The sequence below is a fragment of the Tubulanus polymorphus genome, chromosome 2 (genome assembly GCF_964204645.1).
Source record: "Tubulanus polymorphus chromosome 2, tnTubPoly1.2, whole genome shotgun sequence".
NCBI classification, from domain to species: domain Eukaryota; kingdom Metazoa; phylum Nemertea; class Palaeonemertea; order Tubulaniformes; family Tubulanidae; genus Tubulanus; species Tubulanus polymorphus.
Genome location: NC_134026.1, coordinates 10,449,217 through 10,593,395, shown reverse-complemented (window position 1 = coordinate 10,593,395; position 144,179 = coordinate 10,449,217). Strand labels below are relative to the sequence as shown.

General features: G+C 38.1%; 3 protein-coding genes across 5 annotated transcripts in view; 2 read left to right on the top strand and 1 right to left on the bottom strand.

Moving 5' to 3' along the window:
* Window positions 1-21,705, top strand: part of LOC141899212 (transmembrane protein 65-like) — a 21,753-nt gene extending 48 nt beyond the window's left edge. The window contains exons 1-8 of one of the 3 annotated variants that reach the window (XM_074785381.1): window positions 1-389; window positions 5,813-5,833; window positions 15,710-15,754; window positions 18,600-18,667; window positions 19,222-19,276; window positions 19,495-19,537; window positions 19,804-19,909; window positions 20,932-21,705. The exon at window positions 1-389 is cut by the window's left edge and continues 48 nt beyond it. In XM_074785381.1, coding sequence (XP_074641482.1) covers window positions 47-389; window positions 5,813-5,833; window positions 15,710-15,754; window positions 18,600-18,667; window positions 19,222-19,276; window positions 19,495-19,537; window positions 19,804-19,909; window positions 20,932-21,051 — 801 coding nt within the window. In that variant the 5' untranslated portion in view covers window positions 1-46 and the 3' untranslated portion in view covers window positions 21,052-21,705. Of the gene's footprint in view, window positions 390-5,812; window positions 5,834-15,709; window positions 15,755-18,599; window positions 18,668-19,221; window positions 19,277-19,494; window positions 19,538-19,803; window positions 19,914-20,931 lie in introns of all 3 variants that reach the window. The other 2 variants (XM_074785383.1, XM_074785382.1) reach the window with 2 other exon arrangements.
* Window positions 21,706-23,019: 1,314 nt separating this feature from the next.
* LOC141898899 (uncharacterized) lies at window positions 23,020-128,658 on the top strand. Its single transcript, XM_074785043.1, has 6 exons — window positions 23,020-23,076; window positions 30,304-30,370; window positions 115,305-115,581; window positions 126,354-126,406; window positions 126,727-126,840; window positions 128,383-128,658. Exons 2-6 carry the CDS (start codon window positions 30,341-30,343, stop codon window positions 128,656-128,658), a joined length of 750 nt encoding a protein of 249 aa, XP_074641144.1. The 5' UTR covers window positions 23,020-23,076; window positions 30,304-30,340.
* A 2,240-nt stretch (window positions 128,659-130,898) lies between these two features.
* Window positions 130,899-142,097, bottom strand: LOC141899659 (transcription factor LBX2-like). Its single transcript, XM_074786089.1, has 2 exons — window positions 141,444-142,097; window positions 130,899-131,724 (listed from the first exon to the last, which is right to left on the bottom strand). The coding sequence occupies exons 1-2, from the start codon at window positions 141,739-141,741 to the stop codon at window positions 131,240-131,242; spliced, it is 783 nt and encodes a 260-aa protein (XP_074642190.1). The 5' UTR covers window positions 141,742-142,097; the 3' UTR covers window positions 130,899-131,239.
* Between the last annotated feature and the right edge of the window lie 2,082 nt (window positions 142,098-144,179).

Sequence of the window (144,179 nt, the reverse complement as noted above, 5' to 3'; positions counted from 1 at the left end):
TATACTGAGATATCGATTAGGCCTACATTCGGAACCAGTTATCGACATGAGGAGTACTTACCAATTCGCAAAAATTTGTGATGTTAATCTCAGGACAGCAAACCGCACAATGACAGTACTTCCTAGGCAATTGACAACTACTGTTTTCACATCTTCAAATTTTGGAAATCGTAAGGCAACCACCTCAACAAGCGTTATTGGCGATGTGTCTAATTGTCATCTGAGATGGATGGGTACATTCTCTTCCCCGCCTAAAGGTCCAGCCGTGACTGCTAAGGATGATGAGACATGGGCTAAAGAACTGATATTCAATTTAACTCCGAGACAACGAAAGTCGCTTTACGACGAAATATTGATGATAAAAACAGTTGAAGATGATAAGAAAGCAGGTAAGATCCGCCAGTTATTCCAGTTATATCCCTTTTAAATCTTAATTTATTGAAATTGGATAATATGTAATAGATGAAATCTAAGTGACGGACGCTCCGTCACCGCAGCTTGATTTAATTTTCACGACTAAGATTAAGAAATCATAACGATTCGAAAACAACCTCGTTCACGTATGGAGTGTAACAAAAACACTCAAAATATTGTCAGTGACTAAAGGAACACCGAGAAAATTAATTGTTGTCAATGAAACTGGAAAGAAACTCTTACTAACCAGTCTTAAAGTCTATCAATTTTATTTCGATGTTGAAATTGTTCTGTAGATTTGGGCCCCGAGCATTAAATTATTGAAGAAATTAAATCAATTCTTATTGTTAAGCTTGGAAAAATGAAAACTGATGCCATGTAGTTAAGTGGTGGGGGAAAGAAGATGAAACTTCAACCTAAAGGTTCGATTAATTTCTGGTTATTAAAAATTTTGGCTTATATTTTGATTAGGAAAATTATGACGAACCTGTTCATTTCATCTGTAGATCAAATGAAATTCAATTTTCTATGAAAATAACTTGACCCATTTCTTACCTAAATATAAACTGGTGTTTGGCTACCCGGGACAGGTCGGTTTACCACTGCTAAAAAGATTACTATTTCGATTTGTATCAGGAATTTTTCAATGGTTTATAAACCATAAACCCGAAATGTAAAAACCGACATTATGGTGAAACTGAGACGGTTTGCAAGATTGAAGAATTTGACCTGGTGTTAATTTAGAAATGAGCTCCATTTGAAAAGTAAAGGAAGACGAGAAAAAATGAAAGACACGTTGAAACGCTTCGATCGCATAATTTTTTTCTGCCAGAAAAAAAAATCGAATAAATTATCAGCAGTAAAATTTAAATGTCAATACAAAAATTGATTTCTCTCGCAAAAAATATTTATTTGTTTCTAATTCTCGGGGGAATGTCGAGTACCAGGAATCTACGGCTCAAAATTAATAGTGCACGTGGCCAGCGGTACCGAATTCCTTATTTGGTGAAAGAAGGGGCGGAGACTAATGTTTTTGCCGGCCGCGATGTCGCTGCTCCGCGGAGCGAGACCGTGGCCGCCTTGAAATTTTAAGCAAATCGTACGACAACGCGACTCATCGCAGTTTAAGGGTCATTAAACTTGATAAATGATCACATATTTCAGCGCTGCGGCTGGGGTTGACTGTCGCACGCGCGCGCGAGAGCGTAATTCTCCGGGATTCGAACCTACGATGGCTGGACCGGGCCCCGGCGCGTGGTTTGTTTATTATGAATTCGCTCCCCGTTGCTAAGGGAATTTCAGCTATTTTCGAACTCGTTCGATCAACGCGATTCATTGTTAAACTATTCATCGACCCAATCTTGTTCGAAATTTCATGAAATAAATAAATTCTGAAATAACCCGATCCATAAATTGCCTTATTTTAGTTATTTCGCTGCCGGATTTTAGCGTGACGTAATTCTACTTCCGATTTCCCCATGAACTTCAAACCGGACGTCAAGTGACGTCATTTTTTTCTGACTTCTGTCAGCTAGTCAGAATCGGTTAAGAAGACACTTCGTAGTATCCACATATACGCGTTTACGAAAGGGACGTCCTCCGGGCGCCTTCGGCGTCCGGCGTCCGTCTATTAACAATGCCGAAGTGGCATTATTCTAGTAATACCCTCCACCATGGGCCTGACGCAAAAACTTTTTGACCCTAATCCTGGGCACTATATTATACAAAAAAAAACAAGGGAGCCAAATCCTCGTTAGATCGGTCGATAGGTATATCACTTCACCAGTTCGGAACCTTTGTCATTGGTAATCCAAACGCTTCAAGCAAAATTATCTTGAAGATAACAAATTTCTGCACTAGACTGAGAAGTTTGAGAAAGATTTTAGTGCCTTTGAGATTGTTGAATCGTGTGATTAATCCGAAAAAAATCGGCAAAAGCTGTGTGTACCGCATCAAGCTGGAAGTAAAAACGACCATGATTTTTCAAAACAAACAGTGCTTTTGACCAGGGAAACTATGGTCCTCCAGTCTATTTTTAGCCCACTTGGGACTTTAGTCCCAGCGGGCTATTGCGTTCACTTTTCGTCCGTCGTCCGTAGACGGAATCCAGTTATTTTAGGAAGTTTTGAAGACGCTTCAAGGTAATGTCTTAATATTTGTGTTACGCATGTATCTACCCTAGACACATCTTCAGCCCAAAAACTGGCCCTGTCAGAATCAAGATGGCCGACTGGCAGCCATTGTTGTTCGCCAAAATCAGCACTTTCTACACATTTTTGAACTTTTTGAGGGAAATTTTGAAGATGCTTTGATCAATTACCTTGATCTTTCGGATATATGTGAATCCCCCCAGGGCCCATCAACATAACAAAAATTGGGTCGGTCGGACTCAAGATGGCCGTCCTATGACCTTTTTAGTGCCCAAAAATGTTAATTTTGGCCCGAATTCTGAGTCCTGTAGCTTCCTACTGGTTTGCCATTTCTCATTACAATTTGTGATGGGTATTCTTTGGAAAGGGATGTTTTATACCTGAGACATGTATTTTTCATCAGCCAATTATGACGCAATTGGCGGCCATCTTGGTGTCACCAGTACTCATTCGTAAGTGGGAAAAAGTTTTTCCACATTATATTGATACCTAAGCATATTTTGCTACCACAATCAAATAGAAAGTTGTAGCTCATAACGTGTTCTATGATTGTGGTGAGTTTCAAGGTAATTGGATTTTGTATATGGCCACCAGGGGGCGTTGAATAATACAATATCTTAGCATTTCTTTATTATATTCGTACCTATGCATATTTTGTAACCACAATCAATTGGAAAGTTGTGTAGCTCATGACATCATCTATGATTGTTGCGAGTTTTAAGGACATAAGTTTTTCTATATGGTCACCAGGAGGCGTTGAATAGTAGAATAACTTAGTATTTCCTTATTATATTGGTACCTAGGCATATTTTGTTACCATGATCAATTGCAAAGTGTAGTTCATGACATGTTCTATGATTGCGGTGAGTTTCGGGTCATTGGGTTTTGAATATGGTCTCCAGGGGGCGTTGAATAGGAGAATGACTTAGTATTTCCATATTAAATTGGTAACGAGGCATATTTTGTTATCACAATCAATTACAAAATCGTAGCTGCTGACATGTTCTATGATTGTGGTGAGTTTCAAGGTCATTGGTTTTTGTAAATGGTCACCAGGGGGCGTTGAATGTTGAAATTGTTAGATTGTTGAGCATTTGAAACCACTTCCCAAGTGGGCATGATGTCCCTGGGCCCCTAGTTTTTATCACATTATATTTTGTGTAAGTTATTTTCAGCCAGTTGTTATTTGTACATGAGAAATATCTGTAACTTAAGATGATGTATTATGTTAACCATTTTCTATTATTGATTGAAGGCATTGAGTTCAAAGATGTGTTCATGTGATGGCATCTAAATTTTGTTTATTTTAATATATAGTGCATTCATTCAAGTATAACAGCAAACATATCATGTAAAACTTAGATATAATGTCCTGAAACCCCTGATAAGCTTAACATTTTTTCATTGGACTATTCAAATTAGAATTTTATCGTTCATGTATTATCAATTCTACTATAGCAAAAGCACCCAGGTTGAAAATAGTTTCAGAATAAATGAATTAGAAAGAATTAGATGTACTATTCGACTTAGTGATCATTTTTTCCTATTGTTGCAAAGCTAAGTATTGTGCAAACTATTTTAATTTCATTGTCAATAGTCCAATGAGCCTATATGGAAGCCTATCTAAGAGTGTCTCTTAATTTTGCATTAGATCAATTGCATTTCTTAACAGTGTATCAAATGTAATTAATTTTTGTGCATGTACTTTCATGTATTTTGCCATCAGAGTTATATCATTTAAGCTAACATTGTAGATTGGATGCATATCGCATAAAATGCAGTGCTACCTATTTGAAAAAAACTAAGTAGCTCAATCAAAGAGCCTTTTCTTTTGTACTCTCCAATCTGTGCTTGGACAACTCTCCAACAGTGTCTGATAAGAATAGAATTAGGAGAGTCAAAATGGCAGCTTTTAGTCAGTGGGGGTTGTAAGTAGATAATCTAACTTGAATAACAAATCGAAATAGAGATTTCAACGGTGGCCATTTTGATGATGTCACTCTTCCAGCTTAACCACCTCAACAGCAGGTAGAGTTCCACTCTCCTCATAACTGGTCACGTGATCCAAAGAGTAGTGGAAAGAGAGATTTTAGAGATTGGTGAGCATTGAAAGAATAGGCCCTGATAGAACTAAATAAGCTTGCCAACCTGCAATGTACATTGCAATGCTTTCCATAAACATTAATGCAGCTGTTTATCTGCTGTCTCAACCCACCCCCTCAGATGATCAATGCCGACCTTCTCAATGCCTTGACAATCACTTGGGACTATTGCGTTCACTTTTTGTCCCTCAGTCTGTCTGTCCATTTATACCGTCCGTCCATTCATCCATTGACAGATTTTTTTGGGAAGTTTTTAAGACGATTCAATGGATTGTCTTGATGCTTGGTTCATACCCTTGAAAGCTCTTAAACATAGCAGACAGATTCTTTGACACACTAATGGCGGTGGCTAACATTAAAATCCTCTGAATAGAAGTATTGTAGCTAGTGACATGTTCTATGAGCGTGGTGAGTTTTAAGTCTGTTGAGCATTTCAAACCACTTCCCAAGTGGGCGTGGTGTCCCTGGACCCCTAGTTTTCATCATATTGGTACCTAGGACTATGCATATTTTGTTATCACAATCGATAGCAAAGTTGTAGATCATGATGCTTTCTATGACTGTAAGTGATTTTCAAGGCTATTGGCTTCTGCGTCTACCAGGGAGAATTATATGGGGAGAATTGAATGGTGAAATTTACTTAGTAGTTCTATTTAGGCCCTATGTGGGGATCTATGCATATTATTAGACCCGTGCTGAGCTATTTTGAGGGGCAGTGCTATTTCAAGAAAGTACTTTTTCACCGTAACAAGTGGTACTTTCTTATTGAAAAAGGGCAGATCTTCACTATGAGGTGCCTGGATACCTGAATAAATCATTTGAGAATGGATTACTTTTCATTTTCCCAAAAAACCTTGACCCAAACCTTTTTGCACTGGCTTTTTGAAGGGCACAATGAAAATTTTAGGGGCTTTGTTTGCTACCCCTGAATCCCCATCGGCACGGGCCTGATTTTATTAGCACATTGCAAAATTGTAGTTTAGGACATGTTCTATGATTGTAGCAGTTTCAAAGTCAATTGGTTTCTGGTATATATTTATATTTATTCTGGTATATATAGCAACGGTTTTTGAATGATGAAAAGATCATATTCGATTATCATATCCTTAATTTCAACTAAATGTTTTAAAACTATCTGTATTTCAGCAAAGCAGGTGCAAATATGGGGTATGTTACCAAGCATGGCAACTACCATTTTCAAAGTTCTTGGTTTGATTTGGCTCCTAAAAGTTTTTTAATTGCTCAGCAGTCAAATCCTTACTGGCAACTGTGAGACTGGATCAAAATTAGCATTGCTTAAATTTCCTTCTACTTAGCCTAACTAACTACCTTTTGCAGCTAACAAATGTTGGACCGATTTTATTTACTGCGAGGTCTAATATAGGCCTATACTGGTAATCACTTGCTGTAAATAGAGCTCTTGTTTTTTTTCGGTGCCAGAATTTCTTGTGGTAATTCCTGTACATTCAAATCGATTGTTTGAAAATGAATCGAGGAATATCAGCAGAATCAACCCCTCCTAGACTTCTGGGTTTTTTTTCTGCATTATTTTTTAGAAGTTGCAGATCTTGGAATCTGTGCATAGCAATATTGATTTACTTACAATTATCTTGAATATGTATCAAGTTGTAACATGAAATCGTTGTTGAAGACAATCTATCCGAAACCGACAATGTTTTTACAGAATTAGACTACCGAATTACTGAAGAAGAAATATCCAATGCTCTGTCTAAACTTACAAACAGTAAATCCCCAGGTCTTGACAGAATAACTAACGAGTTACTTAAATATGGCAAAGACTACATTATCAAACCACTTGCCAAATAATTCAATTTCGTTTTCTGAACAGTATATTCCCGACATCTTGGTCTGAAGGCCTTATTGTACCTATACTAAAAAGAGGCGACAGAACGCTGCCGGATAATTATAGAGGAATCACACTGGGTAGCTGTTTGGGCAAAGTTTTTTGCCAAGTTCTCAATAACAGACTTACTAATTACCTTAATATGTATTAGATGAAATCTAAGTGACGGATGCTTCGTCACTGCAGCTTGATTTAATTTTTACGACTAAGATTAAGAAATCATAACGATTCGAAAACAACCTCGTTCACGGAGTGTAACAAAACCACTTAAAATAATGTCAGTGACTAAAGGAACACCGAGAAAATTAATTGTTGTCAATGAAACTGCCAAGAAACTCTTACTATAACTCTTAAAGTCTATCAATTTTATTTTGATGTTGAAATTGTTCTGTAGATTTGGGCCCCAAGCATTAAATTATTGAAGAAATTAAATCAATTCTTATTGTTAAGCTTGGAAAAATGAAAACTAATGCCATATAGTTAAGTGGTGGGGGAAAGAAAGATGAAACTTCAACTTTAAGGTTCGATTAATTTCTGGTTATTAAAAATTTTGGCTAATATTTTGATTAGGAAAATTATGACGGACCTGTTCATTTCATCTGTAGATCTAATGAAATTCAATTTTCTATGAAAATAACTTGACCCATTTCTTAACTAAATATAAACTGGTCTTTGGCTACCCGGGGAAGGTCGGTTTACCACTGCTAAAAAGATTACTATTTCGATTTGTATCAGGAATTTTTCAATGGTTTATAAACCACTTTGTAAAACCCGAAATGTAAAAACCGACATTATGGTGAAACTGAGACGGTTTGCGAGATAGAAGAATTTGACCTGGTGTTAATTTAGAGATTAGCTCCATTTGAAAAGTAAAGGAAGGCACGAAAAAATGAAAGACACGTTGAAACGCATCGATTGCATAATTTTTTTCTGCCAGAAAAAAAATTGAATAAATCATCAGCAGTAAAATTCAAATGTCAATACAAAAATTGATTTCTCTCGCGAAAATATTTATTTGTCTCTAATTCTCGGGGGAATGTCGAGTACCGGGAATCTACGGCTCAAAATTAATAATGCACGTGGCCAGCGGTAGCGAATTCCTTATTTGGTGAAAGAAGGGGCAGAGACTAATGTTTTTGCCGACCTTGATGTCGCTGCTCCTCGCAGCGAGACCGTGCTGATCCATCCTCGGGCCGCCGCGCTGCCGTGAAATTTTAAGCAAATCGTACGGCAACGCGACTCATCGCAGTTTTAGGGTCATTAAATTTGATAAATGATTACATATTTCAGCGCTGCGGCTGGGGTTGACTGTCGCACGCGCGCACGAGAGCGTAATTCTCCGGGATTCGAGCCTGCGATGGCAGTGAACCGGGCGCCGGCGCGCGGTTTGTTTCATGAATTCGCTCCCGTTGCTAAGGGGATTTCAGCTATTTTCGAACTCGTTCGATCAACGCGGTTCATTGTTAAACTATTCATCGACCCAATCTTGTTCGAAATTTCACGAAATAAATACATTCTGAAATAACCCGATTCATAAATTGCCGGATTTTAGTTAGTGGGCTGCCGGATTTTAGCGTGACGTAATTCTACTTCCGATTTCCCCATGAACTTCAAACCGGACGTCAAGTGACGTCATTTTTTTCTGACTTTGTCAGCTAGTCAGAATCGGTTAAGACACTTTCTAGAATCCACATATACGCGTTTATCAAAGGGACGTCCTCAGGGTTCATTGTTAAACTATTCATCGACCCAATCCGCCTTCGGCGCCCGTTGCCCGTCGTCCGTCTATAAATGCAAACCTAATAGCCCCCAACCAGATTGGTTTTATGCCAAAAAATAGAACTACAGATCACATGTTAACTTTAAAAAATATTCCAAGTTGTCCACCTTGGGTAAATTGTATTGTTGCTTCATAGATCTCAAGAAGTTGTTGACTCCGTATGGCATCAAGGTCTCATACATAAACTAAAAAAATCAGAAATTGGGAGTCACTTTAATGAGATAATTAAAAGTATGTATGAAAACATGACATGCCGTCTAAAACTAGGACCGTCTTCTGCATCTGATGCATTTGAGTCTCACATTTGAGTACAACAGGGGAACGTGTTGAGTCCCATGCTTTTTTCTTTATGAGAATGATATGGTATCGATTTTTGATGAAGAATGTGTCAAGTGGGCGAGTAGGGCTATGTTTGTCATTCTTCAAATGACATTGAATCGATGACGATGTAACTCATCATGGCAAACTGCGGTGCACCCACCATGACGATTTATCTCATCAGTGGCAGTGAACTTAAAAATTCTTATAAATCATCTAGAGAGGCTGTGCAATTAACTTAAGCAGCTTTTCTTGATGATGAAGAAAAGTGATCTTAGAACTTCAAACCAATTTAAATTGTATTTCTATCTGAGTGAATACTGGACGTATCGGCCCCACTCCGCACGGTGGCGCCACCGCGCAGGATTTACGCGAAGCAGCAGAACACAAACACGGCCACTCTCTCAATTTTCAATGATAGAAATCGTGTGTGCATTTCAATTATTTCGGCTGTTAGGGTTTTAAGGCACAATATAAGTTGATGATGTGATATGGCGATGTTAATTAATGATAATTCCGCAGTGAAGCTAGTCACGAACGGTGCCGATTGAGTGTACAGCTGCCAAAAACACTGAAATGTGCGTAGTTGCGTAACTATTTGCAGTGAATTGCAGACGAAACATGAAGCTTTAACGACCGTTTAAAAAAAATTATACCAATCGCAATTGTAAAATAAAAATGAGATTGAACCTTTAAGTTAAAATTCTGGCCATTTCTAAAATGTTATTAATTATTAGGGTTTTCTGTTATTTCACAGAAAACCCTATTGATATCCGCGTGATTATTATTATTATTATTTTCTTCCACACTATTTTTACTAAAAGGACAAAGGCTTTGTTACCTTGACGCTGTTGTCGATAAAATCCGTCTGATATCATTCAGCTCACTTCGATCTACAAATACCCCGTGCGTATTTCGAAGAATCATCGTTACAAAAGCACTGTCGGGCCGTAAACATAGAAAATTGAGCCCCATTCAAAGAGCCGACATGTTTTTCTAAGTCCTCTTTCCGAAATCTACCGCACGTTTCTTGTCACATCAATTATCAATTCAAGCATAAATTAACAAATTTATTACCCAAAGATTGCACATTCTGTCGCGGTTTAAAAACTAATTTTAACAATAGCCCATTTTCCTCATCAAATCGTATTACCGATATACAGGAAATTTACTACTTTAGATTTTAAAAGCACTGTCGAGCCGTAAACATTGACGAATCGACGTGTGTCACTACATCGTCGTTCCGGGGATCAGCTGCGAGTTTCACCTCATCATGGGAATCAAATCGAGTACAAATTAATTTATTACTACCAGTGATTTGGCTGCGGGCGTCATGCAGTTAGTTTAGCAATACCTACTTTTCGTTATCAAATTAACCGTGTATTTACTAAGATAAATCATAAGTGTACCAGGGAGTCGTAGGCCTAAACGAAACACGCCGAAGAGATATAGCGGAGAAAAGCTGTTATGTCGACGAGGTATCAAAATAAAAGAATATATTACTTTATTCGGCCGCGGGCTTCAACCTCTATATCAATACCATCAATACTCTATATTTCCTACAGTACATACCGATCATTGTCAAATGCACAAGGTATTTACTAAATACAAGTATATAACACAATCCTTTCCGTATGCTGGACTCACACTTGACATTCGGAGTAAGCGTTCGCTGTGGGGGAAAGGGATCGTTCGCTGTGTCGCTTGAAGTGTTTATCGAGTTTGACGCGGCTTTAGGCCTACCGGTACTGAGCTTTACCGTCTCAAACAAACACAGAATAATTGTTGCGTTTATTAACGGACTCATTGGATTGATCTTCAAAACAAAATTTACGATATTTAGGTGGGTTGTTATTCAATAGGCTTACGACCAATCTGTCCGGATGTAAGGCCTACGCATATACATAGGCCTACATAGGCTAGTAGCCTCTACTAGGTTAAGCGTTCGCTGTGGGGGAAAGGAGATCGTTCGCTGTGTCGCTTGAAGTGTTTATCGAGTTTTACGCGACCTTAAGGCTTTAGTATGGTGGCTGATAAGGGCCATGCTTAAAAAAAACACGTATATGCAAATGAGGGCGACATTATGACAAAACTAAAATAACGCGACAAAACAATAATTTTGGTTTTGTCGCCTGCGACAATTCATTATTTTGGTTTTATCGCCCGCGACAATTCATTATTTTGGTTTTATCGCCCGCGACAATTCATTAGTTTGGTTTTATCACCCGCGACAATTCATTAATTTGGTTTTGTCACCCGCGACAAATCAATATTTTGGTTTTGTCGCGACAATTCAATATTTTGGTTTTGCCGCCGGCGACAATTCAAGATTTTGGTTTTATCGCCCGCGACAATCCATTTTTGGTTTACCTTTGTCAGCGATATGATGTTGGCATTGAGCCAATTCATGTAAAATCGCGGTACGTTTTTTTATGTGAGCATTTGTTTCATTGGTTCTCGGCTTAAAAGACGTATAATCGATGCGATGGCGAACCTCCGTCGATGACATGGTCAACTGAGTTAAAATTCTACGAAAAACTGTTTTTGGCGGGAAAATTCTTAGCTCTCGCGTATAAAATTGCAATGACCTCGATTGGGGGGGCGTTGTCTCTACGAACAAATGGGATTGTTTTTTGGATATACGGGGAATTCCGGCGCTACTAAAATTATGGGAAAGCCATAGAATGGTGTACGTTTCATTGGACTAGGTGCCGTATACGTGCCGATTTCAAATGCTCATTGCTGGTGAGGATGTAATTATTTCACTCATCTGCCATAGGTATTGTTTCATTTTAATACCCGGTGATTGTTTTGATTGACATTGAGGTGTAAGCGAATATTCACTTACACGAGGCCTCCACATGCACGCGGAGTGCTACACCACACACACACACACACACACAAGCTCGTACAGTACACTACGGTGATGCTGTAACGCGTGAACTTTTGATATGAAAATAGGCTGAATAATCATAGCAGAAGATGAGCGCTGTGTTTTCTGTTCGATAGAATTTGTAATAAATTGTAATTTCTTGTGACCTGAAAATACTAAGCAGCAAACTAAAAGGTCTGTCGAGGTCTGAATATTGTAGTGGTAAATTCCAGGACTTAAAACGATCTAATAGCCGATTTCTTCTGTACCACCGATATTTTAGCTTCCGTGGCCAACATTGGAAGAGGTTTCCAAGACCCAATATTCAGCCACCCTCTGATATGTGATGAATTTTAGGCCATCCCAAAATAATGGTCTGTTTGCCGTAACCCGACCAACCTGACTTCAGAGGTACCGAGTGAAAACTTTTTTCTAGGATTCATTGAAATAAATTTTATTTTTGATAAAAACAGCCGACCGACTATGAGCTACGTATGTTTGAATTCTAGTGTGCATGGTGTGAAAACATGCCTTGACATGTGGCCTAGTTTAAGTTTCCAGGAAACTGGCAATGTTCCAATAAGCTGCCATTCATTCTAATAGTGACTAAAGTGACTGAATAGCTGGTAACGTGAAAGCGCGCACATATTCAATGTACCGTTTCATTTTTAAGACAGAGATGACGCTCTGGACGAAGTTATAATTTTAGAATAATTCTTGAAATCTACGCTATTAGACAAATTTCCTGTGCGCAACGTAGATGATTTTTTGCGATATTGTTTCCATGTAAAAAAGCCCAAAGGTGAAAAATGTGTTTTTTTTTTGCCCAAAAATTTTGCAAAAAAAAAATTCTACCTACCTACCGACTCATCCTGAAAAGTTGAGTCGGTGTTGCAGCAAACAGACAATTATTTTGGGATGGCCTTATTTGAATATTTTTTCATATTATATTGAACATATTTTTTGGAAAATATAAAATAGTTTCCCTGCCGTGCCTACCTGTACCCTACAAACTTTTAGACGTGGACCGCAAACAAATGTATATCTTTGGTCTTATTTGACTACAAAATAATTCTTTAGGAAAGATAAAATACAATATAAACTGTGGATCTTTGAAGTCACGAATTAAAAAGATTTTTCAAGCAATGCCCTTACTCCAAACAACCTCTAGCTTTCAAGGTAAACCACACTTTGCCCATGGGCAATTTATTTGTTTTGTCACCCGCGACAAATCAATATTTTGGTTTTGTCGCCCGCGACAATTCAAGATTTTGGTTTTATCGCCGCAAAAATTCATTTTTTTGGTTTTATCGCCAGCGACAATTGATTATTATGGTTTTATCGCCCGCGACAAATGATTATTTTGGTTTTATCGCCCGCGACAATTAATTTTCTTGGTTTTGTCGCCCACTTTATTGGCTTTTGAATAATAAGGCCAATTAAAAACGTAATAAAGACTTATGCTTTCGCCTATTTTGAAGTCGATTAATCTGATATAGTACGGAAGCGATAAAGGGCCTCGAGTTGTCGCGTTCAAACTCAACAAGTCGCCATATTTATGTCGATATATCGCGTCAAGTCCACATGAATATGTCTACATATCGTGACATTTTCACAACAAATTTCGCTTTTTTGCTCATTTTCCACGAGACAAGCCGTCATTTGAAGACATGTCTAAATGTAAGATGAGGACGCCAGTAATATGACGACTGAGTTTCAAGTCGTCATGAATATGTCGACTAGTCGCACACAATCGTATTGCAACCGACTTGCACCGAAACTTGCGATGCAACGCGAGGATCGCATCGTGTCACAAGACCAACCTACGTCCGGCTTTAAGTTACTGCGGAGCACAAGAAATATCTTTTTTTTTCGTTCAAAAGACCTTCGCTTGAAAATTCTTTTGTCGGAACAAAATTTATTTCGTTCGAACCAATAATATTCTATACGATTGAACCAATTTGAAAAAAATCGTTAGAACAAAGTTGAATAAACTTTTTTTTGTCCAAACGAAAGGTTTTTCGTTCGAACAATCGTTCAATTGAAGAGAATCGTTTTAATTTGAACAGAATTTCCTTGTCAGAACATTAAGTTTTTCGTTCGAACAAGTATATTGAAAAAAGTTTTTTCTCCGAACCGAAAGTATTAAGTATTTCGTTCAATCGAACAGAATTGTTTTCATTCAAACATTCGTTCGAAAAAACTTGTTTTCGCTCAACCAAATTTTTTTGCCGGGACTAAAAATTTTTCATTTCAACAATAACATAGCTTTTTATTCGAACACATTTTTTGTCAGAATGAAGAAAAGTTTTGGGTCAAGCAAAAAGCGTATTGTTCTATCAAACAGAATTATTTTCATTCGAACAAGATTTTCTTGTTGGAACGTTAAGTTTTTTGGTCGAACAGCGTGTTAAGGTCAATTTGGAAATTTACTCGGTCTGGTATATGTTGGATTACTGTGTATGTCATTTGTCAGGACATTAAACAGAAGACAACTTAGGATACTACCTTGCGTGACTCCACTAGTTTGACCGAATTATTCCAAGATGAGGTGTTCCGTTGATTTCGGCTACAAGTTTTCGTTCAGAGATAACTGCTGAGCCATATGGGCGACCTCTCATTGATACTGTTTCCTAAAAGCCTGTTTAGTAATGGCTGATGTTGTGCCTTATCAAATGCTTTGTCGAAATCCATTGAACAGGATTCTAAGACTGTGCAGAAAACCCATTGTCGCTGCTTTGCAGCTATATTTATTACTAATTTTTAGTCAGTGCGCAACGTTTAGTTTTCCAACAATAATGAGGGGTGGTAGGTAGTCATGCAATTCAAGTCATCATTTATTACACGTTACTTCCGTGTTGTTGAAAATCTCGTGAGTCCTGGACTAAACCCCAATGAACAATGTGATCTGTGTGCTGGCCACAAAAGCACACAGATCACACTACACTACCCATTACACACTCCAGTACCCACAGCTTTCATATATCCATCGAAATATTTAGTGGCTTTCTTCCTGGACGTATCGGCCCCACTCCGCGCGGTTGCGCCACCGCGCGGGATTTACGCGAAGCAGCAAACACAAACATGGCCACTCTCTCAATTTTCAATGATAGAAATCGTGTGTGCATTTCAATTATTTCGGCTGTTAGGGTTTTAAGGCACAATATAAGTTGATGATATGATATGGCGATGTTAATTAATGATAAATGAAATGTGCACTGAAATGTGCGTAGTTGCGTAACTATTTGCAGTGAATTGCAGACGAAACATGAAGCCTTAACGGCCGTTTAAAAAAAATTATACCAATCGCAATTGTAAAAAAGAAATGAGATAGAACCTAAGTTAAAATTCTGGCCATTTCTAAAATGTTATTACTAATTCTTAGTCAGTGCGGAACGTTTAGTTTTCCAACAATAATGAGGGGTGGTAGGTAGTCATGCAATTCAAGTCATCATTTATTACACGTTACTTCCCTGTTGTTGAAAATCTTGCAACTCCTGGACCAAACCCCATTGAACAATGTGATCTGTGTGCTGGCCACAAATGCACACAGATCACACTACACTACCCATTACACACTCCAGTACCCACAGCTTTCATATATCCATCCAAATATTTAGAGTGTCTTTCTTCCTGGATGTTTGACTGTTTACATACCCTCCACATATAAATGTGCGTTTATTCAGCGTGCTCTAGTTCGGTTAGGCCTAATGAAATTAATTAATTTAATTCTTATTTCAGTACCGTAGTTGCTGAAATTCTTATGGGAATCTTTTTTCGCCTATAATTTTCTCTCTTTAAAAGTAAAAAGATTTGTATTCTAAAGTGGATGAATAATATTCAAATGTTTGAGTTCCTTCAATGGAAACATCGCTTGTTAGTTGCATGTAATACATACTTATCTTTTTTTTTAAATAAGTGCTTATTTTGAATAGCCTTATAACTATGAACCCTATGTACGTAACCTCAAGTTTCTTCTACTCTAGAAATCACCTTCTGATTACAGGTTACTGCAACTGGCAATTGACAGTGCTTGATGTTTGGTACAACACAATAGACTCTTCGAAGAGTCCATGGTGCGGTTTTTTATAGGCCTACATACTGTTTGGATTTCCCCGACTTCTTTGAATAATTCAAACACTGGTAGGCCTTCAGTTGGAAATTTTCAATATAATGAACGGCTTAGTGTTTTGTTTCATTTCATTTCAGCTAAAGATCCTGCCAAGCCTCTTACAACAGCGCAAATCAAACAATGTGAGTAGGACTTTACACAATAAGATTTATATGTTAGTGTACAAGCAAAATACCTGGTTGAGAGGTACACTGATAAGATGTAACAACATGATAAGGAATGGATACACAGTCATGTCTGGATATGCCGGCCAACTCGGGGATTAGAATTATAGCATAGTAATAGTGTGGTGTTAGCGATTCAAGCTATTGAATGTATCACTCCTCAATATCCCATTTTGAAAATTTTTGATTATTTCACAGATAAAAATCCTAAAAAACTACGCAGGAAAAACCCACTAAAGAAATAAATTTTTTGATATTGAATATCTTTCACCGGCCTGCATTTTCAAAGTGGTAATAGTCCTAAATTTCCATGTAAACTGCTACCTGATATGTACTATATGTACCAACATCAACTACTAATATGTACAATTGAACTCAATATGTCGTCATGGCAGCTGTGCACATGGGTTGTTGAACTATTTTCCTAAAAATATGACTCCATGTTTCCATTGAAGTATCAATTCCGCACTTGTGTGCAGGGTGAGGTAGGCCTAAAGAGGTTTACGACAAACAGCCCAAAACCCCGAAAGAGGTCGGCTTTTGAGAAATGAATTTTCAATAAATTTAATAAATCCCTAGGCTTGTCCCAATATGTACTGCCGGTCCTATAGTTACTTAGGACTGCGATTGACCTATATGAAGTCAATCGCAGGATTATGAGTGTCACAACACTACATCGCCTTTTAACAGCCGTTAAAAAAGCTTCATCAAAAAGGTCTGCAATTTAACCATAATGAACTATCCTGTAATCAGTCACGCTCTTTCTATGTATCAGCAGGGAAGTGTGATGACATCACACTTCCCTGGTATCAGCTATTCCACCTGCCAACACTCATTCATATGCCTAGTGTGCTAGCCGTAGATTGATAGGGTTCATCTGCTACCTGTTTTATATCGATACTGCACCTTCAATCTTGATTAAACCTTTTCTCATCAAGCAATCAATCACTTCCTAATTGCAATTTATTGTAGCTAGGTGGTTTATTCAATTTGTGTGTCAGCATATTGCAATATCTCAATTACCGATACAATCACTTCCTTCAAGCCTTTGAAGATGTAAATTCACAAGATAGGTGAGATCCGACAGTAAGAGGCGTCTTCCAATCTTTCCAAGTCAATTTTTATTTCACTGAAACTGCTGTCCCTAAGCTAACCTTTTACCCTTTAACCTTACTTTGGGCCATAAACCCTGGTTCAAGGATTTGGGGGTACATTTTAAGGCCATCATCAATTAGTATGAGCCACAGGGAAATGCTTTGGTGCCTTAACTGTATGTTTAGAGCCTGTTGGCCTATAGTATCACCATCTGTGGAGAGAAAATAGAACTACAGAAAGTGGTACTAGTTGTGTAATATATTTTAGTTGTTCGTACAAATTTCTACAGTTGAAGGGTTTCAAACCCAACCCTTTAACCCTAAACTAAAACCTATCATCCTCCAAACCTTCTAACCTAATTTGATCCTCCTCCTAAACCTAACTCTAATCTACCATAAATGATGTTAAGACCTCTATTAAATGAAGTTCATTCCAGAATTCCTATAAAATCAGCTCTCAACAACCAATTTGAATTTGAATATTTGTCTGGAAAATTGCGTAAATATCCGGACAAGTGTATTCATACTGAGCTTGCTGAAATGCCTTAAAATGTTATCTGAACAGTTACAAAATGTATATTTTTGACAAAAACTTATATACCGACCCCAGTAAGGGTGCTGTTAGTTGTCCTTTTTGATAGACTTTAGACGTTTAAAAGTTTCCACTGGAATCACGGAATCGCGGAATTTTCCAAAAACAGGGAATTTCTTCATTTTCCACTAGACATAGTAACCGAGTTTTCCCGCACGGGATACCCCTTGTTGGACAAGGCACCGGACGCATGTTTTCATTCCCGGTACCTGGTTGGCCTATGTGATAATCTATAACTATCGTCACTCAACACATTAACGATTTATGTTACCATTTAACTAATTCAATTAATGCTGCATTGTAAAATGGATATAAAAACCATGGCTTATTTATTTAGACTGCACTCTTTCACTGGTCGTATTAAGACCAAACTGAGGTATGTTTTTATACGGTCAAGAGAAATATCCCAAAATGAACGATGTCAGACAAAACAGATACACATTATGCATAATCTGGCTTTGGGTTTTTAATGCATCTCGTGCACTGAAATTGTGATTAACGTGAGTGTAGTGTATCTAGAAGAGTAAATAAAAGTTGAATGATATTAAAGATTATATATAAAATGGTATCTTTTATTAACTCCGTTATTTGTGAAGAGAAAGCTGTTACTTATCTGCTTCTCTGTGTTGATTCCTTGGGTCTAAAAAACGTACTATCGGTACTAGACGGTGGTTTCTATCAAAATAATTTTTAAGGAACTGCGGTACATGTTTGGTAGCACATTTCACGTTTGTAGCCATCTGAAACTACGGCCCAAACTAGAGCGACCGTGCTCAAATCTACTTAAATCCAAAAAGTTGATTAACATCGATAACCGATGATTGCCCTGGTGACTATCTCTTTGTCAGACTACATTCTGACTGCTGCTGCAGCTGGTAACTGAATGGTATTTGTCAGATAAAATTGCGTGCTAATAGTATGATTCAAAGCTAACTCCAACACCAAGTATCCCTGCGGGAAAACCCGGTTACTATTTATAGTGAAAGTGAAGAAATTCCGTGTTTTTAAAAATTCTGCGATTGCGTCATTCCGCGATTTGACAACACCGCAGTTTTCATTAGCATTTGGTGAAGATTAGGCCTATAGCTAATATGAGGAGCTTTTCTATCAATTTCAGTGGCACTATTCTCAGGGATACCTTTCATTGGTTTTGGTACGCTGGACAATATAATCATGATTACGGCAGTAAGTAACCATACACAAAATTTTGGCCAGTTATTCTAATCGACTGTCTTATGTTTCCCTGGCAATAGTGCTGTTCACACCAGGATTTTCGGCAGAGAGTCGAATGATCTATAAAACAACAGCAGAATAAAATAGAAAAATTCATCCTTGAAAAATAGGAATTTCAGAAGGATCAATTTCACTGATATCCTGGTCAAAAACTGGTCAAAAACCCCTCTTAACCCAAATTGCAAATATAACCATCAAACCATCAATTAAGAAGTGACAGTGAAATTACGTATACTCACCGGATCTAAAGACTAAAGACTAAGTGGACATACTTAGTGCCCACTCATCATGTGAACACGCCAGGCTCTGTAAGCGCAGTATTTTGGTGAATTCAGCACTACATGAATATGGCACTAAGCCGAGAAATGTGTGAATGTCACAAATGAGAGTGGCTGGAGATTAAACTTCTGTTGTGATCCATTAAGTGTTTACCGCTATTCCACACTAATCCCTCTATTTCGATTAAGCAGATGCTTTAGTCTTATAGCCTTTTCATTCTTGTTCAGGGAGAATATATAGATACAACATTTGGTGCCGTGCTTGGAATCTCTACAATGGCAGGTAAGTCATAGAAAAAAAAGTAAAATCCCAATTCATGGAGTGCCACTCCGTATCATTAGTAGGTTTGAGGTCTATTTTCCTTCTCTCTTCATGTGAGAAAGAACAAAGAAGATCTTCAACAAAAAACTCTGCCGCCACCAGGATCTTTTTGATAATCTTTTGTCTAGCATACATCACGTTTTTATCTTCGATTATTTTCAAACGTTTTCCTATTTCAGCTGCTGCAATTGGTAATATGGTGTCTGACGTAGCTGGAATAAGGTTAGTTCCTCTTTTGTACAATAGATTCCAGTCGTATCAGATCTCGTGCGATCGATGAAATCTCTCCGAGGTTGTGAATTCCGGGTAAGTCGGAGCAGTGATGGGTCATTATCACGGTGAATTTGAGGAAAAGTTTGTATTGTATTGTCCTCCAATAATCAAACATAATAATCCAATAAGCTGACTTCGGGTTAAACAGTCTACTGTAGATGGTGAAGCTATCCTCCCATAACTGGCATACACATGCATCTTTCTTACTGTTTCAGTACTGCTGGTTATGTAGAAACATTAGCATCCAAGAGTGGTATCAAACCTCCAAGATTAACTCCACAACAAATAGACAATAAATCTACAAGAATTGTATCTTCATTAGTGAGTAAATAATAAGTTTGATTATTAGCTCACTTCTTTCATTGCATCAATGACATTCCAGTTTTGATGAAGGGTAGCCCTAAAATTTAAATTTCTAAACGAAATCGAGTATGTCACTGTTTGACTCGAAAAGAGCCTCAAGGGATAATAGTCGGGTCCATGAGCCTCAGGAAGGCTCTAAAATTGACTTTTCGCTTGAGTGGAAAGACATATTCGTGAATTTTTTTTTGAAGGTAGCCCTTGATCTCAAGTACCAGGATCCAATTATCATTGGTCAAAATTTTGCAGACGTGACCTTGAAAATTGTTGCTATAGCAACTACTATTCGTTCATTTTAATGTCATTTCCATGATTAACACTATCATTTGGGCATGGATATCAAAACGGATGGTTAAATGACTTACTGGTCTGACAAGTTCAGCCAAGGTGTCAACTCGGTATTATATTAACTCTTCAAAAATTCATTGACATCACTGGGAAAGTCCTTTATTGAAGGGCTTTCCCAGTGACATCATTATAGAACATATGCAGAACATACCCGGTAGCATTAAACATAGTATTGAATGTTCTGCTTTGTGCAAGGGTGTACTCTTTTATCAGATCGGAGAATCCAATCGTACTCTCTTATTGGTCACGTGACCTTTTGGAGAGTCTAAAATCTCCTTTCTGTCAAGGTGATGTGATTCGGATTTTGTGTGGAGCCAATCGGAGATTCCGGATCGAGACTTCGGAGGTCATAAAAGAGTTCGCCCCTAGTGAGTCATGGCGAAAACCCATTACCATTGCATGTATATCATCCAAGCTGAATGAAAATGCTTACCACAACAGTGCACCAAGATTTCATTGATATTGCAAATCCCAGTAATCATATCCAATCTCAATCTATATTGTGCCTAATTTTTTTTCGGCCTTTTATATTTCGAGCCTCAGGACCTTTGATCCTCTAGTTTGTGTAAGATGGTACCAAATTCAAAGTTGTCTTATGGATGATTTGAAATAATGTTATTACTCTTGATTTTCAGGGAAGAATAATAGGTGTGACCATAGGTTGTATAATAGGTATGACTCCGCTGCTATTCTTTAATCGTGATGAAGATAACAAAGATGGTAAAGACCATGAGAAAACTATGGATGACAAATAGTTACTTAAGGGATCAGAATCTTTTGCTCAGCCCTGCAAGGTTGCAGTGACATTTTTACTAATAGGAAGTTCACGTTTTGAATTTAAGTTGTTAGAAGTTTGGGACTGCTAAAATGATTAGTACGGAAATGTTTCCCTGATTTTCAATGTACTAGGAAAAGTGGCCAATTTTCGTACTACATGTATTTAGAGGTTCCCTTGTAGTAGTGTGATGTAGCCCGTAGGCCTATCAATTCGGCGACCAATTGATATTTCATGCCAGTCGAACAAGCTTTTGCCATGACTGCCGGTATGCGTTGGCATAGACTCCAAAATCTTTTTTGAATTAAAGACTTTCTAGTAGGTACTGTAAACTCTGCTTTACTCAGATGCACTGGTTGGGACTGTGAATGTTATTCTTGTTGAGTGAATATGGAGTTAAGAATCAGGGGAAATAGAAAGTTTTTCCAAATGAATTTAAGTTTCACAGCCGAGCGGTTTACTGAGTTGACTGGTTGATTGAGTAAGGAAGAGTCTCCTATATTGATTTGATATAGGATATTAACAGTCCTCCAGGTGTAAGTTAATTTATAAGGCCTTTACAGTCCAACCCTTTGATAATCTAGTCATTTATTGTGCTCGGGTGTTCGGTATACACAACATTCATATAGCATGTTTGAAGCATTATATATATATATATATATATATATATATATATATATATATATATATATATATATATATATATATATATATATATATATATATATATATATATATATATATATATATATATATATATATATATATATATATATATATATATATATATATATATATATATATGTATATGTATAGAAATTAATCATTTATTTGATGAAAAAATTATTCATCTATTGCTTAGCTGATATGTGATGCAAATGATTTTGGTAAGTGTTGCTCATTTTATCAATATTTTATCACACCGATGTATATCCTGTTGTTTATAGAATTGTAAAATTTGTATATGTTTAACAAAAACATGTCTGACCACTTTTGTATTTTTTATATGATGGACCGGGATAAAGCACACAACTTGTTGTGTAGTTTCTTTGATATTGTATGTACTGTTTATAGTCTACGAAAGCTGGGATATGGCTATTGTATATTTGGATGTCCCTCAGTTTTAAATCATGTTTCATCGATTGCCTTTTGCATGGAAAGCCAGTGCAGTCAGAAGAGAGTGCTTATATTAACTACCTATATGTATTACTTATTATGCAATGAATAAATGTTCTATCAGTATTCACATTTCACTATAGTATAATTGCTCCAGATTTAACTGTAGATTTTCTCCTAAGTTTGAAAATAGAAGGAATATGGATGAATTTCTCTTGCCATCAGTGTTAATGATTAGTGAGCACGCACCTTCATTATACATGTAGTATATTTTCAAGCTGAAGGTTTATTAGATTTAGAATTGAAATTTTTGCTACATTTAACAGAGGATTGTAGTTGGTGATTTAATAGTAAAAATGTGATGAACATTGTAAGTCCTTTTATGTACAATACCATCCCAAAAGCTTTTTGCTAGTTGTACATGTGATTGTAATAAATGCTGTGTCAATAGAATGAAATAAAGTAAAATTATCGAAAATTCGTATGTGTTATTGTTTTGGTGTGGACCCTCGCCACAGGAGCCTGAGATGGAGAAGACTGTGACTTCATAACTTGTTTATTTTGTACGGGGTAAAAAGTTGGTACAAAAATCCTTGGTACTCTCGATGGAAAAATAACAGCTAGAACAATCTGCACTGAAACGTTATAGAATTAGTAAAATACTCATGTATTTTCCGATCTGGAAAAAAATTGCACTTCTTAAATTTAATTTCCAACCTTTATTGGGATTCGAACTTCATTCATTGAGAAATTGAAAGGGAACAGTAACCGCTAGGCGGTGTCTCGGTCGATGCGGGAGGTTTGATTCTCATTTCTCATATTCAATTTTGGCCGTATTTTTGCGATAATGTGACATATTTTACGGAAACTTGAAAATCTTTAAGCAAAGGTATTTATCTGATTCAATGACTCTTAATTCTTAATATGTAATAGATGAAATCTAAGTGACGGACGCCTCGTCACAGCTTGATTCAATTTTTCATACATAAGTAAGAAATGATTGAAGCGATTGGGGAAAACCTAAAGTACGGGGTAACGAAGTCGAAAACACTCAAAATATTGTCAGTGACAAGGAACACACTTAAATGTTGCTAATGAAACTGGAAAGAGAATCAACTTCAATATTTCATATTGAAATTGTACTGTAGTTTAACCCAAAAAAGCAATGAATTAATGAAGAAATTAAATCAATTCTTAGTCAAAACTTGGAAAATTTAAAATTAGTGCTCGAGTTAAGGGGTGGGAAGAAAGAAGATGAAACTGTAACTCTGTAACTGTAAGTTTTGATTCATTTCTGAAATTTGGGCTTGATATATTATAAGCCCAAATTTCAGAAATGAATCAAACCTCATAATTCTTTAATCTTATATTATAAGATCAAATGAAATTTAATATTTTAATTTTTGCGAGAAAAAAACTTGAAAAATTTCTTATAAATTAGGTCTCGGTACCACTGTCTGCTAAAAAGATTATTCTTTCGATTTAGATAAAGTGTCATTTTTTAATGGTTAAAAATTCTTTGTGAAACCATAATGAAACCATAATGTAACCAATGACATTTCTATGGTGGAAACTGAGAGGGGTTTTTGCAATATTGAAGAATTTTGACCTGGTAGTTAATTTAGAAATTAACTCCATTTGGAAATAAAAGTAAGATGAGAAGATTACAACGCATTTCTTAATTGCCTTCAAAAAGAAAAAAATCGAATACGCGTTGAAACGCACAAATCGGAAAATTATTTTCTGCTAGAAAAAACTCGAATTAGCAGGAAATGCGAATGTCAGTACAAAAATTGATTTCTCTTGCGAAAAATATACATTTCTTTCTAATCCTCCGGGAATACAGTTCAAAATAAGCAGTGCATGCGGCCAGCGGTTCCGAATTCCTTATTTGGTGAAGAAGTGGCGGAGACTAATGTTTTTGCTGACCGCGATGTTGTTGCTGCTGCTCGAGAGCGAGACTATGCTGTGCCGATCCGCCGCCGCGTTGGCCGAGATATTTTACGACTCTAACGCGACTCACCGCAGTTTTTAGGGTCATTACTTTTGATTAAAAAAGTGTATTTCAGTGCTGCGGCTGGGAATGACAGCTGCACGCGCGAGAGCGTAATTCTCCGGGATTCGAACCTGCGCGCCGAACCGCGTGGCACCGGGCCGCGGCCGCGTTTTGTTATTATGAATTCGCTCCTGTTGCTAAGGGAATTTCAGCTATTTTCAACTCGATCGATCAACGCGGTTCATTGTTAAACTATTCATCGACCCAATCTTGTTCGAAATTTCATGAAATAGATACACTCTCAAATAACCCGATCCATAAGTTACCGTATTTTAGTTAGTGGAATGCCGGATTTTAGTGTGACGTAATTCTACTTCCGATTTCCCCATGAACTTCAAACCGGACGTCAAGTGACGTCATTTTTTTCTGACTTGGTCAGCTAGTCAGAATCGGTTAAGAAGACACTTCGTAGTATCCACATATACGTGTTTACCAAAGGGACGTCCTCCGGGTGCCTTCGGCGCCCGGCGTCCGTCTATTAACCGAAGTAGTTTAAAAGTGCTTTTTTGATCGGGAGCTGGGAGGGGGCTCGTGTCGTTATCTTCCTCCTGTTCCTTTTTCACTTTTCGGTAAGATTCAAGAATAGGGGACTAGGTTGTTAACACAACTTATATCAACCCGCCATCTAAATAATAACCTCCACTGTAATTTGCATAATTACTACATCAGCCAACGATTTTTGGTCAAAGTAATAGACTACTTAGAAACCACAACAACCCAAACTTATCTGTCAATATAATCACAAATAAACGAACACGGCCCGCCATGATGTCACATTAATTACCACCAAAAACCGTCCGACTACTATCATGTGAAGCGGGGTGTCCAGCGGGCGCAACGGAAAAGCCGCCAATGATACAATTTCAACCAGTAATTTAACATCCGTTCTTTCGATAAATGGAAAACAACATTACGGTGACAAAAACAGACACCACACAAAAATGAAGAGACAACAAATAAGGGGGCACCTCCATATTCACAATTCACATCCCAAAGAACAAGGACTTGGTGTAGATATCCCCCCCCCCCCATTTTCATGAAACAACCACAAACAACTCATCAATTACCAATTCATAACTGCTAATTTTATTTACGTACGGTACATAAAACACAATTAATACAATCCTCAAATTTAATGCATCAGGTTAAATAAGCAATCAAACCTACGATCTTAACACACACTCCAGTACCGTACACACTCACTCTCACTCACAGTCCACACTTACACTCACAGTACACACTTACACTCACACTCACACTAAATTATTAGACACTCGCACTCAAACTACATACTCACTCTCACAGTATAGCTTACGCTTACAGTCACTGACACTCACAGAACACTCAAGCACTCAAACACTTTCACTCACTGTCACTCACAGTACACACTCACTCTCACTCACCGTACACGCTCACAGTCACTCACTCACAGTCTCACTCAAACACTGTCACTCACTGACACTCACAGTACACACTCTCACAGTACACACTCTCACTCACCGTACACGCTCACTGTCACTCACTCACAGTCTCACTCAAACACTGTCACTCACTGACACTCACAGTACATACTCTCACTCACAGTACACGCTCACAGTCACTCACTCACAGTATACTCTCACTCAAACACTGTCACTCACTGACACTCACAGTACACACCCACTCTCACTCACCGTACACACTCTCACACTCAGAGTACAAAGTACACGATACACTGTACAGAGTACACTCACTCATCTTTTATCTTAATCTGTTCAGCATTTTTTGAGGTGTAGTCGTAGAGCTGTAGAGTTGTCTGTACATGTACCACGTTCTCTATATATACATATATTTTTCAGTTGTTGAGGTGTCGAGGTGTAGAGCTGTAGAGTTGTCTGTACCAAAGCCACATTCTCTCTATATCTTTATTCTTTGTCAGTTGTTGAGGTGTCGAGGTGTAGAGCTGTAGAGTTGTCTGTACCAAAACCACATTCTCTCTATATCTTTGTCAATTGTTGAGGTGTCGAGGTGTAGAGCTGTAGAGTTGTACGAAAACCATGTTCTCTCTATATCTTTGTCAGTTGTTGAGGTGTAGAACTGTAGAGTTGTCAGTCCTAAAAGCCACGTTCTCTCTTTATCATCATGTAGGCTATGTCGCACCGCCATCTATCCACCAGTCCCTTTTGGATTGCTAAGTATCGCCTGGTGCCATCTATAGACAATTACGGGAGCTACCACCCGCTATAGTCCCCTATTCTTAAATCGCACCGTTTGTTATCATTAGTAATGAGAGTCTTAACATGTCACAGACAGGGGCTTGTAAACTGGCTTTTGGATTGGTGGTAATCTTGCGAGTGGCGCTCAATTTAAACTGCCAATTCATTCCAAACATCACAGAAACACCTTTTGTTTGTATTATTTATTTAGCCTATCAGCTAACATTTGAAGTTAAAATGAACAATTGGCTGTTGAATCAGCATCAGGCGGTTGCGACTTCATACTATAGGGATAACACATCTTCATATTTGCCTGTGACTGTAGAGATCAAATACAAAGCCGTTTCAATCATCCCTATGTTATTTTTGTAATAAGACATCTCGACCGCCTGATCTTTAACAGCCAATTGTTTTACAGAACTAGTGGATAAATAAAGAATATCAACACAAGGTATTTCTGTGATTTTTAAAAATTTATGGTATAAGTGCAGATCCGCACCTCTCGTGATTGACGCAATCTGCTGAATGACAGAATCCAGGCTAAAATCTTTCTACTACATAGTGAAGATATCTTAAAATTAACCGCTCAGGACAGGTGAATATCTAAGGCCTAAAATATTTCGCAAATCGAAATTGATAGGCTTGCTAAGCTTGACAAAATGTTATTATACAAATAAATATAAGAACATCCAATTATTTAGGCTAATGCATGTAAGCCTACCAATCTCTACAACAGGAAAGCGCTTCAAGCAAACTGCTGATGATTGCTGCTTTAAAAATTAACAAACTTCGATTAGTTGATTAACCCCAAATGCTGGGAAAATGCTTTGAGCACCTCCAGATATAAGATTTTCTCCAGACCCCACTCCTGATCCATTTTCTGAGGACCGCCCCTATAATTCTTTTACTACGCGGAGAACACTGGTATAATATACATGTATGGACACTGGATTAACTTTTCGTCCGTTCGACGTTCGTTCGTCCGTCCGTAGACGGAATCCAGTTATTTTTTTAGCCCACTAGCGGGCTATTGCGTTCACTTTTTGTCCGGTCGACGTTCGTTCCTCCGTCCGTAGACGGAATCCAGTTATTTTGGGAAGTTTTTAAGACGCCTCGATGTAACATCTTTATATTTGGGTTGCACATGTATCTAGCCTAGACACATCTTCAGCCTGAAGACTGGCCCTGTCAGAATTGAGATGGCCGACTGGCAACCATTGTTGTTCACCAAAGTCAGCACTTTTTACACATATTTGAAGTTTTTGAGGGAAATTTTGAAGACGCTTTGATCAATTACCTTTATCTTTGGGATATATTTGAATCCCCCAAGGGCCTATCAGCATAAGAAAAATTGGGTCGATCGGACTCAAGATAGTCCTGTGACCTTTTTAGAGTCCAAAAATGTCAATTTTGGCCGGAATTCTAGGTCCTGTAGCTTCCTACTGGTTTGCCATTTCTCATTGCAATTTGGATGGGTGTTCTTTGGAAAGGGATGTTTTATAGCTGAGATAGTTATTTTTGATCAGCCGATTATGACGCAATTGGTGGCTATCTTGGTGTCATCAGTAACTCATTCGTAGGTGGGAAACAGTTTTTTCCACATTATATTGATACCTAAGCATATTGTGTTACTACAATCAATTGGAAAGTTGTAGCCCACAACGTGTTCTATGATTTTGATGAGTTTCACTGTCATTGGTTTTTGTATATGGCCACCAGGGGGCGTTGAATAATGCAATAGCTTAGTATTTCTATGTTGTATTTGTACATTTGCATATTTTGTTACCACATTCAATTGCAAAGTTGTAGCTCATGACATCATCTATGATTGTGGTGAGTAAGTCCAAGTTAAGGATGGGAAAATATGTTAGTAATGAAAAATAGTTTCTTTTTTGTTTAGTTAGTCAAAATTTTGAGTTGACCATTTCCGAGTTAGGCAAGCTTAACTAGATTGAGTATTGGTAGTAATATCTCCCAAAAGCATATTAAATACTTCTCCATTTCCACTTCCAAATCTATGGAAGCCCCTAGGTGACATATGAGATAATTTTTTCATAATTTCAACTAATTAAGTGGAGTTCCGAGATATTCGGTCGAATTTCGACTTATTTCGAAATAATAAGTTGAATTCCGATTTAGTTATGTTTAATTTATGTTCGAGTTCTCTTTTCATGTCAAATTAATAATGTCGAATTTCATGTTATTTTCATGTAGACTTATTATCTCGACATTCGACATAAAAATAACTCGAAATTCGACATGAAAATAATGGATTCCAGCGGTCCTTCCAAGTCCTTCTTTGTCCTTCTTTCGGAAAAAGTTTGGACAAACATCATCTTTGTCCTTCTTTTTGACTCTAAGTCCTTCCTTTTCATAAAAAAAGTCCTTCTAAATTTGATTTCTATGTATTTTTGCGCGCAATTTCGTCGCCAATTCGACCGTTGAAGTATTTCATTACTCAGTAACTGGTAATTACTGGTAATTCAATTATCAGTAAGATTGAATCTACAGGAAAGGCAGTGTTATGGAATTACCCTAAAATATATGACTGGTCTACATGACTAGTATTCGGGCAAATGCATTGCAAAAATGCTCCTTTATGGGCCCTCATTTTACTGGAAAGTACATATTTCCGAGTCAAATTGTCCTTCCTTTTGGATCTAAAATTGCCAAAAAAAGTCCTTCCTAGTACTTCTTTTTACCCTGGCCTTACTACTGGACCCTTATTTAGTCGAATTTCGACTTATGTCTGATGACTTCCCGAATTTCGATGTACATTTCGATGTACATGTACATCAGACTTGGGCCTTTTCGAGCTCATTAAAGCTGCAGATTTCATAGTCATTACCGTATTTTCCGGCCAATAAGCCGATTTTCTAGCCTCAGATTTTTACCCAAAATATCGTGATCGGCTTATTGGGCGGATACGATCTGACATAAAAAATCACTTTCCGATCTATGCCACTCTAACGCTCTCAATGATCGTCAAAATCAAGAAAAGTGGTCGATATTTATTTGAGGTCATTATTTACTACCAATTATAATCTATTTTGAACTATTTTATTTTTACTTTGATTGTTCCATCACCGCACAGCGGCAATGGTATACATTTATATAACGCGCGAGTTCATCGTACTACCACGTGTCAGTTCATACATTAGTATATATGCAAATCAGCAGTGAGCCGCATACTGCGTGTATGGCTGTGTGTATAGTAATCAGCTGAGTGAGTCTATATATAATATATAGCACAGTCACTCGGCGATGATAGTATACACAGCACTCTCACACATCGGCGGGCGCTACTGTCAGCCTCTTAAATCGTCAATTAAGACGATCTAATTGACAAATCAGTGAATTAAAATCTCTGATGAAGGGCCTCGGCTTATTGGGCGAAGCTTTATGAAATCCATGTATTTTAGGCTAAAAAACTGCCCTCGGCTTATTGGCCGAGTCGGCTTATTGGCCGGTAAATACGTTAGTCACTATTAATAGTAGTAACCCAGTTCTCGCCACCCGGGGAGTTGAATAATGAAAATTATTAAATCATCTTTCAATTCATATAAGTTAAGTTGTAAATTATGATGTTTGCTATGATTGTGGTGATTTTCAAGGTCATTGGCCTGTGCATACATTCACCGAGGCTGTGATAGACTAAAAAACTTGAGCTTTGTCCCAATAGGCTTGCCTACCAAAGTGAACATATGCAATATCAGTAATTAATCGGAATGAACTATTAGGAAAATAGTGATAACTAAAATAATGCTGTGTGCTCATTGACAAAAATATCCCCTTTCAATTCTAAAACTCAACATATTGATTTTTCTTTGCTTTTTCACTTTGTCACGGGTTGGCTACATTTCAGAGGTGTATAACATAGAAGTGAACAAAAGTAACAGAAGATGCAAGCAGATATGAAGATACTGGATTATGTAAGTCTATATAGGCCTAGATGGTGGCACCTCTGATTCTGGTAATTCAATGTTAGTTGGTCCGGTTTTACACAAAATCGTTTTTTCATTGCCTAAATGCTAATGCCATTGTCCCTTAAAAGATTTTTTTGGGGGACAGACAGATAAATGTCTAGTATGCTGTGTATGTAGCTTTTACAACTATGTTGCTTGTAATTTTTCTTTTCACAATTCATGGTATATCAGGTTAAACATCAACTCCATTTAGGTCGGTGTTGTCATGTCGGGAATCACAGAATCGCGGAATTTTCCAAAAACAGAATTTTCACGATAGACCTGAATATAGTAACCAGGTTTTCCCACATATACCCGCTGCCAAACAAGGCACTAGACCAATCGATGAGTTAGCTTCGAATCCCCCTATTTGCACGCTATTTTATCTGAAATTGTTCTATGATACCATTGACTGTCTGCCAGTTCAGATGCCACCTGCAGCAGCAGTCGGAATCTAATCGGAAAAAGAGACCGGCACCAAGGCAAACGCTTATCGTAGTTAACACGTTGACTGCCACTCAAAAAATTTTTTTTTCTCAACATTGCCAGTTTCACCAATCAACGAAAAGTAGGCGGAAACCACATATATTGATTTTTATTGCATTTAATGCATGTATTACACCTATTATATGGTGAAAACAGAGTTGAATCGAGTCTCGTAGTTGGCAGTGGGAGTAAACGTTTTATACCAGTTGCCAGCTACGAGACTCGTAGTTGGCAACCGGTATAAAAAGTTTACCCCCACTGCCAACTACGAGTCTCGTAGCTGGCAGTGGAAATAAATATCTCTCCCCCATTGCCAGCTACGATACATATTCCAAACCGTTTTTCATCTCTATACCAGCTACTACTGTCCCCTTTGGACCGGAAACGCTGCACGTGGCTAAGCACATGGTGAAAATGGCGCGTTTGTCTGTCGCCGATGTCGCTGGTCTTGTAATGTCCGATAATGTAGACAATGTATCTGATGAAATGGATATAAGCCAGTCAGGTAATTCAGAAATAGACGATAGCATGATAGTGACTATAATGTAAATAATCAAAGTTCTGAATTGGATTCTGCCTCTGAAGGGGATCCCAATTTGTGGTCAGAAGATCCCTCATCATCGTCCGAGAATGATGAACTCTCATCACCACGTGGTAGGCCTGTATTTCGAGGCCGTGGAGCTAGAGCTAGGGGCAGTACTAGAGGTCAGGGTATTCAACCCTCAGTGCATCCACCAACAGCAATCGCCGTAGGTACCGTAGTCCGTGGAGCTCAGACTAGGGGCGGTAATAGGCCTAGAGGCTGCGGTGTTTGGACCAGAGGTGGGGGTCGAGGTCAACCTCCAACAGCACCCCGTAGACAAAATGCACAGCCAGTCGTTCAAAATGTGCAGCAACCTGCTGCTGCAGCACAGCCAGTCGTTCAAAATGTGCAGCAACCTGCTGCTGCAGCACAGCCAGTCGTTCAAAATGTGCAGCAACCTGCTGCTGCACCACCTGCTGCTGTTCATGTTTGGTCTGCTGTTCCTGCAAATCCGCCGGACTTTCCTTGAAATGAAGTCGTTGATTTGCGTACTGCTGTCCGCAATCCTGAAAAGCCAGGAAGTTATTTTGATCTATTGGTGACTCCAGAACTAATAGATCTCATGGTTGAAGAAACCAATGGATATGCGCGGGAGGAAATCAACAGAAATCACCCACTACGTAGAGAGTCACATCTCCATGCATGGGGAGATACAGATGCTGCTGAAATGAAACGGTTTCTTGCACTCCTCATTCATATGGGCCCTAACGGAATGCCGACAATTGAACATTACTGGAATCAGTCTGTACTGTATAAAACTGTTTGGTCGTGTCACGAGCAGAAATAGATTCCAATTATTGTTACGTTTCTGGCACTTTGCAAACAACAACCAAGTTCAACCTGACGATCGACTTTACAAGATCCGACCTTTATTGGAAAACTTCAATAATAGGATGGATCGGGTTTATTATCCAGGGCAATCGTTATCACTTGATGAGTCAATGGTTCTCTGGCGGGGCCGCCTTGTGTTCAGGCAATATATAAAAAACAAAAAACATAAATATGGTGTAAAATTCTATGAGCTATGCGAGTCTCGTGGCATGGTTCTAAGAATTCACATATATTCTGGAAAAGCAGTTCCTGATACACAAAACCTAGGCCAGTCAGGAGCCATTGTTCTCCATTTCATGGAAGGGTTCCTTGATAAAGGGCATATTGTCTATACAGACAACTTTTACAATTCTGTGTCATTGGTCAAATATATGACTGGAAAACGGACATATAGTTGTGGGACACTGCGTACCGATCGTAAGGACAACCCCTTAGAGGTAACAACTAAAAAGCTCAAAAAAGGTGAGCACACATGGAAAAGGTCGGACTCGGTTGTTGTTTGTAAATGGAAGGATAAACGAGATGTTTTGACAATCAGTAATATGCACCGGGTAGAAATGTTGGACGTTCCAAACCGAAATGGAAAGATTACCAAGAAACCATAATATCATTAGGGATTATAATCTTGGCATGTCCGGTATTGACCGAGCCGATCAAATGATGTCATATCACTCTGCATTGCGCAAAACACTGCGTTCAGGGGCGGATGTAGGATTTTCTTAGGGGTAGAGCACCATGAAATACAGAACATTATCTCAGGTCACCAAGGGGGGGTTGGGGGGTCCTCCCCCCAGAAAATTTTGAAAATTAGGGCCCACAGGATGCATTCTAGGGCACTTCTCAGGTCAAAGATGATTGGTTATATGGTCATATATATGAAGGGAAAGCCCTGAAACATTGGGGGAAATTGGGGCCCTCGTGTCCATTTTAGGGCAGTCTGGAGGTTAAAGAAGTGAAGGTAAAACTCTGAAACATATTGAGAAAAATATACTCCTTAGATATAAATGCCTAAATCATACTTATCAGATGTAGAAAGAAACTAACACTGGTATCATGGAATTTGACTAAGTCTATTCAAATCAATCAGATAAGTAAAACTGGTAAAACTGTTCACATTTAAAACAAAATATTTACACTTGCACATGTTAATAATGTACTTGTATCAATTATAAAATTTGAGTTACACTATTAAAATAATAGAATATCAATCAGATAAAGAACTATCCAAATTTAAAAACAAAAACATATTTACATTTGCACAGGTTAATAGATGACCATAATAATACTTTCTAATCTAGGCAACACAAAGAAGGATACATTGCACTTCTTTTTATCAGCAGTTACCTTCAATATTTCCATTTAATACAGATTAGTCATAGATTATCTATCAGATTTTGAAACAAAACATATTTATATTTGCACTGATTAATTAAATTTACTTGTACATTGCATAACTTTGAGTAGTTAGTCAAAATCAATCAGATTAAAGTAAAACTATCCAAATTTTAAAACAAAAACATTTTTACATTTGCACAAGTTAATTAACGACCTTAATACTGTATAGACTAAGGCAACACAAAGAAGAATGTATTGCACTTCTTTAAGTCCTTATCAGCAGGTTACATTACAGATGAATAGATTTATAAACATATTTAAAATTGCACAAATACATAAAACCGCACAAAAACAACTTACATCAGTGTTCCTTTATCAAAAGCAATTTATGCTAATCACCGGTAAAATATTCAATGGATACAATAAACTACTATATTTGAAACTTATCATCAATGGTTTGAAATAAATCAAGTCAATCATCAATTATATTATTTAAAACCATTCTCCTGGCATTTTGTCTGCTGAATGTTGCTATTACCCGGTCGATAAAGCCTTCTTTAGAGGTAAGTCCATAATGGACATGCATCAATGCTAAACCATTCATTCTGGACTGGGTCATGGTGCTTCTCAAATATGTTTTGAGTAGTCCAAGTTCAGAGTTTGCCCGCTCACACTCACAGCTTGTCACACCTAATGTGCAAACTAGTTTCAGCATCATAAAGATATTTGGAAAGTCGTCCTCATTACATAATTTCAATGCCTGAGCTGCAGTATTGGGTTTCTTGTCATCTTTCCCTAGATTAGCAATGACTTGAGAACAATGAGTTTTCCAGAGGAGGAGTTCGGAACTTATACCGCATGGGGATGGCAAATCTTGTTTGTACTGATTGATGAACGATTTCAGATCATTAAGTGTGGTATTCTGCACATTTGTTGGAATTAACTTCAGTGGCTCTGAAGCAATGACACTCAATGTAGAGAATCTGGTTTCTAGTCCACTGATAAGACCATCTATGTATGGAATAACAAGAGTTCTCCTATAATATTCTTCAGGTGTATCAGCAGGATAATTTCCACGCTGAGTTTGACGGTTGCAGGTACGTGGTTTTGATGGTGCTATGCCATTCTGTGCTGCCAAATTTGTAATCTCCTCAAACCAGCTACTAAATACTGCATTTATATCTGAACGAACCGATTTGATAGTTGCCTTAACAATTTCAATGCTGTTGTATGCTGACAAGATATCTTCAGATCTGCCTTGAAGCTTTTTTGAAAGCCCTTTTGTATAGCCCATACAGTTTTTGACAGTAATCAGGGTCACAATGAACTGGAATTGTGTTATAGCTGCCAAAAGCGTCGTGGCATCACTGGTGGTTTCACGGTTGAAATTCTGTGAGGTTGACATATCGCTGAAACATCTTTCAATCGCTGGATAGAGCTCAACAAAAACCTCGAATGCATCGTGTCGCTCAACAAAACGGGTCCTACACATTTGTTTCAGTCTCTGTTTCGTTGAAGGGCATACCTCTTTGATCACATTTTCCAAATAATCTGTTCTTTTGGGGCTATTGTCGAAGAATTTATAGACTTTTTCTGCACAGTCCACCATATTTCTAACTAATGTGCTTTTAGCACAGTCGTTGAGAATCAAGTTCAAGCAATGACTGTAGCAGTGAGTGTACACTGCAAGTGGAAAATCAGCAGTTATTCGAGCAGCACATCCGCTTTGAGCACCAGCCATTCCACCAGCGCCATCATATGTTTGACCCCTACAGTTTTCGAGGGACAAACCCCAAGCTTCAAGGGTTTTCTTAATTATTGAAGACAATCCCAATCCAGTTGTATCACTTGATACTTCGACAAAGCCAAGAAAAACCTCTCTGATATCTTTGTTGCAATCAACAAATCGCACAACCACACTTAGTTGTTCACTGTGTGAAGTGTCCGCTTTTTCGTCAGCTGATATAGAGTAAAATTGTGAGCTTTTGATTTCATTAATCAAATCTCCGACAATGTTATCGCCAATGGCCAGGATTATACTGTTCTGGATTGTTTTTGAACGGTATGTGGCATTTTTTGGTCCGGTGGCAAGGTAATCCGAGAGAACAGAATCCCCAGCATCCATACGGAAATCAATTAATGCCTGGAAATTTCCGGAATTTATATCAGGATCATCTCGATGGCCCCGCAGTGCTATATTCTGTCTACCACAAAGTAAGACAGTTTTTATCACGGATGATAAGACAGTACGGTTTCTTTCTATCTTTTCTAAAGCATTCTTATTACTCAGCTCCACGACAGTTTTTTGCTTGTTTTCATGTACATTTAGAAACTGCAATGCCTTTTCACGTGCCTCAAGGTGAGTTTTTTTTGGTTCCTTTTTATCAGTTCCGTAATGAGCCCCTAATCGAGCATGGGCGTGTTTCATATGCGTCAATGGAGATGTAGATAGTATTCCGAGATCACTTGACCCAAACAGACAACAATATATACAATACCCGCCTTCTTTGGCCTTTGAATATACCAGGCCTGCATATTGCTTTTTAGTTAGCCAATCTACACTAAACCTCCTGTTCTTATTTTGGTATAGAGTCGTCGGGAAATTGTCATTTTCACCAGGAACGAAGTGTTTCCGTAATAATTTATACTTTTCATCGGCATTAAGGCTAGCTATGTCTTCAATTAATCCAATATCACAATTATCAGATGGAATCGGAATGTCATTTTTTGTTCTTTTGGGTGCGGGTGGAGGGGTGAATGTTTCATCAGTTCCCTGTTTTCTTACACTAGCATCTAGACCGGTACTTGTGGATCCAAAGAACGAAGAAATACTCGTCTGCTTTTTCATCTGCAAAATAAAAAAACACACAAATAAGAATAATTCAACAAATTCGCATATGATAATCATGATCAACTCATCACTGGTTCGTCAAGTTGAAAAATTGGCAGAAAGCTTGCAAGCCAATGTCTATTTCACACTTCAAAAGTGAAATCAGAACTGGCCTTATCTATGATAAACATTCAATTATAAATACATCATAGCTCCTTGATAATGGTACATGTAATTAGTAATAGTCCGCGACTACTTCAACTTGAGGCCGAGGGGATTTTTCACAGACTATTTAATATATAGAAATGTCAATATTTCTCTTGTGGGCTCACATAATTTAATGCAATCTATATACACAGAAGAATAAATAATAGAACTTTACAAAAATATAATTATACATACCTTAGAAGCGTTATATAAGTTAGATGATCATTTTATTGCGGCAGAGAAATTATTTTTTACATGCATTTACTTCCTAGTGGCTGGTTTACATCCAGTTGAGCAGAAGGCATAAGGGTTCGAATCCCAAATATCCCCCCCAAAATTTTTTTTTACTCATTTGGCTTGAAAAGGTAGGTCCAATTTTTTTTGCTGTGACTTTTAGGGGGGGAGCACGTGCCCCGCGTGCTCCCCCTAAATCCGCCACTGGCGTTGGTATAAAAAGATTGGTTTGCACATACTAGAAATGAGCATTGTCAATGCACATATGATTTACAATGATGCAAATGACTCAATTCAGATATTAGCTTTCCGTGAAGCCATCGTCAAACATTTGCTTGGCGATATCCCCGCCTTGGCACCAGTTGCATTAGTTCCCCCTCCCCTAAACCCAGATGTTCCAGCAGCATTTCACTATCTTGCATGTGTTCCCCCATCAGATAGAAAGCAATACCCCACAAAGCCATGTCGCATTTGCAGAAGAGATGGTAACCGCAAAGAAACACGTTACGTTTGTGATGTCTGTCCTGGAAAACCAGCATTATGTGTAACCCCTTGTTTCAGGAGATACCATGTACAAAACTAAAGATGACAACAATGCTATAATTTCTATCGTTCTATGTTTATTATCGATTCACAGTGAGGTGAATCATTTCTTTCCAATTAGGAAAGGTATTTGATAAGCGTTTGATGCCTTATAAACTTTGATGTGAAAATAATCACGTAATATAATTTGATTTTTTAGATGTTCATAAATAAATAAAGAATTGATAAAAAAGTTAGTTATTGATTTTTTAAAAATTACTTGTTTATCTGAGTTACCAGACTTCGATTTATGTTGTTATCCACATTGCCAAACAGAAAAAAAATGAATTCATTCACTCCGGGCTTACTACAAGATATCTCGTAGTGGCAAGGAGCGGTACACCTGCTACTACGAGATATCTCGTAGATGGCAGTCAACGTGTTAATCGACTTCTTGCGAACATAGTGGAAGCGAATAGGCCTATTATTAGTTCGGGGATTGAGCACTGTTGCTGTACGTCGGGCCTTAGTTTCAGATGGCCGCAAATGTGAAATCTGCTTAGACCAAACATGTACCGGTTCCTTTAAAATTATTTTGATAGAAACCGCTGTCTAGTACCGATAATAAGTTTTTTTACCCAAGGAATCAACACAGAAAAGCAACAATTATGTTTCAGCTTACTCTTTACAAAGAACCGAGTCAAAAAGAGAACCATTTTATAATCTTGATACAATCAACTTTTACTAATTTTTAGCCCACTAGGGACTTTAGTTCCAGCGGGCTATTGCGTTCACTTTTCGTCCGTCGACCGTCCGTCCATTCGTCCGTCCTTAGATGGAATCCAGTTATTTTGGGAAGTTTCGAGGACGCTTTTTGGTTATGTCTTGATATTTGGTTTATATATGTATCTACCCTAGACACATCTTCAGCCCTAAAATTGGTCCGGTCAGATTCAAGATGGCCGACTGGCAGCCATTGTTGTTCGCCAAAATCAGCACTTTTTACACATTTTTGGCGAACCGTAGGTTTGCCTATGCAAACAGTCTGGTGAAGCAGTTTTCATTGAAAATGAATAGAGTACCGGTGTGTCAACAAGACACAAACATTGGCTGTTGAACCAATAGTGTTGATTTTTTATATAATGGTTTGGCTTAATGAGTTCTCGAGCCCACAAAAGTTTCATAGTGATCGAGTTATTTTTAGGGGACTTTTTCTTGAAAAACATGTAAAAACCCTGCATTTTAGCACTAAGTAATGGCACGTTTCTACATATGACAATTTGCATACTTGGAATTGAAATATATAAAAGTTCAATCCTTCCTGGAAGTGTTGCCGTTTTTTGTGCGACTCATCTCGATGTACTTTTCAACCTACAGGCCCTCACTTAATAAACCCCCTAAATTTTCTCGCTTCTATTTATCTGAGTTGACCTTGTTACCTGAGCTACAATGAATGTGATTGGCTGTTAGTGGGATATACGAGAAATTCCTGGAATTAAGGCGCTTCTGATGTAATTGGGAAAGCCCATTGGGAAAGCCCCATGTGGACCCAAAATAAAATGGCGAGCATTTCATTCGACTAGGTATCGTATGTTTGCTTATAATTTGTTTGGTGTTACGAGTAGGCTATTCAATTCAGTATCCGAACTAGCAAGTATGACCATACCAATGGAGTTTTGGCTTAGATTTTTCTTGTCAATGCCTTAAAGACCTGCTAACCCGTATGGTTTGAACCACGGCCGTCAGCTTTTTTGTGAACCGTGTTACTGCTCTATTCTTTTTCAATTTTAGTACGTTTCTTAGGTAGAATTGTGAGCGGTGATGAATTAGTAGACTAAATAGTCTGTAGACAATAGCGGACAGTGGAATGCTCTCAGCTATTCATCTAATCAACAGTCAGTTTTTTTGATGCCTTATAACGTTACCATTATGAAACCTAAAAAATGGTAACCATTCAGCGTCATTTTACAAATGACAATCGTAAATCGATGTGCAAATCGTCACAGGTCTATGTGTACACATACGAGCTATTTGGCAAAATATTATTGACAAAGATGTAGAATGTCTTCCTGTGAATATATAATGAACTTTATTTGAACGTGGAAATGTTATATTGCATTGAATATCATTAGAAGACGTATTGTTATAGTAAAGGATGTATGATTATATCAGAAGCGGCTGGCATAAATAGAAATGATAAGTTAATCGGATTATTTGGTCAAAATGGCGGATGTATACACGATTTGGAAGTCTGATATAAAAGTAACACCCTGACATGGGGATAATGGTGGAATGGCGAAGCTATCTACGATCTGTGTAGGGCTGGCGTGAATTTCATCGGCAGCTACAAACGGTTAATATAAAAATGTGTTTACGTATAAATTCAATATTAAAATGTTATAGAAAATATGTTCGATATTAGGGGTATGCAGGTTTCATGAGATAAGCAATTTATAATAGCATAGCTGTCATATACAGCTCCGCGTCCCTGTGTATTAGGTGACAATTCAATTCTTTATTGATCCTTATAACATATAAAATTCCAAATTCAATAAAGTTACAATTCTTAAAATAAGAAAATACAACATACAAGACACATGCGTAATTCATACAGATTAACATAAACAAGTTATTTTAAATGACAATGTCTACTTCAACCTAGACTCAAGAGGATATCGAGTGACAGTCAAACCCGGGGACCCGGCCGGCTGGCTAGGCCACACGATATGCTCCAAAGTCATGATGAAGCAGACATCAGAAGGGGGCTCTTTCCTCAACCATGGAGGCAAGTTGCAGACCAGCTTAGAGGCAAAAGTGAATGAAGTCGGTCACATGTGATCAATTATTGACAATTTTCAATAAAAAAATCAGTCGGCAAGACCTGTATCATCTACAATCGCCAAATCTCATAATTTCCCAAATTTCTTAAAACTTCAATTTCAAATTTGCAATTCTACATTAGCTTATCCCAAAAATTCTTCATTTTGCAGGCGTCAAAAAATTTATTAGAATCAATTTTCTTGTTCAACACTGATTTAGAGGTTGGAGCTAGTTTATACACATAGACCCTTATATGTCGCTATTGTACTACGGAAATCCGTGGGAACGTACAGCATAGTTATCACACGTGTGCTGTAAAAAAACAAACACAGATGAGATTGGGAGACGTGCGCTGCGTGCGTATTTTGATTCAAGGATGATAAAATCTGGAAATTGCGAATATAGTAATATTATGTATTAATCATGTAATAAGGGGTTAATCATTCATTCATATAAAAACGCTTTAGACTTTATAACAACGCTTTGGACTTAGAAGGGGAATCTAGTCAGACGGTAGTCGCACAGCCTGGGACCCTGGTTTTGTCCTCCTTTTACCTGCAACGTCCTGTAATGTCCGAGAAGACCAAAAACACGATGATATATAATAGTCGTTCTTTATTATTGAGAGTTCAAAACCAGAATGCTTATTGTAGTCTTATTATGTTGATTACAAATATTAATTATAAGATAAAGGCCTACATGATATAGGTTTCAATACAAAAACAAATCTGCCTAAAAGATTTACATTGCACTACTAGTTTAGTACAAATATTGCTTAACTCAAGTTTACGGTTTGCTTACCTGTAATGTCCACGAAGACCAAAAATACGATGATATAAAATAGTCGTTCTTTATTATTGAGAGTCCGAAACCAGAATGATCCAAAACGGTCTATGCTGGACCTTCTTGGTTTTGGCTCCGCCTTCTTGGACCAGGCAACCGATTGGTCGGTAGAAACCAAGCTACAGTGGTGTTTACACAGGTGAAAGTTTGCCTAATAGTTTGGTCCACTAATGGACAGACTTTTGGTTGAAGTAGTTTCCTTTAACTTTAATAAAAACACACTCGAGTCAGATGTCACTTTATACACAGGGGCTTGTAAACTGGCTTGGATTTTACTTCCGGGTTGTTGATAATCTCGCGAGAATGGCGCTTAATTTAAACTGCACATAAATTCAAAATATCACAGAAATACTTTATTTTGATGTTGTTTATTTATCCACTATAGAGTTCCGATAAACAATTGGCTGTTAAGGATCAGTATCAGCGGGCGCGACGTCTTACTATATTAAAATAACAAGGGATGAAACGGCTTCGCTTTTGCCTGTGACCGTATTGATGCGGCGGAAACCACTGCGCATACGCGGCAACTTCCGAGCGCTTGTGAGCTGTCAATCAAACTACACATTATAGTTTTTCTATATCAATTCAAAAATTGATACTTTCCTTAGAAGTGTGATTGCCTTGGCTTGACAGAGGTTTTTGAGAAAAATCAATTGAACTTGCACTGATCTTAACCTTTCGGAAAGTTTCCACGCATGCGCAGTGGTTTCCGCCGCATCAATACGGTCACACGCAAAATAATAATAATTTTCCCTAAATACTATTCATTATACCTCTTGTTTCTATTTTCGAATTAGATATTAGCCAATACGCATGAAACGTATATATCCTTTATGGATAAGTCAACTAACAACTTCGTTAAAATACCCAAAAATTTGAAGATACTGTCTACAACAACATTCTCAAGAAATCGTTGGACTGGGTGGAAGTTTACTAAATAACGAACACTTTCAGAAACCTTTCCTACCTAGCATACATGTGACATGGTAAACAGATTAATCAGTAGTTGTAAACAAAGAGTCACTTTTACCACAAACAACACAAAAGTGAGATACCTAACCAAGCCTATCGGAAAAGAATTGAAAGTTAACCAAAATATTTCGATACCTCTCCCCCATATTAATAATTACTGTATATTGCTTCTACAATGAAAACTAAACCATATAAACAAGGTCTGCAGAACGAAAAGAAAATTTTGTGGTTGACGTCAGGCCACTAGCACATATTAACCCTGCAGAATCTTTTCTCAATATCTAAAGAGAAAATAATCCATTTCGATTTCTTTAAGATATACTATAAATCAGACTGTAGAAGATCTCTATGTTTTCAAAATACTGAAGGAGGGATTAAGTCCAAATGTATCAATATATTGGAATCGTGAATAAGCTGCCTGATATCTGAAATCGTGAAAATCAACTACTTAGGCGGGTTTATTACCAGATACGGCTTCAGCTGGTCACGTATGCCATTCAAAGCAAGATGCACGATTTCGGTGGTACCGCAAGTTGATGTCGTGGCCGCTCTTTCCACACGATCTAGATAATCCTTCGTCGATTCGGTTCTACCCTGATTGATGCCAGATAATAGGACATCTGTTACCGGTTGGAACCTACGACGCAACGCATCTTTTAATTTCACAATATCATCTTGTTCAATTTCACTCAGCCCATTTATCACCGAATGTTCGGTACAGCATGTTATGTTCGAAATAAAATAATACGGCTGTAGCGAGTTCGGTACAGCATGATGACGGGCCCAGAGCTCGAACTGGCGTATCCACGCATCAACATTTTGTAAACCATCGAATTTGGTCAAATTTTGTTTCATTGATATCTTATCGAATGCGACTACTTCTGGATCTATCGGCGATTCAGTAGCACATACGCTACTATCAAAAGCCATATTATTGTCCACCGAAGAATAGCTTTCTTGATCGCTTGCTTCCACCGAACCGGGTTGTACGATAATCGGAGCAGGAGTTGACGTACCACTTCTCAATAGGTACTGATTATTTTTACCAGGCTGTGGCATCAGGAACGAGCGTTCTCCACCATTATAATAACGCTTTAGACTTTATAACAATGCTTTGGACTTAGACGGGGAATCTAGTCAGACGTTGGTCGCACAGCCTGGGACCCTGGTTTTGTCCACCTTTTACCTGCAACGTCCTGTAATGTCCAAGAAGACCAAAAACACGATGATATATAATAGTCGTTCTTTATTATCGAGAGTCCAAAACCAGAATGATCCAAAACGGTCTATGCTGGACCTTCTTGGTTTTGGCTCCGCCTTCTTGGACCAGGCAACCGATTGGTGGGTAGAAACCAAGCTACAGTGGTGTTTACACAGGTGAAAGTTTGCCTAATAGTTTGGTCCACTAATGGACGGACTTTTGATTGAAGTAGTTTCCTTTAACTCTAATAAAAACACACTCGAGTCAGATGTCACTTTATATTGGAGTTGTATTGTAAACAAAGACGTGTCAGCTCTGCTTGAGTATGACTGTTTTAATTTACTAAATAATTGATATTCAAAAAGTCAGATAATATGAAATTGAATATGATGTATGAAATGGTTATTTCATACTGATATAAATGATGCCAATATGTGATATAAATCTTCAATAAAAAAGGAGAAATCGTAAATAATAATTTAGTGTTGTTACATTCATATTTTATTGCTCACAAAAGATAATTTGCATAGAGCAAAAAGTACAGATTTACAAAAATTGTTTTTAACAAGATGGCAAATATAACAATAGTTCAAAAGTATTTCAAGCCTTTTCTAACATAAAGTAATAAGTTGAGACGACTTCTTCCTGTAGAATTTATAGGTTGGCAGAGTTTTAAATGACTTGGTCTAAATCTGTAGTAGGATTTTATGTGCGCTGCGCGTTTGTCATTGAAAAAGGGACAAATTAACAAATGATATTCGTCTCCAAGAAGGGCTGCGTTGCATTTAGCACATATTCTCTCTTCTCACGGGGTGTAATACATGGTTTGAACAGCGAATCGGCAAAATGAAATCCGTAAGTCTGTTGGCAAGTCAGTGAGATACCTTTCCAGACCCCAAGTTGTCTTGAATGATTTATAGGTGTCGGCAACTCGAGTTTGATTACATACATAAAGCTTGCCATGTTTGTATATATTGATCCTTTAATCGGCGGGAGAGGGTATGTGCTAAATAGTCTGGGCTTGGAGAGTTCTCAGTTAGCCAGAACTCTCCAAGACCAGTTCTTTCCAAAGTGTCCCATATAAATGATAACCACGAATTTTCATTGCCATTATCATAATATTTATATAATGCTTTATACATATACGATGATAGTTTACTTCCAAGCTTCAATTTGACTAAAAATTTAACCATTCTGCATTTGACTAGAATTTCGATAGGGTAGCGGTCCAGTTCTCCTTACACAAATACCGTTGGGGTAGTTATCCTTAGTTTCAAAAGGTACTTGAAAGATGATAATTGTACTCTTTCTAACATAGATAGATCACCCCAAATTTCACAGCCAAAAGATAAAACAGGTATAACCATACTGTCATATAGCTGCAGTGCTAAGTCGACATCAAGGGAGTGCTGCTGAACCTTTTTAATACAAAATACATCTCTTTTAGTGCATTTGCAGCCACCGTTTTACGACGAAGAGTAAATTTTCCATTGTAACTAAAAATGGTACCAAGATACCTGAAACTATCAACTGATTCAATTAAGTTACCATCAGCATATATTGATAACTGTTGGCGGCTTTTTCTTTTCTGGAAAACAATGACTTTGGTTTTGTCGTAATTAATAAATAGATTCCACCAGGCGCAGTATTCTGTAAATTTAGTTACCACTGTTTGTAATTCATTTGGACTTTCGGCCAGTAATACCATGTCGTCAGCGTATAGGCCTAAAAGGATAAGTAGTTTAAACCATGGCGTATTGTCGTCTGCTAAAAAGTCGATTAAGTGAGCTTCCATGTCATTTACGAAGTTAGAAAAAAGTACAAGTGAGAGATTCTCGCCTTGTCTTAAACCTGTGAAGCTCGTTAAAAACCAAATGACTCTCCATTTACACTAACACAGGATTTTGCATTTTTATATAAATTAAATAACAACTGAAGAATTTTCCCAGTGATTCCCATTTGGATGAGTTTATGCCAAATAGCTTTGTGCCATATGGTATCGAAACACTTTTTTAAAATCTATGAAAATACAATATAATTTTTTCCCGGTGACGAAAAACATATCTACTAAACTTTTAAGCGTAACAATGTGATCTAAGATCCCATGGTCTTTTCGGAATCCTGCCTGGTTTTCAGAAAGTAGGTTATTACATTCCAGAAATTCTTGGAGGCGATCATTAAACATGCTGGTGAACAGCTTACCCAAACAGCTTACCAAGGTAATTCCTCGATAATTATCTGGGTCACCAGTGCTACCTTCCCTTTATAAACAGGGATTATGGTTCCAATGGACCAACAATCTGGGATAATACCTGTAACGAGAACGCTGTTAAACAATAATACCAATGTCGGTGAAATAAACTCCTGAGCTGTTTAAAGGCTCGCCTTCGTTGTCTGTATATCCTGGATCTTTGTTCAGTCTAGTATTAGTATTGGTTCAGTCTAAGAACTATAGAAGTGATTAGATTTAGAATAAAAGATTGTTGTTTGAAGAGAGAGAGAGAGCACCGCTGTAGTTATTGTTCGTGGTAAATAACAGTTCTGGACTGATGTTAGTCCGAATCCATGTCTGAATCCGTGATTTACGGTTGAGTTTGAAGCTCAAGGTCGTCCGGTAATTTGTAGGCTTTTCGGGATGTACATTTATCCTTGGGAGTAATCATTTGACTGGAGAGAGCTCGCCTATTCATTTCGCGCAGCGTATCATAGTTGCAGTCAATCATCGCGCACCTGCTACACAGTGGGCAGGGATTCCACTTCGGCAATTTCCGTCAGCACTCAGCTTAACTCGGCGCTTAGCAACTAGTCAATAACACTCGACAAAATGGCGAATGATGACATAGCGTACAGGTTTAGTCAATCTGATTTTGAGAATAATTCCGAATCGGAAGACAGTGATTTTTCTAATTTATTTGAAATTTACTGTACATGTAAGTCTCAAGAATTAGACGATATCATTGCGTGCGAATCACACGCTTCCAGCACAGTTTGGTATCATATGTCATGTGTGCCGAATTTGAAAAAACGATTGGAAGAGAACGCCGGAGTTTTTCTGTGTTCGAATTGCAAAAAAGGTTGGTCATTTCTGAATTGTCTGTCTCTCCATCTGGATCTAATCATCTTCATATAAATAATCGTTTGTAAGTACAGATATTTTGTTTTTTCTTGTGGGGCAAGCTGCTGAACACACTTTTCTGAAAGACTCCTCAAATTCGATGAAGGATGACAAGGTCAAAGACAAAGAGCTACAAGTAAAACCTCAGAAGAAATCAAATGTTCCTACAGTAAAGAAAACGAAAAAAAGAACTCAGAACTTCCAGAGTAAGTATTCCCGCATGGTGATTTAAAATATTTATTTTTTGCTTTAATAATAATTTAATATTAATAATTAATTGCCCTATATAATATATAATAATAATATTTTAACATCATATTATTTCATTTTCAGACAAGGCAAAATATTCATTGAGTGAGCTCCAACAGGAAAGAATTCAGCTATTTTGTGATGCTGTAAAGGATATTCTCAACTCGGTTATAAATAATTCGGAACTTTTGGAAAATGCTACCACAGTTTTAAAATTAATTGAAACCCAAATTATAAAGACGCTTTAAATCAATTATTAACGGAACTTTTGGAAAAAATTTGGATTGCTGTGACAGCGGGTGACAATGAAACACAGTTTCCAAAAAAAACAAATCGCAGTCTTTTCGAAATTTCATGGAGAGCTACTTCGGCACCAGCCATGAATTTTATACAAAGGTTCAAAACAGTATCAGAAACTCCTCCCATGGGTAGTGACCATTTTCTCATACAGATAATTCTTGAAAATCTTCTTAAAGAAATTCTGAAAAAAAGGCACAAAAATCCTGATAAACAATCACTGGAAATAAATGCAGGTAATTTGACCTTGACAGAGACTGAAAAGCAAGTCGTGTACTATTTGGGTGGTTATGTATTTGCTAAGCTGATTAATCACTACAGAAAATGTAAAAATCAACGTGCACATATATTTACGAACTTATTAAAGTTATGGAAAGTGTCTCCAGGAGTGTCAAGTACACAAAATTTCATGGTATATACCAAGAAATGGACAGAAATTGTGAACAGGGGGGGTTTATTCGAGATGTCAGCGACTGCATACAGGTTCTTTGAAATGTTAGAAACTATTATCAATCCAATATTAAAGACAAATAATGTTATGAGACTTCGTCAAGATTTGCGTTCAACTGTTGAAGAGACAGTTATGAATGATGATTCAATACAAACAAGCTGGTCATTACTGGTGGCAAATGCAGAATGTCATTCAATTAAAGATTCGTTGTTCGCTAAAGTGGTTGACTGCTGGGTTACAGTGCGACTTCATACTTTCAGTCGCGCATACATGTACCTGTCACAGAAAGCTGGTAAAACTGCCAAAAAACGAGAAAAATGTTTAAGAGAAAAATTAAAAACTCAGAATGAGTGTCACTGAATTTTTACCATTTAATGAGTTGATTTTCGTCTAGGTATAGGTGCTGAATTTATGACTGAGTCGCCATTTTCTTGAACGATTGTGCAGTTTCCTCTCGAAGAACCTTTTTTTTGTCTTGGAACATGCAACAAGCAGTTTTCTTGCATTTTGTTGAAACTCTTTCACAGACGGGTTATCATTTGAGCCTCCACATCTACGTTGCTTGCTATAGTATATTTCTAACGGGTCCTGATTAAATTTTGCTGTCAATACGTACTGTACACCATCTTCGTTCAAAAGCTCTTTAATCAAATTGACAGCGGATTTGACTGTAACAAAGCATTTCATATAGATTTTAATTTCAAACCATACGATGTATTATGTATATGTACATACAGTGTAATTGTTTATGTAATAAATAATATGATATCCATCAATGAAACTTACCAGTTATTCGCAATCCTTGAAGTGTTTCTCGACTTAAACACATTCTTCTTCGTAATCTGATTGGCAAATCGACTTTTTGGAGACACTGAATTTCCCAATTTTCAAAGAATGGTATGAATTACTCATCAATATACTTATAGAGATCTATCTAAAAAAAAAATTTTTGATATCAGAAATTCCCTTTTGAGAAAGGACTGGAACCAAATTAATAATCTAAGTAGCGAAGAGGGATACAATCATATCATTGAAAACATTAAAACTGTATTAGATGACATTTCCCCCTGTATATCAAATACCTATAAAAAAACTGTTATCATTGAGCCATGGATGCCAACAGGCTTATGTAAAGCTACCAGAAAGAAAGATAGAATCTATAGAAAAGTCATTAGCTTAAATAAAACCGATCCTCGTTATATCGCGTACTTAAATTATCGTAATAATCTGAACTACATCAAACGTCGAGCTAAAAAGGCATATTACGCCAAAAGAATTCTAACATATAAAGATAATGCCAAACAACTTTGGAGCTTCTCAAAAAAAATCATTGGGAAACAAAATGATAAAACCAGTATTACTTCCGATTCATTTACTGTGAGTGGGAGGGTTATCAATGAACCACTTGAAATAAGTAATTCATTCAATGATTATTTTAGTACGGCGGGTAAATCGTACGCTTCAAATATTCCCATACCAAATAAATCTTTTGACAAATATCTTCGAAACCGTAATGAATCTTCTATTTTTCTCTTCCCCACAGATTCTAACGAGGTATTAAAAGTTATATTAATCTCCCAAGTAAATCGAGCTGTGGACACGATGATTTGAACAATATTTTGATCAGGTCCATTGGCCATGAAATAGCTGAACCACTCACTGTAGTATTCAATAAGTCAATGGCTGAAGGTCACTTCCCTACCAGCATGAAAATTGCCAAAGTTATTCCTATATACAAAAATAAAAGTAAGGACGATATGAATAATTACAAACCTATTTCTCTTTTGCCAGTTTTATCAAAAGTTCTTGAAAGAATAGTACACAAACGGCTATATACTTTCATTAAAAGATTTAGTTTACTTTATCCAAGTCAATACGGATTTAGAGAAAATCACTCGACCTGCGATGCCCTATCAGAATTCTTGAGTCATGCCATAGACAGCATTGATTCTAAACAATTTATGTTAAGTATATATTTAGATCTTTCGAAAGCATTCGATTCACTAGACATTGACATTCTTTTATCTAAACTATCATATCTTTGAATTCGGGAAACAGCCCTAAAATGGTTCACAAGTTACCTGAAAAATCGAAAAATGTTTGTTGAATTTAGAAATGCTAAGTCCCGTATTAAAAATGTCGACTTTGGAATACCACAGGGCTCAATTTTAGGGCCACTGCTTTTTATTATTTATACAAATGATTTGTCGGGGTCCCTAAAGTATTGTAAATCTATTCTCTTTGCAGATGACAGTACACTAGTAGCAAGTGGAAAAAATTTGAGATTACTTGTGCAAAATGTCAAATCTGACTTAATTTCTATTATTGACTGGTTTAAAGCAAATAAATTAACCCTGAATATCAGCAAAACAGCATATATGCCATTTAAACCATGGTCGTTTAAAGTAAATTTCGACGATATAGAACTAAAATTTGGAAATGACACAATAAAGAGGGTGACTAGCTTTACTTTACTAGGACTTAATATTGACGAGAACTTAACTTTTGAAGAGCATGTCCGAAGTATAATTTCAAAAATCAACAAAAACCTGTATTTAATTAGACGTATAAAAAATTATGAAAATCTTGAAGCTTGACGACTTGATCAAACTGGAATTGGTTAAAACTGGCTATAGATATACTAAAACTAGCCTTCCTAACTAGCCCATTCTTGCTATCTTTCAAAAAAACTCATTCAACCACAACTATAATACTAGACAAAGAGACTATCCGAGAGTTGCTGCCTATTCATCAAGTTTATATAATAGATTTTTTCTTGGAAAAATACCAATTATCTGGCAAACTCAAAATTCCTCAATCAAAAATGCTCCAACAGTCCACACTCTAATAAACAGATTTAAGGAAATCACTTTTAATGGCTATTGAACCCAAATCCAATTCTGGTCTTAAGTCATTTAAAGCACAATTCTTTGAAGTTAATGAATCAAACTGATGTATCTAAAACTTCTACAGCGGACAGATTACTCCCATTTTGCATTTCCATTTCACCCTCATTCTACCTTATTTCATTAAATTTTGATCTTTTTTTCTGGGTGCTTGGATCCCTATGGGACGCAGCCTCCATTGGCTTTCCAAGCATCCAGCCTCGTATGTATGTAAATTGTTTTGCATATGTACATTGCGAAATAAATATTATTATAATTTATTCTCCAACCACTGAAAGAAATGAGAAATCAACAAGAAAATTAACTTTAATAAATTATTTGACGCCTGCGAAAAAATGTAGAATTTCTGGTATAAGCTAATGTGGAATTGCAAATTTGAAATCGAAGTTTTAAGAAATTTCGGGAATTATGAGATTTGGCGATTGGGTAGATGATACAGTCTTCGACTGGTCTAATAAAAGAAAAATTGTCAACTTGTGACTTCGATTCACTTTTGCCTCTAAGCTGGTCTGCAACTTCATTGCCTCCATGGTTGAAGAAAGAGCTCTTCTGATGTCTGCTTCATCATGACTTTGAGCATATCGTGTAGCCAGCCAGCCCGGTCCTGGGGCCCGGTCTGGCTGTCACTTGATATCATAGACTTGAGTCTGGGTTGAAGTAGACATTGTCATATAATTAACTTCTTCATGTTATTCTGTATGAATTACCTGTGTGTCTTGTATTTTCTTATTTTAAAATTTGTAAATGTATTGATTTTTGGAATTTTATCCCGGAATTTCAATGTAATAAGGATCAATAAAGTATTGAATTTAATTGTCACCTTATACACATGCCATCAGCGGACGCGGAGCCGTATATGACAGCTATGCTACTATAAATTGCTAATCTCATGAAACCTGCATACGTCTAATATCGAACATATTTTCTAAACCATTTGAATATTGAAATTATATGTTTACACGTTTTTATATAGACCGCTTGTAGCCGCCGATGAAATTCACGCCGGCCCAACTCAGATCGTAGATAGCTTCGTCATTCCACTAGCATCCCCATGTCAGGGTCTGACTTTTATATCAGACTTCCAAATCGTGTATACATCCGCCATTTAACCGAATAATCCGATTTACTTATCATTTCTATTTATCCCTGCCGCCCCTGATATAATCATACATCCTTTACTATTACAATACGTCTTCTCATGATATTCAATACGATATAACATTTCGACGTTCAAATAGAGGTCATTATATAATCCCAGGGAGCCATTCTACATCTTTTTCAATAATATTTTGCCAAATAGCTTGTATGTGTACACATAAACCTGTGACGTTTTGCACATCGATTTACGGTTGTCGTTTGTAAAATGACGCTGAATGGTTAACATTGTTTAGGTTTCATAATGGTAACGTTTTATAAGGCGTCAAAAAATTTGCAATCTTTAGCAACCAAGTTTATTAACTGAATGCTCGACTGACTCCAAGATTATGCTTACATCTAATCTGTCCAGGTTTTCTCTTGTGAATGGTGCAATATATTTATTGCGTTGACGAATACTATCAACAGTATTTGACACATTCAAGCAATCAAAAAATCGATTCATGTATTTTATTAATTTTCGTGTCGATTCGAGACGAGGATCACCCTTCAGTTTTAGGGCTGAAGCAACAGAGCCACTGAGCACCTAAAACATAATTTATCGTGGAGAGTTTTACTAGTAGTATATCATAAAATAAAGAAATATAAGATAAGTTTCATTAAGAATTTGTACCTGCGCTGCTAGCTTTACATTCATACGAGATCCTGGCGTTAAACGTAAGTGGTCATTGGTCAGCCGTGGAAGTAGCCTCAACTGGCCAACATTGTTTCTGTTTTCCTGAAAATCACCATTTTGATCTCTAAATACTTGAATGCCCAAGTCTTCTTCCACCAATCTGATCAATTGAGTCCACTGAATAGGCAGACCATTCAACTGTACCAAAATATAATTGAAAAAAAATGAATATATGAATGTGAAGATCGATAAGCCAACATATTTTACATTCATTTTTACCTCTAAATTCCTTGTCTTATTATGCCAATTCGAGTTCTCTATATTATTTCGAATTGTTTTCATTAAATGAGGTACATCACAGAAAAAGTATATTTTCGATCCCGGACGATATCGGTTTGACGAGAAGAATATTTCATTTTCAGGCGATTCTTCCGAACCATGCATTCGATAGAATTTTCTATTAGCTGATGCTCCATCGGATACAATGCCTCTTACATGGAAGCCATTAATCTCCAGAATTTTTATGGCTTCCCACACTGAAACGTATTGTTGGTGACTGGTGAACCCAACACACGGGAAATATCCAAATACAGTATTAAAATGTTTGAAAATACTGCGAACCATGAATGATATACAATGCGTTGCATGGGCAGGTGAAGTGTTCTCGGAATCTAACTCCTCGATTTCATTTAAATAGTCTCCAAAATTCACAAATCCGACTAATTCTCCAGTCTCGGAAGAATATGCTAGGCCTTCTTTGATTTTTATTTCATCAAAAGCAATGATCACATTCTTCTCAAAGGGTAGTAAGCGATCAAAAGAAATGTCCGATTTTATGAATTCCAAGATTTGCTGTGAAAATCCGATTTTCGTATCAATGTGATGTGTATAGTCTCTCAAGGTTGTTTTGTGTGGCAAATGGAGAATTTTTGAGTCTCAGAGAAGATCATACGCTTTGCTCGATGTGGCTTGCAGAGCAATGCACCATTTGATGAGTAACGGTGCCAGCGCATCTGCCTTTTTTCGCTTTTGCTGTTGTATGTCACTTGCTGTTGCCAGAGTAATTCAGCGATTGAATCAGGTGTAGGAGGGTTATCTTGGATGACTTGGCTCAATGACTTACCTAATTTAGATTTCAAATTCACTCCTTTGTTTTCAATTTTCTGCTCAATTTTTTCTGATAATGACTTTGCTCTTTTTTTCCAAAATTGTCTATTTTGTTGCACATTTTTCATTTTCATCAATAAATCTGCTCTGGACATTAAGTCATTTCGATGATGAGATGATGCAGTCGGTTTGGATTCAACTTTCTTCTCAGCTTTAGATTTAAGACTTCTCAGAGTCGACTTCTATCCTTCACAGGCATCACACAATAAGTTCAAGGAAAAATAATCACAGTTGACATGGCGAATACACTGCACTGGATTAACTTCTTCTCTGGCAACTGTCTCACCACTTCGATCTGTAGAAACAGCTGTTGGAGTCGGAGCACGCAATCGACATAGATCAGAAAATCCAGCAATTCCAGCGCGTACATTCCAGCTTGATACAAGTTTCACAAATAACATTAAATCTTCATCAGCCGACACACATTTTGGAATTCGAAACTTCTCGAGGTTAATCTCGTGACCATAGACCCAAACTGCAGTCTGAAAATGGCGGTTTATCTAAACATATTTACACAAATCGTTCAGGCTCACATTTTGCGATGCCGCTAATTTTTCCTGGGACACGTTGACAAAAAATTGGTTCGGGTTAATTAGTTCACTAAATCTCTGCACAAAACTGTCCGGAAATTCCTGGGAAAGACTGTCGACATTTTGGATGCAGCTACGACACGTAACATTATTATCGGCCCAGTCGTTAATTTCAACGGTGACGTTATTGAGCATATTTTTGAATTTTTTCGTTTCCGCCATCGCCTTATTTTTGAGTCGCAAGACTTACATAAATACGGAGGATAACTGGACGGATCGTTTTTCACATCAATTTTCCATATCAGGTTAATATCTCGTTGATGAGTTTCCTTGTTTATTTGTTTTTTTCTGTCGGCGATCAGTGCACGTGTTTGGCCACATATCCGACAAAACAAAGCTATGCATGAATGTTCCTCTACAAAAATATAAAAGCACATATTAAAAAAATCTATTTTCTAATTGTATGATGTAAAGCCTATGTTTGCAATAATTGAAGATAGACTAGCATGCAAACAAAACAAGCAATCAGAACAAAAGTCTAACTGAAAAAAAGGTTAAAGTAAGTGAATAATAATAAATAATATGTTGTTGAGTGGGAGTACAAATAGACTAGGAATATAATTAACTTGATAAAACGGTTTTGAATATGATTCTGGCAAAGCAACAACGCCAATGGCCAGAAATGATAAGTCTATCATCAGTGAGGATATTGTATTACCACCACAGTAACTAGGGAATTTTCATTACAAATATTGATTTCGCGACGAAGTGCAACACAAAGACATTTACTATTTCATTATCATCAACTCTCGATCTCTAATATGATGTATGTGCCATTATCCGGAAGAATCGGGTTTTAATTTGATGAAGAATTCTTTTTCACTTACATTCAATTGAGTACTGTTTGTGAAAAGCATGGTAAAAATCTGTAATTTCCTTAAATATTTGTCGATTTTGACGATTCTTTTTCCAATAAAATCTTCACAACGGTGCGGACATGTTTGTAACAACTGCGCATGCGTTAAATAGGTCGTATTCGATTAAGCCCGTCTGCGCATACTGGTAGTAAAGCTTCCCGTAAAGCGACGCGGTGTCAGCGGTGAGCCGTTGCTACGAGTGAGATCGGTGAGTGGTGCTACATGAATAGACCACAGTGCGTATAGCGAATGATTAGGCAAGCTCTCTCCAGTCAAATGATTACTCCAAGATTTATCAATGGATGATGATGCTTGCGACATTCTCATGCTCTTTAGACCCAATAATTACGCGGAATTTATTCATAATTAATTACAATATGCAAATTCGAAATGCTCAGGCGCTGAGTTATATTACTTTTATAATTTAAAATTATGCTTATTAGCTGTTAGTAGTCGAATCTGAGAGGAGTTACATTTTATGAAGAATTTTTGGCTGGAAAGTGGAAGATTTATAATAATAATAATAAATATAGCTGCAAAGCAGCGATAACGGGTTTTCTGCTGTCTTAGAATCCTGTTCATCGGTGGATCTCGACAAAGCATTTGATAAGGCACAACATCAGCCATTACTAACTAAACAGGCTATTAGGAAACAGTATCAATGATAGGTCGCCCAAATGGCTCAGCAGTTATCTCTGAACGAAAACTTATAGCCAAAATCAACGGAACGCCTCATCTTGGAATAAGTCGGTCTAACTAGTGGAGTCACGCTAGGTAGTATCCTAAGTCGTCTACTGTTTAATGTCCTGACAAATGACATACACAGTAATCCAAAATATACCGCAAATCAATTGTGACAAAGTATTGATGCGAATGACCTATTTAGTTCATCGACCATATTCCGAACACTATTATTGTGCCCCAGCATTTGGGGTCATTCTACTTGAACCCCAACATTCAATATGTCCACCAGATTCTGGTGATGATAAAGTCATTTTAATTTTTCTGCCAACTTTATTTCTTCTTTCATATTCATTTAACATTAAACATCATTAAGTATGCGTCCCCTTATTGAAATTAGGTTATCTCAATATATCGATGTAACTAGGAAGACCTTATTTAAAATGTCGTGATTTTTATGTCGACTTTTTGCGATATTGTCTCAATAAATTGCCATACGTATCACGACATTTTAGCTAAAGGAGTGATAATTATGTCGACGGTACGCGGTTATGTTGAGATACAGACGTCGACATTGGTGAAAGGCGTGATCCGTATAACGATTTATCGTGATATTAACACGATATATCGACTTAATTATGTCGATAAATCGTGATATATCACGTTTGTTCGACATAATTTCGTCATGATAAAAGGTCGCGACGGTTTTGTACGGGTCCCATATATACGGAAGTACGGAAGCGATAAAGGGCCTCGAGTTGTCGCGTTCCAACTCGACAAAGTCGCCATATTTATGTCGACATATCGCGATATATTGCTTCAAGTCGACATGAATATGTCAACATATTGTGACGTTTTGACGACATATTTCGTTTTCTCAACCATTTTCCTCGCAACAATTCGACATATTCATGACGACTTGAAACTCAGTCGCCATATAACTGGCGTCCTCATCTTACATTTCGACGTGTCTTCAAATGACGACTTGTCCCATGGAAAATGGGCGAAATGCGAAATTTGTCGTGAAAACGTCACGATATGTCGACATATTCATGTCGACTTGACGCGATATATCGCGATATGTCGACATAAATATAGCGACTTGTCGAGTTGGAACGCGACAACTCTAGGCCCTTTATGGCTTTTGACATATAAGCTTCCGTACATCTTTAGAAAAAGAAATAATATGTGATCTTTCATTAAGTAGGATCACTTGAATGATCGCTTTAATATCACTTTAAAAAAAAAGAATCTGCCAAAATGACCTTAATATTCGACACTATATCAGATTAATCGACTTCAAAATAGGCGAAAGCATAAGTCTTTATTACGTTATTAATTGGCCTAATTATTCCAAAGCTTTTAAAGTGGGCGACAAAACCAAAAAAATTAATTGTCGCAGGCGATAAAACCAAAATAATCAATTGTCGCGGGCGATAAAACCAAAATAATCAATTGTCGCTGGCGATAAAACCAAAATATTGAATTTTCGCGGGCGACAAAACAAAAAAAATGAATTGTTGCGGGCGATAAACACACCTGCCAACCGTTACGTTTTTGCCGTATTCCGTTCCGGTGCTACCCGCGGTAATACGGCGTTACTGGCACAGGCAATGGAATACGCTTTTTTCCGATATCGTTCTGATGTTACGCGAATGAGCAAATAAATACGGCCTCAATAAAAATCTTATATTATGTCAATAAAGGTAATTTTGCAGTACATAATCGGTATTTTAATGGTTTATTAACATTTATTACGGGGAAATTTGGTTTTTATTTGAGTAATTGTCACGAAGTTTCCATACAGCCGGGAACCAGTCTAGCAAATTTTCGGTTACAACGAGTAATACCGGGAACCAGTCTAGCGAATTTTCGGTTACAAAGAGTAATTTTCATCGCTCAAATTGTCATGAATGTTGCAAATGGCGGACGAAGTTCACGACGTTTTGTCAAATCTGGAAAATTCGGAGGGTTCTCCGTCTTCTTCGGAGTCAGAATCTGAAACTGATACTGCGGTAACAGGCAGTAGAAAACATAAATGCATTTTTTGAAATTAATTTCTTTAGTAGTTTTAATATTCTATATTCTGATTTTAATCCGAAAATTCGTTACTGGCCATATTGAAAATGTTACTGGCAAAGGTCACATCAAGTCTAGTGGGTCACTGGCAAAATCTAAAAAATACTGGCAAATTTGAAAAATGTTACTATCTTGAAAAATTCAATGTTGGCAGGTCTGGATAAAACCAAAATCTTGAATTGTCGCGGGCGACATAACCAAAATATTGAATTGTCGCGGGCGACAAAACCAAACTAATGAATTTTCGCGGGCGATAAAACCAAAATAATGAATTGTCGCTGGCGATAAAACCAAAATATTGAATTGTCGCAGGCGATAAAACCGCAACAAAAAAAAAATTGTCGCAGGCGATAAAACCAAAATAATGAATTGTCGCGGGCCATAAAACCAAAATATTGAATTGTCGTGGGCGACAAAACCAAAATACTGATTTGTCGCGGGTGACAAAACCAAATTAATGAATTGTCACGGGCGATAAAACCAAAATAATGAATTGTCGCGGGCGATAAAACAAAAATAATGAATTGTCGCGGGCGACAAAACCAAAATTATTTTTTTGTTGCGTTATTTTAGTTTTGTCGTTTTGTCATAATGTCGCCCTCATTTGCATATACGTGTTTTTTTTACGCATGGCCCTTATCAGCCACCATACTAAAGCCTTAAGGTCGCGTAAAACTCGATAAACACTTCAAGCGACACAGCGAACGATCTCCTTTCCCCCACAGCGAACGCTTAACCTAGTAGAGGCTACTAGCCTATGTAGGCCTATGTATATGCGTAGGCCTAACATCCGGACAGATTGGTCGTAAGCCTATTGAATAACAACCCACCTAAATATCGTAAATTTTGTTTTGAAGATCAATCCAATGAGTCCGTTAATAAACGCAACAATTATTCTGTGTTTGTTTGAGACAGTAAAGCTCAGTACCGGTAGGCCTAAAGCCGCGTCAAACTCGATAAACACTTCAAGCGACACAGCGAACGATCCCTTTCCCCCACAGCGAAGGCTTACTCCGAATGTCAAGTGTGAGTCCAGCATACAGAAAGGATTGTGTTGTATACTTGTATTTAGTAAATACCTTGTGCATTTGACAATGATCGGTATGTACTGTAGGAAATATAGAGTATTGATGGTATTGATATAGAGGTTGAAGCCCGCGGCCGAATAAAGTAATATATTCTTTTATTTTGATACCTCGTCGACATAACAGCTTTTCTCCGCTATATCTCTTCGGCGTGTTTCGTTTAGGCCTACGACTCCCCGGTACACTTATGATTTATCTTAGTAAATACACGGTTAATTTGATAAAGAAAAATAGGTATTGCTAAACTAACTGCTTGACACCCGCAGTCAAATCACATGTAGTAATAAATTAATTTGTACTCGATTTGATTCTCATGATGAGGTGAAACTCGCAGCTGATCCCCGGAACGACGATGTAGTAACACACGTCGATTCGTTGATGTTTACGGCTCGACAGTGCTTTTGAAATCTCAAGTAGTAAATTTCCTTTATATCGGTAATACGATTTGATGAGGAAAATGGGCTATTGTTAAAAATTAGTTTTTAAAAACCGCGACAGAATGTGCAATCTTTGGGTAATAAATTTGTTAATTTATGCTTGAATTGATAATTGATGTGACAAGAAGCGTGCGGTAGATTTCGGAAAGAGGACTTAGAAAAACATGTCGGCTCTTTGAATGGGGCTCAATTTTCGATGTTTACGGCCCGACAGTGCCGACGATGATTCTTCAAAATACGCACGGGGTATTTGTAGATCGAAGTGAGCAGAATGATATCAGACGGATTGTATCGACAACAGCGGCACGGTAACAAAGCCTTTGTTCTTTTAGTAAAAATAGTGTGGAAGAAAATAATAATAATAATCACGCGGATATCAATAGGGTTTTCTGTGAAATAACAGAAAACCCTAATAATCAACAGAATTACAAGAGGGTTTCTGCGAAAGCAGTAGAAACCCTAATAATTATAATAATAATCATGATAATAATAATAAAGTATTACTGTAATAGAATGGACAAAAGACCTCAGAGAATATCAGTAATATAAATAACTTCATGAGAAACCAATAAAAGAAAAGAGAACGAAAAAATCAAATAGTGATATAAATAAATCATAATTAAATATGACGGATAAATTACAACGGATATTTAGCTTGTCCTTGTGAAAAAATTAATATTTTGTAATCGCCTGAATTTTGAACCTGATTAAAGAATGCAATGATGGCGCAGACTTGATGGTTGAATCTGCCATAACAGATGCACTCTGGTGAGAAATGATTGGTTAAAAATATGCAATTTGTGTGGATGAATTCTTGGGTAATGTCTACTTCTTGTATTATTATTGTGACTAGGTTTTTGAATTTGTGTTGAAAAGAGCTAAGATGGGCTTGGGAAGAGTTTTTTTAGCAAAACCACACCCTAATTTGAGGAGTTCAAGTGTTATCATGTCTTCAAATTTCAAAATCTTGTATTTACGAGAGAGGGGGATGATGGTGCATTGAATTTGCTCCATCAATGGCTCGGACAGCTTTTTTTGTAAGGTGTTGGCGGTTTTTGGCTCGCCTTTGTCAACAATCTGGCCAATTGATAATCATTCGCATGCTAAATACACTACACTCAAAGCTATTTTTAGCACTCTCAATCGCAATTTCAGTAGCCTGTAATTTCACTACTAATAGGTGAATTGAACAGATTAAGCAAAAATATATTTCGTAATTGGTCTTTCTTTACGGTGCGCAAAGTTGAAATCCGTGGGGTTCATAGTTTTTGAGAAATTTACCAAAAAGTTTCAAAAATTCAATTTATTTGAGCACGTTTTTTCATGCAGCATCTTTAACTGTCCAAAATAACATACGTGAAAATTCAATGCTATTTGCGTCGGAAGAACTTTATATTGCCAAGATCCAACACTTTGTTCGGTAGTTATGGGCTTTCAAAGACGAAACCCCCTAAAATCTCGGTTATGTATAATTTGTGTTGACCCGGTTTTGACTTCCATCATGACGTCATAACATTGAACGAGGTGGATCAGCTGGTGCGCGTTATTTCACAAACAAAATGGTGGCATGATTGAATATTCATCATTTCTAGCGCAAATACTGATATTCAAGGCGTATGACTTAAATGATTTATCGTGTGCGATGTGTTCAATGATTCATCTAGTTTTGATATCCCGTGCGTGAGGTAACGTTGCATCAAGATATCTGACGAAAATGTGGTTTCAAAATGCGAAAATTTACTTCTGTGGGAAAACGATTTTTTCTCACAACCATTTCCAGGTTTCATTCTGCTCATGCGTTTAATTATTCAGGAAGTAAACAAAGAGTGATGTAAATATACAAAAAGCACATGGCTATTATTTTTCAATCCAATTCAAAATACATTTTATTTCATTAAGTTGGTGCTCAGAGTCCTGATGATTTTTACGAGATATTAGAGCTTAATGATTAGAATTAACGATTATGTAATATTATATTTCGGATAATTAGCTTCTCTTGAACCGGTATATGATGTGTATCAAACAAAATTTTAAATGGATCACATTTGAACTGAAAACCTCAAACAGTAATTAGTCAAAGGGGGGATCCCGGGAACCAGTGGTCAAATTTGGTCATGCCATGAATTTTATTTTCTATTTAATGAAATCATACGAACCTAGATGTTACTCTGAGTAGATTCTGCGATTTTCAGTGGAATTATAATAAGAAATATAGCTGCAAAGCAGCGATAATGGGTTTCATGGATGCATGTGATCGAAAGGAAAAATTAATTACCGGGTATTCGATGGAAAAAATAAAATGAGATGATTTGGATATTATCGGAGCAATCCTCTTTTTGGTTGAATGGTCTAACCCCAGTATAGTCCCCCGTGATTTGGAAATTCTTGGAGCCCTCCTTTATTTACTTACTAAATGACGTCACAAACTGTTATTTCGCCGGTGCTTGTTGTCTAACAATTCAATTCAATTCTTTATTTACAGTAACCTAATAAGTAATTTTAAGTTTCAAATAGGATGGAAAGTACATTCAGACATCTGTTGGTTCAGAGAGACCGTTATTACAGTATCAATTTATACATTTCGTTTCGAAGCTGTCAGTTGCCGAATCTGAATGAAGATGAATTTTATTTGACGAAATCGGCGGAAAATATATAATAGTAATAATCAACAGAATTTCAAGAGGGTTTTCGACGAAAGTCAGAAAACCCTAAATATGAATTTGGCAACGTCACCAAAAATCGCTTAATCCAATTAAACACCACATTGGTCTATGTCTGAAAATCGCAGAATCAACACACAATTTTAAAAGCTATAATTCCATGCATGGGGATGCCCCCTCTTAGCTTTTGTGTATAAACTTGGATCATACGTCATAGTTACATGACTCGGTTCTTCGGAATGATCAGTCAGAAATATACATCGGTTTACTACTGACTAATGTTTACTACTGACTAATCGTGACGCAGAGGTGTCCTTGTTGTCAATCAATGTCATATGTACACATACAAATATCTATCGTTAACACTTGGGACAGGCCCAAAAGTTACCACTAACAAAAACAGCATATGGAACATTAGCACATTTACGATGAAACCACTTGCCGCAACGCTCGCATTCTGCCATATATAAATGTGGGTCCTCATCATCATTAACATGCCAAGGAAGAGGACAAAAGCAGTATAATATCATCCGTATGATATCCGACTTGATACGCACAGTTCTATTCGGAACGACTGGGAACTCTGAGATCTTACCCGCTTTCAAACACTCTAATAAATGGTGTCGGTGTTTTGATTTATCGTAGACTATCTCACATGGATTAGTCGATAATAACAGAGATGTTGCTATCGCTATAGCCAATACTTCACAGTCTCTACCATTAGCTTGTCTTTGAACAGGCTGCACAAGTACAGATATATTTTCGCGGTCTTCACAGAATAAAATTGAAGCAATTTGCTTCTGTATATCATTAGGTAATGATCCACTAAACAAAGTATCGTAATACTTCACCTCTTCATAATGGCACCCAATATTTGATATAACTACCCAATGTTGATTCTGGGAATTCAGGATCTGTACGAAATTCCCTCTTGCAACCAAGAAAGACAGATTTGGACCGAGGGTTGTGTCTTCGAGTCCTTCTATCTCAAAATGTTTAAACTGCTCGAACAAAATATTTTGAGATAAGTTGATCGATTCATCGCTCAGCCACTGGCAATTTTCAATGATCTTTACTTCTTCTTGACTAAGTTTTCTCTTTTTTCGCTTATTTGGCTTTGACTGAGTTACTGCCGTAATGCATGTATCTATGTCATGCACATTCAGTTTTGATGTTGATGGAACAGGCTCATTTTTACCATATTTTGAAGTTGACGGAACAGGCTCATTTTTACCAGAAGTTGATCGATCTTGTATAATGCAGTTTGGTTGAGAATGTTTAGAAGTTTTTTGTGATGGTTTAACAGCTACCGTTTTAACTTTAGTCTTTTTTAACTCTGTTTCGGAACTCATTTCTTCAATAATCAGTTTAGTGAGGAACATCTTTTTTATGGTCTCAGCGGTTTTACCATGGCGACCAGAAAATGGATGTTTACGCTTGTTCCGTTTTGGTAAACTACGTATGTCACATAAATCGACAGACTTTTCACTAGTTTTGGATTCTTGTTTTTTCTTTGGTTCCGGTAAAACATTAATACAGTCTTCTTTCAAACACATTTTTGAAACTTGTTAAGAACCAAGTCCAAATCTTTTTTTTAGTTCTTGCATTGAAGTAGACGAGTGTTCGACTAAATAGGTCATTGCGTGCAAATGTTTTAAGATCTCACGACAGAGTGAGCCTAAATTTCGGCTGTATCTATTAGGAGCAGGTAGTTCCTTTATTTCTGAATGTTGGTCTTCAGCTAGACAATCATCAGAGATAACTGGGTCTGCTGTTTCACTTTCAACATGTATTTCACAATCGACAATTTCATTTGAAGATTCATGTTCTTGCGATCCAACAATGTCTTGGTCCAACACAAAAAACGGACTTTTCCAATAAGAATCCGGCAGGTCTTATACGATAACACCGCGCAAATGTGTTTTCAGGGCAAACCAGCATGTGCCCAATCATAACATGAGCAAAATGGTAAACTGCCATCAGCTTTTCCAAGACTCACGTGATAGTCCTTATTTCCTGATTGTGACTTAACATCAAATGAAAGTTTGTCTCCACTCTCTTTGATCGATTCTCTCAAAATATAAATTGCAACAATGAATAGTAAACGACTGGTAAATAATTTACCGCTACTTTTCAATGTCACTAGATAAAATTTTGTGAACCAAAATTACCTTCCAATATCTGATGCAGATTCCAATTTCTCCATGCAATGCTTGATGACAAATTTAGGAAGGCCATGTAGTACTGCCGTAACAATTTTATTGTACTTCCGATAATTGGACGATTGGCGAAAATTTGCTAGTTTATAACTGAAAAGGAAAGAAACTTATAAGAACACGCATGCCGACCACACCACATTCTTACTCGGAGAGCCTTGAACCGAGAGATAAACGGGGTCATTTTGATTTTTAGGAATCATAATACCTGTATGTAAACATTGATACAATACAAAGTACATGGAGTATAATTAATTAAAGAAATATGAGCCTCTTCCTACACATTTTAGAATTAATAGAGCTTCATAAATTTTCAAAATCTTGACCCAATAGTTATTTCAAGAAAAGGTGCATTAGAAAGCATGTGTATCTGGATCAGAAAAAAATATATTCGAGGTTACCGCATCATAAATATATAATATGGGGCAAGCCCCTTAAATATATTCATTTATTACCGTGTATAACATGGGGTAGATATACCTAGATGATTGATGTGAGAGGTCAAAGGTCTAGACAAGGTGAAGTAGTTAGAGAGGTGAAGTAGTTAAAAGCACAGTACAAGTACGCATTAGTATGGTGGCTGATTCGGGCAAAATCTCAAAACAAACTTTATAGCAAGAAAACAAATATTAACGCGAGAAAACAAATATTTAGCGCAAGAAAACAAGTTATTTTGTTTTCTCAGGCTAAATATTTGTTTTCTCGCGCTAATATTTGTTTTGGCGGGGTGAGAAAACAAACTTTTGTTTTGGCGGGGTCGCCAAAACAAATATTAGCGCGAGAAAACAAATATTTAGCGCGATAAAAAAAATCATTTTGTTTTCTCGCCCGAAATATTTGTTTTCTCGCCTGAAATATTTGTTTTCTCGCCCGAAATATTTGTTTTCTCGCTATAAAGTTTGTTTTCTCGCTTTAAGTTTTGTTTTGGCGGGGTCGAGAAAGTAGGGCGTGTATGTCGTTACAATACAAGGTCAGTTCAGTTGAACATCTGACTGCCAATTGATATTTTGAATGGTCTATGAGAATATCATGAGGATGGATACACAATCAAACTAGGGTCCAGGGACATCATGTTCAGTTTGGTGAATCGCTTGACTATGTGACAGATTGATAGATTAGATATCCAACGCCCGCACCCTAGTGAACATATACAGAAAGAAGTGACTCTGAAACTCACATAATATGCATATATACCAATATAAATGGGAAAATTAAACTTCGCAACGACATAAAAATGAATAAACCCAATTCTACGTGAGATGTGTGCTATGAGAGTGCTGCTAACAATAACAAGTCATAACCTGTAAATACTTTCCCCAGAAAACATGTGCACATCGACCATTTTATATGTGAAACACCAAGATAATTGATTGAAGCGTCTTCAAAATTTCCCTTGTAAGCATCATTAATGTGTAAGAATGCTGATTTTGGTGAATCTTATCAGGCCAATTTTTAAGCTGCATATGTGTCTAAGGTAGATACATGTATAAACCAATTATCATAACAATCCATTGAAGCATCTTCCAAACCACCCACAATAACTGGATTCTGTCTACGGACGAACGGACGGACGAAAAGTGAATGCAATAGCCCACAGGGACTAAAATCCCAAGTCGGCTAAAAACTGTTGCATTACACAAATCAAATTAGTACCTTCTCGACGATAGCTTTCGCACTGTTTGGTAGAAGATCAATTTCTTGAAGATCAATTTCGATTTTTTTCCCACAAATTGCATCAAACATCAATTCGTGAAAAAATGTTGGCTTTATTCCGAAATGGATGATGGAGTATGCCAGAATCTGTCCCACTGTCTTGTATTTTCCATCTGCAAGAGCTGAAATAAAAATGTGTTTTGAAGTTTAGCCATGTTTATAGTTGACTCAAACTCAAACCAGTGCTAGTATAGGGACATATATTGCTGAATATTATTTCTAGAATACGCCATCATCTACAAGTTTGCAATTGTGCGTGGTTAGCAAACATGCGTGTAGGTTCCAATATACGTAAGTGTGAATACTCTGGTTCTCACCGGTCTCACCAGCTGAAAAGGATTTTCTTATTTCATGCCCAATATCCCTGACACATATGCCCCTGATGTGTCAAGGGTTCATGATAACTTAATAACTTTAGCCATGATGTGGTATACCTGTAAAATTCAACTGTACAAATCTTTTATCTTGTTGTCCGGTAAAAATGTCGTTCATATTCTGAATTTCTCAGAATAGAAGTCGTACCATTTCTCCGGATAAACCACCAGTATCAATGCCACTTTCAGATATAAATTTCACGGACAGTGGGCTTTTTTCATTGAAACAATCCCGATTGAATCCTCGCTGTGCTCCCTGCCAAACTTCATCTCGATTGACATTTATTATGTTCTTTCGCCCATCTTCATCGATGGACATTTTAAGGACTCCCACTATATCCTCGACTGACTGGAAGGTCTCATTTCTTCTGTTGAAAGATATGGTGGGGGTTTCGCATTCAATTTCGATCCTGGAATGAAATATGTTAAGCCATAACAGGAACTTACACACGCAATACAATAATAGCTATAGACTTCACAATATATAACACCTACAGCTATGGACAACCCTTGTGGGCTGTGATTTTTATAGAGTCCACAGTAATAAATACAGTAGAACCCACTTAATTCGGATTATTTGGGACCAACAAATCCGGTTTACGGGAAATCCGGATTAAAAGTAATTTTCTTGTATATTAATGAAAAAATGAACTGCAAATATTGTCGGGATTGGACCAAAATCCAGATTAAGCAGATTCGGAATATGTAGGTTCGACTGTATTGCACAATTGGAGTTAATGAAAAATAACAGAAAGATAACTACAAACTTACGTTGATGGTTGGTCAACCATACTCGGCACAGGAGTGTTCATGAAGCCACGTGGAGCTGGCGATATCAATTCAGGAATGATCGGAGGCCCTGCATCTTGTACTGTGGATCGATCGTTTAAATGTAACTGGTTTGCAGAACCAATTGCCCTGGAAAGAAATTCGAACAAACATTTCATTTTTAAAGAATGGTTGGTTTAACAAGCGCTGTGAGAAGTGGGCCCTACAAAGTATTTCAAAGTCCAGTCGAAATCTAATTTCTTTTTCTATTGTGTGCACATTAGTTGCTGATAGATAATGCGCTTAATGAAATACCAAATCTTGAAGAAAGCAATTATCGGAATTCGACGACTGGAATTAGAACAGTATATTTTTTCACGGTCCCTTTCTACAGTGTGTACTTACGAAGAGGCTCGTCTTCTAGGTGTATTTATCAAACCACGTGGTGCTGGTGACTGGGCCCTTGAACACTTTCTGTCGCTGGGGATTCACCCTAAGCGACTTGTTGTTGACTCAACTCACACAATTGCTCTAAAGTGGGCAAGTCGTCGTCGTCACTGCTGGTGGTACATGTGTGGAGGTATATTCTCACAGGATTTGACTTATGAAAATCTATGTACGACTGAATACAGAATTCTTCACCTGATGGTAGGTGTTCTTTGAGTTTGTTTCCAGTAAACGTTGCAAGATATGTCGCTAAATCATTGAGTGAACACGGTGAATTAGTTCAGTTACCTGTATCACTACTGAGAGTATTTATGATGGTTAAAGTTTAATGATGTCTATCTCTCGACTCACCCGTTTGAGTTCTAACCATGCGACATCTTTGACGTAACCGATTTTGGTCACCTATTGCACGAATACCCATAGCAATAAAGTCATCATCTGCTAAAGTCAAAACGTCGTCTATGTCTATCTATAAAGACAAAATGTTACCAAACATTTTAAGACTACAAAGGGCAAAATTATCATAATTTAATTCAATTCTCCTTGTTAATTGGAGTGTATTATTACCTTATTATCGCGAAAGACTGGGATGAACTGATCCAAGGCAAGTTCCGACAGAATGCGTTTAATATTTTTCTCATCCATGGCTGAATACACCTATAGCCTTCATTTGTGTTATCGTTTCGAAATTTTCAAAAAGAAAATACAAAGGGTGAATGATACATTCTTTTTATGATTAATAATGATAATACATGGAAATCAAAGTAGAACTAGTCCACTTGGCCAGTGGTTATACAGCTTATCGTATATGCGTTACAATGGGACAATCTAGAAAATCCATTGTTTATGGATTTCTACGATCATCTAATCAACTGCAACCGGAGAACTTTTCTCAATTTTGATTTCTAATTTTCGTTCACCTTTATATGTGGAAATGTTCTTGGATCCATTACATATCACTGAGTCTCTTCAAATTATCAATTTTTTCCTAATACAATTTCATCTATATTGCTAATACACGCCTTTAAATATATATTTTCTGATACGCTACTACTGTTTATCAAATATCTTGTATTCTTTATCGACTGCAGTAAGGCGTGTTTGATTTTGTATCATCGCAAAAAAGTAATGGGTGACTTCATTCTTAGAACATTAACCTCGATGTTACTGTCATATTTAGGTTACTCAAAATTACGCTAAAACTACTTCTCGTCATAAGTATGCACCAAAAAAATTACATACTTTCATTAGAAACTATGATTTGAATCAAGGTTTTTAAGCAATCTTCCAACAATGGAACCCACCGGCAAGCGCCCGGCATTTTGTTGATGCCGTAGTTTTTAATTTGACATGCAAGCCAAGTTAACTGTTTGGAAATGTTTCGATATATGTATAGTCTACAGCTATTCTTAAGCAAACTAATCAGTACAGATTTAAGGCGGGATTATCGGCCTCGATTTTAGGCATAGGCTTAGCTTTCTAAACATCATTTCCGCCCATGAAATATGTGAAATTAGGCTGTTTGTTCCATAGTTAAGGCCTTATCTAATTTGATAATTTCACCATTAATCAAGAGAATGAGCTCACCTTAAGCAGTTGAATAACTAAGCAGGGGTCGCCAAAACAAATTTTAGTGCGAGAAAACAAATTATTTTGTTTTCTCGCCCGAAATATTTGTTTTCTCGCGTTAATATTTGTTTTCTAGCTATAAAGTTTGTTTTGAGATTTTTCGTGGTCGAAAAATGTCGGCGTGGTGCGAATCAGCCACCATACATTAGATAATTAGAAGTGTGCATGATATCCATCATTAAGCAATAACAACATTGACTATTCATTACCTTACTGACCTAAATCCTGAAAGACAGTTAATATGTTTAAGATTTGCAACTTTAAAATTTGGTCTTCAGAGAGAGTTCAATCATAATTACTTGGCGAAATGGTATTGTGGTATGAAGACAATTAGATCATTGATAAATGAACATAGTACTTACTCATCATACTTCGTTGGAATGTATTCCTCAACAAAAATTGGGAAAATTAAACAAGACTTACCTGTAAGTCATAGTTTGATGATAATTTCACTGAGCGAGCTGTATCAAGCAAGGGACTGCAGAGCTACATGATATTCAATAAAAACTTATGTTTTATAAATGAGTGCAAATTATCGCAACAATGGGGACCTCGAGGGACCGCCACAAAATGGCGCCTAGAAACTGGAAACTTCTCCATTTAAGTATTGTATTTTATAGCAACGCAAAAAAACCATAGGCCTACCTTGTCATCTGTTTCTTCCTCATCAAGCCACTGGTTGTATGCAACAGCTACTGTATCATCTTCCAGGAAATGTACCACAGAAAAATCCATCCTGAAAATGTGAATCTTGAATTTTATCATATATTGATAGATAAGAAACATAAGGAATTTCAGGTTGATTATATTCAAGATTTTAACATGTATAGCTGTCAGTTTTTTAGAAATCTTTCTTATGCTTCATACTTATGAGAGTATGTCATGAAATGTTATGGTTATCTAATCAGAACAGAAGAATTTCTCGTACCTGGTATGTGGCACCACTGTGTAAATATTGTCAATTTTGTAGCTTGTATCATTTGACTAATATAATAACTAATTTGGTGAAATGGTCCCCAGTGTCTATCTTTTAAGTTTGTCTGTTTCTTCAGTCTGCTTTTGGTGTAATACGGTGTTGGTCTTATTGGACATGGTCAATGGATCTCTAATTTAGTTACTAGATATCATGCAAAATTCCCAAGAAAGCACAAGAATTTCGATTTTCAGGCATTGGCACCATAACTGCTTTCCTGAACAGCACTTCGCGATCGATGAGACGAATGTGGGTTCGGCGAATATCTACCTTCATAATACCGACAATTCTTGAATCGAATGGTTGGTCAAAGATAGGATGTGACATTTCATAAATTCTACAGCGTAATCTCTCAACATTTTTCCTTTCGTCAATAATTTTACAGCAACTGTTTTCCAAAAGGAAGCAATCATTACAAGAAGGTTTTGGGTCAGGAATCTTCAATTTTAAATTCATTTCACACTCCTCGCCAAGTCTCTTTGCTATTTGCCACAACGGATAATGAGCTGATCGAACCATTTTCTTCTGTTGCTGCATATAGTTTTCAAAATCAAAAACACTAAACTGATCAAGATTGCCATGAATACGAACATCATCACATAGATGCAACAGAGAATGAACATTATTTACTAATATTTCATTACCATAAAGAGCAACACATGTCTTAACGAAGTGTATTAGCAGATCATGTGCATAATTGATTAATTCTAGAGAAAGACGTGGAGACACAAGTATACGAATCGCAACAGCTAAACACATGGTAATCAATTTTATTAACATGCTGCAGTGACATTTTAACTTGTCTGCTACCACTATTCCAAATATTTAATTAATGTTTCATAACACCAAGACAAATTTGATGCATAAAATCAATGGGGAAAGAGTGAATCATATCAATCTCCAAAGCTAAAAAAGGCGATACAGCATGGTGATGCTCCTTTTGTGTTTGATTTCGAAAGGATTCATTCGTGCGCAATGTTAGATCATCTATTTGATTAACTCTTTGGAATCTGGATTATTTTACAACAATGCACTGAGCAGGACTGAATTAATTTTGGGTAAAACAAAGGAAACGAGTACCTATTTACCAAGCCTTGTAACTCATAAACCAGTAGAGTTAGAGTTTCACTGTAAATGGTAGGTTTGTAGTACTCTTTTCAAGCTTTCTTTTGATATTAGCATTTAGTAATTATCAAAATTTTTGGGGGTAAAAAGCCTGTTTTTTTAATAAAAATACGCATTTTTTGACGAATTTCGCTAGAATTCATAATTTTTGTTTCATTTTTTTTCTAGAAAGGCACATGAGGTATTCATAACTGTTTTATATTTAGAAATAATTGAAATAAATACCATAAGTCCTAAAGGTGAAAAATTTATTCAACAGAAGGTCATTGTTCGCACGTCTTCATCATGTACGCGACTTTCATAGTGTTCTCAAAAACATTCATATTTTTCTTGCCTGTAACTTTCCATATCAAATTTGTATAAGGTTGTCCTACCTTACTGCTGCTGTGGTTGTTGTTGTTCAAGATAATTTCTTCGCCAAAATGCTTTGGGATTTTCCTTGATGTGATATATCTCGAAACACGGTGTTACGCACAACGGAATCTGCGGCAAACATGATTTGCACTGAAAGTGTGTTTGTCGCCGGTGAATATATTTGTTGTTGTCTTGGAGTGTGCAAACTACACAGTCAGGTCTACCAGCTATCTTTTCAATAAAATGACACTCACTCAGCCTGAATGGCAAATCAACATTCATGACGCGACGACCTGGAGTATGTGACCCACACTCCCATGGTGTTGAGCATTTGAAAACACTCCCAAGTGGGCATGGTGTCCCTGGACCCCTAGTTCGAGATACACCAAACTTGCATTTATCATAATTTAGATGCACGACGTGCATAAAAATCCAAAGCCAGAATGAAATATGCATAGTTTCTTTATTCTTATCTGACATGGATCATTTTGGGATATTTCTCTTTGATTGTTTGACTGCATACCTCAAATTGCACTTAGTGCGGCCAGTGAAACCGTGCAGTATAAATAAACCATCGTTTTTGTATCAACTATACAATGCAGCATTAACTTAATTCATTAAAGGCTTATTAGTGGTGACATATGCAGAACAAGAAGATGCTGAGATTAATCAGAGTAAGGATCCATAGAGTGTTAAACCTGCAGAATGAAATTGCGCATTAGATTTTAGCTTCACACAAGGTTTTAGAATTTAATCAAAATTCTGTTGTGTATCAAAACATACATAAAACACTTTCATATTTAGGGACTTGACAAATTCTTCAAAATTAGCACCTCAATTCAGGCGTTCACATAATATTGCCCTTTTGGACATCAAAGTGCCTTTTTGGGATATGACAAGTCCTTTACAATTGGCCTCTGGATCTGCCCCTGACTTATGGAGTCATTTTACTCTCTTCTACCCCTTTCAAATAAGACTGACAATCCATCAAGACTGATTAGTCATTCGATGTGTGTGGATGGCTACATCTTTTGTTCCTCTATTCGATGTGCCTGTCGATCAATCCTTGGAATAATCAGAATAATATTAACAATTTGTTCCCATCATATCTGCAGGCCATTGAGCTGTTTACCATTGACCTGTAAAGTAATTACGCCTTTGTTAGATATTTTCACATGTATTAGCATTTTAATGCTAGGTAAACAAAATCATGATTAAAAAAACCATATAACCAAGTAAATACCTCAAGATTCCGTGTTTTGTTATGCCACCAAGACTTTTCAAAGTTCTTTCGTGTCATGTTCATTTAGTGCGGCGCATCACAGAAGAAATGTATCAGCTGTAGCAGCAGAAACTGCGGGACATGAAGACGAATGGTGGGAGGCCAAATCTGCCGAGTTACAACAGGCAGCTGACACCCATAACACCAAAGCTTTTTACGATGGCCTAAAAGCAGTCTATGGACCGAGATCCTCTGGCGCGGCACCCATACTTTCAAAGGATGGCTGTACACTCCTGACTGACAAAGCTGCGGTTCTAGAGAGATGGCGGGAACACTTCGACAGCCTACTAAATCGAGACTCCTCCATGTCCAGCGATGTGCTAGACGTAGTTGCACTGCTGCCTATTATTCCGGAACTGGACCTACCTCCCTCAGTGGATGAAGTATGTAAAGCCGTGAAACAGCAGTCCAGCAACAAGGCACCAGGTCCCAACAGCATTCCTGCAGAGGTCTACAAAGCAGGTGGAATGCACGTGGCAAACATACTAACCAAACTTTTTGGAATCTTCTGGAACAAAGGTGAACTCCCACAGGACATGAAGGATGCCAATATAGTCCACCTTTACAAATGGAAAGGCAACAGACCAGTCTGCGATAACCATCGTGGAATATCGCTGCTCTCTATCGCTGGCAAGATCCTTGCCCGTGTCATGCTGAACCGACTACTCCTTCACATCACCGAGAGAGTCTATCCTGAATCACAATGTGGTTTTCGCTCAGGCCGCAGCACAACAGACATGATTTTTTCCATGAGACAGTTGCAGGAAAAGTGCCGGGAGCAAAGCATGCCTCTACACGGTTTTCGTCGACCTGACAAAAGCCTTCGATACCGTGAATAGAGAAGGTCTCTGGAAGCTTCTTCGAAAAATTGGCTGCCCAGAAAAATTCGCTCAAATGATTCAAGCGTTCCACGAAGGCATGGAAGGTCACGTCATCTCAGAGGGAAATGTCTCCGAAGGCTTCCCAATAAGAAACGGTACCAAACAGGGCTGTGTTCTAGCCCCAACCCTGTTTGGGATTGTCTTCTCACTGATGTTACACCATGCCTTTAAAGACCTGGACACGGGTGTCTTCCTGCAAGTTCGAACCGATGGCAAGCTGTTTAATCTCCGTCGGTTCTCTGCTAAACGAAAGGTGTTCGAGATGATCATTCGTGATCTACTGTTCGCTGATGACTGCGCTTTGTCAGCTCACACCCCGGAAGACATCCAGCTTATCACCGACAGGTTCACTGCAGCAGCAAAAGCATTTGGACTGACTACAAGCCTCACTCACCAAGACTGAAGCGATGTTCCAGCCAGCCCCAGGGCAGCCCTATGTACCACCAGCCACTACCGTCGATGGTCACACCCTGAATGCAGTAGAAAAATTCTGCTACTTAGGCAGCATTATGAGTCATGATGCAAGCCTTGATGCAGAAATTGCCCTACGCATTGCCAAAGCCAGCACTGCATTCGGCAGACTCAATAAGAGACTCTGGAATGATCATGGCATCAGACTGTCTAACAAGATCCAAGTGACAGTACTCTCATCTCTGCTATATGGCTGCGAGACCTGGGCAATCTACAAGCGCCACATTAATCAGCTTGATAGCTTCCACATGCATTGCTTAAGGCGCATCTGTGGAATAAAATGGCAGGACTATGTACCGAACACAACCGTGCTTGAGAGATGTGGCTGTACTGGCGTCGAGGCAAATATCATGAAAGCTCAACTCCACTGATGCGGTCACCTTGTACGGATGGATGATAGCAGGATACCCAAGGCCCTACTATACAGCCAACTGCGTGATGGCCGCCGTAACACTGGCCGCCCACGCCTCCGCTTCAAGGATTCACTCAAGCGTCAACTCAAAGCCAGTGGTATGGACACTGAGACATGGGAACGTTTTGCCCAGGACAGATTGCTCTGGCGCACCCACTGTCATAATGCTGTCGTATCCTTCGAAGCCGAACGCATCAACAAGCTCAAGGACAAATGCAAAGCTAGAAAGGCTGCTGCTCATTCATCGTAGCGATGAGAGATTCCAACCAACCAGTGCCAATTTCTACGAACTATATCTGGTGTTTACCTAACTGGATGCAATCTCTTTCAATCTTATCGTAACACTTTTCTTCGACAGATTTCAATTTTTCTTTCAATATATATATATTAAGGCGAGTTATTTGTGCACATTTTTTTAAAATTATGTTTTTATTAAACAATCATTCCTGGTAACCGGACGTGGGCTTCGCAATCTCTTTCTTACACATTAACCTACTCAGCATTTTGCTTAGAGATGGTCGATATATCGAACAAGTAACACAACATTGAACTTCGTTAAGATATCACAGTTGACATGTCGCACACAGTCCTTTACTTCACGAGCAATAACATCACCACTTGGATTGTTAAATACCACGGAGGTGCCTCGAATCTATCTCTACACAGATCGCTAAAACCAGTCAGCCCTTGATATATATTTAATGAGACTAGATGAGTAAATAATGATTCTATGTCATCACTGCTGAGTTTTTGGCAATCTGGCCAATTATCGGATCAGTTATATTGGTCATAATGGGCAATGTTTAGTCAACTCTCACGGTTATGTTCCAAACCACTAACGGCGATAAGTTTGATTTTGGAGAGATTTTCGAAACAGTTAAGCCATCGGTAGTCTTATTGGTGAATAAAGCATGTTTGGCTGCTGAAGAGACGAACTTACCCCAAAATCCACTGGAAATGATGATTCTTTGCATTTTTTACACTGTGTTCTTAACTCTGTAGCTTGATCAATCATAACAATGTTAATATTTTATTGTATTCTTCATAGTTTTTATTTTTCTGCCACCGCTTCAAAGCTACTTCACACGCCTTACACACATATATTTGTACATCCTCACCATCACACAAAACATCATGCCCATATATAAACTCAATATCACGCTGAAAGAACTTCTTTTCGATGTCTATCAGTCGGTATAACCTCTTCTTTGCCATATAGTGTACATAGTTCATGGAGACAATAATGGTTCTCTATAATGAAAAAAAATATAGAAAAATTAGATATTGAGCACATACGATAGGCCTATCACAAATAACATGTATATTTAATTGTATAATATGCTATAGGGTGTTCTTTCCCATCGTCGCCCATTTGAGATAATACCATTCCACTTGCAAAGTTTGACGCATCCATTTGTAATATGAATTACTTATCAAAATCTGGAAAACGGAGTATGAGCGGGGATACTAAGAACGATTTAAGAGTGTCAAATGGTACTTGACACTCATCGGACCATTCAAACTTAACATCTTTCTGTAATAGTTTGGTTAAAGGCTTCGCTATGGTTGCAAAATCCTTCACAAAAGACCGGTAGAAACTCGCCAATCCTAAGAACGCCCGCTCCTTTTTGTCCTGTGGGAGCAGCAAAGTCTCTGATAGATAAGATCTTATCGTCACAGGGCAATAATCCTAACTCGGTTACTATGTGACCTAAGTATTTTACCTTATCACAGAAGACGTGACATTTAGATGATTTCAATAGCGCAGCGCACCTGATCTATTTTTAGTTGCAATCAATGAGTCAGGGTTAGGATGAACCCGGAAGTCAGGCAAGCTCGCCAGTAATAGTTGTACTGTTAAGCTGAAAATCGTGGTGTTTATTTGTTAAAATTGCGGATTTTAAGAGTTGTACATGTATCAAGTATGGTTTACAAGAAGCACTGTTGTTACGGGACTTGTAATAGTGACAGCAGGTACCCAGATAGAGAGAATATGAAAGGTGTTACTTTCGTTTGTTTTCCTAAGCCGAAAACCCAACTGGAGAAGTGTTTACGATGGATTAAGTGTTGTGGTCGTCTGCATGAACAATTCAATGTTAACAAAATAAGTAAGATGACATTCATATGTAGTAAACATTTTATCGGTGGAAATGGGCCCACTTCTACACACCCAGATCCAATACCAGCAACGGCAACGAATGAACAGGTGAGGATTGTCATTTTTCATTATTATTGGATTCTCAATTCAATTATTAGGCCTACTTTTTTTCTTTAGTTTAGATTCTAGATTTTAACTTAAGTAAAGTTGTCATCTTGCAGATATTTTCAAAGAAAATATATGATGTTCATTTTTGCAGTGTGAGAAAGCCCTTCGGGGACGTCGAAAGGCTCCAACACCAAGACATGAGAGCACTCCGAAGTGCAAACGGTTGGCTACTTCTTATAATGACGATGATGAAATAAATTTTGCTGCCAGTGCATTGCTAGATTTAAGCTCAATATGCAACAGTAGTCATCAATCTACAATAGTACAGAAGGTAAAACTATCTTTATGATATCTGACTAATAAAAAAAGGAAATAGGACTATGTGTGAATCATGAAATGAAAATATTTATCCATTTTTTACTTTAAGGTGAACATAGGAATACAGACGGATCCAGTTACTATTTTGCAAGCTGACAAGAAGGATGTTGACACACAAACTATATTTTATAAACATGAACTGCAGGCAAGAGTGGAGACAATGATATTGCGCAATGAATCTCAACTTCAAGCCACCACAACTCATGAAAAACAATCACTCCTGAGCTTAGATGCTGTCAAAGATGATGATACTAAAATGAAATTTTTTACCGGACTAACTTTTATCCAATTCATGGCACTGTTTCAGTTTTTAGGCCCTTGCGTTAATAGCCTGAAGTACTGGAATAGAAAATCAAAGCCTGCAAATATCCCTGCCTGTGAAGAAATGTTTATAACTCTTGTCAGGTTGTGAAGGGGGATACTGTTTTCAAACGATGAAATGCTTTTTTAGTTTATCCTTGACAACACTGCAGTGTATCTTTTCGACATGGCTTCAGTTATTGTATTGTAATTTTGATAGTTTGAGAAGTGAAATGTTCCCGGATCGCAATTCTTTAAAAAAAATTTTGCCAAAAGCATTTAAGTCATTCAAAAACGTACGTTCTATAGACTGCACTGAATTTTTTGTTGAAATGCCCAGAAATTTAGCACGGCAGGCCAATCTATTTTCAAGTTATAAACACCATCACACCTTTAAGTGCTTAATTGCTGCGGCACCAAATGGTGCTGCAGTTTTTGTGTCAGATCTGTTCGAAGGAGCAGTCAGTGATAGGGAAATCTTCGAAAAATGTGGTATCATGAACTATTTAGAACCTGGGGATTTGGTACTAGCAGATCGTGGTTTCAATGTTGAAGATCTTCTGATGTCTTGACAGGTTCACCTTAATATTCCACCTTTTTTAAATGGTAGGGATAGACTAACTTCACAGGAAGAACTATTGACCAGAAAAATAGCAAAGGCCAGGATTCATGTTGAGCGCTATAATGAACGAATTAAAAAATTCTGTCTTATTTCAGGCACAATGAATGCCTCTAAACATGACTCCTCTGGCTTCTCAAGCTGTTTTTGTAGCCTGCTGCCTTGTCAATTTTCAAACTCCATTGGCAACATAAAGAAAGAACAAATTTGAGTAAATGTATGACAAATTATATTTTTGTCTAATTTACCGGTATTATAAAAATGATTTAAATGTATTATACATGGATCATAATTTGAAAATATATAAGAATTTGTAATGAATCTCAAATCCAACTGTCTATTACAAAAGGTTTAAAGTTTCGTGGAATACTGCATCTCAAAGATTTCAGGGGCAATGACGGCCCCCCAAAATCTTAAGTCTGAGGTAAACATCTCTGAGATCAAACTTTTATTCGGATAGATTCTTTCAACTGAAGGATCACCTTTCTCTGAGTATAATATAAAGTCACACCAATTGAACCCAGTAACACCTAATTGATATTGCACTTGATAGTAATACTGATGGCTTTGTTTGAGGACTAGTTTCTCTCCAAAAATGTTGAAACACGCAGACCTAATTATACTTTTGTCTGCTTGATAGGCAGCTATCAGGTCCCTAACAGAATACATTTCCAGTAATTTTAGGCATTTAATTTCTAGTATACCATACTCATTCAATGGTGGAACGTGCACTAAGCCATCAGGGCTGCAGGATAGTTGGGGAAATTCTCGATTGACCCAGAGCCCAGTTTTACTGACAATGTAATTAGGATTGGTGCTAGAATACATCTGCCGAGCTTCATCCTCCAAGTCATTACCTCTTTGCATGTAAGCAGTCGTGATTTTATCAATGCCCCATACATTTTTCTTGATGTAATTTTGAAGGCGAAATAAAACACGACTAGAAATATCCTGGTTGACTGCTTTCCACAACATGAATCTTTCTTTAGCAGTAGAAGCAGTCATCCTAAGATATCGATTGGAATACCAAGCATCACATGTGGATTGATTTTCAGTATTAGGTACCATCACAGCATTTTTACTAAACAACTGTCCAGTGGGTGAAAGATTAGATTTAACGAGATTTTTCCAATCTAAAAGTATAGATTTTCTTTCACTGGTCAACGGGTAATCATCATATTGATAAGACAGCAGAGTCTGCCACATGCTGGGTGATTCTTGCAGAGATAAATCTCCTAGAAAATTGTTTTTCGCAATCATACTGATCGTTTTGTCATTTTCAGGCCTCGGGTCGAATTTAATTATTTCATTGTTTGCCTTTGAACTATGATATGTCGCTTTGTTTATACTAGTGGGGTCTTTCTTTTTACCACCTTTTTTCCATTGGCAAGGGACTGATGTACAAGCTGGTGACTGCTAACCTACAAAATCGCTGAGGCATAAAAGTAAAGCAGATATATGACTACAGCGAGATAGAGACGATGATTTGCAATGACAACTTGCATCTTTGATTGACCCGCTTATTTTAGAAAGCGATGCTGTTACATTATATGTATCTTTTTTCATTGATGCATCGACCTTTGCTTTGAAATGTACAGTGTCATTTGAGGTTTTTACCAGAATGTCATGAACAAATCCCGATTTAACATACTGCCTGCCTCGCTTTAATTGTTTTTGTGTCATTGAGGAATCATCTGTATCTTGAATTTCCTCTGTGGCACTGTCATCACCGGTGGTTACACACGTTATGGGTAGGGACGACATCGATTCTATTATCCAATGATATACATGTCCATAGTTGAATAGCTGAGAGAGAGATTCAGGCTTAAAGTCAGTCCAACCAGTGATTGGTAGAATGGTTTGAGCCGCTGGATTTGTGGTGCTCTGCTGTTGCAGCTTTTCCTCATACCATTTACCTCTGTCTATTTTAATATCAATTGGTTTTTGAAATTCTCTTGCTTCTTTACACCTGAAAATATACAAGGTTTGAATTCTATAAATTGAGTCAATTCGCTAACTTTTTCTGGGCCTACAAATCAAAATGCATACCTCATAGTTTCTATGTTGATTAAGTGTTAGGTCTAGGCCTATATGGAATTGAAATTATGGTCTAAAAAACTTAAACAATATCAAAAGTTAAGCAAAAATGAAAATCACTTAATCATAGCTGATATACTGTTAAATGAATAATCGCAACACACTTCTTTAAACCAACTATGGCTTGAACAAACAGAGCAGTGTTTAGACAGAACATAAACAAGAAGATACTTACCGCTGAATGAGATCAGCTTTTTTCCCTCCTGTTTTCAGGCCACGACATTCCAACCACCTCTTTAGACGTAAAATATCATAGTGGCTAAATTCACCAGTTAATTTGGCTCCAGGTACATCTTCTTCAGAAAGCGTTATGATTGTTAAATCGGGCATTATTCTCTATTCAATTGTAATACAATGAAGTCAGCCACTCGAGTGCTTGCCTGACTTCCGGGTTGCATTGAATCAGCTCATTAATATTCATGAGCTGATGATGTGTTAGGTGCGCTGTGCTATTTCAAATTTGCCTGACGTAACCGCTCGAAAACTAACTGTAGGTGCTTATAATGAGACTCCTCATCTTCCGAGAAGATAATGATATCGTCCAAAAATACTTCGCAGATTTTGTGTAAAAGACCTTTCAAACAGTGAGTAATGTTTTTCCAGAATGTAGCCGGATCATTCATCAGACCCTGGGGCATCATCAAATATTCCCATTGACCCGATGTTGTCACAAAAGATGTTTTGTGAATTGAATTCGCATCATAGGGATTTGGAAATACCCGGAGAATAAATCTACAGTTGAAAATATCCTTGCTTTCTTCTTCCCTATACTAGTGAATATTTCGGTGATATTTTGGCCTGGAAAATTATCTACTTTAGAGATCACATTGAGTTTCTGATAATCTTGTGCTATATGATACGCAGGTGTACCGTCTGGGTTTGACTGGGCTTTCTTAACTAATAAACAAGGTGCAGCCCATTCTGATGAAGACTCCCGGCTTATACCTTGACTAAATAATTCCTGAACGAGTTTATCTTCTTCCCTCAAAGCAATGGGTGGGCGATAAGGCCTTTGTTTTATAGGAGGACTGGACCCAGTGTGAATCATGTGTTTCCATGGTAGGTTCGCTCTAGATAATTCAGATGAATTATTTGAAAATACTTCTCGGTGTTCTTTCAAAAATTTCCTAATCTTTTTCCTGCCCTCTTCTGATAAAATCAAATCACTCATATCAACATTTGGATTTTCATCTGTTTCGATTGATTGAACTGCTTGTTCCCCTTGATTTTCGCACTTATTCAATTCAGGTACTACCCAAAAATTCTCTGAGACAAAGCCTAATGTAGTGTATTTGTGTATCTTTCGGGGGCTATCTGACAAATTAAATATTGTAATAGGCACCCGGTTATTTCGAGCTTCAACCACCGATTCATCTATATTTAAATTATACCTCCCTTTTACATAGCTTGAGGGTTCCAACAATACGCATGTTTGATCCATTATATGGTCTGACAATTTTCCTTGAATTACACATTCTGATCTAGTGGAAATAACTGTGGACTCAAGTGCCCTCACTTTCGCCCTGTGACCAAGTCCTATTTGCTTCTGTAATGCTATAGGAGGACCATTGTCTAAAGTTAAAATCCCATTTTGAAAATCTAAATGAGCACCATGGTCATTTAGGAAATCTAACCCTAAAATTAACTGCTGCTGTAATGGATTTGCCAGATAAATGTCATGTTCAATTATTTCATCTCCCAACTGAACTGGCAATTTAACAATTCCTTCTAATTTCATGCCCGAACCATTAGCAGACTGCAGATTTGAGCGGTGCCTCATGGATTTTTATTCCTCGAGTGATGAAACATGAATGGAAAAATTCTGAGTCCATACATGAAATAACCGCTCCACTATCTATCAATATATTTAAGTGTTTACCCTCTATTTTGCCTGGAATTGTATTTGCTATCGAAGCTAACAATAACGGACTTTCATCATCGCTGTTTAATATTTCCATTGTCCCTTTTGACTCTGTCTGTCTAATGTGTGATCAGCCAATCTGTCTGATCTATATCTATCAACTGAGCTCATCTGTTGCGAGGTACTATTTCCCCGCGAGCTATTCATACTATCTTCAAATTCATCGAATGCAACATTGCCCTTGATTTTGTTAACCTTTCATCTTTTAATTCCTTTTTCTTTTTTCTTTGTCATCTAAAGTCTCAATTTTCCCTTCCAGGGTATCTGGAATACCCGTGTTATTCTGACTATCCTTTTCAACGTTTAGTTTCTTGCATAAATATTCGTTATTGCTGCTACATGCCGTTCTAATTTTAGCTAACTTTGAATCTATTGTTCCTTCATTGACACTCTCGATTTTAACTGACTCAGACTTTCCACATTCCTCATATTTCTCTTTCTCTACATTCTCGATTGATTTAATAACCGTATTTGATTCATTATTCTCATTACTTACTCTATTCTCTAAATCTGAGTCAACATTTACTAACTGCGGAGGGACAATGCTATTGTATTTATAAGTATTCAATTCTGATTTTCTAGTTTGATCTTTATGGGCATTTATTCTCAGAATCTCTTGAATTTGATAAATGCTTGCTTCGTAACTGGGTCTGCTATAGACCTCTATGGTAGCAGACCTTTCTAGTTTCCTGACCTAGTATGTGGAACTGAGTTTGTATTTGCCAATATCCTTCTGGACTGACTCTGCAGTCACGAGCTAAATGACCGATTCTACCACAGTTGTGGCAAGATCGCGTTTCCACACTCCCCCGTGGACCCAAATTTGAACGCCCCCCGTTCCTCCGAAAACATCGCGAAGTAAGATGGCCAGCTGTCTGGCAGTTTTCACAGTACGGACGACCGTCGCTCAGCCGTTGTTGGCGAGGCCTCATGGGCAGAGAGCTCGAGCGCGAAAGCTGCCCTTTGATTTCTAGGAGGGACTCGCGCAAAGAGTTTATCTCCTGTTGAACCCGTATTTGCGCATCCCGGGGATCAGTATGCACCTGCGCCAGCATGCTATGTGGATTTGCACACGGAATATAACTGGCCGAACCTATAGAAAATACGGATGATGGATCCGGCGGCAATCCCTTTAGGGCCTGTGCCAAGCAGGCAAAATTAATAGCTTGATCCAGCGAAGTGGGCGATTTACTTAAAACAAAAGATTTCATATATGGTAACAGCCCATGTATAAACGGCAACAAAACCTGGTCCCCCGATTTATCTTACCTAGAGGCCAGACCCAACGACACTATTGTCATAAGAGTCTAGGGATTCCGTATCCCTCATTCTCCTCTCCATTAGCTCCTGCTCCAATACCCAAGTTAATTCTTTGATAAGAAATTTCTAACGAAATTCCCTTTCCACAGATTCGAACATTGTAAACTCACTTTTCTCCGCCCCTGTTATGTCATAATAATAATCTAACGCCCTGGATTTCAAATACATGGGAAACGCTGCAAAGTGCTTTTTCTGCGACCGTCCACCAAAATCGGCCCGTGCCTTGAAAGCCCTCATAAAACTGTCAAAGCTTTCCGTAGCTCCCCCACTGAACGAAATGTCCGGATTAAACCCATGCGGTCGGACCCATCCGCCATCGCGTTAAGTTGCACCTGCATGCCTCGCAACATAGCCTGCAGGTATGTCGGGTCTACATTCGCTGGGGCGGGCACAACTGGTACAGCCGTGCCACCCTCCTGACTCATTGGACTAACCACGACATTCCCCAAAACACAGATCGGTACATTCATAGTTTTTTAAATTTCCCGTTCAAACTTTCGTACACTGAGCTGGGTTCTCCACCACTCAAACATGTTGACTTTTAATTGAGTTTGTTATCTTCCGTGTTCGAGTTAGTAGTTCTCTTCGGGGTCGACTCTGTGTTTCCTTCCTCAGGAATACTATGTAAGTGAAACGAAAACAGTTGATTGAGTATATCTGGGTTCCTTTATTCTTCTGGGGTGTTCTGTCCGATGAGTCGTGTGTGTTCGCTCTCACTCAGGAGTCTCGAGTCTCCCACTTTGGTACTGACCAGCCTATTTATACAGATTCCAGCCCCCTTTGTTCTCCTCTGCCAGATGGCTTCATTCTTTCCAAAGAGGCTGTATTTGTTCTGGTCAGTGCCAAAGTTACTAAATTTAGAACAAATCAATAATATGAATATGATTTGAGGGAGACACGCGCTGTAGTGGCTGTTATTCAATAATTTTGGTCAGATGTTGACACATGGTGACATGTGCCTCCCAGGGAAATTTCTAATTAACGACTACCTTTGTGTCACTTCCAATGTAATATCCACATTAACTGGAAGATGGTATTGTAATTCCATAACAAATTCCTAAATATCAGGTATGAATTCAAACATGTTGTCATCCACGATGAACTGCATGTCCTCGTCGTCTATGTCAGTCAATATGCCGTTTCTGTAGTTAGACTGTTCTACCTTGAAGTAACAAATAGAAATGTGTGTAGGCACATTGTTGGTGGTGAAAGAGGTGCAATGAAAACATTACAGGGGCTATTTTTATAGACAGGAATTATCTTTTACCAGCAGGGTCCAGGGAGGCTAACTGAATTCAATTTCAAGCCCTTCTAGGTTAAAGATGTTACCATAATACCAGTCTACAAAACCAGGCCCTGAAACATTGTAACGAATAACCCTAATAATTACCTCACATGAGGCGCTTGCAATGGACACCAGCTCCCTGCAGTTGTTATAAATTCTCACTTCCATATTGCGTAGTAGACCCTTCCCAGAATTGGCTACAATATCATTTGTGCCGTCGGACACAAACACATCTGTCCTTTTTCCAGAACTTTGGAACACCTGAAGATGAGAAAAATGCCTATCACATATAATATATTACTTTGGGGATTGTGCAAAAACGCCAAAAATATCAGGATCTCTAAAGACAATGGCGAAAAATTGATAGTTGATAATCTAGTGGATTAGAAATATCACTTGAAGTCACTTATATGGCAGTAAATGCCATTTCTTTCAGTTGATATTTAAACCTACTATAGAACAACAGGCCCGTGAGCACGAAGGAAAAGTGATAAACAGATGAGAATATTTATGTCCTAGTACTCACTTTTTCAACTTTTCCCTTGATGGTGACTCTTTTCTTTTTTGGACTGGACAGAGTCTCAAAAATAGAAATGGCTGGAGGGTTTGTTAAAGCCAACATAATATCATCATTGATGGGAAAAGGAGACCCAACGAAAACCTGAAAGGGCAGTGAGAAAGTTTTGAAAGCAATGGGACAATCAATTTCAAATTGTTTGCCCTGGCATGATTTGTTTGATGCAATTTACCTAACAAGCCAAGCCAAGCCAGAAGATGCTTGAATGTTAGATCATGATTAAGAAATACGATTTGACAAACTATGAAGAAACAAAATAATAAAAACTGTTACATACCTTAGCCGATTGTACAATTGAGACATTCAGAATGCCAGTTTTGTCATCTTCTCTGGCGCGATGTCCCTTCACTTTGATCTTTTTTTCCATCCTGGAATTTTGCTCCGCTCGTGTCCTTAAAACAATATGCATCGATGCGTTTGTCCTCTGGATCCCAAGCTCTCTTTGAAAGGCAGGAAAATTATGTCAGTGGGTTGGTAGACCTACAAGCCAGTAGGTTAACCACCCCTAGAGTCAAATTTGACATTTGGCCCATTTGACCTACATTTTTTAAATGTTGCACCATTGCAACATTGGGAAATAGTGGATAAAATTAACAAAAATATGAGAATTGAAATAAGTCAATTCTATTTATTTTGCAAAGAAATAAGCTATTACAATCAGTATCAACAATCAAATCCAGTTCAGTTACAGTATATTGGCTACTACCACTGTCATAAAAACAGTACACATCAGCTCCGAGCAATACCATGTTACTTGTGGTAATCTGTGAAGCAGTTTCTGGGCTCAACACCAGCACTCAGACACAGAGAGATATTAAATTTACCACACTTCCATTGGGTGTACCCTTTTGGGCAGTATTTACATCTACCTCTTTTTTCAAGAGGCAATGGCCAATGGTCAAACTTATCCAACCTTACATCAAGTGGTGGCGCGGCTACAGCGGCTCCTTTTTTGGGAGGTGGAGGAGAAGAAAGGCTAGGCCTACCTCTGCCGCTGGCTGGTTTGCTTTTCCTTATAAACACCTCTGCGATTTCAAACTGAAATAGTTTCAAAGGCAGTGTTTTCTTTGCTGGTGTCCCTTGTTGGCAGTCCCTTTTGTACAGAAACCATGCATTTAGGATACAGATAGTCTATGTATGGTAAAATATATACATGTACCACCTCTTGCCTTTGACTTGGCGTTTATACAGGGTACATACACATCATATCTAATATGTCAACGCCACCCATGTTTTTATTGTACTCACTCACAACAACAGGTCTGCTGACTTCGATATGTTCTTTTCGTGCTTTATTGTACTTTTGCACTTTGCTAAGCGGTTCAACAGCAAGGTGCGTGGAAATAATGGTTACGGGTTTGTTATCCCTCCATTTGACTAAAGCCAGAATTTCATTCTCAACAGTGACCATGCTGTATGATCCACGACCTTGTTGACTGAGCTGCTTATCAGAATCAAGTGGGGCATGATGGGTACGGTTAGAATTTATGGTGCCCGTATAGTCGAATCCTCTCTTTTTCATCTCAATTGCCATGTTGAAGTTTGAAAAAAAGTTATCTGCAAATACCTTATATCCTCTATCATCTAGGTCATTACATAACTGGAGGACAACGTTGCCATCTAGACCACAATCTGCAGTGTCAGTAGATTGGATGCCAGTGCCTTTACCCTGATAAATATTAAAATCATGGAGAAAGCAACTGGCATCACATCTACCCCACAACTTTAAACCCCATTTTTTGGGTTTTTTGGCATGTACTGCCGCAGGAATGAGCGCCCTTTGAATGCAATCATGATTTCATCCACACATTGAAATTCAGTATTACTAACTTTTTTGAAATTATTACGAACCTGATCGATCCAAGGTCGCAGTTTCCACACTCGGTCTTCCTTCTTGGCGTCATCGAATACCACAATGTTGTCGACAAAATGAAGTGTTGATTGAATTTTTTGAAATCTATTTCTGCTCATAGCATCAGCAATCAAGGGGTATCTCAAATTGCCGAGAACAACCATGTTGTATTATCAATCAGTTGACTGACATTGTAAAATTCGATTTGGCTATATTCTAATATAAGTTTTCTTTTTAGGACGCCCTACCCGCCTGCTGCGCACTCATAAGGCGGTAGCACCCTCTTACGCACTCGGCAGAGATTCGCTTTGTAATGCGCGCCGGGAAAAAATACCTTTTATTATCTTTTCCATGCGTTAAACAACAGTAATTTAATTTACGCGTTGTTTGTTGTAAATTGCAATATTGCGATGGTTATTTGCCACCGCTGTAGTTTTTTGGAATTGAATCGAGCGGCCTCGGTAGCTCAGTGAGATAAGGCGTGATGCTGTTGAATCCACTATCAATGCTGAGTTACAAGTGGGTTCGAGTCCTGCTGGCTGCGAACAGTGTGCGGGCAACACTTCAAAGGCCGTACCGTCGTGAGGTTAAATGAACAATCCAATAGGAATAGTCTTGGGAAACCAAGATCCAAACGACGTACATAAAGCCAAACAAACAAAAAGACAAACAAACAATCATCCGCCAGCCTCAGTGACACCAACGCCGGCATCGCTCTCTGCGACGTTTTGCATGCGTACATGCATCAGAGCTTGGAGCTCTAAGATCAGAGGGTCTTGCAATTGCATTCAGAAAAATCGTTCTGTTTTTGTTTTCATTATTCAGTGGGGCCTAACAGTTCATGCGTAAAAATGGGTTTTTGTATCCAAATCTTGATTGATATAAATATCTTGGCTGGGACATGATGGAAAACATCAGAATAAACTAGTTTTGTCTTTAACAGAATCGCATTAATGAGGTTTAACAGTACAAATAGCCAAGGCTAAATCGTTCGGCAGAAAATAAATTCATTTTCAGGAATAAAATCGTACTAGACAAATAGACCTTTAAGTCTGTGGTCCTCCCAATCAACATCGTCATAGAAGATGTAAAACATTATAACCACTTAAAATACCACAGTATAATCTACCGATGCTTCAAGGCCCATGGGCCTCTTGTTGGGTTGGTGGAATGTTTGAAGAGTATCCGTACAGGTTTTTCCAACTTTCATCTCACCAGACTCCTTAAATCTAACCAGCATCAATAACACTGTCGCTATATGCTTGCAGGTTGCATGGGGACCTTTCCCTGCTGGGCACTCACAATCACTGTTTACAATTTCTGCGGGTTCAGTCTTCATACTAAGTCTGAAGTTGTAGGATACCTTAAAATAAAAGTCCACAGAGTGAATAAATGAACAAAAATTATTCAGGAATTTCTTAAAATTTATAGGCTACTTGATACTTTTTTCATAATTGAATTTTTTAGATATTACTTAAATTTAGTTATCTATCTAATTCTTTGATTATTTACTTGAGTTATATTTATCTACCTTTTTCTTCATTGCAGCTCTAACTATTCCAGTGCAAAATGTCAAATCATTCATTGTTTGGAAACTACATGCATCAATCCTGTCAGATTCTAAAAGAAGGTGACCTTTCTCGAGACCCTTTAAGTCAGCAGACATTTCTTTATCACTAGTAAGGCGAAAATGAAAATAACCTTTGATATGTTCTTCCAAAATAGAAGGAATATCTGTTTTGTGGGCTAAATTCATTTGCTTAAATCCCGATGAAGGCCATTCAGAAATTACATTCGTTGGTAGCAGAACTGGTGTTGGCTGGAAATCAAAATTCCTATCATAAGCCTCCAATCTGAAATAAATAAACATCTAACTTAGTGATTCATGCTCCAAACTGAAGATGTTAACAGATATCTCTTATTAGATTGTATATGATCACAGCTCTATGAGCTGTGTATAGTCTGTATAGTTTATTTAGGCCTATATTGAATATTTATTTACTGAGAGATATTATCAATAGGAAGTATTTATTTTTCATCTATGCCGAGTTCACATTGGCAAGAGACCGGACCCCGGAACAGGGACGATCATGATTTTACCGGCATTGCTGCCATCTCAACAATGCTTAAAAACAAAACAGCATCCATATCCAGGAAATTTCATGGATTTACATCAGTACAAAATGGATTAGTAGTACATTAATTAACGGGATTTATAGCTTTAGTATAAACATTTTTTTTCTCTAACACCCTCGACCCGCTAAGCGCCACTAAGCGGGTTCGATGTTTCTTTTTCCCCAATGGGGAGAGACCAGAGAAGAACCTTCGACCAAGAAACAGGGTTTGAACCCATAAACCCTGGATTGACGAGACCAGTGACCGTTGGCTTAAACCACTCGGCCACTGCGCCTCTCATAAACAATCGGCCAAGATACCGTAAGTTATGTAATACCTCTCTATCAGATCTGCCTTTCTCCCTTTTGTAGCCGCTCCTTTTCTACCTAATTCCTCTTTTAACCGAGAAATAGTACATTTTCCATACATGCTGCTGTCACTGGGTGCAGCCATTGTTTACCTCATCAAATGGGCACGCCATCTATCATGAGTCATGTTAACTGGCGAGCCCTATTGATCTGAATAATGATTCTGTTGTTGTTAACTCAGTTCCCTCTGTATTCACTATTTTATGCACAGTTCCAAGTATCTCTTTTGTTCTAGCTGGGCTCATTGCATTCATAGCTGCATCATGTTGTATTTGCTGAATTTCTTCATTTGGTTCATCACTTGTTGGAGGGGCTTCATATTTCATATGAGTTAGAAATGTTTGTAGGGATGGATTTCTGGGGAAATTGAACCTCTTTTATGACATGTTTTAGAATGTCTTTTACTATGCATTTGGACACTGGTGACAACCTCATGCAGTTCAGGATCTTCTGATTCTTCAGGCAATCTGCAGGTTATGTATCTATCTACAAACTCAGTGACATCAGCGTCATCATCGATTCCTGCATTAGGTGCATCTTTACCCCATATCAGAGCATGTACATGTGGGCTGCCGTGCATCTGGAATTCTACCCGATAAAAGTAGTCCTGTATTTCACCAATAGGTTTTGCAGGGGACTTGATAACAGTGTTGAGGAACGTACGAAATCTTTGATCAAACATCCTGGCTGCAGTTACTGGATTTCGTCTCAATATACCACATGACATGTCTCTCACTGGCTTTTCACAAGCATCAACTCGCATTATAGCCTTTAAATGGTCCTCCCATCTCATTTCAGCTGCAGAGAATGACACAAAGAATGTTGGCACACCTAATTGTCTAACCATAGCCAGGAAGTCTTTTTGAGCAGCTTCCCAAAACGGAGGTGTTCCTCTGATAGGTTTCAAAAACTTATAACCATCATTATGTTTCAACAATTCGTTCATATTTTCAATGTTTTTCAAAGTATTCAAGTCAATATTCAATTTTTTCTTCCCACCTTTCACTCCTTTTCGCAATGCAATTGAAACATTTGTGTTGACCTGGTTGATTTCAGACATAAACTGTGCATGAAATATGTAATATGTTTTTCTGGAGAATCTGGGGTCAGCATTCATTAAACGTGTGTGTAAGTAGCGTGATAAAGTAATCCTGTGTCCTCGAATATCATGATTTGTATTACCTTCAACAGGAGCCACTCAAAAAATGTCATTGAAATGTGCGTCAAGAATTTCCTGGCCGATATTGATTGGTTGCAGGCAGGAATTCTTGTACATTCCATGCAGATTTTCAGCATCCGTTTCTTCCTGGCAGTTGAAATCATTTTGTCCTTGTGCTGTGGAATTGTTGGCAAGATCAGGCAGTTCTTCAGTTTCAATTGTTTCTGTATAATTGTTTCAATCTAATATCTAATCTTCTAGTGATTCACTCTCAGATACTTCAGTGACTTCTTCAAGTGGGTTATTCCACTCATAGTTTAATTTCACATCACGATAATGTGGATTAATTGATTTCAATGTACAAAACGCATCCATAATCTTTTTCTTCTCAACAGATTGATACTTGTAATGTCCTTTGAATGTAACTTTTCGTTTCAATTTGACCTTCATCATTTGATCATCAGAAGAATTTCGAGGTAATATGTCTGTTGTTTTTTACATTGCTCGGTACACATACGACTGGCCCATGAGATCCATGCTAACCTTGCTTTGGTAAAGCTATCATTTTAATGAATGGTATGTTAATTGAAACGAGATGAACTTCTAGCGAATTCAGTTGCGTTAGCGTATCGGGAATACTTTCTAATTGCAAGTTATCTACAGCAGCTTCACAAGGTACTGACAGTAATTTTCTATGACAACAATGACATATCCATGATTTTCCACAAGGTCGATCTTTCAAGGTACATGACTGAGAGCAAGCATCGTTACATGTATGTAAATAGTTATCTGTTATACATTCCTGTGCTGAGTGTTTGGAACTGTGAGTACTATACATGCTAACATCCAATCTTTTCACTTGATTTTAAACAGTAGACATTGACAAACAGCACGTACATATTCATGGTCTCTCTTTGCTGTGTCCCGAAATATTGATATCACATAATTCACATCAAATTTCTTCACATTCTCATTTTCCCGTCTCAAATTATTTTGCCCTCTTATAGCATTTTTAGCAGCATCAGAGAACCAAACATCGTCCAGAAAGTCTGGGTCTTCATCGATTTTGTCACAGAACCATCGACACATCACTACACGCATATCCTTATCCCTTTGAGTAAGTTTATGTTTGGTCTGTATCCTTGGGGTACAAAGGATCCTGCACTAAAATCCTTCTGATGGACTCCCGAGGAATTCTAAGTTCCTGGCTGCGACGACGTAATGACTTGCGAGGACTGCAACCAACCGACCCTCGGACAGCATCAATATTGGCTGGTGATCGAGAACTCTTATGCCGACCAAAATGAGAGGCTCTGTTGCCCTTAGCATTCAAGTTTAAGACTGTCCCCTGGGCCCTGAATTTGCTGACCCATCTGTACATGACTCTGTTGGCTGGATAATGATGACATCCGAATTGTCTTTTGAAGCGTGCTTGCACAGCCACCATTGTCTCAAAGTAGGTCTCTACGCAAAATGTCTTTTCTTGAACTGTCCAAGGCATGTTAGAATTTTCTCTGCGTTATTCAGCCTTGCAAATATTCCTTTTCATAAACCTAAAATATCAAGGCAATTGGTCAGTTATTAAAGATTCTATGGATGTTTTCATGAGAGAAAATTTTTTTGGGTCACCCTGTATTTGCTCGTAGGGCGGGCAGGCCAGGCTATAGGCCATGCATAATCGTTAAAATAAAGCGGTTATTCTAATTAGTGTCAAAAAGCGTCATCCAGTGTCAACAGATCCAGTTCAGCATCAACAGGTCTGAATTCAGCGTCAAGAAAACGCAGTGGATATTTTGTCGTATACGTTCATTTCCGCTATTTTACTGTACGTCGTCGCTGATTTAAGCCGCGCATGCGCACAGAGGTGCACGACTTCAAAATCCGATGGCAGGATTATTTCCATGTATGGTGACAGTATTATAATTGATTTGATATACATTTAGATGTTTACGCCGAGACAACCAAGCCAAACCATGAAGTTGATAGATATAGGCCGGATGCCCGTGACATCCGACAGTTTATTGACTAATAACTAAAGGATACAAAATAAGGTTTTTGCTCCAATGCGTTGCCATGGAAATAACCCAGGGAGTGTGGAACACCACTACTAAAAGTAACCATGGCCGGTCGTTGCCATGGCAACGGAAAATAAACGGTTCCCAATATACTAATTTAAGGGTTTCCATGGCAACGCAATGAAGCCAAACAATGCAACTAAAGATACGAATATGTATTACGAATAGGGTGATGGGTTAGTGGGGCAACCGCCCACTAACTGGTCTCTTCGTGCAGGCTTCATTACTTCTGGGCATCTGGAGCAGGAGGGGATGGAGGGTGGAAAATTCTCAAAGCAGACCCATTGTTGTGGCGCCGGGGACGGGGACAGGTTGTAAGGGGACGGGACTGTATGCACAGTTGCCTGTAGCAGTCTAACAAGGATTGGTTGGGTGATTGGGAGTCTGGTGTCTTGCCTCGCACCTAAATTCCTGGCCCCTGTGACTAATTACCGGACCAAAAAGTGCTTGTAAGGGTCGTGGTGACCATTTAATTCATGAATATATGAAATGGCAGACAGGGATGGGGCCAGGGAAGAAGATGCAGCGCCCTGCCCGTGCAAGTACGCTACAAAATGGGTTATATCTAGGTGTGAGATAGGAAGGGACTGGCTAATCCCCGATGCCTGCAGGAAGGCCATGAGCTTTGACCACGTTCTTTCGTAGGCTTTCCTTGTGGATTTAGCGAGTGTCGCAGTCATGAGCTCCCGATAGGCATCTGTGATCCATCCGGCAAAAACCCGTCCGGTACGTTTTCTGGGGACCGGTTCGCACAAGGGGCCAGGTCCCTGAACTTGTCTACCTGTAAGCGGGAAAGTAAGTCGGCATGAACATTAAGCAATCCTGGTATATGCTTAGAGGTAAATACTATGTTGGAGCGCAAACAGAGCAGAACGAGTTTGTGAAGGAGAAACATCATGTGTTTGTCCTTCGCAGACTGCTTGTTTATTACCTCTACCACAGCCTGGTTGTCCGAATAAAACTGAATGGACCTGTCGGCTGAGAGATGTCCCCATGACTCTGGCCATGCCCCAAAAAACCATTAGTTCTGAAATACCGCGCCATAACCAAGGCCCCCCGCTGAATCTGTATACAGCCTGAGCAAGTCGCTCAAGTGCAAAATGTCGTCCATGAAAAATGATTTACCGCTGAAATGAGAAAGAAAATCTAGCCAAACCTGTAAGTCAGCTTTAGTGTCCTTGGTCAAGCGGATATGGTGTGATGGGTAGCGAATACCAATTGTTAGGTTGATTAGTCGCCGTAAGAAGGCCCTTCCCGGGAGACTGATATCCAGTCAGCGTTCCGGATACTCCCTGTCTCTCCAGCCGGTCAACACCTGCTCGGGTTCCACTAGGAGGGGAAATTTTATATGGATGCGTGTCTCCCGATGGGCGAATCCAGCTCATGCGCCATCTTTGATACCTTTTCAACCTCCCTAAATAAGTAAGGTTCCTCCGGGGTTGTCCACATCCTTGACGATTTATTGTTTCTGGCGATCGGTTCGCTTAAATGCGGTACCCATTTGGCCAGCTTCACGACTTTCTGCGACATATCGGGGATACCCACGGTCCCAGAAAAGACTTTCCAGCCCACCCAAGTATTTCCTTTCATGGGCATCACCCTGGACTGTGTCCGCATGGAATCTCGACTCCCCGAAGACAAGCTAAGCAAGTGCAAGGAGCCAGTGTCTCTTTTTCTAACAAAGCCTAAAGTCACCCTCCGCGAATTGAAATCCCTAATAGGGCTTTTAAACATTAAACTAATAGGACATACCGGACCTCAATCAAACGGATCATACCGGACCCGTAAAAAAAAATTATATCGATGACATACAGGCCCTAAAATGGATCGTACTGGACCCATAGCGAAAATTATGGTGAGGACATACTAGATCTTGAATGGATCATACTGGACCCGTAATAGAATTATAGCGAGGACATACAGGGCCGCAATAAAAATTGTAGTGAAGACATAGAGCCTGCTGTATCAGGGTATCTTAGTGTAGTAGGGTAAAATTAGCAATGGTTAAGGGGAATTTCTAGCCGATTGGCCCGCCCGAGGTCGAATCCAGGCTACTTGCGTACAATGTCTTTTGTGCACAGAATGGCCCCTCTCAAACTCCTGAAAAGCTTATACTGCCCCAAGTTATTCAGGTGGAAACCTTCTCCAGCGAAAATGCTCGTGTACGGGTTCCAGAGCCCCTTGTGCTTCCAGAAAAGCAGGCGTTGGTGGTCCGCGCAAACAGCGCTCAAAAGTAGATTCAGCTCTTGGACCCTGGAATTCCTTCAGGGCGCGAGAAATTCCTCCACTTAAGGCGGTTAGTGGTCTGGCATATGCAAACCGATGCATTCATTTTCTCAAGGAAAGTTTTAGCCAGCTCAAAGATTGCCATACCTGCTTTAGCAGACTTTACTAAAGGATTGTCGATATTGTTACCCCCGATTTGCAGGATAATTATTTGAGGATCCTGCCTTTCTCACTCGCTCCACGGCCTGCAGCGAATAAATCTTGCTGACAGTACCCCCCCTAATGCCTAGGAGCGTTGGATCCCCAAGAGATCTTCCCGACAGATTCCACCCTTCTGATAGAGCCGGGAAGGAAGCTGGGCCTGTATTGGTAACGAAATCGTTTAGCCGGTGGATATACCTATTGCCCAAAATTACTACAGACGAGGTTCTATTGGACATTGTCAAATAGGCCTATATAGAAACGTAGGTATATAAATATATGTATAAATTTTGAACGCGTATTGATTACGCAACAGTCGGATTACGACGGATAAAGGAGGAAAAATTCTCAAAGCAGACCTATTGTTGTGGCGCCAATGATAGACACAGTTACAAACAGCAGTGCCCGCTGGCTAAGAGGGCACTAGCTGACGGCCCGGTTGTCGCGGCGTAAATATTGTTATGCCGTGGATTGCTTCCGCCCTCCACAGCAAGTCTGAATTGCTTCCGCCATCTACAGCAAGTCTGAAAGTAACTTGCTGTGGATGACAAATTCTGAAATTCGAACCCTGAAGTGGCCTAAAAACTGGGTGATCCCAATTCCATGTGAGATGTTTCCTATGAGAGTGCTAACAATATCGCAATAGCCTGCTGGTACTTAAGTTCCAAGAGGGCTAAAACCAAGATAGGTGAAAAAATCCAGCCTAACACTCACCTGATTTCACTTCTAATATATTTTGGACTGTATCATCTGTGTCCTCAGTCATTTCTAAAATAGAAATAAAAAATCACATATGGGCATGGTACTCATCAGGGCCAATACATATAGACATGGTACTGACCAAGGACAATGCATATAATCATGGTACTCACCAGTGACAATACAAATAGGCATGGTACTGACCTGGGACAATACATATAAGCATGGTACTGACCAAGGACACTACAAATAGGCATGGTACTGACCAAGTACACTACAAATAGACATGGTACTCACCATGAACAATACTTATAGACATAGTACTCACCAGTGACAATACAAATAGGCATGGTACTTACCAGTGACAATACAAATAGGCATGGTACTGACCAAGTACACTACAAATAGACATGATACTCACCAGGGACAATACAAATAGACATGGTACTCACCAGGGACACTACATATATACATAGTACTCACCAGGGACAATACATATAGGCATGGTACTCACCAGGGACAATACAAATAGACATAGTACTCACCAGGGACAATACATATAAGCATGGTACTCACCAGGGACAATACATATAGGCATGGTACTCACCAGGGACAATACAAATAGACATAGTACTCACCAGGGACAATACATATAAGCATGGTACTCACCAGGGACAATACATATAGACATGGTACTCACCAGGGACACTACAAATAGACACGGTACTCACCCGGGACAATACATATAGAGATGGTACTCACCAGGGACACTACATATAGGCGTGGTACTCACCAGGGATAATATATATAGGCATGGTACTCACCAGGGACACTACAAATAGGCATGGTACTCACCAGGGACAATACATATAGGCATGGTACTCACCAGGGACAATACAAAGAGACACGGTACTGACAAAGGGATTGGTACAGGTAAAACCTATAAGAAATTTTAATGTACTTACCAGCTAAGTTGTTCATGTTACTGGCAGTATTTGTATCAGTGGTTGTATGATCTATTTCAATAAGCATTATAATTGCATTTTACTGGATTTGTCATGCTTCATTCAAAAGATTTGAAATACGGCATGAAATGAAACAAACCTGGTATCTCAGGATATCTAAAAGCACTTATGTTACAAACCAATTGACCAAACTGATTGAAGCTTACATCTTGCCTGATCTTACTTTTAATCTTTTTGCACAGTTGGGCATTGATGACACTGTTTTGCAGTTCACACAGAAGGCAGAAAACAGATAAATGCTTTGCAGGCCCTATGTTGTTTAGAAAGTAGACATTCTTTTATCGAGAACTGTTCTCTAGTTCCAGAGCTTGGGTATCAATGGTACCACCAGGATAAGTGACAAGAGATGCTTGACGCAGGCATTCCTTCCTATCATTTCAATTGTTCTCATGGAACCAATCGTACAAACAGAGATGCTGATCAGATCCAGAGTAAGGGTGTATATTGCAGTCATTCGAAATGGTAGTAGAATGTTTTCCATCGAGGAAAGCTAATTCATAATAGCTCTGGCCATTCAATACTGCTAAGATATTCTCCTCCTTAGCTTCCTCTAGCCTACTTTCATTAGGTCTATAGAAGTCAGGTGTCCGATTATTGGCATAATTCGCTAGCATATGCGCTATGCTATGTCAATAACAGTTACATTAGGCCGGTATTTCAAGCTCTTCTCGAGATCATAATAATCTCTCAATGCTCACAACAGCCTATTGCCCATCCACCTATTTCAATAGAGAGTAAGTCAGCAGTCATGAAAAATCCAGAAAATGTACAATACACATATGCACAGGGGCTTGATAGAAAATTTGGTACTTATAGCATAACCAGGTCCCTGGTATGCATTCAGTGCATACATGGTTCATGAAATATTGACTAAAAAATTTATCATTATAAGAAAGTTATTACAGTTTTTATCTGCATGGCCAAGCATCTATTCATATATCTTATCAAACTGAGTTTTGCTCAGTGATTTGTCTCGAAGCTTATTTATCAGGTCTAATTTTGAGATTCCTTTTGTTGATATCCCCAGGGATGAGAATTCCCTGCGTATCCGCGGTTTCCCGCGGATTTCGGTATTGAAAAATATCAATTTTCCAAATAGTCCAAAAATGATGTAAAAGTATGGGGGGGGGTGATGATCTCACTCAATTGGTCTGGCACGATCGGTACCGTAAAAGGTGAACCGTAAAAGCGTCCAGTGCCTGTTTTACTTATTGTTGCGTATAAGTATCGCTTTCAATGCATATTCATTGCAACACAGTGATTTTGTATCTACATTTGTACTACGATGAGTGTCTATGTATTTTATCGATCGGTTGCAGACACGTGCGCGCAGCAACAGTAGTTGTTCTAAATCGACGAAACGAATCCTCGAAAATCTATTGAACACGAAAGCACAGCTACATTTCAAACTCAGCGTGTTTATTTTAGCAACTAACGATGCTGCACTATGCCATATAATGCCGGTTTGCTACAAATATGAAAATATATATATAAGTAATCAATTCAATTTATGCAAAGAAAACTAACCCACAGCAAATCTAAAAATTCGTTACTTACAATTACTGTAGCTCCTCGAGCAAGTTTCTACGAAAATGACCAATGCTCAACTGTGAGATATTCAATATATACTGTATATATAATGTACTAGACTTAGTAACAACAAAGCATGGAGAGGTTCAATGAAGGGTTACAAATCCTACAGTACTAAAGCTAAACTCGACTACAATAAAATTCTATAGCAGCAAACCGGACTTCAATTTACAACACAGCACCTCCTAAACATCCGTATCAGACGGTGTTTGAAAATATAACGATATCATATTACAAAGATTACATGATTACTTCAAATACATATTATTGTTGTATCAAATATAAGTAATTATCTCACACATACAAATACAAATTTAATCAAGATAATTATACAATACTCTCTTCCAATACGCAAAGCTTAACTACTGGTCGAACATATTCTGACGAAGAGGTTTTTACTTTTACCGAACGAATTCGTCCATCATTAGGACTAGGATAAACTTCAATAATACGACCCAATGGCCATTGACCACGAGGAATGTCTTTGTCTTTGATTAACACTAAGTCACCTAATTTGACATTTTCTGTATTTTCTAGCCACTTGCTTCTCATGGTTAAGGGTGGCAAATACTCTTTCAGCCAGCGACGCCAAAAGTGGTCTGCCAGAACCTGGGACTGACGCCATCTTTTTCTACTGTTGATTTCACGCTCATGAAATACTCCAAGGGCCACGACAGAACTAGCACCGCCGTGTAAAAAGTGGTTTGGTGTAATGGGTGTAAAATCTGCAGGATCCACGCTATTATAAGTTAAAGGTCGACTATTAACAGATGCTTCCACCTCTATAAGCGTTGTTCGCAGCACGTTTTCAGGAAATGATTGTCCTTTAAGGACTGATTTGATAGCCGCCTTTACCGTTCGAACCAATCTCTCCCAAACCCCACCAAAATGGGGGGCACAGGGACTATTAAAGGTCCATTTAATACCCTTTTCATGACAAAAATTAGAAATACGAGATTGATTTAATTGTGTTAAACATTCTCTCTCTCAGCTCCAACAAAGTTGGAACCATTGTCACTATAAATATGACTCGGCTGACCACGTCGCCCAATGAAATTCCTCAGAATTAGTAAAAATGTGTCAGTTTCCATTGAGTCAGCTACTTCCAAATGTACTGCACGAGTTACTAAACACGTGAATAAGCAAACCCATACTTTGATTGTAGAACGCCCTCTTTTGATGAATAAAGGGCCAAAATAGTCTACCCCACTAAATTGAAAGGGTCTGCAATGGCTAGTAATTCTATGTGCGGGTAAATCCGACATAAAAGGAACTCTAGGCTTAGCTAATCGACGACGACAACCGAAGCACCGCGAAATCGCACGCTTTGCGACAGATCTAGCTTTAATTGGCCAGTACTTTTGACGAACTAATGAAATCAAGTGCTCTGGACCAGCATGGAAATGAATAAGGTGTTCTTTTCGTACAAGAAGCTCCGTGATATGATGAGAGAAAGGGAGAAGCAACTGATGGCGCGCCTCTACGGAAACATTTGGAGCATTGTGAATCCTTCCACCTACTCTGATACAGGAGCCATCAAAAACTGGATCAAGACAGCGCAAAGAACTATGACCCTTTTTAAGGAAAGAGAACTCCTCTGGGAATGAGTCACGTTGGGCTTGAGAAACTAAGCATGTTTCCGCAAAATCAAAATCTTCCACTGTCAAAGTTTTTGCTTTTACAGCTGTATATCCCAAACGTGGAACGTGTGAGGCAAAATTCCTGATAGCCCTTAAAATCCAAGCTGTTCTGCGTAACAAAGGGTACCAACGAGAATAATCCTCCGGCTGTACAAGACCCGTTAAGTCAATGACTGGCTCAGCCTGAGGAAATGCTAAGACTTTATTCACTAGCTTAGTTTTCTTGAGATTTTCATCTATATCTGAAATGATACCTAGATCAGGCTGAGACGGCCATTGCTTTTCAGGAACACGGAGAAATTCTGGACCTGCAAACCAATGATGCGAAAAAGTCAGATCAGAAGCTAAAAGCCCCCTTGAGCAATCGTCAGCAGGATTCGACTCGGATGCAATATACATCCACTGATTAACCGATGATATTTCACGAATTTCCCCCACTCTATTGGCTACAAAAATCTTGAATCTTTTTTTTTCATTACGAATATATCGTAAAACAGTTTGTGAGTCAGTCCAATAAGAGACTTCAATGTCACAAATTTCTGACAGTTCTCGCTTCAAAACCTCACCCAAACGAACCGACATAACTGCACCTTGCAGCTCCAATTTCGGCATGGTTAAAGGATGTTTTGTAGGAGCTAAGTGAGTTTTTGAAGCGAGAAAGGTAGTTTGAAATGAACTATCAATCAAATAACGCAAATATGCTACACTACCAAATGCCCTCTCGGACGCGTCACTAAACAAATGCAACTGTACATTACTAACAGAAGGAGAAAACAACTCATGGTGACGAGGAATTTTCAGCTCATGCAACAACTTCAACTCATTTTGCCATTCATCCCAGGTTACCAATAAGTCCCCAGAAATATCTTCATCCCATTCGAACCCAGACCGCCATATATCTTGAATCAAACACTTGGCCCTAAGTATGAATGGTGATAGGAAACCTAATGGATCAAAAATGGATGAGACAGCGCTTATGATACCTCGTTTAGTAAGTTTAACATCTTTGATAACAGGTTTAAATACAAAGGAATCATTCTGAGCGTTCCATTTCACACCTAAAGTCCGTTCTACTGATAAGTCACCTAAGTCTAGGTCTAACGAAGGGTTAGCAAGTTCTTCAGGGTGAATTTGGGATAGGACCCATTTACTTGATGACATCCACTTTGTGAGATGGAAACCTCCTTTAGCAAGAATATCTTTTACCTCATAAGCTAATTGCAACGCTTTGCTATCACCAGGAACTGACTTGAGAAAATCATCCACATAGAAATTTCGCAAGACAGAATTTACAGCGATGCTACTAAAACAATCAATGTTATCACGAGCTGATCTTTTTAGAGCGTAATTCGCACAACAAGGCGAGTCTCGAGCACCGAAAATGTGCACCAACATCTTAAAAACCTCCGGAGAACCATATGAGCCATCTGGCCGCCAAAGGAATCTCAATGATTCAGATTCGCTTTCAGAGGTTCTCACTTGATGAAACATCGCTTGTATGTCCGCAACAAGCGCTGTTTCAAATAAACGAAATCTTTGTAAGACACCAAACAAACTATTTAACAGATCAGGGCCTGTCATTAGTAAGTTGTTTAACGAAGAACCCTTGAACTGCGAAGCTGCATCAAACACTACCCGAAATTTACCCGGCTTGTTCGGGTTCAAAACGCAATGGTGAGGAAGATACCAAGTTCTAGGTGTCGAAATAATTTCTTCCTCAGGAGTCAACTTTCGAGCATACCCAGCGGAAATATAGCCATTAAGTGTATCACAATAGCCATTTTTAATTACAGAATCTTTACACAGGCGGTTTGTTAGCAAGTCAAATCTTCTCTTAGCTAATGGAAAGTTATTTGGTAAAACACTATTTTCATCTCTCCATAGCATACCTACTTGATAATGATCACCCACAAGTTGGGTTGTTTCTTCAAGAATTTTAAGAGCTCTTTGATCTTCAACCGATCCAATCTTATCAGGGTAAGTTACACCAAAGGATTCTGTTGACCAAAAGTTCTCAATTTGTCGTGAGAGTGAATTTTCATCAACAAGAGAGCATTCCGAAACAATTGAACGGACGTGAACATCGCACAAGTCATTTGACATGTTCCCAAACAAACACCACCCTAATCTAGTCCGAATAGCTAAGGGCTGATTTGATGTCCCTTCCCTTACCTCTAATTGTATATGTGCTCTAGGTACATTTGCACCCAAAAGTACTTTAACCTGACGTGGGAATGTATCAGGAAATCGCAGACCCTCTAAATGTTTCAACTTATGAGGAGAAAATTCATTATATTTCTGAAGTGGACAACTGATATTACCAGATGTAGTCCATGCTTGGGACACATGAATGATTTCTGACAAAGGATCATTGCTTCGAACGGTAAAGGAAACACGGCGAGATAACTGTGCATCGCTTGAGTGAAGTGTGTTGATAGTCAATACTTGTTTTTTACCAGACAACCCTAAATCAATAGCCAGATCTTCACGGATTAATGTCACGTCACTCCCAGAATCCAGCAGACCATACGTCGATATACGTCTTCCGTTAGCACCCTGAACCACAATCGGCAAAACCTAAAAAAACACGTCAGAACAATTACTATCGAGACCAAGAACTATATTGCGTTCTATTGCGCTAGGTGCTACACCTTGACTACTACTGGCTTGCGATTCACTATTACAAGTGTCTAGATTCTGAGTTTGATTCTTTTGTTCAATATCATTAATTTTGATTTTACGTTTAACATGAAGCAGTGTATGATGTCTCTTGCCACACCCTGGTTCTTTACAGCAAGAAAGAGATTTGCAAGTCGCACTGAAATGACCAGGTGACAAACAATTAATACACGAACGTAATCTCTTGACTAGAGCAAATCTTTCATCTACCGATTTATCAATGAAATCTCCACAATTACTCACAGAATGACTACCTGAACAAATAACACATTCAAATATTTTCCCACCTGACACGCAACTGCTAGACATCTGTTTCGTGGAATTATTCACATTGATTTTCCGTGATCCTAAAGCATTACTAGAAAAATTATTACGTTTCAATTTCAACCTATTTTGTTGTAATGAAAATGGACCGAAGTCAGCGTCAACACAATCTTTGAGCCAACTTTCTAGATCAAACAATGTAGGATCTCGTTGTCGAGATATACGTCTAACGAATTCGTTCCATTTTGAACGCTTGTCAATCGGGATACGTTTTACAACTTTCTGTAATTAATCACTACTGCCAATTTCAGAAAGATAATTCATTTGTTTTAGAGTAATTAAGCAATCTCTCACACTAATGTAAAAGGAACGTAATGATATTGAATCATATGAATTTGTGGGTGGACCGTTCGTAATTGATTCAATATAAGCTGTTGCCCACTGGCAACAGTTTTTCTTTCAGGTCTGTTAAGTTTCAGTGAATTTAGTTTATTATTTTTTTGGTCTTTATTTTGCGTGCTTTATGTTAGTATGTTGTTGTTAGGTAGTATTGGTAAGCTGTTTTGTGTGGTTTGAATTCATATTAATCTGGTATTATGTAGTGTTGGTGAGCTGTTTTGTGTGGTTTGAATTCATATAAACTGATATTGTGCAGTGTAGGTAAGCTGTTTCATGGGTGGTTTAATTTTCCTTTACGTTTGCTCTGTACAACAGTACTTCTGGGCATTCGCCACAGTATTCTGATAGAGGAAAGACATAGGCTCTCTACAACTAAAAAGAGTTGTAAGTTAAAATTATACATTTCTAAATGTCAACCATTTATTGTATTTATCGAGGTTTTTTTTCTCCGTAATTTGAATTATTATTTATCAAATTTTTAGGGTTTAATTGTGTATTTTTCAGTTAACCACTCGCTCGTATTCACTGTGTATCTGTAACCTGTGCGTTTCACACATTCGGAAATAAAGTGCATTAGACCTTTTATGATTGTAGCCGTCTTGTCCTCGATTTGATAAGTTCTATGTCCAACTCTGGTTTGGGACATAAGCCCTAGCTACGTGTACTCTGTGTCCAAACACAAACTTTAGCTCCTTAAGGGAGCGTGCATAATTACAACCACTAAACCCAAGACCTTGAATGAGCTCTCTGGCCTCACCTTTCACATGCGACTGCAGAAGGTCTTGACGTCTGGAATCTTTGATCCCGGGACGATTATGTACTTGCACATAAAACTGCTCAATGAACCTTGGCCATACAAGTGGTGAACCGTCGAACATCGGGAGACCAACTTTCGGTAAATCTCGATCAATCTCCATCTTGATAACGGCTTCTTCCAGGGAGGTTGATGATTCCACATTTACTATAAATTCGACTCCTTCGACCAAATCATCGATCCACGCATCAATGGTCCTAAGCGACGAGTTGTTTACAGCATTCGTCACGACATTCTCTGAAAGATCCTCTGCAACTGGATGCGACACGGAAGATGTAGACGACGCTTGGAAAACGGGTGCATTCGGATCAAGAGACGAGTCTCTTTTAGCAAAATTGTCTAACCTTTCTAAAGCAACCATAGCTTTATCGAAATAACACTCCATCCAACGCCCAGCGGTTTCGATTTCTTCTTCATTCTCGAGTACAGACATGAACTTGTCGTGAGCAGTTTGCAGATTTTGCAAACATCCAGTGATACGTTGCTTTGCCGGTTCAACAGCCGCCGATATGCGAACTGAATCCGCAGCATCAATAGCACGAGTAAGCCAACCAGCGAGACTTGTACGAGTGGCTTTCAACGACTTACTTTTACTAGTATTTGAATCTTCGTTATCGGTCATGATGAGCTTTCGAGTAATTCAAACTATAATGTTCTAAATCGACGAAACGAATCCTCGAAAATCTATTGAACACGAAAGCACAGCTACATTTCAAACTCAGCGTGTTTATTTTAGCAACTAACGATGCTGCACTATGCCATATAATGCTGGTTTGCTACAAATATGAAAATATATATATAAGTAATCAATTCAATTTATGCAAAGAAAACTAACCCACAGCAAATCTAAAAATTCGTTACTTACAATTACTGTAGCTCCTCGAGCAAGTTTCTACGAAAATGACCAATGCTCAACTGTGAGATATTCAATATATACTGTATATATAATGTACTAGACTTAGTAACAACAAAGCATGGAGAGGTTCAATGAAGGGTTACAAATCCTACAGTACTAAAGCTAAACTCGACTACAATAAAATTCTATAGCAGCAAACCGGACTTCAATTTACAACAGTAGTAATCGTGTGTGGTGAACGCCTTCAGATATTATACACTACTGGGTGATGATTTTTAGTGGGCATTCATCGGCGCATTTTAACCGCAATAATTCAGGGCTCGACCCGTAATGCATGAGATACTGAATGTCATCGAATGAGGATGTACCACATTGGAACAAGCTGTTACCTTCCAAAATATAATAGTCGTTCATAGGTTCAAGATCGCTCTAAGTGCTCGGAAAACTCATTTAATTTCTAAAATTTTCTCGTTGACAGTGTCAGAAACTTCATCATCAGCTGGTGCTTTCAAATCAGACTCTTAAAAAAAATATACCACAAAAAAGATATTTTGTTCATTGGTTCAAAATTGCAATGTCCACCTAAACTTCTTTTCCAAAAGTTCTTCTTTTAGAAATTTTTCTAGAAGGTTTCACGATAAAATTTTAGTTCTCAACAATAATCCAAAATTAATAATTGCATTTGATTAAAAGCTCAAAACCTCCCTGAAAAGAACAATAAGTTATTAAGCGTTTCAAAGACCCTGAGCATTATGGATTTTAACCACTCAATTCATGTAATGAACTAAAGATAACTTTTTCACTGATCCATCACTGATTCAAGGACTTTGACTTGCCATCCAACCTATCACCATACATGCCTTATAGAATTTATGTTTATTTGTTAAATTGGATTCAACTTACCAGAAAACTGGAATGATGCTTTTCTAAAAGTATCAAAAATCATAACTTTTGGATGGTAACCACACTGAACACAACTGAATTGATATTTGTGATCTACAAAGGATTCATAATGAAGATATGCATTATAGATATCTCGTTCTGGAAGCGTATCTGCTTACATTTGACAAAGCATTTCAATTGTTCGACCAATGGTTGTATGGCTCTGCAAGTATAAGTATATGCAATTAATTTTTATAAGCATTCATTTACAGGGGTAGTCATTAAAGGAGTTTACAGAGAATCATATTTACCATGCCCAGCACAGATCATATTGCAAACAGACAATAATGAATGTTAGATTATGATAATTATGAAATCCATTCTCCCATTGCTGATACCTGTACACCATCTAACATGTAGGACATACTGTAGGAATGTATACCTAAATATTTAAATTGAAAAACATATTGTCTATTGTGATACAAACAAAACTGCAGTATCTGAAAATGCATAAATGACTGAAAATTAGATACTATTCAATAATCATTTTCTGCATGCCCATGGAAAAGAAAAAGTGGTACCTTTAATTACTCTTGTGAGGGTAATCAATACTGGTTTTGCAAGGGGAACGCCACAAATACAACTCTCTTCATATGGAATAACAGGAAATGGTTCTTTGAAATCCTTTTCTAGCTTATCCTTCGGAATAGTCACTGGAATTCACTTTCTGAGGTAAAGGATAGCAGAATTTGAAGTGTCCATTTGTGGTTCCTGTTCGCAACATTTTTGAGACTCAGGAATGACAATTTCAACAGAAGTTTCAAATAACCCTGGATCTCTTTCAAAAAGAGCTAATTTTCTGAGGACTTCATGTATGCAGTGACGACTTGACTTTATGCATGCACAATGCATCACATGTTCCTGCTGATTTTAACATACTATAACATGTCCCAAACGGCAATAATAATGGTTTTTACCAGTAAAAACCGACATATAAACGTATCTCTTGGATGACATTTTTGGAGAGGGAAGGATCACAACAATTGGGCTGGTAACAATAGTTTCTTTTAAATTCAAACATTCTTCCAATCATTCATAGGTTATCCATCCATTTCCATGCATGGTTGAGAGTGTTGTCATCTTTAACTCAGGGTATATACCATCAACCGGTTCACAAACAGATCGTAGAAGGATACATTCGTAGCTCAAATCTCCACTCCTGTAGGCCACTTCTTTCACTTTATTACATTGGTCATTGTCACAAAGACTAATGCCATTGGTAGCGGTCACCTTAGTGACATGTACTGGATGGTAAGTCCATCTTTTTGATTTTTCGACAGTTAAAATTCCATATTTTCGATCAACTGCAACACAGTGGTGAAGTGAAACTTTCACTCGGTCATGCCTTTCCAAGTGCTCTTTGATGTAACCTGTTAAGACACTTTTGGAACAGACTTGACACTCTACCCTCTTACTTTCCCCTTTCTCTGTGGATTTTTTCATAGGTTTACACCCTAAGGGTTAAATGATCAATCAACCTCGACTTCTTCGGTGTAACATACTGACACGAGGAGCAATGGAAGTAGCAAATTTTGATGGAATATCGGCCTGTTCCAAGTGGCATATGACACTACAACAATCTGCAAGAAATAATTTCAAAACTTTAGCAACCAAACGACAGAAAAATTAATTGCTGATATTTAGACCTTGTTTCGTGTCATAAATCTAGGATTTCCAATGCACCATCATGTGTCGTGTGAGGTGGGACGATCTTATGATGGGTTTTATGACATTTGGTGCATTCAGTGGACAATGCCAATGAGGCCGTCCTTGGCATGACGCACTTTCACATTTTGTTATTCCGATCAGCTCTTCAAATGATTTTGTAACGGCTCTAGCTTAGGAGAAAAGCAAAGATATGAGTGCAGGCCTAGGCTTTTATCATTACAGGTGTACTCGGAGCCGATGGGGCAGGAATGACCATGTTGGACCAATAACTTCCAAAACTAGTTTCACACAAGTACGTAATTTCCAATTAACCACTCAAAAAAGACATTCTCCCTCAACATCGGCAGAATTGTATGCCGGGAAATAATTCTACGAGCATCTAATTCTAAAAATTTTCGCAGGCGGATGGAAGACTCTGGTGTGGTGTTTTGTGCTTGCTGGTGACACCTCCACGGCTCCAACCTTGTGAAAAAGGTTGTATCAATCATAAATTACTTCCGACGGCCCTGATACTAATTTCATTTCAAATGGAAAGATGTTGGATGCAATTTACTCACTAATAACTGTTGTACACCTCATAAGGGGCCTACCTGAAATACTAAAATGAAAATAAGCCGATGGTTCACTCAAAAACGAGCTATTGTTTCCAACATCTTATTCTTGAAATGAAATTCATACTAATATTAGGCCTACACTTAGAGTAGTTGGTCACTAATCATTGGCATGAAGCTTTTATAATGGAGTACTGTGAAAAGCACCGGTAAGCTTGTTGTTGATTAGAACCTATAGAACTAGGCCTAGAGGCTCAACATCAACTTATCTTTACTGTTTATATTTACTGCTACAGTCTCATGAAGTCTCATGTAGTTGAAAGCGGTATCAGCATTCGAATATCAGACAAAATATTAAAGAAAATTATAGTTGTTTGCGGTACTGAGTGAGGACGGTACTGAGCCAGGACGTACTCGGCAGAGACAAAATTTTATAAACGCGTCTCTTTTAGATATAAAAAGAGATTGGACCATTTGGAGCATTTCACGTAAGAAAATGATGTAGGACATCTTTTACATCTTTGTCTCTTCGGATCAATGATGGGGAAATGATCATAGTTGTCCTTCTGTATGTCTGGATTGACTACTACAACTCTTTTTCTTGGTGGTGGGGTCGCTGCATTTCTGTCTTCATGTGACGGTCTACCACGCTTCTTGGCAACACCTGCGCAAGTAAGGGAATGGGCACACATAGCCTGGAATTTTCTCAAAGGCATGGTTTTCGTTCTGACATCAGCTTACTGCCCATGGTACCGACGATATAAGATCCATGAGTTGACCAATGCAATTGAAACAGTATGCCAAAAGATATACTGATACCATCGCCTGGATCGGATTCGATACTTGTGGAGTGAAGAACACATATTGAGGAGATCTATTCCTCCCATAAATCGGTTGTACTCGCTAACGATATGTGGACGAGGAATATTTTCATAACGTTTTTCTGTCTTGTTCCATCTGCGTGCATCTTGCATCGGGAGATGTCCAGCATAAGAAGAAACTAGACTCACCACACGATTATCTCACCATCGCAGACAGATTGTGTTAGTCTTTTCTTCAACCTTGTAAACGTAATGTCCACGACTTTCTTTTTTCATATCTTTGTCATCCATTAGACTACATCTAGTAACGCGGTTCATCCGGACGGTACCACTATACCAAATCTTGCGTTTTTTCAGCTTCTCAACCAATGGTACTGAACTAAAATAATTATCGGCAAACACTTTGTATCTGACTCTAGACTTTCACATAATTTAACAACCACTGCTGCAGACTGACCAAGGTCTGTACCTGAATTGTCACCAGCACCCTTGTAGAGATCAAAGTCGTGGATGAATCCGTCAACGCTACTTCTGCCCCATAATTTGAATCCCCACTTATGTGGCTTGTTAGGCATATACACGCGTAGAGAGGATCGACCTTTGAAGGCGATGATAATTTCATCCACGGACTGATGTTCGAGTGGTGGAACTTTCAGACAATTATCACGTAACGCCGCAAACCAGGGTCTCAATTTCCATAGCTTATCTGATTTGACTTCATCATCAACATGGTTGTCGCAGAAATGAAGGACGGAAAACAGCTTCATAAAACATGGCATTGTTTGACTGATTGATGCAAAATTAATTTCCCTTTCCCAATAGGAACGGAAGTTGGGCATTTTTGCGAGACCCATGTACAAATATAAACCAAGCATCTGCTCAAACTCTTGTGGCGTCATATTGACTGAACGGCCATTTTTTTCAACAGAATACCGATTTGTTTCATCTACTGCTGACTGCAACATTTCATCACTGACCATCACTTTAAAAAGTTTAAATGGCATAACTTCTGCACCACAGGCTGTCTCCACCAACTGTATCACATCTGCATTACCAAGGAACTCTATATTTTCTGGTGGATGGAAATTCTTTGCTTTCCACGAATATTGCGCCGTCGGAGTGAGTTGATTGTCTGGTAATTCTCGTAGAGGAATATTATCTTCATTATCCCATTTGCTCGGGGTCATTTGAATCACTTGTATCATCATCTTGATCATCAACGGTATCGGATTCTTCGTTGTATATTTCATCTTCGTTCTCACTGTCATCATGTAGATTATCTAAATCACTGTCATCTTCATTCACCATACCCAAAACATCATCTAATGTTAGCACACTAGGTCGCATTCTGCTGTTGTACTACTAAAGAAAGAATGTCCAAAATTGAATCAAGTTCGTCAAAACTGATTTTATTACAATAGATGCGATAGTAGAATGTCTTGAAATAAACAATCCATTTCAAAAATCAATCTATATTTTTGAAAATTGTTGACAGATATACCGACTGTATCATATCTGATACAACATGTTATGATTCACCTGTACTCAGTTGTAAATCGTTGCAATATACAATACATCATTTCCTAGTATTCTCCATACTTTTATTGATTGAAATAATGCTTAGATTTATATGTATGTGTGACTGAAAACTTTTGACTTTATCTTATGATCATTCAAGCAGACAGAAAGTTACCATTTTGGATTTAGCTCACAAATGACTAGATAGAGGGAAGCATGTATCTGTATCAGGAATGATACAACATATCTTATTCATAGATAGTTTTTTTGGCAAAATGGACGTATCATATATGATACTTGTGGTATCTTAGGGTTAAACGGTTTGGTAACCCCTGCTACGAGAATTACCACACCATGACATTCGGTAATGACCGGGACCGGGGTCATTTAATTTTGATAAAGACTCACCATCATATAAATTTAGGAAAGTCCATGTTAAGAATTTCGTTTCTTGTTCATTTTATCACAATTTCTCCACAAAAATGACAGTAAAGACAAGAATTAAACGTTTGGTAACCCCTGCTATGAGAATTAGCAGAACCAGTACCGGGGTAAGGGTGAAAAGCGGGGTTAAGCCCAAAGAGCGGGTACCGGGGATATCCTTCTCTTGTTGATGCTCTTGTGCGATTTTCATAACCTTCCCAGTATCGGATCCCCCCATTGTAGCCAAAACAAAGGCGCTGAGATTTGTTCTCAGTTTGGCGAAAACTGCAGCATAAAGGCCAGCGCCCTTATGCGATTCTTCCCTAGCAATAGAAGGGAGGTTCTCCAAGGTAGCCAAGAGGACGCACTGGTACCCTAGGCTTCTAATTTGTCCGAGCGCAGCATCCACACGTTCACGCGAGCCCCCTTGTTCCAAATAATCTAAGCGGTCCATCAGGCTTTTTAGACTTCCCGGCTTCAACAAAAACAACTAACTACGTTAACAATCACAGATAAAAGGTGACCGTGAAGACAATTATCGTTGAAATTCACGAGGTTGCATCTAATGCGGTTAGTAAATGTCATATGGAATCAGGCAGGCACCGGGATCCAATGATAAAGTACCACGGGAGTCCAAATAATACTTGATTCCCTGGAAACAGTAGGAAGAGTAATCGGGGGAAATTATTAATCAAGTGGATTTTAAGTTAATCAAAATTACATATGCTGTTAATGTAACCAGGGGACGGGTTTCCTTTTGCGCAAAAAATGGGGCACAATGCCAACTAGAGTTAACAGCTGGAATAGTATACTAAATGAGACCCACCTTGGGTGTATTTGGATATCCATTATTGGAAGGCAGACTAATCATACCTTTCCCTCGTTCCCACCGTTAGAATGGCCATCCGACTGCAAAATTGAATAAGCATATACGCAGATTATACAATGAAAACACCTAATGAAATTGTATAAGAAAAGATTGTTAACATTACCTCTTCGACCGTCTCTTCGTTCTTCAGTTTCTTTGATTTTCCAATATCCAGACAGGAAGTTCCCCATTTGAGGACCATCACCATATCTACGATTGAGCTAAGAAAAGATAAGGAAACCACCAGATTATATATAGTTGACCATTATCTGTTTAACAGATAAGATTAATCAAGTTTGCAAAATCAAGTTTGTTATTGCATTAAAACATGAATCAATGTTGTCACATCATATTGAGGACACGTAAGATGATGTATTTATTACCTGGGTGTTATCTATCTAACAGATCATGGCCTCTGGGGGCCTGAATTACGATTGCTTGAAACACACTGTGGTGGAGAACTCTTTTATTTTGGAGAGTAACATCTTTTCTCCGCCATCTGTGATAACTCGCATGCTTTTTTAGCCTGTAATTGACATAATTATTCCTTCAATTTCGCAGTCTTTAAACTTTTCTGGCTCCTTCGCCGGTATTCTTGCCAGAGGAACAGAGAGAGATGACGTGTCTCTAACTGCCTCAATCAGTGGAAACAGATTCCGACCAGCGAAGGGTATGTTTCTTCCTGAGGAACGCCATTCTGAAGTATGAATACTGCAAGTGGGACCGAGTTAAAAGGAATAAATGAGCCAATGGGCTACCGGCATTCTATCAATCCAGGAATCACCTGGGGCATTGAAATAATGTGTAAAATTATAATGGGTGGAGTAGTATGCGTGACAATGGTGGATTGTCGCGCATGAGTACAGCCAGGGCGTAAGCATTGATGCGTGAGCAATGACCAGCATATGAGAACTGTCGGAGTGGCAAAAGAAGGAAAAAACTAAATTAGGTTGTAGAATTCCAATTTACGTTATAAAACCAATTACAAAACTTAGTACGGTTGAATCCATCCCAAAAATTCCAAATGCTCTGTTGCGAAAAAAGAACAGTGAAATATTATATTACTGACAGTAGCGAAAACTGAAAACCACTCCAACTCAAATTATATTCCTTTTCGTTCTGGACTGAAACCAGCAATCAAAATATACTGGACTGAATGAACCCAGCGATTGAAATATCTTGGACTGAAACCAGTGATTAAACTATCTTGGACTGAAACAAGCGATTTGAATATCCTGGACTGAAAGCAGCAATGAAAGAAAGCCTGGACTGAAACCAGCGCATGGGAGGGATCAACTGCTTAAGGCAACTTAAGGTTACCGCTTTGTTATTGCTCATACTCTGGGTGTGTCTGGATTTGGGGACATGACAGTTAATGGAGGCTCCGTTTGAACCTCTTTCTGTCCTATCCATTTTGAATTTGGCGATAAAGAGGATATTCTTGGTATTTTTATTATTCTTAGCTTATATAGCCCATCCTTCTGAAACCCACTTTAGGGCCGTGCATAAAGTATGTACGCATGTAGGAGGTGAGGGGAGAGCTCAAAAACGTAAAGGGGAGGGGAGGGGTGAGCTCAAAGCGTACATACTGTTCCAAGGTAGAGGGCTAATGTTGATAATACGTAATTTGTATACGAAACACAATGAGTTATTTTTTTACGCCTTATAAAACGTTACCATTATGAAACCTAAACAATGTTAACCATTCAGCGTCATTTTACAAACAACAACCGTAAATTGATGTGCAAAACGTCACAGGTCTATGTGTACACATATAAGCTATTTGGCAAAACATTATTGATAAAGATGTAGAAAGGCTTCCTGTGATTATATAATGAGCTCTACTTGAATGTCGAATTGTTATATTGCATTGAATATCAGTAGCAGACAAATTATAATAGTAAAGGATGTATGACTATATCAGAAGCAGCAGGCATAAATAGAAATGATAAAGTAAATCGGATTATTCGATCAAAATGGTGGATGTATACACGATTTGGAAGTCTGATATAAAAGTAAGATCCTGACATGGGGATGCTGGTGGAATGACAAAGCTATCTACGATCTGTGTAGGGCAGGCGTGAATTTCAGTCATGATGAAGCAGACATCAGAAGAGCTCTTTCCTCAATCATGGAGGCAATGAAGTTGCAGACCAGCTTACAGGCAAAAGTGAATGAAGTCGGTCACAAGTTATCAATTAATGACAATTTTCAATAAAAAAATTAAACCACTACTACAGTCGAAGACCTGTATCACTTATCACCCAATCGCCAAATCTCATAATTCCCCAAATTCCTTAAAACTTCGATTTCAAATTTGCAATTCCACATTAGCTTAACCCAAAAATTCTACATTTTTTTCGCAGGCTTCAAATAATTTATTAAGAATCATTTCTTGTGTACAAATATCCCCTATATTTATTGGGATTTCCGGGGAATTCCCCACTCTGTCTTTCACTTCGTCAATACGTACATCGCCGTCAGAGCTCCGATGAATACTGGTGAATTTTGCCTATTTTAAACGATGGATCCTGAAAAATTCACTTTTACAGGGAGGGGGTCAATCATGAAGTACGTACGCAAGGGGGGGGTATACGAAAACGTACAGTGCCGAACATGGGGTTGGGGGTTGAAAATACTGGGAAAAGCATACGTACTTCATGTACGGCCCCTTTTGGTTTGACAAGGCCATATTGTATTCGGGGGGCAAAGGAACCTGTCATGCTTTTTTTGGCTAAGAATCAACGGCCAGGCTCAGTCAGTCAGCTGTGAATGGAGAAGCCCAGGGAGTGGAATGGGGACTTCCAGACTGGACCTTGTCACTCCAGTGCAGGCTTACGTTATTTGGATCATTCTTTGCCCCGAGAGAGGTTCAAGCGAGCAATTATTTAAACCCATTTCTACATTAGATCTCCTTAAGAGTGATATTTCTCTGTGGCCTGCTGGGTCTTGTTGATAAAGGACATATTATTGATGGCAAATTTTGTGTTTGTGTTGGAAAGAGTTGGTTTCTCAGCAGGTGAGGTCTATGGCCATCTCCAATGTTGCTTTTTCGGGCAGCCACTGGAGGTGTGTTGGGCTGCCGTTTAGAGTGCACCATTGACATATCTTTTTATTTGCGAGGTGTTTCAAGTTAGCCGGTGTCATTGGCTTCAATGGGACCTGGTGTTATAGCTCAAGGAGTCTTGTCTTTTAGATTTTACTCTACTCTCTACCTATATATACACTTAACTGTTAAATCATGTTGAATAGATGTCTGAAGCTAGAAAGAAGAAATCTTTCCGAAATATCAGGATTTGTTCATCGAATCATTACATTGTGGGATTGTTATTTACAGTAGACTCCACTCAAGTCGGATCCAATCAACTTGGTCAATGGATAATGGTTAGACTGAGATATTTTTTAAAATATTTTTTTTTGACATTGTATATAAAAAACATACTTTTAACATTCAACTCGAATATCACTCAAGTCTTACACATTTTTGCGGTCCCATAGGATCTGACTTGAGCAAAGTCTACTGTACACTTCATAGAGCACGAGTAGATTTCAACATTTACGTAGATATGTAACCTTCTGTAATTCATCTAGGTTGATGGTAATGTAGTTGGTCATGAGAAGCTGAAATATTTTGAATTGACAAGTGTAAATCACAGTTTTTCACAAGTCCAACAAGAAGCTAATCCACCACAAAGTCTCAATAAGCAATGCACCGCTTCTTCGCTGAATGGGTTATTTCTTGAAGACTATTGCACAAACGAAAATATCTTACTGCAAGGAGTCCCTGTAGCAGTGCCGGCGGTTCCTCATCAACCCATACCACTTAGTATTATTGATCCTTGTACCTCAACAAATAATTCGAAGAAAGGTATGGTAAACATTTTAATTCGAAACATAAGCACATATAGCTGTGAAGCACAAAACCCTTCCAAGCTGCAGGTTACACAGTTGGCAATACTGGGGTCGATAGGTTTCTCATCGTATAGATGAAATGAAATTGAAGCCGTGTTATGTGGATGGCACACAATAAAGCACCACCATTTTTTAATTATGTGGGAGACTTTGAATACCCCTCACGAGAACAGGAATTTTTCTAGGTGTAGCCGACATTATTTTCTGTTGTTTGGAAGGAATAGATTCTTGTTAGGGTTTTCTGTTGCTTCACCGAAAACCCTATTGAAATTCGCGTGATTTTTAGGGTTTTCTGTTACATCACAGAAAACCCTATTGAGATTCGCGTGTTTCTTATTATTATTATTATTATTATTTTTTCCACACTTTTTTTGTCAAAAGTACATAGGCTTTTTTACATTACCGCTGTTGCCGATACAATCCGTCTGATATCATTCAGCTCACTTCAATCTACAAATACTCCGTGCGAATTTTGAAGAATCAACGTTACAAAAGCACTGTCGGGCCGTAAACATCGAAAATTGAGCCCCATTCAAAGAGCCGACATGTTTTTAGGCCAGCCGTAGGCTGAGCCTATTACTATACAAATGGAGCGAATTTAAATGACATGGTTTCCACACAAAAGGCTCTTTTGCTTGCCAAGTGAGGGCATATTCGAACAAATCACGTATTTAAGCGTAATCCATTCTCGGAATCGTAGCGAGCAGAATTTTGAAATAGGGTCTCATAAAAATGTTTTCTGCATTTTTCACGAAAGTTAAATCGGGAAAATTTCAATTTTTATCAGCCAATCAGGAAGTTGTGTCTTCCCTGTGATTGGTTTATCTGAAAATATCAGCAGCTGTTCACGTGAATTATCGCGATTTCATTACTGGCGCTTTTGCGCATGACGTCATGTATCAACACGCGACAATACTTCCGCGTTCGCTACGTGTTCGCTGATTGGCCCATTTACTGGGAAATTCCACAGAAGCCTAATGTGGTTTGTTACAAGCGCTGTGATTGGCCCGACCCGATTCTGGCATGGCTTTAGCTTAGTGGGTTCGAATCCCTTGACGGGTGAAGATGATGGATCCTATCAATATCTATTGAAACAAATAAGTTTCCCGGTTGGGCAGCCGCGGATATCTACCGGAAGTGTTCCGGTTCGATATTTCGAGGTTTCTTTGAATTTTGGAGTGATATTGAAATCCGGTAAATACCAGCGGTAGATTGTGAAAACCCATCGCATGATATTTGTATTACTTAATCAAGCGTCGGGGCCGCGCCAGGAGTTTTCGTGATTCAAGTAGCGCAATAGCCTACTTCTTCGTGTTCGTCCACCTCAATTTTCACTCCGCCGATCTCTGACACGGCTCTGTCCCCGTCGGCGCTGTGATTGCACTTTCGTACCACCAAAATTTTTTATTTCTATATCAGGGAGGTCTGGAGAATAAAAAAGTCAAAATTTGGATATCACATAGGCCTGATTTCATCAAATAAGTCGACCATGGTCGTTACGTTTCCGAACTTATTACCACCTAAAACCGTCTGAACAATTTTGTCACAACCAACATTTCGTTTACAGAAATCAGGTGTTCACGTGAATCCGCGGTATCGTCTACTGTTTTACTTCCGGGTTTTATTTTAAGATTTAAAATTGTATTTCAAGATCGATTTCTATGAAATCTTTAGTTGATTTGGTGTTTGGGAGGAATTTTTATTTGCTCTACAGAAAATTCATCCTTGACAATTGCGCAAGGTTCGCGAAAAAAAGGTTTTACCAAATCGGGTGTATGACCTTGATATGCTAATTAGCCATGTGCCCGAATTGCAAATTCAATCAAATTTTATTCTGCCAAAAAATGTTAAATACAATTCGCTTTCCGAGAGTTAATGGTATGCTGCATGGAACTAAGTTGTTTTGAGATGGGTCTTGAAGCTATTGAGGTCGAGAGATAACCATCTAGATAGTTCGTGAGAGTTCCAAAGTTTTGAAGACGCTTCAAGGTAATGTCTTGATATTTGTTTTATACGTGTATCTACCCTAGACACATCTTCAGGCCAAAAACTGGCCCTGTCAGATTCAAGATGGCCGACTGGCAGCCATTGTTGTTCGCCAAAATCAGCACTTTTTACACATTTTTGAAGTTTTCGAGGGAAATTTTGAAGACACTTTTATCAATAACCTTGATCATTCGTATATATTTGTATCCCCCGAGGGCCCATCGGCATGAGAAAAATTGAGTCGATCGGACTCAAGATGGCCGTATGGTGACCTTTTTTGTTCCCAAAAATGTCAATTTTGGCCTGAATTCTGAGTACTGTAGCTTTCTAATGGTGCGCCATGTTTCATTGCAATTTGTAATGGGTATTCTTTGGAAAGGGATCTTTCATATCCGAGAGGGTATTTTTGACCAGGCAATTATGACGCACTTGGCAGCCATCTTGGGGTCATCAGTACTCATTCGTAGGTGGAAAAAAAGTTTTTCCACATCATAATTGATACTTAAGCATATTTTGCTACTATAATCAATTGGAAAGTTGTAGCTCATGACATGTTCTATGATCGAGGTGAGTTTCAAGCTCATTGGTTTTTTTATGGCCACCAGGGGGCGTTGAACAATACAATAACTTAGTATTTCTATATTACATTCGTTCCTGCTGTCTGTGTTAACACACGATTTTACTATGTAAATGATATTGAGCAGGGAGTGTATATTGATAAATATAACCCACAGATTACATCATTTATAAAAAGCAAATCTGACAGGCTGGCCATTGTGCCCCTTGGGGCTCTTTTTCTAAGTCGTCTTTCCGAAATCTACCGCACGTTTCTTGTCACGTCGATTATCAATTCAAGCATAAATTAACAAATTTATTACCCAAAGATTGCATATTCTGTCGCGGTTTTTAAAAACTAATTTTAACAATAGCCCAATTTCCTCATCAAATCATATTACCGATACACATAACAGGAAATTTACTACTTGAGATTTTAAAAGCACTGTCGAGCCGTAAACATCGACAAAACGACGTGTGTCACTACATCGTCGTTCCGGGGATCAGCTGCGAGTTTCTCCTCATCATGAGAATTTATAACTACCAGTGATTTGGCTGCGGGCGTCAAGCAGTTAGTTTAGCAATACCTATTTTTCTTTACCAAATTAACCGTGTATTTACTAAGATAAATCATAAGTGTACCGGGGAGTCGTAGGCCTAAACTAAACACGCCGAAGAGATATAGCGGAGAAAAGCTGTTATGTCGACGAGGTATCAAAATAAAAAAATATATTACTTTATTTGGCCGCAGGCTTCAACCTCTATATCAATACCATCAATACTCTATATTTCCTACAGTACATACCGATCATTGTCAAATCCACAAGGTATTTACTAAATACAAGTATATAACACACTCCTATCCGTATGCTGGACTCACACTTGACATTCGGAGTAAGCGTTCGCTGTGGGGGAAAGGAGATCGTTCGTTGTGTCGCTTGAAGTGTTTATCGAGTTTTACGCGACCTTAAGGCTTTAGTATGGTGGCTGATAAGATAAAAAAACACGAATATGCAAATGAGGGCGACAACTAAAATAACGCGAGAAAATGATTTTGATTTTGTCGCCCGCGACAATTCATTATTTTGGTTTTGTCACACGCGACAATTCAATATTTTGGTTTTATCGCCCGCGACAATTCATTATTTTGGTTTTGTCGCCCGCGATAATTCATTATTTTGGTTTTATCGCCCGCAACAATTCAATATTTTGGTTTTGTCGCCCGCGATAATTAATTATTTTGGTTTTATCGCCCACGACAATTCATTATTTTGGTTTTGTCGCCCGAGACAATTCATTATTTTGGTTTTATCACCCGCGACAATTCATTATTTTGGTTTTATCGCCCGCGACAATTCATTATTTTGGTTTTGTCGCCCGCGACAATTCACCATTTTGGTTTTGTCGCCTGGACAATTCACCATTTTGGTTTTGTCGCCCGCGACAATTCATTATTTGGTTTTGTCTCCCCGACAATTCTTTTTTTGGTTTTTTTTGTCGCCCGCGACAATTCATTAGTTTGGTTTTGTCGCCCGCGACAATTCAATATTTTGGTTTTATCGCCCACGACAATTCATTACTTTGGTTTTATCTCCAGCGACAATTCATTATTTTGGTTTTGACGCCCGTGACAATTCATTATTTTGGTTTTATATTTTGTTTTTGTCGCCCGCGACAATTTTTTTTTTTTGGTTTTGTCGCCCGCGACAATTCAATATTTTGGTGTTATCGCCCGCGACAATTCAATATTTTGGTTTTATCGCCCGCGATAATTCATTATTTTGGTTTTATCGCCTGCGACAATTCAATATTTTGTTTTTATCGCCCGCGACAATTCATTATTGTGGTTTTGTCGCCCGAGACCATTCAATATTTTGGTTTTATCGCCCGCGACAATTCATTATTTTGGTTTTGTCGCCCGAGACCATTCATTATTTTGGTTTTATCGCCCGAGACAATTCATTATTTATGTTTTGTCGCCCGCGAGAATTCATTATTTTGGTTTTGTCGCACCTGACAATTCAATATTTTGTTTTTGTCGCCCGCGACAATTCATTAGTTTGGTTTTATCGCCCGCGACAATTCAATATTTTTGTTTTATCGCCCGCGACAATTCAATATTTTTGTTTTATTACCTGAGACAATTCATTAGTTTGGTTTTGTCGCCCGCGACAATTCTTTTTCAGTCCACTTGGGACTTTAGTCCAAGCGGGCTATTGCGTTAACTTTTCGTCCGTCCGTCCGTCCATAGACGGAATCCAGTTATTTTGGGAAGTTTTGAAGACGCTTCAAGGTAATGTCTTGATATTTAGTTTATACATGTATCTACCCTAGACACATCGTCAGCCCAAAAACTGGCCCCGTCAGATTCAAGATGGCCGACTGGCAGCCATTGCTGTTTGCCAAAATCAGCACTTTTTAAACATTTTCGAAGTTTTCGTTGGAATTTTGAAGACGCTTTGATCAATTACCTTGATCTTTCGTTTTTATTTGAATCTACCAAAGGCCCATCAGCATAAGAAAATTGGGTCGATCTGACTCAAGATGGCCGTCCTATGACCTTTTTAGTGCCCAAAAATGTCAATTTTGGCCAGAATTCTAGGTCACGAAGCTTCCTACTGGTTTGCCATTTCTCATTGCAATTGCTGATGGTTATTCTTTAGAGAGGGATATTTTATACCTGGGACAGGTATTTTTGATCAGCCAATTATGACGCAATTGGCGGCCATCTTGGTGTCATCAGTACTCATTCGTAGGTGGGAAAAAATTTTTCCACATTAAATTGATACCTAAGCACATTGTGTTACTATATTCGATTGGAAAGTTGTAGCCCATAACGTGTTCTATGATTTAAGTGAGTTTCAAGGTCATTTGTTTTTGTATGTGGCCATCAGGGGGTTGTTGAATAATACAATCACTTAGTATTGCTATATTATATTTGTACCAAGGCATATTTTGATACCATGATCAATTGCAAAGTTGTAGTTCATGCCATCCTCTATGATTGTGGTGAGTTTTTAAGGACATTAGTTATTCCATATAGTCACCAGGGGGCGTTGAATAGTAGAAAAGCTTAGATTTTCCTTATTAGATTGGTACCTAGGCATAGTTTGTTACCATGATCCATTGCAAAGTTGTAGCTCATGACATCGTCTATGATTGTGGTGAGTTTTTAAGGACATTAGTTATTCCATATAGTCACCAGGGGGCGTTGAATAGTAGAATGGCTTAGTATTTCCTTATTAGATTGGTACCTAGGCATATTTTGTTACTCTGATCAATTGGAAAGTTGTATTTCATGACATGTACTACGATTGTGGTGAGTTTTAAGGTCATTGGGTTTTGCATATGGTCACCAGGGGGCGTTGAATAGTAGAATAACTTAGTATTTCCATATTAAATTGGTAACGAGGCATATTTTGTTATCACAATCGATTACAAAATCATAGCTTCTCACATGTTCTATGATTGTGGTGGGTTTCAAGGTCATGGGTTTTTGTATATGGTCACTAGAGGGCGTTATGTATTGAAATTGTTAGATTTTTGAGCATTTGAAACCACTTCCCAAGTGAGCATGGTGTCGCTGGACCCCTAATTTGGTTTTGTCGCCCGCGACAATTTATTATTTTGGTTTTGTCGCACGCAACAATTCAATATTTTGTTTTTGTCGTCCGCGACAATTCATTATTGTGGTTTTATCGCCCGCGACAATTCAATATTTTGGTTTTAACGCCCGCGACAATTCATTATTTTGGTTTTATCGCCTGCGACAATTCATTATTTTTGTTTTGTCGCCCGTGACAGTTCAATATTTTGGTTTTGTCGCCCGTGGTTTTGTCGGAACATTAAGTTTTTTTTGGTCGAACAGTGTGTTAAGGTCGTTTTGGAAATTTACTCGGTCTGGTATATTGTGGATTACTGTGTATGTCATTTGTCAGGACATTAAACAGAAGATGACTTAGGATACTACCTTGCGTGACTCCACTAGCTAGACCGTCTCATTCCAAGATGAGGCGTTCCGTTGATTTCGGTTACAAGTTTCCGTTCAGAGATAACTGCTGAGCCATTTGGGCAACCTATCATTGATACTGTTTCCTAATAGCCTGTTTAGTAATGGCTGATGTTGTGCCTTGGTTTTATCGCCCGCGACAATTCATTATTTTGGTTTTGTCGCCCGAGACAATTCATTATTTTGGTTTTATCACCCGCGACAATTCATTATTTTGGTTTTATCGCCCGCGACAATTCATTATTTTGGTTTGTGCAGAAAACCCGTTATCGCTGCTTTGCAGCTATTTTTTTTTTTTTCCCCTTTTCCACACAGTTTTTGTTAAAAGTGTAAAGGCTTCCTTACCTTACCGCTGTCGCCGACACAATCCGCATGATATCCTTCAGCTCACTTCAATCTCCAGATACTGCATGGGAATTTTGATAAATCCACGTTATAAAGGCACTGTCGAGCCGTAAACATTGGAAATTTGGCTCCGTTCAATTAGTAGCCATGTTGTGTTTTCTTTCCGAAATTTCTCTCTTCTTTATGAGGAAGAGCTATCGAATTATTCCCACTCTTCTCCACAATCAATTTCGAAGTCAATTTTATAAATTTATTGCTCAGCGGGTCAGAGTCCAAGAGTTTACGAGTCCGGCGTTCGCGTGTCTGACAGGTTTACGGGCATTTGTTTGTTACCTCTTTAATATTTTTGATTTCTTGTTATTCCGGTTATTTCATTTAAGTATATTGCTGATCAGTTCATGTAACCAAAAGCGTCAATAAACAGATTTTTTATTGATCAAGTTTAAATCGAGGTCGTTGAGTCGCGGGGGCTGCTAGAATTACGTTCGTCTCAGAGAGAAAACAAACGACAGAAAAGTATCAGGTGATTATCGATAGCCTACTACGGTACACACAGTTGACAAACAGTGTTAGGCCTGTGCCGGTTGGTGCGTACTGGGAATAAATATACTGGTTGGTCAGTTGGTTCGGTTGTGAAGTGTGGAAGCTAAGAAAGCCTACCGCAGTACCGGTATTTATTTGTCTATAGGCCTATTATATAGTAGCCAATACCAGTAAGTACGTAGTTGTTACTCGTACGTGACTGTATGGTGATCTCCACAGGTTTACCGTACGTGAGTTCCCTACTAACGCCGTACGTGAGTTCCTAGTAGCCAATACCATTTTTAAGTACGAAGTTGTTTCCCGTACGTGCCAGTGACTGTACGGTGATATCCACAGGTTAACCGTACGTGAGTTCCCTAAAAAGGCCGTTAGTGAGTTCCTATAATCTGCAAACGTGCATGCGTGAAAGAATAGAGTTTGGGTTAGGTGAGGCTAGGCTATTTGTAAATCAAATTTCATCCACCCTGCAGTTACGTTCTGTGGCACAGTGGGTAAATCACTGGACTACAACTGGATTTTTTTTTTCGTTTGGTTTCGAATCCCAATATTGCAAGTCTGAGTGTCAACGTACTCACATATGGCTAACCTGTAGAAATCACCGTACAGTCACGTACAGGTAACAACAGCGTTTTAAGTACCGGGTATTAAGTGAGTACGACAAGCCTACCATGCCTATGTACTACAAACACAACTTTTACCCTCTCGTCGGCCCTACAGTGATGTTACTATAACTGGTGCAATTATAACATGGATAGGATTTGGCCAGGACTAGCCTAAAGTCTAATTCAGACTATGTACTAATTCACTCGATAGGCCTATTTTTAAAACAGGGATCATTCATTTATTACGTACGCATAAAATTTGATTATTTCAACCCCCTCTCCCTCTGTACGCAAAATCTGCCATTTTTTCATGTACATTAAGCATTACAGTACGTAATTGCCCTGACCCCTCCTCCCTCCCCTAATGCGTACGTAATAAATGAATGATCCCACAATACAGTGAAGTATTCACACGCAGAAAGGCTAATTGATTTGAGCCATGTGATTAAATTTGGCCAGGCCTTCTCTGACCTGCTGACATTAATAGTCAATGTGGTCACGGCTTGTATACCAGATATCATTGTAGGCCTGTACATTTTGCTGTTCGTAGGTTTGGTATACCGATTTCTCCATTCTTGACTGATAAATGTACAGTACAGCGTACGCATTATACAATTGTTCCAATGGGAATAGGGCCTATTGATTGGGCTTATTATTTCCTGCTTTAGAATTGTATGGAACCAGGAACGTTGAGCGAAGAGAGCAAAAGAGGAACACTTGCGTTTAGTAAGATGACTATCGAGTGTACTGATTTATTTACTGAGACGGATATACAGATGGTTGATTACAATATAGATAGATCATTAACAGAGTTCAAGTATAGGATAGATACATACAATTCCTGACAAGAATACTGAAATAAGCCCAACATTCATTCAAATATCCAACATCGGTGAAAGTTTGATTACTGTATACATGTACTGTAGGTTTTCATGTTGTATGAATATTTTGCAGTTCAAATGGGTATGATGCTGATTCCAATGTCAAACGCATGAAGTTAGATGGACAGTCAACACCAAGATATCTCTCTTCGACCGATGTTGCACCATAGAAGATCTGATTCTTTCAACTCAAGGAAAGTGATTCAACACGATCGACATAACACTGGAATAGGTTTGCAGTAACTAACGGTTCATTTCATTTAGTCCTATGTACTTTAGCCAATTTGGATTTGATTGTCATTGAAACTCTGGAACAAAAGACAAGTTGAAAAAACACAAGTTATGCTTGATTCTCATGTTCAAATTTAATTCAAATTCAAATTTATTTTATTAAGATTAAGACAGAACAAATATTATTACAGAATTTCCAAAAAGGCAATGAATTTCTATAACTAAATGAACATTATTTTTCTAATAACTCAGATTAAGAGTGACTTTCCCCTTTATTAGGAAACACAAGCAACTAGTGGAATGGGTTTGATTTACACACATGTTGCAGGTATCAATTGTTTATCACTATAGAATTTGTAATCCATAAAAGCCAAAATCAACATCAGCCGGAAACCCAGACCAGATCAATTCATAATTTATTGATTGAATCTACACTACAATATATGTATTTATTCAAATATTTCAATAAAAACATTAACTTCTTAAATCTATTCTAAATCATAATACGTTCTTATCTGTAAATTCATTCAATCTATCGACTCAGCAGGTGCTTAAGATGAGTTCTTAATAGGACAGATTCATTTTTAAGCATGGTGATAATACAGTATCATGATGTTTGAATGCCAAAATAAATGCCTGGTCAAATAAATTAATATTTGTTGATTGTACGTCCGCGTATGTTCGGTTTCAAAGCTGATCATATTTGACATTTACACAGTGGTAGCATATTAGGTTCGAATCTGTCAATGCATTTTATTCTATGTATCGATATTTCAATTTACTACAATTCCCATCTTTCTGAATGGCTTTGCAGAAAACCCGTCATCGCTGCTTAGCAGCTATATTTGAATTTAATTTTCCAAATCTTAGTTCATAGGCATGTTTATTGTAGAATTAAATCAAGTGTTGCGATCTATTCATGGTGGCAAGAACATGCCACCATTCACCACAATGGCAGACCATTCAGTCCAGACAATTATATGTATACTGTGTTTAACAACACAGTGACTTAATAGCAATGAATTATTTAAAAAAATGGTCTTTTCAATTTGTTGGTGAGTATGAATACCTTCTAACACAGTCATTGGCATTTATATGACAGTGGCATTTATTAAGTCACTATGCCTTAAAAAATCACGGCATGATTTTGTTACTTGGAATCCATATTGAATTGAATTGTTCGAATTGTAGTTGGTATAATTATGTGCTGTCATCTATCTTTGGTGGCAAGAGATGACACCATGATTCGCCGCAATGATGGGCCATCCGTGCGGTCAAATATACAACGTTTAACACAGCCCAGCAACTTTATAACAATCAAATTGAACAATTTTAGTCTGAGTGTTATTAGATAGTTTTGCATAGCCTTCGCGTATACACTCGGTGGACTGTGTGGAAAGGTTGTATGAACCGGATGAAGTGTTTAAAATTTCAGCATAAATTGCAAAATTCACTTCAGAGAAAATTTATTGATCCCGCAAGATTTGTGGCACTTTATTCTGTTCGATTAACGTACCAGTAGTCAAAATTATTTCATGCTTTGAGTAATTTTCTTGTATGTTCATTTCTACTACAGAAAATGATCCATGCAAAACGATTCAGTCAGAAAACATAACAGTAGTGCGCATTGTAAGTATGAAGAACTCAAGCTGTAGAAGCTAATGGATCCAACCCTACCAGATTAATTGCATTAGTCCTAAATGAGCTCGATTATTTTGGATTTGTTGGGTATGTTCAATCTAATCACAGTTGAATCGATGGTCAACTTGATAAAACACTCAAATCAGTGAATTATATTGAAATTCCCTGATTCTCAGCTATAAATAGTCCAACACTTAAGAATTATAAGGCCAAATTTGCTGTATATCCCAAACACAATCATCAAGAAAGATTGAATGTTAAGATCAGAAAAATCGTGATAGATCCATTTTTCTCCATCTCTTCTACAGGATGATGATAATGCTCCATTGTACGTTAATGCAAAACAGTATCATCGTATTTTAAAGCGACGGGAAGCGCGAGCAAAACTGGAAGCCTCTGGACGGTTACCAAAATATAGACAGGTAGGTTGTGATTACATATGATCAGGCTCATTATCTACGTCTAGTCAACACAAAAAACTTGTCTCGAGTAAAAGCGTCCCATTGAGGCCTTAAAAGTTGCAGCATCATTTTGTTTCTGTGTACATTGAAGAATGTATACAAGTGGGAATAGTGTCTCAGGACCCATAGTTTAGGATGTTTTCCTGACCATTCAGGACGAAAACTTCTTCCCACTGTCTGAGTTTATTATAAGAGTGAACTGTAGAGATAGGAAATAGGAAGAAGAAATCTTTCTGCAATGTCAGGAACAGATAATCAATAGTAACAGTGGAACCTCGTTACAACGAACTCGGATACAACGATTCATCGGATATAATAAATATAGAATTTTGTCCCAAGTAAGAAAATTTGATTAATTTCATACTGGATATAACGGGTCTTGCTAAAGTGCAAAACGACGAAATTATGAAATATGAAACGAAATATGAAGCGAAATTACGAATCTACGAAATAACGAAAAGCGAAACGAAATTACAAAATGTTGATTTTTTTTGTGAGTAGTGCTAAGTACGAAACAAGATACGAAGAAATGGTCATATTTCCAACACGACCACTATAGTCGAAGCTCATAACGCCACGGGATTGTCAAACTTTGATATGATGAATATGCATCGGAATCTGTAGAGTGCGGTCGTTATTTCATTTCCTCCATCGTGGATCAAACAATGTGATTCACTTTAAGGAACCAGAAAGTGACCTGATCAGCGTAAGTTCAAAGTGAGGGTTTCCAGGAAACCAATAATGAAGCCTATGGCTAATAAATGAATGCCTTGTTTCTCCGCAGCGGCCAGGTCACTTTTTAAATTCCAATAAAATTTTTGATCCGTTCATTTCTACAGCTGCCAGGTCTATTATTGTATGTCTGATCATGGTTTGAAAAAGAATAATGTACAGGGCAGATAGGCGGCTGGTCAGTTCAACATTTAAGCTCAGCAGAGTGGAGAGACAAGGTATTTTTTTTAGCATAAACACTGCAGGATATGTTTTAAAGCATAATTGGATCTCTAACCCGTAATTTATTAATCGGTCCCTTCAAGTTGTATATGAGCATGCACAGATCATTCTCCCCCGGCAGGGATTTGAACCTGATATCGCAAATCGGAATCCTGCTGCACTAGACCGGCTCCATGAGTCCGCTACTGAAGCAAAAAAAATTACAATTTTGTTTCGTATTTCATTTCATACTTTAGCAGGACCCGCGAAAAGATGGCCATTTCGTTTCGTAGTTTAGCATTTCATTACGTATTTCGTTTCGTACTTAAGCATTTTCGCAATTTCGTAGTTTTGTACTTTAGAAGTACCCGGATATAACGAACTATCAGTTATAACGAATATATTATCTGGTCCTGTGAAGTTTGCTGTAACAAGGTTCCACTGTATTTTTTCATCACTTTAGTGGGTCTTTAAACATACCTCATATGCTAATTTTGATTCAAGATACCTCCTGTTTTTTAAAGATCTCGAAAATTTTAATCGACTGTTCATGTAACCAATTTCTTATAGAAGTATCTTTACGAATCGAGACACAAACATGCGTTAAATCGAAGACGAAACTCCAATGGAAACTTCACGAAAAGTTTGAATTCAACCACAGGTGATGATGATACTTTTGAAAATTCCCGCGACACGAACGGACTAAGACATCGACGGACATCGAAAAATAGTGCAATGTTTATAAATGATACACCTACGAAATATGCTAAAATCTCTATACGAGCGCCAGATGAGAATTTCTACATGTACTACTCGTTAAATACAGATCATCACGAGATTTTATGATGTTATTCGTCAGATAATTTCAATTCGGTTGTCTCATTTCGAACCATTGCAGAAAGTGAGAAAAAAAACATGAAAGTTCACAACTTCTGACAGATAGTTAACATTATTTTCCTGTTCATATGATTCCAATTATTTGGTGAATCCTCAATAAGCTTATCCTACAGTGGATAGGTATTGTACCAAACTTGGATATCGGATACAGTCGACTCTGCTTTATTTGAAGCAAATTTGTATTTTAACCGATTTTGTATAGTTGACAAGTCTGGATTCTTCCAGTTCAATCCTTAAGAGATTTTTCCTAGTAGAAATAACTTATATTTTTGCAAGATTCCTTACTCGATTTTCCGTCCGTATCCTTAAAATTATGTAGTAATTGACCTGGTTAATCCGTTTCGTTTGCTTCCGGGTGACCCTTCCAATTTTACACGTGTCCCCGAAAACCTTGACACCATCAAAGAAAAGGGAGCGTTCTTTTTGCTTCATGCTTTCCAGGTTTATTTAGTCAATATTCAATAAACATGATTTATTTTCGAACAACTTAGAATTTCTTAAGTCATCCAGGCTTTATTTAACGTTAAAACGGTGACCATGTTGGGAATGCTGTAAATTGAAAGTTGCTCTATTCGTGTTTCACTCAATCAGTATCATTGGTTCCCAATGATACGAATTTAGCGGAGTTGGCTGTATTTATTTAACAAACTTAGAATTTCATCTCCCTCGGACAATTTGATAAATTTCATAATGTATATGACAAACTATTGGTTAATGGTTATAACAGATTTTCTGGTCTGTTGTGGCCGCAGATTGAAACTGGTCTTACGCCAGGGGCGAATCTAGGATTTTCAAACTGGTCAATGTTTCTTTTAAAGGTCAAATTATTGTCATACATTTTCATGTAATTATCCATATTTCAATAACAAGGGCCAGGGCCAGTCGCACAAAAAGGTGATTCACTCGTAAATCGATTGACAATTGATTAATCTACGTGTAATAATTCTGTAACTCACAATGTTATCTTCACCATCACGTCTAATGGAGTTGTTACTTGAATCTGATGTCATTTTGTCCTCAGATAACTTTCAAGCGTGCAATGGTATACTACAGTAGACCTAACTCAAGTTGGGTCTTTTGGGACTAAAAATCTGTCCGACATAAGTGATATCCGAGTTGGATATTTCGAAATAGTGTCACAAAAATTGTTTTCAAAAAACGTCCGAGTTGAATGGTTATCTATCTGAGTTGATCGGATCCGACTTGGGCCAAGTCTACTGTATATCAAAGTCTTGGGGGCCAAGTGAAACATAATTATTTAATACAGATGCAGAATTTAACTTCTTTTGTCAATGCTCTGAATATAATCAAAAATTCATAATGTAATGCATAGATGGCGACATTGTTGTATCCTGCGTGTGTAATGTCTAGTGCACAGGTAAGTCCCATTTCGTTTTTCCAGTTTTACTTTGCAATAATAATACTATTTACAAATGTCAATCACTAGGGAGTGAATGAAAACAATTTGAGATTTAAACTGTTCATTAAGTGAGAGGCCAGTTTCACAAAAAAATTAGATTAACTCTTTTGAATCGACAATTTATTTTCTTCCTTTTACATGTATTCAGTTTATCTTAAAATCGATTTAGATGTTAATACTTTTTGTGAAACTGGGTCCTGAGCAAAAGATTAGATTAGATTAGAAATTTTATTGTCCACAAGAAAATTTGCATTGACAAAAGCTGTTTCAATGATTAGTGCACGATATCAATAAGCGTTATAAATGACAAGTTGAGATTTAACAAATGAAGCATAGGTAAGTGCAGGATATTTCTTTTTAGTATCAATAGGTCATTTCTTTAATTTCTTGACAGCTCTTTTAGAACAACTCATCCAATGTTAAAATGTTAGTTGATCACGTTTGTTGCATGTAGCCTACTATACGTAGTTGATCATCGGATGACGGGCAGTCCGTCCATACAAGACATCCACACAAAATTGCAGAATTTGACCCCCATCTCTACATTTCATTAACCTCCTGTCCCTCCCTTGTCCATCGAAATAATAAGCGATTAAAGACATCGGATTTCCAGTCATGCAAAAAATATTTTTTCATTCACTTAATCATTTATTATACTCTCTGGATTGTAACAGTTTATTATTCCATACATTATCTTGATAACATATTTATATTTATATCTATTTCTCTTCTATTAAGTTAAAATAATCATCCATGTAATGCGCTAAATGATTAATTGTTCTGGCATACAGGAATTAAGCAGAAAGAAGGATGTCGACATTCAAACAATAACTCCTCTACCCATTGTCCACAAAATCTCCGAGCGCACAAGACTTTTGACATCTTTTATGAACAGCCATCGCTTCAAAAGCCGTATCCATTTTAACCATGATGATTATACTAGATCAACTAACAACGTTAGTTATATTGGATGAGGTCTGACATGTTTTCTGTAAATATTGTAAACACAATGTAATGCGATCGTAATCCGCGCTATTATCCAGTTTATAAGCATGATATTTACATATATGTATATAATATGAATATATAAATAAATCAAAATGAACAAAATCACTTCAGTTCATCGTTTCGGAGTTGATCTTCAGTTTCGGTTGATGAATTAATGATATCCATGTCATTCGTGACATCATCGGGATCAGTCTCTACATGTATGCTACACGCACTATTACGATTCGGATCGCACTTTTTCGCCGTGAAACCGATCGCCGTTGTCGGTGAACTGTCTGGCTCGTCGTCTGCATCATCTTCATCAGACGATACTAAACTCGTGTGAGAAACGTCGGCTTTCAATTCCTCCAAATCTCGCTTCAACTTCGCTCGTCTGTTCTGAAACCACGTGATCACTTGTGCGTTCGTCAGACTGAGGCTCTGGGCTATTTCGTCACGGTCAGCCGGCGTCAGGTATTTTTGGTATAAAAATCGTTTTTCTAGTTCGTATATTTGTTGGTTCGTGAAAGCCGTTCGCGACTTGCGGCGTTTCTTTGCCGGCTGCGTTTTGGATCCGAATATGTGGAAGTGTTCGCGCTTTGTTGCGTCTGAAAAAGAATAAATTAGGTAAATATATATAGACTAGCTGAATACCCGTCCAATGGACGGCTTTGTCGTTGAGCGCATGGGTGTATTAGTCGTGAGCACACCACCTCGGCGCATAAATCCTGAATCCTGCATTATGCTTTTGAAATACATTCATTTTAATTAACCGGGAAATGAATCTAAATGCTTCAAATGTTCAGAGTTCTTGGAACCAACCCCACACCTCCCCTACCCCGTCTGATCCGTCTTTGGTACAAAACCATTTGTTCTGACCCTCAATTCTGCCCCAGCGGTTTTAAGGCACCCTTTTTCTTGTTCGATCACTTACTATATTGAGCACACTACCCGTACGTTCATTTGAAATGCCCCTCCAATCAACCAACGAATTGCATGTTATCATGCTAAACTTGTGGGACTGCCATTAGGCCTAATTGAAAAATACTAAGGTAGTCGCTCGACGATGATATTAGGATTCTGTATTTTGTATCACTGTTTGACATTATTTTTTTCGTGTATACATACATTTTTCAAGAGAGCTCCTGCCAGAAAAGTACGCACATTTTTCTTTGCCCCCCTCCCCAAAAACCGTATGTACTATTTGAACGCTCTTTTATAAAATTTACCACCAACGCACGCATCCGCAGCCCCCGAGCCATTCCGAGAGGCTGCGTTTGGGCCTCCTTATTTGCCAGTAACCTGTCTGTGGTATGGAACCATTCTGAAAAACTACGCAATGGGCCTGTCCCCCTCTAAGTACCATTCTGAGAGGCTGCATATGGGTCGGCAACACAGTCAGAACATATCGCTAATTCCAATCATATTAATTTTGATCCAAAGATTACGTGTGATGAATGTCTTAACCAATATTTTAAACAACTGAGGCACAAATCAGTGTTGAGAGAACTGTGTAATGTACTGTTCTGATGCTGCAGGTCAGTAAATACTATAGTACTACTACAGAAGCATAGTACGGTACTTAACTGTTAGATGGCGAACACATCTTTTATAGCCGAATTTTAGCCCGGGCTTAGAATGAATATTGTGACTCCCTCGGATCACCAATCTGTTTGAAACATGTAACTTGACGACGGAAAAACTGGTATTAAGCTTCAGTAAAAGGAGGTTTCAATACATGCATTAATTTCCCTATAATGTGTCGCGGTAAATACCGTCCGTTCTGCTTTATAGTATAGATGTAACGAGTAAAAAACCCATAGTTGATACTAAAGCGTTTATTGTCTGACAGTTACGGAGTTAAGCAAAACTCCATCATCAGAGAAACCAAAGTGATAAAATAATGAATTACAGTTATTCAAGAATACAACTGTTACCAAGAAAGGTTGGGACAGGAGCTCAGAAACATTGACTAGATACATAGATAAGACAAATAGATACTGAAAAAGGATCATGTAGAAGATATGTTCATACTCGTGGTTTACCCGTCCGGGATAGTGAGGTAAACGTACCACCACATTGAGATAATAAAGCCGAATTAACGTCAATGAAATCAATTGTAAGATGGTGAGATTTCCCGTCCTTTGGGCGGATAGCGGCTGAGAAAGGCAGGAAGCCAAACATAATGGAAGTCAAGATTTGAGATATAGTTAATTATATGAGTGAAGTCATACTCTATGTACGATAATGGGGGATGGGGATTGGTGAATTAGGAAAGGAGGGAAGAAGAATGCGAAGAAATATTTTTAGGGGTAATGTCTTGACCGGTAGCGGGGAGATGTTTGATATTTGTTGTTCCTCCCATTAAACTGGTCCTCGTAAACACTGGGGTTCGTATTTCTATAAGAAGAATAAGTTTTTTGAATAGGGGCTGCACTTCAGATTGAATAAATATGACTGATATCGTCCCTGAGCTTGCATTTCCCTCCGAAAATCATTGGTTTTGCTGCATGTAAATTCTGGGGAGATTGTTAACTTGAATTAGAGCAAGGTTAATAATTTTGATGAATTATTTTTCTGAGTACTAATTGCGACTGAAAATAGTGCAACAGTTTTCGGGGCTATTGGGAGCACGCCAATTACGTGCCTCCAGTAACCAAACCCAAAAGCCAATTGACTACTTTAACTTTAACTTTTGAGTGACATGGTCAACAGGGTTGGCAGGCTACTGAAGGGTACTTTCTTTATAAATGAAGCAACGATTGAGACGAATTGATAGCATCTGATAGTTATCTAATTCGATCATTTATTGACTGATTTGTTTTTTTAAACCTACATCGACAATTGTACCAAGGACAACTTGAATCTTAAAATCTTATTACATCGCCAGCCTCACTTCTGATCTACCAAAAATGCCAGTAGGCTACTGTCGACGCTATTACGTACATGGTTCCCACAGAACATGGAATTTGGGAAACTTGGGAATTTGGAAATAGTATTCCCAGTTTGGAAATATTTGGGAATTTGAGAAATCTTTCTTTGATCAGGAAACTTGGTAGATTTTTTTTTCATTTCGCGTATTACATTTGCCAAGGGCATTTTTCTTCAGTAATTTTTCTAGAAACTAGAAAATCACCTTTATCAACCAGTCACCACTAATATGATGACTGTAGTATCACATGCATCCTGCAGTACGATGGTATCCATTCTGTTCATTTTTACGAAGACCCCATTTTCCAGTTTGGAAAATTGAAAAATCAACCATGAAATACTTGGGAAAAAACTTGCGAATTTTTAATTCATGTAACTGTGGGAACTGTGTGTATGTACTATATTGTCAGTCAAGATAAAGTCCAGATGTTTAGACGCCCGCAAGATCAGAAGAAATCGTAGTTAGGCTGGCATAAATCTTACAGCCGTTTAAAAGCCCGATAAATGAAATAAAATCAATTTTCGCAAATTAAGCAAACGATCCATTAAAAATCTCCTAGCGTCACATCTTTTTTGAATCACAAATTTTGCACCCCTCGAAAAAATTGTTAAAGTACCGGCGAGACGTAACGCGTCTTGGGAGTGGCAGTACAAAATGTTTGGATCTCTCAGTATGAAAAAAAATAATAATGCTTTATTTTAACTGGAACTGTAAAACATGCCGGGCGTAGGTCGACCTTGCGACGCGACGCAATCGTCGCGTTGCGTCACAAGTCGGGGCGTAAGTCGGTTGCGACGCGATTGTCAGCAACTGTGTGCGACTAGTTGCTCCCAGTCGCAAGAGCACGTAGATCGGTTGCGACGGTCGCGTCGCGTCGCAGAAAGTAGAACATGTGCGACTCAATGCGACTGGCGTCGCTGGCAGTCGCAACCCGTCGCTGGCAGTCGCAAGGTAGCGTAGGTCGGTGAGTCGTTGCGACGCGATCGCAGTGAGTCGCAAGCCGTCGCAAGGCCGACCTACGTACGCCCGGCTTAACATAACTCATCAAGAAACCGTACCGTGGTAAACATTCTAGCAAATAGTGGGGAGAGGGGGGCACTTTTCTTACCTCATATTATTGGGGGTATGCCGATATTTGTTACAGAAGAAGGGGTAACAAAATGTCCCGAAAAATGCGTTACGTCATTTTTGAACAGCCTCTTATAGCTAGATAAAGATTTTACACATTTATACATAGAAGAATCATTTTGTCAATCAATTCATATACGAAATACTATGTACATGTATATCAACTGCATATACTGTGCATATTACAAATTTAACACTTCAGATTCGACGGAAAATGCAGATGAATGCAATAGCGTCCTGGCAACATCATTTAGGAAAAATAAAAGTTTTCATGTCGAGCTCAACATAAAATCATTAGCCGCGTTCACACGACAACTAGTTAGACCGGTCTAAATGGGTCCGTACCTGGTCCGGTCCAAATTTAGACCGGACCAAATTTTGGTGAGCCTTCACACGGCGTTTTGACACGCGGTGATAAAACGCTTGTCACCCGGTCCACAAGATGTCGCCATCTGCTAAATAATTAATTGCGCCTGGATGAAGTCTTGCTTCCAGATTCCAAGTAGAGCAAGACATTCTTCATTTGACCAATTCGATCCTCTGTCAGGTTTATACATTTTTGCGAATTCGATTTTATTCTATCATGCTGAAACTCTAAGTATCGTTTAAACACGGTTCAAAGCACGGCAATAAAACGGATGATGATCGCGATATACGAATACGAATAACGCTCCAAACATTTCCATTGAATAGGGAGGAAAAACATTTTTTAAGAATGATTACATAAACGGTAATAACAGCATTTAAAACTTAATAAACTGGACTCACACTCTACCGCAGAGGTTGCGACATCTACCGCAGAGATTCAGAATTACGATTTAGACCGGACCTGGTACCAGTTTCTGTCCACACACGCATATTTAGACCGGTCCAAAATTTGGTCCGGACCTGGTTCGCTCTTTTAGACCGTGCTAAATTAGACCGGTCTAATTTGGAACGGTATTTTTGCCCGTGTGAACGCTTGGTACGGTCTAAATTGGACCGGACCAAATTTAGACCGGTCTTATGTCTAGTAATTATCTCGATAATTGATTCATTTACAATTAATTAAATGTTTTTCTGATCTTATGTTGAGTTGTTATCTCAGAATAAAATCAAAAATGTTCCTTTTTTTAGTTTTTAAAAGTTTTTTAATTCGATTTTTCGTCCACTGAGTCCACTGAGCGGAGGCATCATTCGGAAAATAAAATTCGATTTAACATAGAATTATTATCATCTCGATATCAATTTACGATTTATAAAAAGTTCTGCAGTTGCGAAGAGATAATAATTCGACATTAGATCCGGAAATCATTTTATTAATCGTTAATGATTTTATGTTGAGATATATCTCGACTCGAGATCAATTTTTTTGACGCCGTAAAAACTGTGACAATAATGTTTACATACTTTGATACCTAGTACGCGTTATGTAAGGGGGTTCTGCATGTATGAGTCGATGTGCACTCCGTCATCATCAATATTGGCGTTTCAAAAGAACAATTACAATTGTGAATTTCGGCGTTTATTTTGTAATTAAATTATATATTTCGTAAATCTTGTTTCAATTCTGATAGATGTTGATAATTTTCAGAGGATGTGCACTATAACGTCATCAAATATCGGTGTAAGACTGGTTGACGGTCATTTCAATTCGATATTCAAATCAAAATGAGTTTATCGATGATTTTTTTGCAAGGCGTCAATAAACTTTCAAGTTATTTTTCCTGTTTTCATTTCTAAATGATGGCCGCTAGACGCTTCCGTAGCATGTTAGATCTAGAAACTAGCAAATAAATTTTCAAACCAGTGAATACCGAAAACTGAAACGCTACATCTGCTCCAAGAAGCTGATATTATACATGTAGATATGACAAACATTATATGGCAATTCCACCATGCTTTGACACTATGGAAATAAATGAGCTTCCGCGAACTTATTTATCACGATAAAATGCATTTCCAAGACACGAAGTAATTCAACATCGTTTGCATATATTATACGATGCAGATCGGATGTAATTCGATCTTGCACCTTTTCTGCTTGTCCCCGTGGATCTGCTTACCAAATTACGGACCTTTTATGGAAGTTGAACAGTACCAATCTGTTATGAATAAATCGCGTCCAATTTACCGAGCTATCAGTATCGGGTAATTAGACCCGAGCTGCGAAGAGTCAGTTATTCGTCATTTGATGGTAAAATTGACAGTGGGGTTACCGATGTCGGGCCGCTTGTAAATCTACTAAAACTCTAGGGATGTTTTTATTTGATAATGAGCCCGATAATTACGGCAGACGATATAAAGTACTGTCTCCATCCGAGTATCACTCAATGTCAAATTAGCCACCAGTACTTTCCATAATCATACATGAGAATGTGATGGTCACGCTCGAGCGTAGAGGCAATGTAAGCTAAAGTATATATTCATAACCATAAACCAGTACCAATGCAGTTCGTCTTAGCTTGAGAATTAAAACTGCTTCGTTGTGCAAACTTAAAAACTTTGCGAAATAACTGAAAACGGTATCGAAGGTTGTCAGATTCCCCTCGTGCATTTTTAGGACTGGTTAACTAACAGGAAATAGGTAGGCAGGCCTGTCACTGCACCTGTAGGGACCGTCTGTATGTTCCTAAGTTGATGTATATGTAATTGAACATTCCTATATTATAAAAATGTACATAATACATATATATGCTGAACTCCCTCCAACGTGCCATCATTCATTTTAGAAGATGTAAAACATGGTTACGCGTTGACTGATTGGATAAATCCAACGGCGCATTTTTAACGGCGTATCCAATTTGGTGGAATGATTGATGGAACAAATTCAACTGTTGCAACTGTTGCGTGAAACTGGGATACTAGCTCTTTGAAGGTGTAATGTTATCTGTTGTTTAGTTTAACAACCACCACTTGTCCCCAATAAATCCGCGTTAATGAGCGCAGTAATGGTTTTCGTCTTTAGGAAATAGCTATCTGAAACAGGATCTGGCATTTCACACATCCTGTGCCAAGTTCGTTCGCGCCCGATGTCCATCACAAAAGAGATTCATGAGCGCGCCGATTTACCATACGCCAAGAGAACCCTATCTATGACAAAATCATGAACTCAGAGAAACAACTGTTCGCTCAAACTTATTGCTTTCAAATTTCAATTTCTTTGCAACAGCCAGCTACGCATATGTAACAGAGTTTGCATAATGAAGTCAGTTAAACCTTGCACATTGTCCCAAAGTGAACGTAAATTTCAAATAACTTCGATATCACCATATCAGGTTAAGCGCCAAGAAAAAATTTTCCGCGGTCCCATTTTGATTGAGTATATTTCGATGTTTCTTAGGTGTCTCTAAGGATAGAAATAATGAAAAGTTTTGTTACTGCCATACAGAGTGCTTGCTCCAAACTTCGTACCCAAAGATCTAGCTCTAATTTCGTCATTTATTCATTTAAAAAGCCCTAACAGCAGTATGTGGAAGGATCTAGTGGATTTGGCCCATTTACATAGAAAGTTCACCCCTTTTTCAATATCCCGAGGACACCCATAAGTTTTATCTATATTTTGTAGTTTTCTATCTTTTAAACTAGGCCGCCTGACGCCTGCATGATCTATAAGTAAGTGATTAGTAAACCGTATTCTAATGTAGGCATATATCATTGTGATAGTAGGTCTATGGTTCATTCGACTTTTTTTCAGTGATGCGTTTAAATTGATCGACTTTAATTAGATAAAATCTTATCCTTCTATTATTTTACAGCAGTACTAAAACATTAATCGTTTATAAACGATTCCCCTTTGATGACACTGTCTACGAAAACTTTCAATTTCATCGCCATTGTCGGCAGTTTTTCCGTCTCTGAAAACTCGCTTTTCGAGTCCATGATTTATATGAATAATAATGAGCTTCATTCTATAATTCTCAGTTCTTAGACACGTGTAAACTTTCGTTTGTAATTACTGTTATTCGTACAAATGGCAGTAACAGCTGAAGTGGGAAGCTACCAACTGCTGGCTAATCTATCACTTTGACAACTTTGTATATATGAGAGCCTCGTTAACTAATTTTACTGTTTTGTTTGTTCTTAATTGCCTCGAAGTATTTAGCAGACGTGGCAAGCTCGTCTATTTAGCCGAGCTTCCAATTTGTTAAATATTGGCCGGAATAATACGAAGTTCCCCCGCGGCTGAAGAGTCGGCTGTTGTGGAAATACGATTGCTTTTACTTAATTGCGCAATTAGAATAATCACGGTGATGTAGAAAGTAGCTTCAGACTAAGCAGCAGCAATCAAGAACATAATAATTGGAAATTGGAAAATTACTGATAACAAACAACGCATATTACTTCGATCATCGCCCTGATTACTCAACGGAAACGAGCCCGGATGTTAATAAGTCTGATTCTCCTTCGTACTACTTCGTACGCGTATTAATTGAGCCTTAACTTTTGTTTTCAGAAATGAAATCGAATGAATATATCTTATTTTCAAAAAGTTCGATGTATAGGGTATGACATGTAATTAGTGCACAGTACGGTTGAGTCAACGTTTAACTACTCGTATTAGTGGCATTGATACAAAATACAAAAAAATTCAAAGATACATTTAGCAACTTATTTATCTGCTGTGTTGTTTGTTTATTTATGCGTTTCGGTTTTATTAGTAGATGATGGACTACGCTTATTCCTCGTTATAGGGTGCCTTACGTAAACTGCACGTCCTAAGTGGCGGCGCTCAGTCTACGGATACAGCACTTCATCAAGTCGATGTTTATCCCAACAATTCTGGCGTTATTTGTCTTCTATAACCATAATATTTCACTTCACAAACACGCAAAAGAGCCGAACTATTTTGACACCTTTTTGTGTATATAAATTTCTCGCCAATGGTTTTCAAACTCGCTTTTGAATTGAAAAGGAAACGCTTCAAATGATAGAAACTTCTGCAGGAACGAAACGAGATGAAAATATCAAACACCGGAAATCCTCATGAATATTGACATCCATAAACATATTAGATGATTAAAAGGAGTTATACATCCATCTCACATCAGGAAACATATTCTTTATTGCCAAATAACTTATTTGTACGCATTTCAAGGGTATTGGGTCGCAATTCAACATAAATAGTCGAGTATTCTAATGATAACAACATTTCGAAGCCTTGTTGAATAAACTTTATTATCAAGAAGCCTCGGGCCTCGGTAAACTTCGATAGTAAAACGTTTCATCTCGCGTGTCATCGGGTTAAATGTTTGCAAGATTGGTAATTAATTTGTAGTTTGATTGACGGAAGATCGTGCGTGTACAGGCGTATCGTTTGGCTACAGAAACAACATCACCCACAGCGAGAACGCTACCGAAATCCTACACGTCTGACTATCAGAAATATCGCTCAACCGTATCAACTTGAAATGAACCAACCCGTAGATTCGAACTTTAAAAATTGTAGCCTGACCTAGTTCAAAAGAGGCGAATGTATTTACGCACGGACTTCTTAGAAACACGTAGGCCTACATATATCTAACCTAATGCCTACTAGAAATTAAAGAGTTGTCGAAAAACACAGGCCGTTTATATTTTTCTGCGGTCGAAAGTGATTTTTTTACGAGAAGATCTTTACTCGCTTTCTATATATTTTCCGCAAATGTTTTCCGCAATTTCCTTAATTAATGATATCTTTCTCCCGTATTCAAATTGGTTTTTTCTGTGGTCAAAGTTTCGCTCAAATTTTCGCATTTTGTAAGCGATATAATCATATCTTTAGATGTAAAAAAGTTCCACAAAAAAATTTATTTTAGTTTGAAGTCGCTTTACTTACGCACGTACGCGCTCACTCATCGAAATTTCAATAAATGATTTCAAAGTTGATACGAATCGATATATAATTTCCATGTATGAATGAAATAAAAGATAAATATGAATAATATTCATAACAGTTTTCATTAGCTACCTTAAAAATACATAAGGTTTATGTATTTTTGTTGCAAGTCATAGCAAAAATACATAAATATATTCTCTTTATGTATTTTTGGTCCTAGTTATTACGTAGGAGTAGTTTAGAATATCTTGGATAATTTCTTTTTAACTGCCCCAAGAATCAGCTTCGAAGGTTTAAAATCCCATATCAAGTAATATTAATGATTGCCGATGTTGATTAAGTTAACGTAATTTCAAATCTTATACTGATATTGTGTTTATCACTGACTTCCATTCGCTTTATAGTGTAGTGACAGAATTTAGTAATAACTTCACAAAATATTTTCAATATTGTGGATTACCTTTACGTACCTGCTACATTAATGAGATTTCTGTTGTCAAGCCCCTCAAAGGTTTTGCTCGTCATCTTGAAGAGTGCATCAAGCGGCGTCGTAGATTTTGTCTCTGATTCTGTCCCGAGCCTTGCTTGTCGTCTCGATGTTGACAACGATGAAGACACCGTGCTCGAAGCGGATAAAAACGGCGATAAACAACATTGTCCGTGATTTGGTGGTCTCGCGGAGACCGTGCGTTTGTACGAATTCGGTTTTTTGAGTATGTCTCGAATGAAAAATGACGTAAACGGTTTGTTAGGTTGACCGGGACCCATGTTAAGTTCGAGTCGGCTGTTATTTTCTCGAAGGAAACTTTACAATTGTGGTTCAACACCGCCACAGGCCACAACTGCTTCTTTGCGCGTCACAGTTTAGAGTTTGACGATAAATCACATCTAACAACTTCATGAAGCTAATTCTAAGATTCAACATCGTTTCCTTATAACTTTCAATGGCATGGCGCGAACTTTCATCTCGAACTCATGTCTGTTGATGATAATAGCCAAGTGTTATAAATGTCCTTTTTATCGGTAGATTTCTGCGCTAAATTCACGCCCCGCAGACGAGAAAAAGCAAAGCGCTTTCGGGATGTTGGACGCTTGAATGATGCGAGGAGAGCTTGAATAAACTAACTCGCGAAATTTGCCCCAAGACACATATGGTGTCATTTTCCTCACTCATAAACAATCGTACACAGATGCGCTGCCATCCATTACCGCGTTCCAACCATCACTAAGTAATCATTTAACGCCGCTGCTGATTGGTTGGTAATTAAATTACACCTCGTTCCCATGTCATCTACACCAATCATCAGCCTCATTATAAACGCTTAAATTAATTAGCTAGACTTGAAGCGAAATTTTATTCTGGGTGTAATGACTTTCTGAGCGATGTTTAGCATTATTTTTCAGCAAATTGCGGGGAACAGTTATATTTTATAGAGACATTGCGCACAATATTTTTAGGATCCGACGGAACAAAGTGCAATGAATTATTGCCATTTTTCTTTTGCTGGCAATTTTATTGTCATTTTATTTATGTTCATCGCGACCACAATCAATCATTTTGACATTATTCCCCACTCAATACTGATTTTTATGTCAATGAAAGATCAACATTCGATACCCAACCGTCGACACCTACTCGGGTGTTCCCGTAAAATATTTGGCGGCCTGATGACAGCATCCGGTAGTTTTGAATTCCTTCGAATAAGAAATCCATATCATACCGATTTCTGCCGGCTTATCATATTCGATACAGAACATAGTTGTTTGATTCAACCATGACGTCACGTCCATAATTCAACGTATACTTCAGTCGGCAAAATTACGCGTGTGCATCAGCTTTTTAGGCGTTTCTTATTATGACTGAAAATGATGAAAAAAAAAACCTCATCGACTTTTGATTTGTGAAGTGACGGTAAAATACATACTACGTAAGATTACGGTTTTAATGTCTTTTGTTCATTCATTAATTTTGTAAAAATTATGTATGAAAAAATAATCATAGAATTTTCCAAATCTGAAATTAAATCTCGAAGCATTAAAATTCAGGATGCCAAATACTGGAACAATCTACTGAATCGATAAATGAGCCCCATTTAAGTATATTTCGTAACTTCGGAACTAAGTATATGTCTCAGAAGTCTGCTCTTGTTAAATTATTAGTCGCCATAATTATGTGTGTTGATTTCTATACAGGTTTAAGTTGAATCTATAACTTTTTATATCCTCGCTTGCCGGGGTTTGATTGCCATGATCGAGGTTCATGTCAACGCGATAGCGCCTCGGCGGGCGGCAATCGAACCCTGGCAAGCGGGGATGACCTTTATAGAGTGTGTCTAGTAATGTAAGTGTGGTGTGCGTATGAGTGTGGGAATGTGAGTATAATCAGTGGTGAGGGATTTTAGTGAGGGAAGTATAAGCAGGCGCGTTGGAAGCAATTTTTGATTGCTGCGGCCAAATACCGATTTAGGACAGATTCTAGATATTGCCGCGGCGAATTTACTTAATTTCTTCAAAAACGTGGTATTCAGAGAGAAAAACGTCATTCGGTTAATCATTGCCGCGGCTTTCAACGCCACAAAGCTTTTTCGGCTTGAATTCCTCACATAACTTATTGTTACACTGACTTAGAATTATGTAACGACTATCATGTTCTGCTATAATCTCTGTACGACCAATCATTTATGCGGAATAAATCAAATATCGTATCATAATCAACGTAATGCATGGGACATTGATGTTATGTGAGTATAGAGCTTCTAACTCACTTTAATTATGCGTACACATATCGACATCCAGGATTAAAAATCAACAGCATTTTAGACAATCAAAAAGTTTATTTGTTTTAACGTTTTGCCGTTTCGGCGTCAGTATGGACCTGTGTGGTACCGTACGTACATCGTCTACTCAGCAGTTTTTATGCCGTTTGTCTAAAGCGATCGTGCACCAAACAATAAATGGCAAAATTCGCAGATGAGTCCGCGATCGGAAACAATTCGGCGAAAAATCTCTGCACATTTTTCGATGTTCCGGGAAAACTTACACTTTGTATATCGAAGAAAAGTCTGATAAATGTTTGATAACTTTTAAACGAACTGGGCAGTTCAAATACCAAAAATATAATGAAACGGCGACGGTCAAACGAATAGCATTCATAGAATCTACGAATTCATTTTTTGTCGTCATTTTTTTCTGATTTCGAGAGATTT

Coding starts and splice junctions, on each gene's coding strand:
- LOC141898899 (XM_074785043.1), top strand. CDS start 30,341: ATGCAAGCAGATATGAAGATACTGGATTAT. Junction 30,371..115,304: donor ATATGAAGATACTGGATTAT/GTAAGTCTATAT, acceptor TAATTCATCTAG/GTTGATGGTAATGTAGTTGG. Junction 126,407..126,726: donor ACATAACAGTAGTGCGCATT/GTAAGTATGAAG, acceptor TCTCTTCTACAG/GATGATGATAATGCTCCATT.
- LOC141899659 (XM_074786089.1), bottom strand. CDS start 141,741: ATGGGTCCCGGTCAACCTAACAAACCGTTTACGTCATTTTTCATTCGA. Junction 131,725..141,443: donor AAATCTCATTAATGTAGCAG/GTACGTAAAGGT, acceptor ATTCTTTTTCAG/ACGCAACAAAGCGCGAACAC.